The sequence below is a fragment of the Schistocerca nitens genome, chromosome 1, assembly GCF_023898315.1.
Source record: "Schistocerca nitens isolate TAMUIC-IGC-003100 chromosome 1, iqSchNite1.1, whole genome shotgun sequence".
Taxonomy (NCBI): domain Eukaryota; kingdom Metazoa; phylum Arthropoda; class Insecta; order Orthoptera; family Acrididae; genus Schistocerca; species Schistocerca nitens.
In genome coordinates this window covers 591,728,347-591,850,242 of record NC_064614.1, presented here as the reverse complement: position 1 = coordinate 591,850,242, position 121,896 = coordinate 591,728,347, and the positions used below count along the sequence as shown (strand labels likewise).

Here is a 121,896-nt window from a genome sequence, read left to right as displayed (position 1 = left end):
TTTTTTTATAATAATGAACTAATACTTGTAATGAGTCTGACTGTAATATATTTGTTCAGAATTATTTTTGAACCACTTTAAGGGGTTTATTTCTGTTTCCCTTCAGCTTACATATGATTATGATGAATAGAGTATATGAAATAAATGTTACTGTTACATGACTGACTTTCACTGGTTGTTTTTTTACAGATGTCTTCAGTGGGTGTTGTGAACATTGTTTCAAAAATTATTACCTAAAAAGATAACATGATAACTGTACCATTCATTGTGCTAAACATGGTTCTTGGGTAGTGCCACTTAATGGACACCCTAAGGAGACATGGCATACATATTTTTGCAGAGGGGCCTTTGATAGTGGAAAACTTAATGTTATATAATATTCATCAAATAAAAACTGTCAGTCAAAAGAATCATATAAAATTTGTAATAACCATGCAATTGTGAGACTGATAAAATCTGCTCAGAATATTTATACAGAGATTGTATGTTTCCTAGCATTGTTGTTATCACTAACAGATTACTATGGTTACACTACAGAAAAACTTATTTCCTCCATGGCGTATCTGAAGCCTGTATCTCCGTCTTTGCTATCACATGATTGCTTTCGACCAGATATTCAACCTTATCAAACGCAAACTTCACTGGGGCTCTACTTAGTACATGGAAGTCAGCCAAAAGGTACATAAAATATCTCATTACAATGTGTGGATGGATATGTGTGTGTGTGCGCGAGTGTATACCTGTCCTTTTTCCCCCTAAGGTAAGTCTTTCCGCTCCCGGGATTGGAATGACTCCTTGCCCTCTCCCTTAAAACCCACATCCTTTCGTCTTTCCCTCTCCTTCCCTCTTTCCTGATGAGGCAACAGTTTGTTGCAAAAGCTTGAATTTTGTGTGTATGTTTGTGTTTGTTTGTGTGTCTATAGACGTGCCAGCGCTTTCGTTTGGTAAGTCACATCATCTTTGTTTTTAGATATATTTTTCCCACGTGGAATGTTTCCCTCTATTAATTTATATCATTATATTTTATTTTATTTATTAAAACAATTGTATCAGCCACACACACAATTACACAATGCCAGTTTAAAAGATAAAATACTATAAATATATAATATAAATATTAAACAATGGGCACTCAGGTAGGATTACCAACAATGTAGGCAAAGACAGATTGCTACTTACTGAAAAGTAGACATGTAAGTTGCAGACAGGCACAACTGAAAGAAATTTACATAAAGCTTTCGGCCATTGGCTTCATCAGCAAAAGAGAAACACACACCATTGATACATGCAAAAAGCTTAAAAAAATAAGTAATTTTAGAAAGGGGGGTAGGATTAGCGGAGACACTATATAAAATAATTGTGTGATAGATTCAGTATATACTGAATGTTATACTTAAATAGCCAAAAAATAATCTCTTACTGAGATGAGGTAGAGAGGAGAATAATGTAACATAGCTGGAGGTTCATTTATTCACTCATATGATTCATTCATTCACTCTGTTCTGTGGATACCATCCACAAGGCAGACCTACTATGATGTGGAACTAGCAAGATAAACACTAACACTAACACTAACGAAAGATAACCGCATCATAGAAACTTGATCTCGACACTTTATGAACAATAAACTGTCCTTGTACTGCTTAATGCTAGTCATGCATGTGACAGATAAATTTAATCAACTAAATTAGAAAGTAAAAACAAAGATGATGTGACTTACCGAACGAAAGCGCTGGCAGGTCGATAGACATACAAACAAACACAAACATACACACAAAATTCAAGCTTTCGCAACAAACTGTTGCCTCATCAGGAAAGAGGGAAGGAGAGGGAAAGACGAAAGGATGTTGGTTTTAAGGGAGAGGGTAAGGAGTCATTCCAGTCCCGGGAGCGGAAAGACTTACCTTAGGGGGAAAAAAGGATGGGTATACACTCGCACACACACACATATCCATCCACAGTTTGTTGCGAAAGCTTGAATTTTGTATGTATGTTTGTGTGTCTATCAACCTGCCAGCGCTTTCGTTCGGTAAGTCACATCATCTTTGTTTTTAGATATATTTTTCCCACGTGGAATGTTTCCCTCTGTTATATTAAAATTAGAAAGTAAGTACAACTCCTGCTCTGAGTCATATACTAGGAAGTTGAAACAGTTTATTTGTTGCATACCTAATAATGCTTCAAACTGCCTTTGATTTTTTGTCACAATTTTTAATTCTTTGTGCAAAGTGTACATTTCTTGAATGACACAGTGAAGAACTTTACAGTATTACTGGTACTGCACCATTAAATTTTGATTAGAGCTGGCCTTCTGCATTAGATAAAGTTCTATCTTCCTGACATATAATACTTTGTCATGAAGCTAGCCGCCATTTATATCAGATTTCATAACAGTTGTCTGCGATCCATTATAAAGGAGTGTCCTTAACAAACCTCCTTGCATTGTTCGAATAGCACGTCTCCCTCTACATTTTCTTTTACTATCAATCATCAGGTGTTTTGTAGCAACTGTCAGGTGTTCCACAGCTATTGGCAGATGTTCCTTAGCAAGTACAGTTGTTCCTTTGCAACTGTCAAGCAGTGTATGTAATGCAGGATGTGAAAGTTGGAAACATACACAGAAAACTGAAGAATCTGACAATGACAATGATATGGAGAGAACAGAAATGTCTACAGGAATGTCTACACTGTAGCAACATCTTTAATGGCATTATCAATGAATACATCAGAAACTGTAGAGGTGCAAAATACCCCTGGACCAACAAATCCGCCAGCCGCGGTGGTCTCGCGGTTCTAGGCGCGCAGTCCGGAACCGTGCGACTGCTACGGTCGCAGGTTCGAATCCTGCCTCGGGCATGGATGTGTGTGATGTCCTTAGGTTAGTTAGGTTTAAGTAGTTCTAAGTTCTAGGGGACTGATGACCACAGCAGTTGAGTCCCCTAGTGCTCAGAGCCATTTGAACCAACAAATCCCATCACAGCAGCCTCAGTAATACAAAATGAGGATCAATGAATATTTTTGTAGGTACATGTCAAAGATAGGATTCAAGTGATTGTGGAAAGAGCCTTACATTCTTCAGAGTCTCAGAGACTTAAAAAGAGTTAGCAATTCCTCCTCTGCTGCATAGAAATTGCCACAATACACATAATGCTACTTACTGGGACTTTCAACTCTTGTTGATGATTCTTGTGATGAACTCCACTCACACAGTAACACCCACGCAATACATGTGCCTGACAAGTATACCTTAAATACATGTTCTGTCTTTATCATGTTCTCTATTGGTGGTGCTGTTCTTTTAGTTGGTATATTGGTCTATACTGTAGTGGACTGTCTGTATAGATGTAAAGGGCTAGTGGACTTAATGTACATTTCAAGACAAATACTATCACATCTCACTATTCTGGTGGAGGCAATTTAATGGATTAGTACAATTTTCTTCTTTAATTTTTAATGCTTTGCTTTTATTTTCCTTAGTATGCAAATTGATACTGTAATTAGAACTACAAAACGTGTAATTGAAGATGCCAGAATGATTCAAGCCTATGCCTCACTGTACTGAAAAATGAAATTTCACAATGTATTGACTGAGTATAGCTAGGTGCATCTACTGTTGAAGTGGTTTGCTGATCTTTCAACAGATGGTGCAGAAATGTAAGCGTATTTTAAATCATTAAAGCTTATTAATTTGATTTACAGATTTTTAAAAATCTTTATTTTGCTCTCCTGTAAAATTTACTTCTTGAGGATTAGGCTTGACTCATTCTGACCTCTTCAATTGTTAACATATTCTGTAAGCTAAATAATCATGGTCTACTTCAGTTGCCAAATAGCAGACCTAATGTCAATATAAAGTGGAAAATACATAAATATAACTATGAAATAATTGTTTGGAATGAAGGTAATCTTTATTTTGCTCTCCTATAAAATTTACTTCTTGTGGCTTAGGCTTGAATCATTCTGACATCTTCAATTGTTTACATATCTGTAAGCTAAATACTCATGGCCTAATTTAGAAAGCAGTGGAAGACTATGATATTGAGATAACTGCGGGTTAATACTGTTGGGTCTGTAAGTATGCCACTTCTATAGGAGCCAGTTCTGTTTGGTGGTGGGTTGAAATGCTTCAAATGCTTGCTGCTTTGACAACATTTCCTCCAAAGTAGGATTGTTGAGTTTGAGTGCTTCCAATACAGGTGCAAATGGGACCATCACATCATGAATAAAGAAATCAGCATAGGGCTGTTGATGTTGATGTTTTTGGCAAGTGTAATCATATTTGTGCCTTACATATCATATAAGTCCACACTAATATGACTGCAGTAATTTTTGTTGCCCCTGCAGGCTGACAGGAATTTCACTTTTGATGAAAATTGTTTCTCAGCAGGCAAGAGCCTTCAGAGAATAGAAACTCTGCAAGAATTAGCAGCAGTCCATACAGGAGCGAAACATTTTGGGATTCAGTCAACATAAGAAGAACTCTTCTGAAAATCAGGGACGTTTATCTACAATGTTATGAGTTACTAGTACAACTGGCAAATGTTGAGGTCCTAGTTCTCATTGGTCTCATTTATAAAATTAATGCAGGTGGTGAATTGGCTGCCTGTCACTACTGCTGTTGTGTGCTGCTATAGATGGAGTAATTTCATTTGTTGTTCATGCTGCTCTATTTGCTGAAGTTGCTCTTTATGGCTGTTCTCCTGTTGGCATGCGTGTTTCAGACTTTTTTAACTTTTTTTTGTTTTTTGGCCTGTTGTTCATTGTATTAGTGATTTTGCTCAGCTTTTTATTTCAAGAACTTAAGCAAAGCCAAGTCCAGGTTGTCTGATATCATAAAGTCGTTAACACATCTTAAAAACTTTTGTGGCTTGTTTTATCAGTACAAAAACACATTACTCAGCAATAAATAACAGTGACAATTGCATTGGTATTATTGGACACATGTTAAGCATTGTGAGCCATGAAAATGCTCATCCAAAGAATGTCCAGATGAAGTTTGTTGAAAAGCACAGAGGTCTATAACAACAATACACTGAAAAGTCAGATGAGTATCCAATACATTCCAGATCAGCAACACAATACTGTTAATCCAGGCTTAGGTGAGTGTGGGGAAAAGAAGTTAAATCAGAGTGGTTTACCATGCCTTCATTGCTTCACTGGCAGACCTGGGCCTGAGTTTCTGCCCATTGCAAGGGAATGCAGCACCATGATCAAGAAAGTTTTCTTTGGTCCAGGCATAGCCTATGAGTCTATAATGTCTGGCTGGAAAAGAATCCATTTGGGACTCCAATCAAATAGGACTGACAGTACATCCTTCATGCCCAGTCATTCAGTGAAGATCATTGGAATTAATGTAGTCTGAGTAAAGACTCCTGTGATTTCCACTTAAATGTTAATTCATCCATAAAGATTGTCACTTACAAACAAATCAGTCTATTTCATTTCTGGGTATTGCTCACCTTTCTGGGATCAATACAGAACAGAATTGACAGAACAGAAATAAGGAAGGGTAACTGAGAAGCAATATGATTTCCGAAGATGTTTCTGGTCAGATGAAAAATGAATAAAAACATTCAGCAGAAACCAGCTTTAAATAAGAAACAATGAAAATACCTTTAAAGTTCTGAGACACTGCATCCAAGGAGAAGCTAGAGAAAATAAATTTACCCTGTACATACAAGATAACAATAGTACATTTTTGAAAATTTGGTACTTAGAGAAGCATACAGAGCAATTTTTTCTACACCCTATCTGTGAACAAAATGGGAAGGATAAATTGTACTGATGTATCACATACTTCTCTCAAATCCAGTATTAAGGCTTGTGGTGTATAATGTAGATAAAACTATTTGCAGACATGAGAGACTCAATCTCAAAATATTTTCACTTTACTAGAACAACAATTATTCTATGATTTAAAGTATTAATTAAGGAACAATTTTCTATTGACTTCTTTTTTTTCAGACAAATCATATGGAGTCCACTTTACTGAATACTCAGGGATTGGAGATCTTAAAATAATGGGTTTATCACAAAGAAATGAACCAACAGTACCACGTACTCACCTGCATTTTGGAGATGGCAGCATGGCAAGGTTTTATCTTATTCTCTTTATTTTAAATTGTGTGAGTAGTACTAATAACCATGTACTCTTTTTTATATTAAAATTACATATATTACAGTTCACGATTTTCAAAAATTCCTCTGGATGTACTTGCAAGGGAAGTGGATCGCAATAAAGCATGGTGGGTTGAGAAACCTGGAGAAAATTCTGAATACCTACATTCACTCCATGACAAATATATAGCAAAGCCAGCTGTTGATCTATACTTTTCCACAAAAAGTAAGTATGACAAATGAAGTATTAATTACTTAAATGTGCATATTTATAACAAAAAAATGCTTATGTTACATCTTTTACTTTCTAAGGCAAGTTTACATTTTTTCCACGGTCAAGGAAATTTGATATGGAATACATAAAAAATGCTGAAAATACGGTTAATGAGGATGCCAAGCCTCAAATTTCTGAAGAATGTGATGCATCTATAATCAGGTAAGATGTAATTCTATTCCTCATAGTAAAAACACATGCAAAATTTTGATAGGATCTAAGAAAGAACAGCCAGCCTGCCCTAACCGGCTTCATAATTACCCATTAATATTGTTCTATGACATCAAACTTTTTTACTATGAACATTCATTTAATGTAACTGTCAACTATGAACTATATGAGGTTTATTTGTATGTGTGTCTTATAGACTGCTGAATAGAAGCAAAATTCAGTTCTTTAGTGAAATTTCCACCTTTATTTGCACATTCATGGAAAATGTATGAAAAAATGGTACAATATTTAGCCTGAGGAAACAGAAATGTGTAAACTATTTTCCATGTGTAGCACAAGTAAATTTTGACATTTAAATTTGCATTAGCGTCAATTGGGTCAGCTTGGGATGATTTGACATTGTCCATCTCACTGTTGTCACTCACTCACATATATCTTACAAATATTATATCATTAATTAGAACTTTCAAGGATGTGTAAAAAATCAAGAAATATAGTTGCAGAGAGTAGTTTATGTTGTACATTCCTTTTGTCTGCTTCAGTAATTAATAATGTTAATTAATGTTTACCATAAGTTGAAATATGTAGTACACAGGTAATGATTAAATCAAAGTGACTGTGAACTATAACAAAAGACTTAACTTTATTTTTTACACTTGTAGATTGATACCTGAAATAATGACATATTCCCAAGATCAACTTTCTATATCACACAAAAGTCAAGCAGTATTCACCCTTTGAAGAAAAGCGCTAGGAACTGACCATCGGTCAATAAGCACATTAGTTTAGTGTGGTACATCAAAGTACATTTCTTAGGCAACCAGAAACCATCTCACTCAGGACTGAGTGTGTCTAACATGATACCACTGAAAGGAACCTGCCACACAGTAACTGCTAACCATAACTCATCCATGTGTTCATTAAACAATGATTATGTGATTCACTTCATTTTATTTTTCATGAGCAGATTTTCTATTCATATCGTAAGGGAAACTACAAGAATGACCACTTGGTCCAGACAAATCCATGTGTTTGCTAAGATGAATTTTAAGGTAGCATTTATAGTTTAAGATAAAGTAGGTTGCTTCTGCGTAGTATACCAAAAAAAGGTTACAAGTGTAAAATGCCAATACAGGAATGTGTAGAGGAGAAATGTAAATCTGTTTGAACTTGAAGACAATAATATAGAAAGAGAAGAAAAAGTAAATGAAGATTGGAGATGTGATACTGCAAGAATCATTTGATAGGATTCTGCAAGACCTATGTCAAAACAACTCCCCCAGAGTGCACAACATTCCCTCAGAATTATTAATTCCTTGGTATAGCTGCCCATGTCAAAATTATTGTAGCTGGTGCAAAAAAATATTTGAGATGTACATTATCAGTAAGACTCGTAATTCCAATCCCGAAGGAGGCAAGTGTGGACAGGTAAGAATACTACTGACCTATCAGTTTAATGAGCACTGATTGCAAAATACTGTCATGAATTATTTACAGAAGAATGGAAAAACTGGTCAAACCCAACCTTGGAGAATATCAGTTTGGGTTCTGGAGAAATACTGGATGCAATACTAACCCTACAACTTATCTTAAAAAACAGGCTAAATAAAGGCAAACCTACATTTATACCATTTGTAGATTTAGAGAAAGCTGTTGACAATATTGACTGGACTACAATCCTTGAAATTTTAAAGGTGGCAGGGATAAAATACAGTGTGTGAAAGATTATTTCTAACTTTTTGCAGAAACCACACTATAGTTATAAGAGTCAAAGGATATGAAAGACACTGTACTTGAGAAAGGAGTACGACAGGGTTGTACCCTATCCCTGACATTATTCAAACTGAAAAATGATCAAGTTGTTTAAAAAAACTAAGGAGAAATGTCGAAGAGAAATTCAAGTTTAGGGGATAAAAAATAACAACTTTGAGGTTTGCTGATAACATTGCAGTTCTGTCAAAATTTGCAGTGGGCTTGGAAGAACAGTAAAATGAAATTGATATCTACATCTTCATCTACATTTATACTCCACAAGCCACCCAACAGTGTGTGGCGGAGGGCACTTTACGTGCCACTGTCATTACCTCCCTTTCCTGTTCCAGTCACGTATGGTTTGCGGGAAGAACGACTGCCGGAAAGCCTCCGTGCATGCTCGAATCTCTCTAATTTTACACTCGTGATCTCCTCGGGAGGTATAAGTAGGGGGAAGCAATATATTTTATACCTCATCCAGAAATGCACCCTCTCGAAACCTGGACAGCAAGCTACACCGCGATGCAGAGCGCCTCTCTTGCAGAGTCTGCCACTGGAGTTTGCTAAACATCTCCGTAACGCTATCACGCTTACCAAATAACCCTATGACGAAACACACCGCTTTTCTTTGGATCTTCTCTATCTCCTCCATCAACCCGACGGTACGGATCCCACACTGATAAGCAATACTCAAGTATAGGTCAAACGAGTGTTTTGTAAGCCACCTCCTTTGTTGATGGACTACATTTTCTAAGGACTCTCCCAATGAATCTCAACCTGGTACCCGTCTTACCAACAATTAATTTTATATGACCATTCCACTTAAAATCATTCCGCACACATACTCCCAGATATTTTACAGAAGTAACTACTACCAGTGTTTGTTCCGTTATCATATAATCATACAATAAAGGATCCTTCTTTCTATGTATTCACAATACGTTCCATTTGTCTATGTTAAGGATCAGTTGCCATGCCCTGCACCAAGTGCCTATCCGCTGGAGATCTTCGTGCATTTCGCTACAATTTTCTAATGCTGCAACTTCTCTATATACTACAGCATCATCCACTGAAAAGCCGCATGGAACTTCCGACACTATCTACTAGGTCATTTATATATATTGTGAAAAGCAATGGCCCCATAACACTCCCCTGTGGCACGCCAGAGGCTACTTTAACGTCTGTAGACGTCTCTCCACTAAGAACAACATGCTGTGTTCTGTTTGCTAAAAACTCTTCAATCCAGCCACACAGCTGGTCTGATATTCCGTAGGCTCTTACTTTGTTTATCAGGCGACAGTGCGGAACTGTCTTGAAAAGAGGTTATAAGATGAGAATCAGATTCAGTAAAACAAGATAATGGAATTTCATTGAATGCCGAGAGAATTAAATTAGGAAGTGAGACACTACAAATATCAGGTGAATTTTGCTATTTGGACAGCAAAATAATTGATGATGGCTGAAGTAGAGAGGATGTAAAATGACTACTGCCAATAGCAAGAATATCATTTTCGAAAAAAAATGTTCACATCAAATATAAAGAGAATAGAAAGTCTTTCCTAAAGGCATTTGTCTAGGGTGCAGCTTTGTATGGAAGTGGAATGTGGATGATAAATAGTTCAGAGAAGAAGGGAAAAGAAGCTTTTGAGATGTGGCTCTCCAGAAGAATACAGAAGATTAGTTGGGTAGATAAAATTACTTTCCTACATATAAAGATACATAATGACTGCAGGAAGTATCTAATGTTATTGGAACTTTTCATACAGAATGCACAGAGAGTGTGCATGTGCATCTTTGCACCATCTTTTGGATTTTGAGGAAGGTCAAATCATTGGCACGAAGGCATAGGAGCATCCTAACAACACATCACACAGTCGGCTATAGTGCAATGATTGCAGAATGAGCAGTGATGAAATGGATTCGTGACAACAGCATGGCAACAAGAGTGAGCACGGGTCCTTCCAGAAGGAGTACACCATGAGAAGGTCATAGTATTTCTTGACTGGCTCTGACAAATAGACAGACGACAAAAGCTGAAATCTAGGCAGAGGTTACAGAAACAATGTCACCACAAATGGTCAGGAACAGGTTACAGGAATCTAGGTTGAGATCTTGAGCTTCCATACCTCGTTTACCACTGACGCCTGAGACTTGCATTCATGAACCATCTTTCTTTCTCAAACGTTTTTTCCAATCAGTTTTGCACACTCCCACTGCCTGTGCCCTTGGCAGGGGACCTCTTTCACCATGTCCTCACTACGCCCCTGCATAGGAGACCTGGTGGAAGGTCACAAAATCCAGTGACTCCTGAGATTCGTATCTCTCTAACTCATGGAATCTTGGTATGGCAACTGTTGGACAGGACTGATTTGGTAATCGTTGAAGGAAAGCTAAATGCTGACTGGTATGTGGCAAGAACAGTAAACCTTGTTGTCATACCCTTCATAACCAGGGTACCAAATGGTATATTCCAGCAGGACAGTGCAAGGCCCACACTGCAGTTTACACAACAAACACCTTGAGGTATGTATTGATCCTCGATTGCCGTGCCCAGTTCTCTGATTTGTCACCCGTAGTGCATGTCTGGGATGCAAAGGGAAGATGCATACTTTTGTTCCAGCCTCCAGCCAGCAATCTTGATGAACTAACATTGCGTGCATTTCAGACAACAAATTCCTGAAGATGACATTCATAGGCTGTTTGTTTCCATGCCACAATGAGTACAAGATTGTGAAGTTCACACCTACCACTGGTATTGCTGATGGGCATCAGTTCCAAATGGAATGAAGGTTTAGTCATTTAATACCCGTTATGTGATGAACATCTCTACAAAGTTTGATAAATATTGGACTGGTGCTTTGTAGTGTAAAACTTTTCATTTCCATATACATGTATTATGAGAAAAACAAGAATGGTACTTTGAAAAAAAGCTGCTGCTCCTTCTCTTAGACTACTCAGCTGTTACTTTTACATAACCCTTCAAACAGAGCATTTACTTTACACAACCACTTTCAACTGCTTATATATAGATAATGCCAAAATCTGTTATATGTAGAGGGCAATCAAAAAATTCCCATTTGAGGATGTTGCTGCAGCCTTTATGCAGCTTAGCAAAACTCTGATGTAGGAATATAAGCACTGACATGTAGGCAAGGGATTAGCGTGGCGCTAGTGTCTCTCTGACATGCATGCGGCGAATGCAGAAATGTGAATTATGGAAATGTTATTACCAAATGCATCCAAACAGGACCAACCTGCTGTTATTCTTTCCTTGGCTGCTGAAGGACAAACACCAGTAGACATCCAATGGAAAAGAAAGAATGTGTATGGAGTAGAATGTCTATTGGAAACCTCTGTTCTGGAATGGTGCTGCAACTTCATGATAATGCACATCCCTGTAATGCAAATGTTGTAAAGCACAAATTACACTGCCTCTAGTGGGACTCACAAGAGCACCCACACTATAGTCCTGATCTTTTTTCATGTGATTATCACACCATCAGGCCCTTACAAAAGGCCTTGAAATACTGCCAATTCCTGTTAGACGGGGATGTGCGACATATAGTTACAGACTACTTCATGCAGCAGAAAAACTGTTATCTTCAACCTGGTGCATTGGTGAACTGATTGCCTCAGTGCTCATGGTAATTTAGCCTGATTGGCATACCAATTCTGCACTGTATGGCCTTTGAATAGAAACTTTTTGATTGTCTCTTACACAAACATTAGAGTTTTTCAGAATTTGCATAATTGAATCTAGGTCTGGTAAGTTTCAGGTGTGGCTAGGATTCTTTTACTTTGTTTTGGAATGTCTGGGGATTTTCAGTTTTCTGCATGGTGTCTATACTTTTGGACCAGAGTATGAAATTGCGTTCTAAACCCTAGACAGGGATCTCCAGTATACAGGACCATCATACTCATTTTGTTAAAGCCCTAGTACAATGGCATTCAGAAAAAGTTTCCTGACATTCCATATTGCTGTAGCTTAATCACCTTCTGAATTAGGTTCATAAAACATATGTTATTACTCTCACGTCACTCTGGTACTGTGAGTCAATAGTGTACTCCGTGAGTCAGATATGATTAGGATTTTGTTCTATTCTAGTGACCTGATGAACTGGAGAGCTGGTGTGATGGCCTCTGCTTCTATTGTAAACTCTGATGTGTTATGAGGGAGGCTATATGACCACTGTGCTCAGAAATCAGGTCAAAAGAAAGCATTACCCATGTATCATTGATCAGTTATTTTCAAGCTGTCAGTGAATATTCTGATTGCTTCTGGCCACTGAATTTGCATACTTGTCATGAATATATTTAATATTTCAAATATTTCAGAAGTGGGTGCTGCAGAAATTTAGCAGGTGAGGAAAACAAATTTCAGATTGCTGGTGTTTCTGTTTCTTAGTAATTACTATTCAACAGCACATTAAAAAATAAAAAAAAATAAAATAAAATAAAACAGAGAACTGATAATTTGTCTGAAGAAGAACCTACCATTTGCTAATTTCTGAACAAGTGGGGACTCCAGAGTTTGGACTATGTGCAACTGGTACTGAATCTGGACAGGCAGTTCCACTGCTTTCAACAGCAGAGCACTGATTGGTGTTGAAGGCATAACTTTGATAAAGATTCTACACTGAGGTGACAAAAGTCATGGGATAGCAATAAACACAGGTAGAGATGGAGGTAGTATCACACACGCAAGGTACAATACTGGCCATTAAAATTGCTACACCACAAAGATGATGTGCTACAGACACGAAATTTAACTGACAGGTAGAAGATGCTGGGATATGCAAATGATTAGCTTTTCAGAACATTCACACAAGGTTGGTGCCAGTGGTGACACCTACAACATGCTGACATGAAGAAACTTTCCAACCAATTTCTCATACACAAACAGCAGTTGGCCGGCATTGCCTGGTGAAACGTTGTTGTGATGCCTCGTGTAAGGAGGAGAAATGTGCACCATCACATTTCCGACTTTGATAAAGGTTGGATTGAAGCCTATCATGATTGCCATTTATCATACCCGCGACATTGCTGCTCACGTTGGTCAAGATCCAATGACTGTTAGCAGAATATGGAATCAGTGGGTTCAGGAGGATAATATGGAACGGCGTGCTGGATCCCAACGGCCTCGTATCACTAGCAGTCGAGATGACAGGCATCTTATCCGCTTGGCTGTAATGGATCATGCAGCCATGCCTCGATCCCTGAGTCAACAAATGGGGACTTCTATTTACAGCATCATGATGGTCACATCCATGTTTGGTGACATTGCGGTGAACGCACATTGGAAGCATGTATTCGTCATCGCCATACTCGCGTATCACCCGGCGTGATGGTATGGGATGCCATTGTTTACACGTCTCGGTCACCTCTTGTTCGCATTGACGGCACTTTGAACAGTGGACGTTACATTTCAGATGTGTTACGACCGGTGGCTCTACCCTTCATTCAATCCCTGCGAAACCCTACATTTCAACAGGATAATGCACGACCGCATGTTGCAGGTCCTGTACGGGCCTTTCTGGATACAGAAAATGTTCGATTGCTGCCCTGGACAGCACATTCTCCAGATCTCTCACCAATTGAAAACGTGTGGTCAATGATGGCCAAGCAACTGGCTCATCACAATACGCCAGTCACTACTCTTTATGAACTGTGGTATCGTGTTGAAGCTGCATGGACAACTCTACCTGTACATGCCATCCAAGCTCTGTTTGACTCAATGCCCAGGCGTATCATGGCCGTTATTACGGCCAGAGGTGGTTGTTCTGGGTACTGATTTCTCAGGATCTATGCACCCAAATTGCGTGAAAATGTAATCACACGTCAGTTCTAGTATAATATATTTGTCCAATGAATACCTGTTTATCCCTTGGTGTAGCAATTTTAATGGCCAGTAGTGTATAAAACAGCAGTGCATTGGCTGAACTACCATTTTTACTCAGGTGAGTCATGTGAAAAGATTACAAATATGATTATGGCCACACAACGGGAATAAACAGACTCTGTATGTGGAATGGTAGTTGGAGTTAGATGCATGGGACATTTCATTTCGGATATCATTAGGGAATTCAGTATTCCAAGATATACAGTGTCAATAGTGTGCCGAGAATATCAAATTTCATGCATTACCTCTCAGAACGGAAAACAAAGAGGCCGACAGCCACTTAATGATCAAAAGCAGTGGCATCTGCATATAACTGCAGAAATCAATGTAGGATGTACAGCGAACATATCCATTAGGACAATATGTCAAAATTTGGCATTAATGGGCAATGGCAGCAGATAACTGATGTGCTGTCCTTTGCTAACATCACAAAATCACCTGCAGCATCTCTCCTGGGCTTGTGGCCATATTGATTGTACCCCAGATGACGAAAACCATGGCCTGGTCATATGAGTCCCACTTTCAGTTGGTAAGAACTAATGTAAGGTTCGAGTGTGGTGCAGAACCCACGAAACCACGGACCCAAGTTGTCAACAATGCTCTATGCAAGCTGATGGTGACTGCATAATGGTGTGGGCTGTGTTTACGTGGAATGAACTGAGTCATTGACTTGAAATAGTTATCTTCAGCTACTTGGAGACCATTTGCGGCCATTCATGGACTTCATGTTCCCAAAAAATGCTGGATTTTTATGGATGACAATGCGCCATGTTACTGTGCCATAATTGTTTGCAATTGGTTTGAAGAACATTCTGTACAGTTCGAGAGAATGATCTGGCCAGCCAGATTGCCCAACATGAATCCCTTCGAACATTCATAGGACATAATTGAGACGCCAGTTCGTGTGCAAAATCCTGCACCGGCAACACTTTCACAATTATGGCCAGCTATAGAGGCAGCATGGCTCAGTATTTCTGCAGAGGGCTTCCTACAACTTCTTGGGTCCATGCCACATCAAGTTGCTGCACTACATCAGACGAAAGGAAGTCTGACATGATATTAGGAGGTATCCCACATCTTTTGTCACCTCAGTGTAATGCAGTAATATTGTATTTTACTTCAGTCATTGAGTGCTAACTTGATGCCGCCGTGATAAAATGTAACATTGTAATCTAATGAAAGTCACACTAGTGATTGATGCTGGTTGATCTTAGTGGCAGAATACGCATCATGTCAAGTATGGGCCAATGCATATAGACTATTAATCACTTGTTGTACTCTCAAAATAAGATGTCTGGTGTGGGTATAATGCATCAGCCCTGAATCATAGATTAGTCCCAGATATCATGCAGTCAAGGTTATTGATATGGCCCCCATTGTGATACAAGGAGTAAGATGCTGTACACATTTGCAAATGGACCCCACTACTTGCAATTTATGATCTAATATTGCTAGCTCCCTTTTTTCAGTCAGCTGTCCAGTATGACAACAGCTTATTCTAGTCTATGTCAGTTTTTCTGGAGAGAGATGGTCTCTGAGTAGAGCCTATATAATATGGTATCTTATTAACTGATGGTGATAATGATGTTTCCCTTTGAGGGAGGTGTTGCATTATATCTTTGCATAACTGAATGTGAACTCATCAAGTGTGAAGCAGTTCACAGATCCTTCTGATCAGGCTATCTGCAATTGTAAGAAAGTGAAAATAATGTGTTAGTACAGGAATTCGTACATATGCAGTTAAGACACTGAAAATGCCCATGGTGAAAAAGCTGTGCTCAGTAATCATAACCAAAGTGTTAGTCTTAAATATTGCATCATTATCATAAGAGCACCCCCGCCTTCCTTTTCTGAGGTCAGTTTGTGTGCTAGGTAGTGTGTAGTTTTATTACACCGCCATTTTAGTTGTGTGACGGATGCAAAAGAAAAAGGACTACTGGCAGGTGTTCGTGCAGGTGACACACATCACAATTTAAATTAAGGCAAGAGCACAACATCTAATGCATTATCATGCCTCACATTGTAAGTGTGCAACTAGCTACTTACTTGGAGGACACAAAGATAGCATGAAAATGTAGCAGAGCTGCCATGGTGTATATGGAAATTTGGAATACTGAAATAGCCAAGACTGTTGTGGAGACTGGGACAAGAAGTGCAGGCAGACTGCGACAGTCAAAATGTGATGGGCAAATCAGAATCAGAAACATCTTATGCAATCAGTGAATGCAAATATTCTTGATGAATTGCACTGATGAATTCTTCTCAGCAAATCAGCTGAATAAAATATCTGTTTTGGAGTGACATTCTGACAAGTTTTCTACTTGTCATCATGTAGCTAAGTGTCTGACTACTGTTGGGTACTCATCCACTTCCTAATATACCTTTCCTCTCTAATAAGCACACCAAGCTGGATAATCAAAATCAAAGTATAACTCAGCTGATATCCCAAAAAGAATTCATTAGTCTTATGCAGTCATTACAGAAAATTATGGTGTAACTCTAGACATTGTTGCAGCACAAACACTCTCAGCTTGTTTCAGCATTCAGTTGTCATGTTTCTGCTTAAAAGCACAGGCTAGTGTGGAAGTGGAGATGAAGGTCCTGCTCTCCATGTTCATGTTTTGTCTTACTTATTTTTTATACAGGATAAAAGATGGAAAAACAGCTGTCTTGAAAATGGGCCTTACATAAATGGTTTCCCATAGATATCTTCTCACAGTCACAAGTTTTTTGCATTATCTCAGTGTAAAACACTGTGAAGATGACTATAATTGGTTTGGTGATTATAATGTTGTATTTGTGTTACTACGGATGATTAAAAGAAATAAAATTTAGGCCTATTTCAGGGGGTGGCACTAATGTGACTTTGATAGCAATGTTATTATAAGTGAAGCACTATTTCACTTGGAGAAAAACAGATAATAGAGAGAATAATGAAATAGCTCAGCAACTATCTTAAAGGATACAGGATAACCAATATCAGTATGACTAGATCATGATGTGAAATTTTTCCCGTATTAATAGAAGCTTTGCATCTTGATGATGTCACCTTGTTTAGCAAGAAATTAACAGAAAGAATTAATGCCATGACTTACGGGCAGCTTTAAAAGAGTATGGCACAGTACTATAACCTTTTCCCAGATCAGGCGAACATTTCAGCTCTCTGTGGAAAAGTGCATTTTTATTTAAATGTTAGCAGACCTGCATTTTGCTGCTTTATCGCCTCATGAGTGTCCATTAAATTTTCTGCTGTCACAATGCTTTCTGCACTCCCAGAAGCAGTCCTGTGGATCACATAGGCATAATCTGGATATGCACAAAGATTAAAATTTTGGTGTTACGCCGAGAGAAGTGGTTGCCGGCTACACTCTGCCCAAAAGGTTTGTTGGTGCCAGATTCAAAATGGCACCTAGCAACATCATTCAGTAGTTTACATCTGCAAATTAAATTCTTGATATTTCATTGCACTCTATGCAATTGTTATCTGGTGTGATGTGCTGAAATTGTAATTTTTGTCAGTTTTCCATTGATCTACAGTACAATAACTTCATTTTATTTAATATAGTTTACTTCATATACAGATTCAAACATTTTTTGATTGCTTTAGTTTTGATTTCATGCACCTGCCTATCCTGATGACTACTAGATAGCTCTGTTGCTATACTGAATGCACCAAAATTCTATCCCTCCATCTGCATTGGCACCACCTTGTGCACTAAACTCCAACTGCCATTTCTAAGATATGAATTAGTCTTGCTACAGAACACTGATGACACCATGTGAGTTCAGGTTATCCATTCATTCAGCAATAACCATTATCAAGATCTTATTATGCCCTGGAGTCATAAAACAATGAAGAAATGTTCTGCAAACCCAGAGCACAGGGTCAAAGCATAACAATTGTAAAAGCATCTCATAAAATGCCCACAAACTCAGAAACTATTGTCAGCATTCTCAGATTGAAAATCACTTCAAATACCGGCATGCGTTTTTTAAAGAAATACCGGTACGCTACCAGTATAAAATAAGGCTTTTGCCATGGCATGCTGTACACGTTCTGTAAAGCCTTTTTTTATACGCTGATCTAGAAATTTGCATAATTTTTCTTCCTAAATGCACACAGAATAATTGCCTGTTCAATAAGGTCTTAAATTCCAGCTATGTTGACCAGTCATCTACGCGGACTTGCATCAGATTTGCCTGTAAAGAAAGAAAGGAGAACAAGGGGGGAAAAATATTAAAGCTGCAAATTAGCGAGAAAGAGAAAAATCGTATACGGACGACAGAGAGACCGCTCTAACAATCAGCTTCTATCTGATATTGAACATAACTTTGGAAATGCATGTATTTTTTCGGTAAACAAGGAGAAAAAATCAGATTAGAAACATTTAACGGCGACTTCTCACAATCTGACGAACGAACTGAAAGCGTGTATCGACGCAAATTACAAAAGTTTATTCCTAGTATGGTGTTTAAACGTCAGCCATTTTAGTTCCCGGTACGTACCAACGCGAAATTCGTAGCGGCGGCGGTTCCTTGACTCGTGCGCTGCCGAAATGCTGTAGTAGTGGCTTGCCGTTCACCTCGAGCTGCAGGCAACCCGATCTAAATAGGGCAGTTGAGAAACGCTGCGGTAGTAACCGAATCAGCAGCAAGGGCGGACTCGGACTCGGTGTTAAGGGACTTCGCCCCCAGTTGCCTAAGGGCGCTTTCTGTTCCGCTATCATCTGAACGTATCTGTATCAAGTGACGTACAACGGTTAGGGTTCCATGCTGCCCTCATGTAATGGGAAGTGTGAATGGCCTAGGAAATCAAGAGCACCGTCTCCGTACCCATTTTCTGAGCAAGGGCATGGAAGTTGTCCAAGAGTTTCTATCACTTACGCTCAGTCATGTGTATCTTTAGGATTTTATTCATTCGTAGCGCACCAAGAAACTGTTGTTTGTGGAGGAATGAGATTGTTTTATAATCTCATGAACAAACTACGCTCGAATATTGCTCGAACGTGTGCGATACGTGGTGACGCCGAGTGTATACAACGTACAGTGCAAATGGCAAATGCTGATCTGTTTATTTGAATATCGGAGCTGGCCTCAGAATTGTTGAAAGTTTTAAGAAAATGTACTAACATGCATTCGAACTAAGACGCCTAATATTTCACAAGAACACTCTTTAGAGATTTCCAAAAATTCGTTTCCAGACAGGAATTTACTTTTATGTTGCAACCCCTCAAATATCAATTCCATACCGTAATTATTGCGATGACAAGTTTATACTATAGGACGCAACGTTATGAAGCGAAGCGCTTACGGCCACTATTTTTTAACAATTTCCTCTCCAGAACAGTAACTTCTCGGTCCCACTACAACTTACAAGCTCTCTAAATATGTAATGAGAATTTAGAAATACCACTATCTACAGTGGTCAATTAGAACACGACGAAACGTAAAATTTAAAATTATTCTAGGGCACTGTCCTTTCGTACTCCAGTGAGTCTATTAGACCAGTCTTTCTAGGCAACAAACTTTGAGAACTAATACTCTGTCAGATAGCGAACATAACTGGCTCACTTCGCGTGAATCAGAAATGACTTGTTGTTCACAATTTTATCCATTGGTGGGCATATAATAAAAGGAGATGCGGTATTGTTGGTGGAGAAGGAAGAGGAGCGAACAACAGCCTCTACAACGTAAGACTGCCACGTCTCCTGGCTTGCTTGCTACCAGTTAGCAGACGATTGTTCGCATACCTCGAAACAAGAGCTAAGTACAGCGATCGTTTCAGGAACAAGAGCGCTTCGTGGCCAGTAGGGTTCGCAGTTTTAAGGTGTGATCGTTTTTACAACTACGTGACATAAGCCATATGATTAAGTTAATCTGAATCAAACGAAAACTCTACAACTGAAGCAAACATGAAATCTCTGTTCTACTTAAGTTGTTCAGTGCCCTGAAGAATCCTGTCTTCAAATAAATTAGATGCGCTAACAATGTGAACTGTGCATCAAACAGGAGGTCCAAAAACATTGGGAAATATTTACTTCTGTCTATACTTTCGGTAGACTGAAAATGCTGTGAGCGTAGTAGAAAGTGAGGAGCACAAAGTAATGTGAAGACAGTCTGAAAGCTATAGTAAATCACCCGCACTCCGGTCTTTAAAACGTAAAATAAAACTATTAGTCGTTTCTAGAAGAGAAGAAAAATGCGAAAAATAGTATATGAATAAGAAGCAATGTACTCTTGCAAGTCGTATTATGGTTCAAATGGCTCTGAGCACTATGGGACTCAACTTCTGAGGTCATTAGTCCCCTAGAACTTAGAACTAGTTAAACCTAACTAACCTAAGGACATCACAAACATCCATGCCCGAGGCAGGATTCGAACCTGCGACCGTAGCGGTCTTGCGGTTCCAGACTGCAGCGCCTTTAACCGCACGGCCACTTCGGCCGGCGCAAGTCGTATTATTATGGACGTTTCTACCGGGGTAAATCAGGGACAATCACACGTAAAATAGGTACTGAAGGCATCATTTTCTCACTCAACATAGTTCTACAAGGCGTTCTGAGTATGGTTCCTTCAAAAGTGCTGGAACAGGAAGCATCTACAAAAATGGGAAGACGTGCTAAGGCCGGCCCTGCTTGCAAGTATGCAGAACCATCCGGAGGACAAGACACAAACTACTGTTTTACTGACAGGAATATCTCCAAACTACCGCTGCAAACATCGTACTAAGGCCGACCTGTACTATTATGCAAGACAGAGTTCAGTGTAACGCCTTCACGAAACCACCACGGAGAAAAAGGCAAGTAGTACTGTTGCTCGAAGAATGCAGCATGATCGCCCTTTCTACATGGATTCTGCGTAGCATACAGCACACGATATACCAAAATTACTTCACTGCAATGTGACATTTAGTCAGTCCCAAATACGTGATGCAATACCATTTAACTGACGTTTTCCAAAGTATAACGAGTTTAGGGAAATAACTTCCTTCTCACTTTTGTATTTGCGAAGTCATTTATCACTTCCTGAAAATACAGATTGACTGTCATGCCTGAGACTATGGTTAGTACTCCAAGATTGACCAGTTATTCTTGAGAGTCTGTTGTCCGTAGGTAGTTCTTAATCCGTTTTAAAATTGAAAAGGATCTTTCAGCTTAACAGTTTGTTGCTGGAGTACAGTTGTTAATCTTGAGTGCTGTGTACACATCTGGATAGACATCACGATTTTTTTAAACTAACGTTCTAAAGAGAAATGGAATAGAGGACAACTTGTCACCATCTTCTTACTTTATAGGCAATACATACAGCTTTTAAAATGTATACATTCGTCACCGAAGGTGTTCTCTATGTCATAATTATAGACGGCTCTACGTTTCTACGCGGCATCATAAAATCTGAACAGCTTCTAGTTTGGTGATATTTGAGAGAAATAAAAATTTTAAGCTATATTCTCTGTATGCGTTAAGTCTCTGCTGTAATTCATCCTGAAGAGTTCGTGTAATCTTGGAATATGACATTTTCATCCTTCTCCAGATCTCAACACAGTCTGATCCGATTTCTTCTTCTTGACAATCGTGTTCGTCTTCTGAGTTGCGTTTAATTTGACGTTTCCTCTCTTTGATTCTCAGCAGCTAGAGGAGATGGAACCGATAACGAATTTCTGATAGCCACAAGTTTCTTTTCAGCTGAATCCTTGTCAACTGGCCACTGATGATTCTCACACCACCACCGCTTTTTAATTCCGCATGGGAAGGACGACTGTCCTCTGCTTAGTCAAATGTGTGTGTCAAAGTCCTGTACATCGATTTACAGCCATTGCATTTACTGCAACCAGCAGAGGAAATCTGAAGGAAACAGACGTAATTGATGGGGCGGTGGCTATTCCCCAATAGCACTGGCAACATAGATGGGAAGAATGTTAGAAATAAGTGTCCTAAAAACGGTTGCGCAAATTATTTTTGTTACAAAAACTTGTTTTCAATTGTCTTGCTTGCAGTTATTGATCACGATTTCACTCTATGGTTATCGACGTGGGCAGGTATGGTAAACGCTGTGACAGCACAAGTTTTGAAAACTCTGCACTTTTCCACGAATTCATGAGGAAAATTGTATTCTGTGTCCGAAACCACAGCCAGGCGCAAACATGCCTGTCCCTCATGTGCTGACATGTGATGAAGGGTTTAAATTACAAACCTACGTGATGAACCTTTTCCTCAGATCAGTAGCCTTGGAAGATCCTTCAAAAGCAGTTTTCAGTAAATAAACATCTAGGGGATGTCGTATGGCATGCTCGCTCAAGAGTGATGAGTCTTTTTAAGGCCTATAGCCTTACAATCGATACTGCAGAAGCTGCTGTCATAGCGGCGTATTTGTCGCTTAAATTGTAGTACAACGGCACCAAAAATGGTTCAAATGGCTCTGAGCACTATGCGACTTAACTACTGAGGTCATCAGTCGCCTAGTATTTAGAACTAATTAAACCTAACTAACCTAAGGACATCACACACATCCATGCCCGAGGCAGGATTCGAACCTGCGAACACGCGGTTCGAGACTGAAGCGCCTTTAACCGCACGGCCACACCGGCCGGCACAGCGGCACCGCTAGTTTATGCAAGCACATTACTATTTCAAGTGAACTGTATTTGTACACTACAATACTCGTCTGGCACTATATCACGCAACTGAGCATTTATTAATAAACAAAGAAACCATCTGTTTGATACACACTTGCGTCAATTTTCTTCCTTGTTGCCGCGTTTTTCATCACAGTTTTATTATCACTGTGTCGTATGTCGTACAAAAATACATCTGCACGAACCAGCTTAATCAGTCTCTCTGTTTCTGCCGGCATCCTGCACACACTAGCCCGCCACGGATGTAAAATATAACCTGACAGCTGCACGCCGCAGTCAAGGGCGGTCTTGCTGTGAGCGAATTAGAAGACTTTCATTGTAAGCGTTGTCATGTGGTATGATCTAGCATCAAGCAGAAAATATGGACCTGCAAGCGACATTTAAATCCTGCGAAAGCTTCGTGAAGTTTATTGAGAACTTCCATGAAGAGGGTTTTGTTAATGCGCAGATACCGGCGAAAGGGATAGCAGAAAGTTTACAGATTGAGTCAAAATTTCGAGAAAAGAGAACTGACAAGAAGACGAAGCAATTTGATTACGAAAGTGACGACGTAGTCTGCAGGGCACTACTTCCAGAGGAGAAATATAAAATTGATTTTTTACATCCTTTCGTTGGCAAAGTATTGAAAAGCTTGAAAGAAAGGTTTGGGCAATTTGCTAAGTATTCCGAAATACTTTTTGTTTTCTCCAAAATGTTTAAAACACATACAGGACGAAGAACTAAAATGCTATGTAAAAAAAACTTGAGAAACAGCGAAATGTAAACATAAATGGTGAACGTTCGAAAGATATTATTGTATGAGAACCTTTGAGAGAGACCAAAGTGTTCAGAGAAATTGTGCTCAAGGATATGAAAACTCCAGTACTAATATTAAAATGCGTAAATGCAATTGGAAACCCATTTCTCGACATTTATATTGCCTACAGAATTTTGCTAAATACGTCAGTGATCGTCGCCTCCGCTGAAAAGATGTTTTTATGTTTGAAGCTGATCAAGAATTTTTTCAGACACAGCATCTTGCAAGAACGCCTACCTTCTCTTGCCATGTCATCAGTGGAACACGATATTGTTTCAAAAGTGAATTTTGATGATATTGTTGATGAATGCGCTCGACAAAAAGCAAGGAAAAAGCGTTTTGTGTAAAGTGAGAAAAGCAGAATACCTTTAGTCTCCATAATTTCCAAATCTTTTAATTTCATGTGAATATAGAGCACAGTTAAGCGATAAAAACATACAGTAAAAGAGTGTATCCTAAACAATATCTGTGAACTTTACTTGAATTTGAATTTCATTAAGTTCGAAGGATTCTCATTGGAAAGCTAGTTTTCATTACTCAAACATTTTAGTAATTACCATACCTATTAAGATTCCTTCTCTGATGAATTATTTTCCTGTCTCAACAGTAGGTCTGCTAAAGTAATAGTCTATTGATAAATTGATAGTTAGTCAACTATGAAACTTACAATTATTTTAAACGTTGCAAAGGTATATCTTCTGTGGAGGAACCAGGAGGGGGAGTAAATGACACATGCAGGAGAGCCTCGCGGAGAAGTTTTACGCAGGGCTTCGCTTCAGCTAAAGGCCTACTCTGCTTGCAAGCTACATGGAACTATAATCCGTTCATCATAAGAGTAAACATGATATAAACATTGCACTATGTATTCTTCCGCGTTTGGTGGAACCTCAGTGGATTTCCGTTTCTCGTGGGATTGCAGCCAAGCTGTCTCGAATACTGTCAAGTACGATAATAAGGGTACGTTTTGAGCTGTGCGTTACGCGCACATCGACTTAAGAGATAATACGGGACAACAGCTTTACCGGCGCATTTAACTGGGACAGCACTGGCCGGTCAGCTGGTACAGCTAGACTGCAGTGACATGGCCAGCTGCAGTTCGCACGTAAAAAGCGACGAGCAGAGGAGCAATTCAGCTTCGAGTGTCATTTAATTTTTAAGCAGAATGAAATAATATACTGCAAATCTCTCACAATACGCTTCTTAGACGACTAGACGAAAACCACAACACGTTATCGTTTTTAGCTAACGTACTATTGTAATTAAAAACAAGTATGATGAAAATTCCTGACTTAACCACAGGGTAATTTTTCTGCATAAGTTGTGTGTAACGTAAGATAGTACTGAAGGATTTCACCGTGTAGTTAAATATTGAAGCCACTGAAGGTATTATTTACAGTCAGTCGTCTGGTAATCTTTTAGCTCCTTCCTTATCCAAGTCCGAGAAATACATTTCAGTTCGGGAAGTGTCACCTGCTACATTGATAACGAGTCTATCAACAACTGAATCCACGAAGCCAACCAGGCGCAGCATTTACTCTTCTTCTATGACGAGCCGTTCTATACCCGCCAGCGTTCGGCAGTGACATGTGAAAGAGCTGCGTGCGTTAGTTTCAGTTCGTCTGGCAGCGTAACAGTTTAGTTACTTCTCGAGACAAATCCCGCAGCTTGGCTCCAGATCAGTTCTGTTGGTTTCATATTATAATGGTACAGTAGCAAATGTAAAACTGCAACATTTGTATGATGTGCTCGAAGCTGTGAAAATGATTGTTTTTCATGTTTCTGTGATACTTATCTACCTCTGTGATATAAAACTATGGACACAGTCCTAACAAAGAGGACTTGGTTTTTAATTTATGCCTTAAAAATTAAATTGTTGTGTTTTCTTAAACAACTTTTATGAACAGTCTTTCATAAAACATCGATAATTAAGAATTTGTATTTGAAATGGAAACAGGGATTTCGCGTCCAATATGTAATGAGAAACAAGAAGACGTGCATTATTCATTAAAAATGATGATGTGTTTTATAATTACGAATATAGGTATTTTAAATTGAACGAGGAAAGGAAAGATGATACGGGGGTCATTTGATCCAACGCACTTATAACTACATTTGATTCACATACATTTACGCTACCCACTGCGCTACAGGTAGTGAAGGGAGACGAAAATTTAATAGTCATGGGTGACTGGAATTCGAGAGTAGGAAAAGGGAGAGAAGGAAATATAGTGGAGGACAGAAATAAAAGAGGACGTCGTCTGGTAGAATTTTGCACAGGGTATAACTTAACCATAGCTAACACTTGGTTCAAGAATCATAAAAGAAGGTTGTATACATGGAAGAAACCTGAAGATACTAGAAGGTATCAGATAGATTATATAATGGTAAGACAGAGATTTAGGAACCAGTTTTAAATTGTAAGACATTTCCAGGGGCAGATGTGGACTCTGACCACAGCCTATTGGTTATGAACTGTAGATTAAAACTGAAGAAACTGCAAAAAGGTGGGAATTTAAGGAGATGGGACATGGATAAACTGACTAAACCAGAGGTTGTACAGAGTTTCAGGGAGAGCATAAGGGAACAATTGACAGGAATGGGGGAAAGAAGTACAGTAGAAGAAGAATGGGTAGCTCTGAGGGATGAAGTAGTGAAGGCAGCAGAGGACCAAGTAGGTAAAAAGACGAGGTCTAGTAGAAATCCTTGGGTAACAGAAGAAATATTGAATTTAATTGATGAAAGGAGAAAATATAAAAACGCAGTAAATGAAGAAGGCAAAAGGGAATACAAACGTCTCAAAAATGAGATCGACAGGAAGTGAAAAATGGCTAAGCAGGGATAGCTAGAGGACAAATGTAAGGATGTAGAGGCTTATCTCACTAGGGGTAAGATAGATACTGCCTACAGGAAAATTTAAGAGACCTTTGGAGGAAAGAGAGCCACTTGTATGAATATCAAGAGCTCAGATGGAAACTCAGTTCTAAGCAAAGAAGGGAAAGCAGAAAGGTGGAAGGAGTATATAGAGGGTCTATACAAGGGCGATGTACTTGAGGACAATATTGTGGAAATGGAGGAGGATGTGGATGAGGATGAGATGGGAGATACGATGCTGCGTGAAGAGTTTGACAGAGCACTGAAAGACCTGAGTCGAAACAAGGCCCCGGGAGTAGAAAACATTCCATTGGAACTACTGACGGCCTTGGGAGAGCCAGTCCTGACAAAACCCTACCATCTGGTGAGCAAGATGTATGAGACAGGCGAAATACCCTCAGACTTCAAGAAGAATATAATAATTCCAATCCCAAAGAAAGCAGGTGTTGACAGATGTGAAAATTGCCGAACTATCAGTTTAATAAGTCACAGCCGCAAAATACTAACGCGAATTCTTTACAGACGAATGGAAAAACTGGTAGAAGCCGACCTCGGCGAAGATCAGTTTGGATTCCGCAGAAATGTTGGAACACGTGAGGCAATACTGACCCTACGACTTATATTAGAAAATAGATTAAGGAAAGGGAAACCTACATTTCTAGCATTTGTAGACTTAAAGCTTTTGACAATGTTGACTGGAATACTCTTTTTCAAATTCTAAAGGTGGCAGGGGTAAAATACAGGGAGCGAAGAGCGAAAGGCTATTTACAATTTGTACAGAAACCAGATGGCAGTTACAAGAGTCGAGGGACATGAAAGGGAAGCAGTGGTTGGGAAGAGAGTGAGATAGGGTTGTAGCCTCTTCCCGATGCTTTTCAATCTGTATATTGAGCAAGCAGTAAAGGAAACGAAAGAAAAATTCGGAGTAGTTATTAAAGTCCATGGAGAAGAAATAAAAACGTTGAGGTTCGCCGATGACATTGTAATTCTGTCAGAGACAGCAAAAGACTTGGAAGAGCAGTTGAACGGAATGGACAGTGTCTTGAAAGGAGGACATGAGATCAACATCAACAAAAGCAAAACGAGGATAATGGAATGTAGTCGAATTAAGTCGGGTGATGCTGAGGGAATTAGATTAGGAAATGAGACACTTAAAGTAGTAAAGGAGTTTTGCTATTTGGGGAGCGAAATAACTGATGATGGTCGAAGTAGAGAGGATATAAAATGTAGACTGGCAATGGCAAGGAAAGCGTTTCTGAAGAAGAGAAATTTGTTAACATCGAGTATAGATTTAAGTGTCAGGAAGTCGTTTCTGAAAGTATTTGTATGGAGTGTAGCCATGTATGGAAGTGAAACATGGACGATAAATATTTTGGACAGGAAGTGAATAGAAGCTTTCGAAATGTGGTGCTACAGAAGAATGCTGAAGATTAGATGGGTAGATCACGTAACTAATGAGGAGGTATTGAATAGAATTGGGGAGAAGAGGAGTTTGTGGCACAACTTGACTAGAAGAAGGGACCGGTTGGTAGGACATGTTCTGAGGCATCAAGGGATCACAAATTTAGCATTGGAGGGCAGCGTGGAGGGTAAAAATCGTAGAGGGAGACCAAGAGATGAATACACTAAGCAGATTCAGAAGGATGTAGGTTGCAGTAAGTACTGAGAGATGAAGAAGCTTGCACAGGATAGAGTAGCATGGAGAGCTGCATCAAACCAGTCTCAGGACTGAAGACAACTGCGCTACACATTCGACTAGGAATCACTTGCAACTGCATTATATACAATGCTGGGAAAAGTTCAAAGCCGATTATCTCCCTAAATTTATGAAAAACATTAAGCACAGCCTATTTCATGGCACTTTTTAACCGTATTCCACTCAGGTGTTTTACTACGGAACGGAAAGCAGCTTCAGCCATTTTAATACTGTGCAATAACAGCGCGACATTCAGAGCACAACGCTGCAGAGGCTGTGACTGTACACGATTTTTGAAATAAAAACGTAGGTAAAGCGTGATTAAGGAAAACTTTGAAGCCTGCTAATACATATGAATATCTTAAAGTTTCATTTAACGTAACTTAGTAATAAGATATTTAATGCATAGTAGGACCTACTTCCAACAGCGTAACAACACCAGCACACGTGTGCTACGGCTTCTGACCATCATTGCGTTTGTGTTTGCTTACATCAGGTTTATGCGTATGATGAACGGATTATAGTTGTGCGCTTTTCCGATTCATGCAACATTCTCAGCAAACACCTTTTCGGTGTTTTTAATGCTCCACAGTGGCTTTATGTTCACGACACGAAGCGCTACGAGAGTCTACACGTACTCCTTCGCAATCTATGTCCTACATCTTTTTCTAAAAAAAACTTCCCTTGTACTCTTTTTTGTTTTGTTTATTACTTGAAGCCACTCACTTCTTTAAGTGGCAACCAGTTGTAGAGAGGTACATCTTAGCGCAAAGCGACGGCGCTGTACTTATGTTGACGGCGGTGATAATAAAATCCACTAAATGGAACACAGAACTAAAGAAAAGTTCAGTATATTAGCTAAATCATAACGACCTTTATTTTGTATTGAAGATTTTTCCGAATTTAACGAAATGATGAGCACATCATCATGAACCTGAGTTGAGTACCGGCTGACAAAGAAATAATTTCCGGTTCTATGCGGTTACGCAAACTTCGCACTGAAATACTTCTTGTAAGGCACGACCTACAGGAGAACCATTACCTTCTTCGTGCTGGCTGCCACTGAAAAAATCCTCAGTTAAGAGCACATGGAACAACATTACTTCCCCCGACGAATTACAACAATAGGAAATCGGTATAGTAGACTATTTACGATTCATCTCTCCTCTTCCGGAACTGAGCAAGGTGGTCGTGGCCCAGGTGTTGAATTCACATTAGAAAAGAATGAAATTCACATCATATATGACATTCTCTTCTCTACAGGGTGGAGAACGAAATGTGTCACCATTTGTTTCGTACATAATTTATGAATCGCAGTAGATATCGTGTTGAGCATCTCATCAGCAATAGCAGTACAACTTGGAGAAACAAATGAGTTACGAAATGACGCGTAATTCGCGATATCTTCGCTAGGAGACTACCGTGTAGAATATGGCCAACAATGGACGATTAACAACGCAGCAGCTATAGACAGTTGTGTTACTTTTTCACGAAACGAAAAGTCCCGTTGTGACTCAGAGGCAGTTTGAAAGAAAGTTTAACATTTGGTAGGCCAGCTGCAAGAGAAACATTCACAGGCTGTATGATCAATTCGCACTGGAAGGAGCAGTATTGGAAGCGAAGCTACCTCGGCTGAAGCCTGTTTGTTCGCCGGAGAATATTGAAGCGTTATGAGGTGCTTTACAGAGAAGCCCTACAAATCGCGCAAGAAGGCAACAGCACCATTCAACGGATTCGTAAAAGTGATCTCTAGAAATACCTGTAGAGGATGATCTCTGTTCAGAAGCTCACTGCAGAACACAAGCGATAGAGACTATAGTCCGTGCAGAATGCTGCAGCCGATAGATGCACAGACGGCAGGGCACGAGTGGGGAGACCGATAGTAGTGTAGGTTATGGGCAGGCATTTAGGGGAAACACTGAGGGCTGGAGGGGAAGTGCTGTTCTAAACTGAAGCCTACGCTCATATTTTTTGTAAAGACTAAGTGGGGCCGCTCCTCGTAGACACTTGCATGGCGATCGTTCAAAAAGTTCTACTGTCACTTCTGCTTTCGTTAATATTTAAAAAGAATTCCTTCGAAAATGCTGCGATATGTTTTCGCCTAGCTTGTTAACCATTTGTAACTTTCAGAGAAAATAGTTCAAATGGCTCTGAGCACTATGGGACTTCACATCTGAGGTCATCAGTCCCGTAGAACTTAGAACTACTTAAACCTAACTAACCTAAGGACATCACACACACCCACGCCCGAGGGAGGATTCGAACCTGCGACCGTAGCGGTCGCGCGGTTCTAGACTGAAGCGCCTAGAACGGCTCGGCCACAGCGGCCGGCTTAACGTTCAGAGAAGCGTCATCCATGGCGTATTTTGAGTAAAACCCACACATTTATGTGGTTGCCATTTTAAAATTTGCTTCTTTTGCCAAAACACATCGGAGCTTACAGTCATACCTCACTATCATGTGCGCACACAATTTCGAGAGAATTCTGAAACAGTGGTTTATTAAGCTTATTAAGTGAGGAACTGAGGAAAAGCAAGGTCAGTAGCTTATGGAAAAGCACATCCTCTGTACAAAAAAACGTGAAACGTCTTCGCTTTTGTTCTTACAAAACCCGTAGCATTTCTCATTTCAGCAGCAGTCGATGGCCCTTAAAAACTACATACTTTCATCGAAAAAGGTTGTAGTTAGTGGAATAACACAGTAGATATTGAAGTATTACATAATAGCGATATGATAAAATACTCTCCTCTTTGCATGTTATCATTTGCCAAAACTTCATTTTGATATCTGGAGCCGTTTATGAAATGTGAGGAGTGTTGTGGATATTACACTCTGGCTTTATCGCTGGCGCGACGCAACCGCAAATGAGTGTTCCATGAATTTTCTGGAGATCGGTGACAGATAGATACCTCTACCCAAGACTAAAGAAAAGTTCAGTATATTAGCTAAATCATAACGACCTTTATTTTGTATTGAAGATTTTTCCGAATTTAACGAAATGATGAGCACATCATCATGAACCTGACATATAAAGCTATACGGGAAGCAAAAATGAAATTTTTTACCAAATACTTTCTGTAAAATCGTTTGTAAAGACTGCAGGCTCGCGCGTCTACTCTGTCATCGCCAACCGGCCGAAAGGTGGAAAACACTTGGCGGCCTCCCCTTCCGAACAAAAGAATGAACTCGCCCAGAACTTTGGACGAAAACTGGTCACTGTGCATCGCCCACCGTATCCGTAGACAGTATACTCTACTGTTTGCGCAATGGGCGGGACGGAGGGCAGGGAACAAACTCTGAACAACGTTTAGTTTTTTTAGGATTAGGCGCATTTTCATGTGGACGTTATGTTTAACAAACAAAATGTACTTTTTTGGCTACTGACAATTCGCAAGTGCTTCATGTACAACAAAATGCTCCAAGGATTACAGTGTGTGGGTCGCAGTTTCTAGTCACAGACGCACTGAATCTTTTTTCTTTGAAGAAACTGTGACCAAACAGTGCGCATTATTTGAGCATGCTCCGCAATAACTTCATCCCATAGCTTCTTGCTACGCCACTGCCTTTCAACATACAGTGGTTCGTGCAAGATGAAGCGAGGCCACATACTGAAAATACTGTGTTGGATTCTTATCCGAGCATTTCAACATGCGGATCATTTCACTCAGATTTCCTGGCCGTTTAAATGAGGGACAATTTTGGCTCCCCAGTAGTGCACACCTAAACCCATGTGACTTCTTTCTTTGGCGGTACTTCAAAGAAACAATTTTTCCAAAATGTTCACATGATTTAATGGAGCTCAGACGCCTTATTCTCCAAGATTGCAATGAAATCATGGAAGACATGTGTCTTGATAGAACAAATCTCCACAATATGTTTTCCATATTACTATATGTTCTTCTGAGTTTTTCTTGAGAGTAAATTGTTCATTCAAAAATAATGTGGTGACACATTTCGTGGCTGCCCTGTTTGTTTCTACAGGGTGTCCCATTTATCTTGACCACCCTAAATAACTGTTTGTCCAGATGCAAATTACAAAATGTTCAATTGGCTCTGAGCACTATGGGACTCAACTGCTGTGGTCATCAGTCCCCTAGAACTTAGAACTACTTAAACCTAACTAACCTAAGGACATCACACACAGCCATGCCCGAGGCAGGATTCGAACCTGCGACCGTAGCAGTCGCACGGTTCCGGACTGCACGCCTAGAACCGCGAGACCACCGCGGCCGGCCTACAAAAATGTTGCAAGCAAATGTTCTTTAGCCGTCAAGGGGACATCAGTCAGCATGATTGCCTTCGTTATAGCTTTGTTTTTTACAGATATATGGACAGTGGTATGACTTTTTTCAATGGCACCCCGAACTTCTTCTCCAATGTTCTATTTACCGATGAATGTTCCTTCTCAAACAAAGGACAGGTAAATACAAGGAACATGCATTATTGGTCCAGCGATAACCCGCTATGGCTTAGACAGGTGGAACATCAGCGTCAACGGAGAGTTAATGTCTGGTGTGGGATGCTTGGTACTACAATTATTGGCCCTTATTTCATCAATGGTAGTCTAAACGGCACAGCGTATGCCAACTTCCTCAGACGAATTCTTCCTCCTCTTCTGGATGAAGTGCCGCTAAGAACCAGAATGCTTATGTGTTATCAACACGATGGATGTCCAGCACATAATGCCTTGCGTGCACGTCGTTTTCACAACTGAAGGCATCCTGCCAGATGAATTAGTCGAGGAGGAACAGATAGCTGGCCTGCTAGGTCTCCTGATTTAAATCCTCTGGACTTTTTTCTTTGGGGATGCATTAAAGACGTTGTCTATCGCGATATTCCAACAACTCCAGAGGAGATGCAGGAACGTATCGTGCCTGCTTGTAATTCTCTTCAGCAAGGAACGCTGGAACCAGTAAATGATTCTTTCATTCAACGAGTGCACCAGTGAATCGGTGTCCAGTGTCACCACTTTGAGCACCTTTGAATGTTCTACTCCTTGGCAATGGTACAGGAGAGTCAAAGTCAATTTTGTGTTATCTTTTGACTTGGTTTTCATTTGTTTTCTGGCAACTCAAAGTCAATGCTGTGTTATGTAATTAATAACTTTGTGTTTCAGTGAATGGTACACTGTGATACATTTTTGAATAGATCTTTAGGAGAGGAAATGAATTACCGAATAAAAAATACAGGGTGCCATTTAAAAAAGTCATACTTCTGTTCATGTCTTTGTAAAAAAAAAAAGCTACAACGAAGGCAATCATGCTGATTGACGTCCCCTGACGGCTAAAGAACATTTGTTTGAAACATTTTGTAAGTTGCATCTGGACAAACAGTTATTTGAGGTGGTCATGATAAATGGGACACCCTGTATACTATCCGTAAATCAGGCGAATGTCGGGGTGTTTTCTTCTAAAGAGCCTCCACCAATTGCTCCTACTTTTACAGTATGGGTGAGACTGTGATTAGTTTCTACTGACCTAGATATCAACAGGATTTAAAACCAACTGCTTAACCTGCTCTCGCCTTCCAGCAAACATTCACAACCGATCACAGACGTCGTCGGAATCCGTGACAAATGCATGTTTTAATCTCACATGCTTATCTCTTTACAAGGTCAGCGACTTTTTCTCATCAGTGCAGTTTATAAACACTTCTGCTGCATTCATTATGGGAAACAAGTATTCATTCAAGAATATCCACAGTTCTTATTTTTTTGTTTATGGCATATGAAATCAGATACATAATATATGAAGAATAGTTAAAAGCAAAGTATAAGAATTCAAACAAAAAACAAAAGGAAATAAATCACAAATGTCAAATAGTCATATCATTTACATTTTCTACTGCATCTTGGGTCACAGCGAGGAATTCAGACTGCTGTATACATTACAGTCATAAAGGGCATTTTGCTGTAATGTGGTAAATGGTTGTTCTATTGGTGCCACATTATACATTCTGGTAAATCTGCCTTTCACCACCGGTTTAGCGAATTCCCTCATCTGCTGTGATTTGTTCTTATCCTCTTGAGGCTGGTCTACATTTTCTGACGCTAAGTCCAAGCCCAGTGTTTCTTCTGTAGTACAGGAGAGATCGTACGAACATGATGCCGACGACTGTCCCACTACCTTTGCTCTGTGATATTAAAATTGTTGGCAAATGGTTTCTAGATTTCTATGCGCACGATACTATGGGACACTTTCTGTCGGTTTCTACACTTTCTGACTGTTGGTGAATTACCGGCAAAGGATTAGTTCATATTTTAGTGCATTGTCTGACAGGAGCGTGATCCAGTTGTATTTGGGGTGGGGGAAGGTGAGCTGAGATTAGGCACCCAGTAGGTAGAATAGAACAGAATTTTTATTAGACCTTAAGCATGTTTTCTACTGAATCGGCTTAGACATATAAACTTTACATTTATACACAAATAAATACATTTGCAAGTAATTTGCATTCCGTGCCTGTCTATATACATACGAATAAGCACACTATACTTCTCTCCAAAACTGCCATTTATGATAAATTATACAGAAATTACTGCCGGCCGCTGTCGCCGAGCGGTTCTAGACGCTTCAATCCGGAACCGAGCTGCTGTCACGGTCGCAGGTTCGAATCCTGCCTCGGGCATGGATGTGTGTGATGTCCGTAGGTTAGTTAGGTTTACGTATTTCTAAGTCTAGAGGACTGATGTTAAATCCCATAGTGTTAAGAGCCATTTGAACCATTTTTGAACAGAAATTATAAAAAGCCATGGTATTATCTCACTTCGATCAGTCACGTATATGTCTGAACTAGAGATTTAACGGGATCACGGGGACTCGCTTCTAGATGTGTATAAGAATTGTGTAATAAGTAGAAATTCTGTACGTCAGATTCCTGGGAGGTGAGAGGGGGTAAGGGGAGGGGGGATGGGTGAGAGTATAGGACGTAGGAAAGTGTCCCGTCTTACGGAAGCCCATCTGTGGAACTAAAATGTTTGATTTTGTCTGACTCCTATGCCTACGTACGTCCGAAATATTATCTTATGGCAGTTGTTTCTGAGAGACTTGTGCAAGGAACCAGCTTTGAAATGTAAAGGGAGCGTCTTGACGTAGGGTACCGTGTTGCGCTGTGGTACACTTTACCTACTTCGCCTCTAGCCAGCCCAGTAATAGAAGTTTAATATAAATGGTGTGGTGTCTCACGAAAGGCGCCCAGGATGGGTCCACGGGTAGCGCGGCACCGCCACCGCATCCGCCGGCCGCCGCCTCGCCCGGCTCTCGGACACTAACCTGCCGGTAGTCGACTGCGCGCGCGCTTACCCCGAGTTAAGCGTTGCCATCTGATTAACTTAGGCTTATCTTTACTGGCGGTAAGTGCTCAAAATGATGGCCCTCTGTGATAAGAGCTGCCTCATGTCTCCTAAACACATTAGCAAACACTCGACGAATTTCGGCCTGCAGAAACCTGGGAAAAGACTAGCCGAACCCTGTCTTCCAACTCTTCGAGCGTGTGGGGATAAGTTGCATATGCCTTGTCTTCTAACATTCCCTAGAGATAAAAATCACACAGATTTAGACTGGAGCACGAGAAGGCTGGCCAACTATCCTACCATCAGAAAGACTTTGTATTGCTGTCATAGAAGGGCTGGCGACGGGTGGTCTTGCATTGTCCTGCGTGAAATAACCGTACATCTTTGCGTTAGGTGTAGTTCTCGAAAAAAAGATGCAGTATATTGTTCACATACTCGTCAGAACGTATTGTTTTGTGGAAAAAGATAGGCCCAATAATTCGTCTTGCACTAATTGCGCATCACGCACCTGATTTCACATCATGCAGAGGTTGGCGACGTAATTCATGAGGATTTTCGGAGCTCCAGCGTAGATTATTCTGAGAATTTACGTACCCTGACAAATGCAGCCATGCTTCATCAGAAAAAAAAGCATCTGAGGATAAACTTCCCCAATTTGCACAGACTGTAACAGCCAGTTGCAATAACGACGTCGAGCAAAAGTATCCGAGTTCCTCAGTTGATGCACTACCATTGATTTCAGTTTGTGCACAACTCTGTGAACAGATAATCTTGACACACCAGTCTGAAGCGCCAAACGACGCAGAGTTTTCTCGGAGTTCTTTCCGAAGCTTTTCCAATCTCGTCTAAATTATTTTCGGTTAAAACACTAGGTTCTCTAGGCTTCGTTTGTGTAACACAGACCCAGTCTCTTGAAATTTCTTCACTAGTCTGCGTATCGCCGAATCATTGGGAGCATGCACATCGGGAAATTTTCGTATGAATTAAAGCCGACATTCCACATACGATTCTGTTTTTGCGTATTTCAACACAAGGAACACTCGTTGATGCTTCGTGTATACTATACCAAATGGATACTCGACAGGAGACTCCAAACAAAACAGCCGAACACTCAGCCGCACAGTACAGAAGCCACGCGCAGGATGTGTCTGTCTGAGGACTGGGCCCAGCGACGTAGGACAGGGAAAGATGTGCAATAATGACGTCAAGCATCAAAATTCGAAGCGATTAAATTTGACAAAGAAACTCAAAAGAAAACACTAGTACACACAGTCGCACAGCGTAGGAGCCTTGCGCAAAGTACTGGTGTCCGAGAACTACCCGTAGCGACAACTGCCAGACGCAGCGGCAACAGCCGGCAAACGCGCCGAGCAACCCCCCCGCCCCGGTTGTGAGACACCCTGTATTTGTATTTTCTTATTTCACTTTAAATGCTAGCCTTTACTTTTTATGTGCTGCTCTGTTTCTCTGAAATTACAAATATTACTCCGAAAAATTATGGTTTTCGCAAATTTGATAATGTCCCAAGATACAACACGGGCATGAACCTACAAACGATTAAATGTTCTACGAGATTTAAAAGTGTTGCAGTCGGGAAAATCCTGTGAGTACTGGGTTTATTGATAGTATGTATATTACATTATTTCCCTATTACACGCCAATAACCAAGAAGTGAAAATAAATTGCCGCTCGGGGTAGCCGCGCGGTCAACGGCGGCTTGTCACGGTCCGCGCGGCTGCCCCCGACGGAGGTTCGAGTCCTCCCTCGGGCATGGGTGTGTGTGTCGTCCCTAGCATTAAGTTAGTTTGTTAGCTTAAGTTGTGTGTAAGCCTAGGGACCGATGACCTCGGCAGTTTCGCCCCATAGGAACTTGCATGGGGGCTTAATTATATAGAATGCAAATATTTTTTTAATTTTAGTAGCTGTATGTCCGGCTACGAAGTCTCGTAACCGGTTGGCCCTGACTAGTATTAGTACGCAATCTGACTGCATAGAATAACAACAAAGAATGAAAGGAAATTTCCGTTAACACAATTAATTAAGTCCCCAGCAACTATGAAAGATACGAAACAACAAGGCACAAGTGTAACTGTTCTGTGTGTGGAAGTGTGATTCAACGTACACATCTGGCACGGTTCTTCCTCAATAAGACAAGATATTTTAAATTCCATTTACAGTGAATTAAATAAAACTGAAATACTATAATTGCACATAGAAACCCGAATTACAGTCTAATACATGAACACAAGCCAGATGCTTTGTTGACTGAACCTGTGACCAAGAGGCATTGTTAGTTAGGAAATTCAAAAAAAAAAAAATAAAAAATGTTTTTACCTTCATATATATTGACTAAAAATACACTCTGATCATTACAACATCTCCATTCGAACAACATCTGCTGTCTAGCCCATCAAAACAACTGCACATGACATGGCCTCAACTAGTACAGCTATCGACATCCTCCCAGCAAAGTACTAACCACCACAACTTCTGAACAAGCACTGCCAGTGGAGGCGGCGGAATAAAACTCTTTGGCGCAATCTCTGGCGCTGTGACTCAGTGTAGCCACCTTTCATATGCCCCTCCTCCACGGGCTAGAATTTGATGGTATTTTTGCCAGCATTGGTGGTGAAAATACCACCAAATTCGTCAAAAAAAAATACAGACAAAAATAAAAGATAATATTAATAAGTAAATATCACATAACTAAATAAATTTTGGCTTTGCACTGACCCTTCAATAACCTAATATATAAAATACAGTAAGGAATACAAGTGCTTGCAATCATGTGATTTTACATAATAGTTTACACAAGTTTCATGTGGTTAAACAATTCAATCAATAGCGTCAGCAATGACGAATAGGTGCAGGTAAGAGTCTCATAACATTTCATAAACAGTAAATACACAAAAAAATCAGTTTATACAAATATTCACATAAAATCCTTTCAACAGTTCAATAAATAAGTAGCACTCAGAGTAGTTGACAGTTCCAGCAGTAGCACCCAGCAATGGTCAACTGGTGCAAATAGCAGTCTCATAACATTTCATAAGCAGTATTTAAACAGCTCCAACAGTGGCACCCAGCAATGTTGAACAGGTGCAGACACCAACAAGTGACATTATGTCAGTAGAAGCAGTTTCACCAGTGGCACCCAGCAATGTTGAACACGTGCAGACACCAACAAGTGATATTATTTCAGTAGAAACAGTTCCAACAGTGGCACCCAACAATGTTGAACAGGTGCAGACAGGAATAAGTAACATTATTTCAGTAGAAGCAGTTCCATCAGTGGCACCCAGCAATGTTGAACAGGTGCAGACACCAACAAGTGACACCATTTCAGTCGAAGCAGTTCCATCAGTGGCACCCAGTAATGTTGAACAGGTGCAGACACCAACAAGTGACATCATCTCAGTAGAAGCAGTTCCATTAGTGGCAACCAGTAATGTTGACAGGTGCAGACACCAACAAGTGACATTATTTCAGTAGAAGCAGTTCCATCAGTGGCACCCAGCAACGTTGAACAGGTGCAGGTAACAGTCCATAATATTCACTATCACTAATCAGACAGTTCATCAGAGTTTATCAGCAGAAATTAAACATTTCCAAGTGGCACCCATCATGTTGAACAAGTGCAGGTAACAGTCCATAATATTCACCATCACTAATTAGACAGTTCATCAGAGTTCATTAGCATAAATTAAACGTTTCCAAGTGGCACCCATCAATGTTGAACAGGTGCAAGCACGAACAACAGTTTGAAGGCACACACAATTGCTTTTACAAAATTATTATTAATGCTCTTACACTAAACATACAAATTATATCAAACACACAAATGATATCAGATAATTGTCATATTAAATATTACAAATACACAAATATCAGTAAACCTATAATATTTATGGGTGTCAGTGCAAGCCACAACAAACAAGAAAAATAATATTTAGGAGATAGGTCGGTACCAATTATTTGGGATTAGGAAAGGAAAACACACAAAACACACTCACTCATCTTTCATCCACATTAAATACTACTGTGTAATTGAATAGTGTTAACTGTGTAAATGCAATTCTGTCAAAGATTTGATGTTCGACATGTGTATCAAGTAGTAGTGGCAGCAATGTACAACAGTCGATAATAGTTAGTCAGCGTCATAGTCATCATGTCAAGACCAATGTTTGCCAAGCCAAATCAAATGTACGGTTGCTGAACAACTGTCAGTGTGCCAAGATATGCAAATACTTCCTCTCTCCAAAAAAAAAAAAAAAAAAAAAAAGTATATACTGCTTATTGATTTAACAAAGTGTGTGTGTGTAGACAATCTTCCTTCTACTTGAGTGTTCTAGTCTGCCATCTTCATCCTCCTTGTTCCATATAAACCAACAAAAAAATATGCTCCTCACTTACTTTACCTCTTATCCACCAAAACTCCAATAATCATCAGCATCAGATAATCTTAATACTTCAATAATACCTCTTACGTCGATACATATAACCTTATCATCAAATCATTTACCTTACCTCTTGTCCACCAAAACTCCAATAATCATCAACTTCACACAATCTCAATACCTCAATAATACCTCTTCAATACGTCGACACATATAAACCTTATCGCCAATATCATTTCACTTCCATAACAACTCTTTCCTCTAGTCAGTCTCCTCGAACAAGTACAGATAAAATCCTAGTGCAAACTTCAATTCATCATCCCATAAAATCCGAAGACACAATGTCCACACACAACCTATGTGTAATCCATCTGACCCAAATCTTCTACTTATTATGAATTATAAAATACATTTTGGTTACCTTGCCCATCATTAAATAAAAGAAATGCATACATGACCTCTAACAATCTTTAGTTTGAATAACTCTCAGTAAGTAAGTACGAGTACGGAGTGTGAATGATCGTAATATTTCACAGTGTGTACACCACTTCAAGAATCATGGCAAAACAAAAGCAAACATGTGGAGTATTTCTTGTGTCAAGTGTCACTTGCTATTTCAATTGCTCACGAAGAATGCAGTGTAATAGCTGTCAATGGTCTAAACCTAGTATTGGTATGTCATGTCGTTAGCTTCCTTCCTATTAGCATAAATTTATACAGCTTCCATAAAACCTCCAGCTCATGTGACTTCAATGAAGTTTCTTGTACCAATGTCGTTCGTAGCATTATAGCAGTTCATTTTCTTATCTTAAAATATAAGGCACTGAGCGTAAGCAAAACATGCAATAGCGAGTAAACATACCAGTAGAGAGCAGAATGTCAACAAGTGGATGTAGCACAATCCCTACAGCGAGGCTCTGCCAAGCGAACAATCTATAATTAATACCATAGTGTAACCCAAACTCCATGTTCGTACACCGCATATCAGCATTTCTATATACCAAATTAAAGAGTAGTTATGACAACAGAACAGAAATGTGTAAATATGCAATCCATACGCAAAACAGCAAAAATATATCTTACATAATAAACAGGTCATTAGCATCATATCAGCATAGGCAAATAAATGTTCATATGTAATCTTAATAAGTAAACATGAAGGCGCAAGCAGATAAATCACAAAGTATAACTTACATACATAACCATATCAGCACAATTAATCATGTGACAACTATAATTTAAATAAATAAGTACAGCAGGCACATAATAAAAAAAAAATGTGACATCAGTGAAAAAGCAGTGCAGCCAAGCGATGCATAATATACACAAGTAACAACCCTGTTCATTAATAAAACATTGTCAAAATCAGCAAATGTACGCAAGCACGTCGCTTCACAAGTAAATTCATAGAACATAAAATTTAGCACAAAGTATAAATCACGTAATCGCGAGCAGCAAATTACGTCTAAAGTACGTACCTAAGTGGAAATATGTTACCTGAAAAATAAACTCAATTAATAGTTACCTTTTTAGTTTCTTCTTCGAAATTGCATTCTATCTGAAATTTTCTCGATAGCAAGTCCTCTTAACGTCGGACACACACAGAATTTACCTGAAGATCTTAAATATTTTATACAACCGTAACCTAAAAAATACTGAACGTTAATAACATAATTTATCAAGTCACTATAGCTTTATACTGAATTTAATCAGAGAAATTAGACTGTGTATTTGTTTACGGCTGTCAGTGCATTAGCACTGAGCGCTGGATCAGCTGTAGGTACGCGTGACGTAGGAAGTAATTGTTTGCGGTCAACGACTGCCTTGTGCGGCGCGCAGACTGGACTGTTGCTTTGAGTATGTGCCGCCGGCAGAACATGGCGCGGTATCCTTGTACTCTCCGTGTGTTTACGTATAACTGTTAGTTTCTCAAAAGTATGTCATTCCACAAAAATTTTAACGTTCGATATATGATGTATTCCCTTAAAGCGCCGAGATTTAAGAGTTTCTACTTCGACAGTGTTATCATGAATAATTTTGCGAACTCTATATGGACCGTTATAAAGCAGAAAAAATTTGCGACACAAGCCCTTTCCTTTGTGAGACAAACGGTGAGACTTAATTAACACCTTTTGACCAACTGACAAGGTTTTTAAACGACCAGGACGTTTAGCTGATTTCTCTCTTCTAGCAGCCGCAGATGCAATATTTTGCAGAGCCAGGTTCACAACTTCAGAATGCCGCAGTTTCAATGTAGGCGGAAAAGGAACGATTTCAGAAATGCGATTTGTCGGTGCTTTATTTTTTAATATCAATATAGGCGGTAAAGAAGTTGAATCATTAGGGAGTTCATTCAGAATGTTTTGAAAAATATGAAGATACTGATCCCACGTTGTGTGGTTCTGATGACAAAGTCGACACAATTTATTGATTTCCTTCATCCATCTCTCTGAAGCGTTAGATTGAGGGTGAAAAAGTGAAATGAAAATTGGTTTAATCTTACGACGCCGTAGAGTAAGAAGGCAAATTTTAGAGCGAAACTGTGATCCATTATCTGATATAACCTTATCAACATGACCAACTTCTTTAAGAAAATGTTTGATGAAAGCGTTAGATACTGAACGAGCTGTTGCTTTGCGTAAAGGTGTAAAACACACATATTTGGATGTCAATTCCACTACCACCAAAATGTACGCAAAACCATTAGTAGAACGAACCACTAGACCGAACAAATCGACTGCAGCCATCCCCTTTAATTTCGCTGGAATGACAGGAAACAACAGTGCTCTGTGAGAAATAGTTGGCGGCTTAGCCTTTTGACATAATTTGCATTTGGCAAGAACAGATCGAATATGTTTTTCCATATTACAGAAGTAGCAATTTTCTCTTATGAAAGCATTTTCTGGGACCAAAGTGTGCATAACTGAAATGTGTATACCAAATCAATTTATTAACCCACTCATCAGGAATGCAAACTAACCAAACAGAGTTGTCGACCGATTTTCGTTTAAAAAGAATATCATTGCGAACTAAATAATACTGTCTAATCGCTACGCTTTCCTTTCTCCTCAACTCTCCTTAATGTCCTTCCAGATTGGATCCTTATTTTGCTCCTTAGCGATGTCCTGGAGCTAATTTTCAAACGCAACACCTTGAATATACATCAAACAATAATTGTTTTCCATGCAGTCCTCCTCAGCACTTTGTTTCAAACCCATAGGTGCACGTGATAAAGCATCAGCAATAATATTTGAAGAACACTGTATGTAAACAATACTAAAATCAAATTCCTGTAGATACAGCGCCCGTCGTGACAATCTTCCATGAGTTAATTTTGTTGACATAAGAAATTCCAGAGCTCGATGATCGGTGTAAACCTTAGTATGTCTGCCATACAAAAATATGCGAAATTTTGTGAAAGCCCACACAACAGCCAAGGCTTCAAGTTCCGTAATCGAATAATTCTTTTCTGATTTAGAGAGAACACGACTTCCAAATGCAATAGTTTTCTGTACTACAACGCCGTTTTCTTCTATCTCTTGAAATAAGTGTGCACCTAAGCCTTTGTATGATGAGTCCGTCGCCAAACAAAAATCTTTAGATAAATCCGGATGTGAAAGAAGTGGAGCAGCAACTAAAGCATCACGAAGTTGTTCAAATTCTGATTGAGCTTCCTCATCCCAACACCAATTAGAATTCTTTCCAGATAGTTCACATAAACGAGGTGTGGCCAAATCTTCCAATCTAACAAAGCGTCTAAGAAAATTACAGACACCAAGGAAACTACGAACATCACGTTTTGTGGTAGGTACAGCATAATTACGAATAGCATCTAGTTTCTCTGGATCAGGAAGAATACCTTCTGTAGATTTAATATGACCAAGAAATTTCACCTGAGAACGACCAAATTCAGATTTTTCCAAGTTCACTGTAATGCCAACTCTTGCAAAAATACGTAATAATGAATCCAAAATTTTGTTGTGCTCACTCCAAGAACGTTTAGCAATAAGAATATCGTCAACATATGAAGTAATATTGTCACGAAGATAAACAGGTAAAATTTCGTTTAAACTACGAATTAATGCTGCTGAAGATACAGTAAGTCCAAACGGTAATTTCCGAAATTCGTAACAGTTACCAAAGGCTAAAAAGGCAGTGTATTTTCTACAATCAGTGTGGAGTTCTATTTGCCAAAAACTTGCGCGCATATCAATCGTGGATAAAACTTTAATTCCATGGAAATGTTGAAGTTCATCTAAATTTTGTGGGCGGTCAGTTTCAGGAATGATGATATTATTTTCCTGTCTGGAATCCAGAACCAAACGAATGTCACCATCCTTTTTAAGAACGACGTGTAATGGGCTGGTATAAGGACTGACTGCTGGCTCAATAATGCCTTGATCTAACATGTATTGAAGTTCACTCTTAATCTTGTCTCTGTAAGCCAAAGGAATAGCGTACGTTTTTCCTCGAAATGGTGTGTGTTCTTTTACTTTAAATAAATATTGTAAGCCTTGTATAGTTCCTGTGTGATGACTAAATACTGTAGCATTTGAAGTCAAAATTTGGTGCAGTTCTTCTCTTGCAACGTCATCTGGCACTTCAGCTTTCTTAACCTTTTCATTAATTAATTCTTCGCTATTAATTATATCATCCATCGCGTCTCTGTATCTATTGTTGTCATGAATGAACACATTGTCGTCATAATGCTCAGCGAAAACATCAGAAGTAAGAAACCTTAAACATTTTGTGTCTGATTCAGATTTTGTTAAACACTCGAAAAATTTCAAACATTTCGGCATTCCGGCAACAGTCAAATTCACACTTCCTTCTTTAAAGTTTAAAATTGCCTTATGTCTGTTAAGAAACTCCATACCTAATATAATTTGTGTATTGAGTAGTGGAACAATAATAAAATTAGCAGAAAATTCGTATCCTTGACAAATGAAATTTAGGTTGGTCTGTTGTTTGACTTCCACACTTTTTCCAGAAATAGCTCCTCGAATTGTAGTTTTAGAAACAGGTAACACAGGACAAGCAATAGTTCTTACACATATACGAAAAACTGATTCACTAATAACATTCAATGGGCTCCCAGAATCTAAAACCGCAGTGAACTTATTCTTACCCACACATACTTCAATAACAGGATGTAAAAATGCGTCTACATTATTTTCCTTTTCGTCTAGCAAAATGTCTCATGTCTTCCAGGCGTACGTAGTGTAAAGTCGTAGTGTCATTACTTTCTGAACCGTCTATATTGCTGCCAGAAGCCAAAGCTACAAGTCATTGTCGATTGTTTGCGTCACGTCTTTGATTATTCGCGTTATTTCGCGGATCAATTTCTACTATTTGCACTTGTCTCCTCCACCTGCACACCCTTGAGACAGAAACACTAACTTCAGATGTTCGTACTGTTACAAATACTCTATCTCTCGTACTCCAGTGAACACGTCAAAGTCAGTACAAATTAGTGTAGACTTGTGTGTAGCGAATGAAACAAGTTCTGTATCATTTGAGAGATACAGAGGCGAACGAGTGTGCCGCGACTTACCCCAGTTTACTGCTAGTAGCGCTACGCCGTAACCACAACGCGTCTGTGCGAAGGACACAAGTCTTGCACCATAATTTAAGAATAGAATTAAAAGTTAAAGTTGCTTTCCCTGAATTTGTTAGCATGTGCTTTAGTATATTAATGTCAAATCTCAGATTCATCAGATGAATATTTTTTTCCCTAAATACATCGTTTTAAGAAAAAATAAGTGACACTAAATAATAAAGCCAGGAACCCAAAAATTGATCATAATGTACAGATGAATGTCAAAATTAACTGGTACAAGCCTCAACGTGATTAAAGCAATATTTTGGCCAGAATCCATGTTTCTAAGAAAAATTGAGGAGCTAAGTATTCGTTTAGCATAAAAACATTAATTATGTAACCCCACTGAGCTGCCCCTAATAGTTTTCGAGTAATTTACTGAAATCTACATTCGTAACAAATATGTCCTTATTTGTAGTAGATTAAGTATCTGTTACACTGATGCTAGAAAGTTTTGGTTACAGCACGTGATGAAACCTATTACATAATAGAGCTATAACAAGTTTTAAGACCTGGATATAAAGAATAACAAATACAAGGTCTCTTAAAGTCGTAATTCAGAGGTCATGTTCTACTGTCAGTTTCGTTCTAAAATTTCTTGACGGCAAAGTTTAAATGCAGGAGAGCTAAAACTTTTTCTGCGATTTTAACCAACTTAACTACGTTCATATAAAAATTACGAAAATTCAAAACCGATACACAACAGTGTTATAAAATATTATGTGTCCGGAAAAGCGGCCGTTTAGAGGCTGTTACCGTGGGCATGGAGTGATAACGGCAGATGTTCCCCTAGCGGTCCGCTGTGCGCGTATATAAATACAGCCACGGAGGCAAGACTAGTCTTCCCTGCGCACCCAACACCGTACTATCCGCGTCAGTCAAACGCCTGAGTACGTGATGCCTCGGATGACGTCACAGCCAGACCGCAACTAAGCCCTTGTTTTCGGTACAAATAGGAAGTGAAAAAGCGAGGCCTGTACACCGTCCTGGATCGCTTAGATTTCGCAGATGTAACTGTTAGTGTGCCGCCCATAATGTTAAACCATCCGCATGGCAAGTGGTGACAATTATTTTCCACTTTTATGGCGAGCAATTGTTTTGATTTTCAGAAGTCAGGGCGAAAGACAATTTAATAGGAACTTACTGTAGAGTTCGCCTCTGAACTGCTCATAGTGCTGTTTAGGACTGAGAGATATATAATTAATATTAACATAATGAATATTAGTGTTGTGCATGTGAAACTTTACCAAATATATCTGTCAATTAGAACTCAGAATCTTCACTCATAATCATAGTCCTGATCCCGCTGAGCAAGCAGGGAACAGAAACGTTTCTTTCAGTGGGCTGGACAAGTATGTGGACTTCTGAGAACTATCGTCAGTATGTTCTCCATCGCTTTCTGGCTGACCACAGAAATAGATTCCAGGTTCTCGAAAAGACGGCGAACAATTTTTACAATATTCTAATATTTTCCTATGACTCCTGATTATTAATTCTCATTATTAACCCGCCGACCCATATGTTAAGTGTACTCATCGAACTTACCAGTATTGCTACATGAGACCTTGTCCCAAAGTGAACTGAGGAAACAGTTTTTAAGAACGGACATTTTTCTTGTGGTGGTTGTGGTGTCACCGCCAGACACCACACTTGCTAGGTGGTAGCTTAAATCGGCCGCGGTCCATTAGTACATGTCGGACCCGCGTGTCGCCACTGGCAGTGATCGCAGACCGAGCGCCACCACACGGCAGGTCTCGAGAGACTTACTAGCACTCGCCCCAGTTGTACGGACGACATTGCTAGCGACTATACGTACGAAGCCTTTCTCTCATTTGCCGAGAGACCGTTAGAATAGCCTTCAGCTAAGTCCATGGCTACGACCTAGCAAGGCGCCATTAACCATATCTGGAGAGAGTCTCACTTGTATTATCAAGAGCAATGTACCAAGAAGAAATTAAAGTTAAGTATACGAGAAGCTCCATTCTTTTCTTTGTAGCATTCATAAAGTATCCTGTTTCAGACTTAACGCAAGACGGCGTGAGTTGACGCGTGCCCTTTCGGCTACTTCTCAGTGTGGCGTAGCTAGCTTGTTACGCCACAACAGTTGTTATACGCACAATTTTAGTTAGAAGCTTACCTCCTAGGCATGCGTGATGCAGAGTGAGTGTTGTTTAGCAGCCGCCATGTTCATGAGATGGGGAATCACTACGTTTACATGCGACACATTTTCCGAAAGATGAAAACCGAATTTTGAAAACCATTGTTGAGTGTCATGTTAACATGTTAAGGTCTGAAGCGGATTTGCTGGCCCAGTTAAATATGGGGGCCCAGAAAACAGCTGCCACAGTTTCTGGTTTAGTCAGCACAATCGCTATTCTGTTTAATAAGACGAGGTGTAAACAGCTTCAGTCTAATATTTCTGCTTATCCTTCACTGTACGAAGAGCCACTCCGTCCATACTAGCTGAAAGTCGTTAAACATAGACGAAATCTGACAGCCCAAGCGCGTTTTAAAACCGGTTGCGTTAACATGGGAGCGAAAATCGATTGCAGAATTGGAAAACCGACAACCAGAAGCGGATTTCTAGAATCGAATCTGAAGTGTTTAAGTGACCACCCAGAAGAGGTGTTGGGAAATCGGCTTACGAAATCCGGTTTTGGGAGCCTCATGTAAACGGGGTGAATGTTGACTTGGCTATACATAGGTACTGCCAACCCCCAGGTGCGTGCTCTTTCAACGGAACGGATTTGTTGCTCGTTGTCAATGTTTTGGATAAAAGCATGTGCCAAAGTGAAGTAAATATAAAACTGAAACTAAATTTTGATACTGCATATTTTTATTTATTTTTTGCTTCTTTGTGCAATTTTGGGCTTTTGGCAGTTCACGAATGCTCGCACGTTTAAAACATAATAGTGCATGGAAATTGGGGCTCTAATAATGAGTCTTGACGAATACATTCCGTGCAGTACTTACACATAGTGGCTGATCGGTACAAGGTGCACGCACGTGTTGACAGTGACGAGAGACAAATTAATACATACGCATTTCCCCTTCCACAACCCCATCTCCTCATCAAGTCCTTACATTTTCCCTTTCAAGTCTCACCATTCCCTCCAAGACAGTGAGCAATTTCAGATGCTTACCGTAGGTAATACAGTATTATTATTGTGAAAGGGGGCGCCAAGATTCCATTTTTGTCAGTAGAGGGGTGCGACAAACAAAAGTTTGGGAACACATGGTCTAGAACGTTATTATCAAAAAATAAACAAATGCAAACAACCCATGCATTTGGCCAAAAGAACAATCAGCATTTCGTTTGCTGTTGTTATTTGGCGACTCCCGCAACATCTTTGGTTTCTTGTTGTGACTCTATATTAGAGTGAACAGATTTTGGGACACGCTAAATTGTCGGAAGCTTTTAATGTTTTTGGTAATTGCCGTACTGAATGTTTAAAAAAGTTGTTATTGTTTCATGTGCCATCGAGTAGTTGCATTCTGTGTCTTGCCTGTCGGATCCGTGTGGTCTGCGAAAATGTGTGAAACTGCTGTGTGTGTTGCAGTGAAACAAAAGCGCGAAAAACCGTTAGAGAGCGGCGAGAAATCGAGTTATTTAGTTAGTTACATGTTCCATAGATAACTTGAACGATTATTTCGTTGAAATGAAGTAGAAGTGAGTTTTAATGTTTTCAACAAATTCGGAGAAAAATCCATCGCTATTTCAGAAATAACATTTGAGTTTTCGAATTTATTGAAGTTCCTGCGCTGAGTGTACTAGATTTGCGGAAGCAGAGACATAATACGAAGAAGCAGTCCACTGGTATCAGGACGAGAGAACAACAATCTTTTGGTTTGGGATGACGTGACGATTTTCCGAAGTATTGCGCGCGAAGGTGTATGCGCCGTCTTCGGTAATGAAGAGCCTACTATAATAAGGCTTTAAATGGTAAATGTGAGCGTTGTATAGAGTTCCTGGCTGGGAAATATCGCGGAATGGGTTCGGCCACCTGAAGTGTCAAATGACGGTGAATACTTGAGTTCTAAAAGAAATAGTTTCTACTGATCAATGAAAGACATTGGTTGCTGTTACGAGGTATGAAACGAAGTAATTGAACGACAAAGACCATTTCTTTGCAGAAAATGTGTAATCTGTGTAAAATTCAGGAATTAAGATACGAGAGAAATAAAAAAAATATTCCTTTATGAGTCTTGATAACGCAGGTTGTGTCACAAAAAAAGTGGACTGACTAAACAGTTGCTCATGTAACTAACTTTTCTTGAAGATCTGTCATAGACGAAGGGAAAAAGTAGAATATTTATCATAGCCTATATAGCTCCTGAAAAATTTTAAAGTAACAATTCTGGGTGAAATCGCACTGTTTGTTTAAAATCTGTTCTGGATACGATTTCTTGATGCTAAAGCTTTCCATTATTTTGCTGCAGATCATACATCCATGATTTCCGGCTTACCCTAGCACTCAGAGTAGTCTTCCCTTGATAACTGCGCGTAACACTTACACGCTCTGTCTTGCGTTTGTTGTGGAGTGTTTATTTTCAGTAATGTGTAGGGTTGCCATTCGATGTATCGAGACCGTCAACGTTGTGAGCCACCTTGTACCGATATTTTCACAAGATCCAGTTTTGTCCCGATGTTGCAAAATACTGTTACGAACTTGGCTCAAGTACTGAAGTAACGCCATCTGTTAGCGCAGCATGTAAATGCCGCCTCAGCTTTATTTATGACAAAAAGTTAATGTTGACAAGGTCGTCTCACAGATGGTGTTTCAGGGAGTTTTATAAATACGTAAAAGGAGGAAAAACTTGCTGTAAAAGGTGAAATCTTCCGAAGAATATGGAGTACCAACTACTTCTGCCGCACAAGTTCCATGAATTTTCATACTGGATGCCAAATAAAAACTAGTTGTATTAACAAATTTTGTACTTCATTTCTACACCCCCATCTCAGAGTGTCCCAATGAGGTTCCAGCTATTTATCGCAACCCTAGTAACGAGTGTACCGAAGGCCGTTATATTTTTGGGAATACGTACTCTCTTTGAAACTAGTTTTAAATGAGCGTCCTATCTGACCTTTGTAAGTACTGATCACAATCATTGCAGTTAATTTTATATACACCTGAAAGCAGGACTAGTTACATTCGGCACATTTTTCATATTGAAGACATAATATTAAGGTATTGTTGTTTGAAAAACTATTCTAACGTTTGATTTTTCGAAACAGTGCAAAAGTTTTGTGATATGTTGCCATTATATGTCGTAGCAACATATTTAGTTTTTGATTTTCGATACCATGCGTGAAAAGTTTACCTCCGTTTTTCGTTGTGATTCATTTCGTTTTTTAATGTTGCTCTAAATGTTAGCGACATCTAATTTTTTATAATCGTTCATTATAATGATTTGTTTCAGTATGTCAAGGTCTTATATATTTCATTTCATTTTTATCATAGGCGCACTTAACACTAAGTTATGGAGACGAAAAGTGTTCTCTTTTGCACCTCGCATCTTTTATTTTTCAAGGTTATTTCCAGCGTTAGTGCTGTATACCTTTGATATTACTTCCATTATCAAATGGTCAATTAGAATATGTTATCCATATTCTCCAACACCCTTCCCATATTAATGACCATTCAGCTGTTGATACTTTTATCATCCTCAAACTGGTTTTAACATATCTTTTTTACATATCATGTATAATCCTGTTTCAAAGATTAAAATTAGTTTTGTAACTGTGCACCTCTTTTCGCTCTCTACCATTGTGTTTCGCGAAACAGTGGTGTTCCGCGGGAAGTGAGTAAGTGCTACGCCAACAACTATTAATAACATGACGTTTCCTTCGACATTTTGACGATATTAATTTAACGGATGTACATTTCATAACCTGCTGCTGTTGGCACCACAAAACGAGATGTGCGCGTGATTAGCGCTACCAATAACGTTACGCATTTCTTCCAATTTATATTCTTTATCAAAATAGTCTATACTGTGCTGCTCCCATTAACTTTGTCCCTTCCTCTTATTAATAATGGTAGGTAGAAGTTGGAAGTCATCATTCTTGGAATAACTGCCAACCTATGCGATCTAACAGTTTGGTTACGCGTTGTACACCTGCCTGCATGTTAAATAAGTGTTCAAGATGCCATCCCATTTCTACTCATTGATTAATTGTGTTACAACAGCTTCCATATAACTCGCTCCGTAATCATTACTACAAATAAACACCACGTCTGAACAAGACCGGCTCTAGAATCCACTTTCACGAAACCTAGCTGATATGTATGGAGCGACTATATTGTCGATACAGAATGAAGGTGGCAGAAAGTTGTTTCACCATACCTCCAACCCATTCAATAACTGCGATTGCTGTGTATCTCTTTCGTCCGTTGCCAGCATTCTGCACAGAAAAGGGCTAGTTATAGTGGCAGCACAACACCGTTGACAGTTTTGCTGATACATTCTTCACAAATCTGATTAAAATACACCAGTAAAATACCTGTGAAGTGTTCAGCATACGGATGTCTAAATTCTGGAGAAAATTAATCTGCGGGAATAATACGTAATTCACAAGTATGTATGTGTCCATTTATTGATCAAAATTAATCAAATATTTGTATTCGCATTGCTAAGATGAGCTTCGATGCTCTGACTTTGGTCGGAACATGTGAAAGGAGTGGGCTGATAAACTCATCCGAACTGAAATAAATTAACGTTGGGATGGTAGTAATAATTTTTCTTTAAATTTTATTTCTCTTTTATACATAGAGTAGGACGGGCAGCACACATGTATGTTTGCTACCTACTTCCTTTTTTTTTTGCAATTCATGTGTGACATTAGGAGACACCAGCTATTTTTTGATCGTGTCTGTTACAATTATTACACGAGATGGCAGCTGGGTACGGCAGACTTCGCTAGGTATAGCTAGCAATTTAATACAATTAAAGTATGACACTCACCGACCATATCACTCTGAATAAATGCTACGAAATAATGAAAATTATCTGTTGGTAGGTCCGCCAATGCAAAGAAACAAAGCGGAACATCTTTCATTCCCCAGTATTAGTTAATCTCCGTTTGCTTGTAATTCTATTGTATAATTTGGCGGAATATGTGCCTATATTTTAGAACCAGATTTGATAACTTGATTTATACCAACCTACACTCGGACTCGGTGCAATATACAGTGCTTTAAAATGGCTGTCTGAGGTTGATAGCAGTTTTTAAAATAAGGTAGTTGCTACTAAAATTTATACCCGTAGGCCCAATCTCATGAGTTTTGGAAACGAATGTGGATTATGGTTTGCCATCAGAAGCCCGACAATGGACAACGATAAAACATTATGAATGAATGTGTTTTTTGTTATCAATAGGTCATGCTTCAAATGACAAACTGTTCAGCAGGTTGCACATGGAATTTCGGTAAAATATTTGGTATTTTATTTCTTCTGTATTTCAGTTAACCATAATTACCTAATAATACTATTTCTAGACGATCAAAGATCTTTATGCTGCCATAGAGAGGGAGTTAATTTACCGACTAAGGCTCTGCAGTGAATGTGCACTGCAAATGGATAAATCCACAGATGTCGCAGGACTACTAGTATCTGTTCGTTATACGTTTGATAAAAGAACAAGAAGATTTACTCATGAGCAAAAAACAGGAGAAAATATATTCAGTTGTATTAACAATTTTATTATAAAACATGACATCGGTTGGGAGAAGTCTGTTGATATTTGCACAGATAATGCTACAATCATCGTGGGAAAAACGATTGGAGCTGTGTCATTTATGCTGCAGGTAGCTACAAGAGCCACCAGCACTCACTGTATTTTGCACAGGCCAGCTCTGGTAGTAAATAAGTCTATGATTTAAAATATGACATGGAAGAAGCGGTATAAATGATAAACTACGTAAAACCTCGACCACTGCAGTCTACACAGTTTAAAATTTTGTACAGCGAAATGGGTAGTGTTCTGTATTTATAAAACTTGAGTTTGAATACCTATTTCTCTTATTGCTCTGTCCAGTACCTTAATTAACCTTTTTATTCTAAGTGCGTATTTTCCGTAAATATGAATACAAAGGATGGCTGAATAATCGAGCGAACGAATATCAATAAAGAACCAATCAAAGTATAAGTTAAAAGAAGGTTGATTTGCTCTCACGATCTGACTGAACATACGCTGCAGTTCTTCTCAGGTACCATCACAGGGCGATACCCCAGGGGAGTGTGATAAGACCGCTCTTGCCCTCTGTATACGATAAAGATCTGACGTATAGGGTGAGCAGCAGTCTGCGACTGTTTGCCGATGACGCTATAGTGTACGGGAATGTGTCATCTTTGAGTGATTGTTAGAGGATACAAGATGACTGGAATAGAAGTTGGTGTCATTAATGGCATCTTGCTCTAAATGTAGGAAAATGCAAGCTAATGCAGTTGATTGGGAAAAACAATCATGTAATGCTCGAATACAGTATTAGTGGTGTCCGGCTTGCCACAATCACACCGGTAAAAAATCTAGGCACAATGCAGCAAAGCGATATGAAATGGAGCGAGCACGTAACGTGAGTTGTAGGGAAAGTCAATGCTCGACTTCAATTTATTGGGAGAATTCTGAGGAAGTGTAGCTCGTCGATAAAGGAGAGAGCGAATAGGCCACCACTGCGACCCATTCTTCAGGATTGCCAGCGCGTGCTGCTAGAGTGTTGGGATCCCCACTAGATCGGGTTAAAGGAAGACATTGAAACAGTTCAGAGTCATGCTGCTAGGTTTGCTACCATTAGGTTCAATCAACATGCGAGACTTACGAAGATGCTTCGTGAACTCAAATGGGAATCCCTGGAGGAAAAACGACGTCCTTTTTGCAAAACTATATTGGGAAAATTTAGATAAGCGGCATTTGTAACTGACTGCAGAATGATTCTATTGACACCACTGTATATCTCGCGTGTGGACCGCGGAGGAAAGATAAGAGAAATTAGAGGCATAGAGGTACTATTTTCCCCGCTCCATTTGCACATGGAGCAGGAAGGGGAATGGATACAATGTACCCTCCGCCATACAACGTACTGTGGCTTGGGGAGACGTAAAAGTCTATGAATACAGCTAATATTATTTGGCAAGTAATTGATAAAGTTCCAAAAATTTCGGGCGAACTGCTGGATGTTTGTAACTTCCTGCCACAATATTTCGGCGCAGAGTCTTCTGACCATCTTATGGTGATCACCTGAAGATGGCGAGAAGGCTCTGCGCCGAAATATTGTGGCAGGAAGTTACAAACATCCAGCAGTTCGCCCAAAATTTTTTGGAACAATATGTACGCCGGGGCAGGCCGGAGTGGCCATGCGGTTCTAGGCGCTACAGTCTGGAACCGAGCGACCGCTACGGTTGCAGGTTCGAATCCTGCCTCGGGCATGGATGTGTGTGATGTCCTTAGGTTAGTTAGGTTTAATTAGTTCTAAGTTCTAGGCGACTGATGGCCTCAGAATTTATGTTGCATAGTGCTCAGAGCCATTTGAACCATGTACGCCGGAAAAGTTTAAATCTCACAATTGATGCAGTATTTAAAGTGAAGAGTATCGGTTTATAAATTTCATGTAGCTTAACCGAAGTTATACTTTTTTTGACGATTATACTTCCAGGATAATACGCTGAAATTTGTCTGTCAATTAATTCTCTAGAATTAATTTTCCGCTCCGCAGCGACGTGTATTTTGAAACTACGTGGCAAATAAAAACTGTGTGCACTCGAACCCGGAGCCTTGTCGGAGCGTGCCTAGAGGGCACAGTCAGTAAAAGCATAGACGAGGTTCTATGGTCCGAGTTCCGGTGGAGCGCACATATTTAATCTACCAGCAAGTTTCAATGAAATTCTGAGTTCGGCAAATCTGCCTGGTTATTTCCTTGTCAGAAACGGTCTATGGTGAATTATTGCTATACACTGAATGTGAGTTAATGATGAAAACCTGGACTCAAACTTCTTATCTTACGCTACATTATCACCAGATGAACGTTTACGTTTAACCCATGGCTGTGAAATGAGGTTGGATGAGAGTTTTCAGTCAGGTGGAAAATTATGTGATATGTGTAATTATTGTTGTTGTTGTGGTCTTCAGTCCAGAGACTGGTTTGATGCAGCTCTCCATGCTACTCTATCCTGTGCAAGCTTCATCACCGAGTAACTACTGCAACCCACATCCTTCTGAATCTGCTTAGTGTATTCATCTCTTGGTCTCCCTCTACGATTTTTGTCCACCACGCTTCCCTCCAATTCTAAATTGGTGATGCCTCACAATGTGTCCCTCCAACCGATCCCTTCTTTTAGTCAGGTTGCGCCACAAATTCCTCTTCTCCGCAGTTCTGTTCAGTAACTCCCCATTAGTTACGTGATCTACCCATCTAATCTTCAGCATTCTTCTCTAGCACCATGTTTCAAAAGCTTCTACTCTCTTCTTGTCTAAACTATTTATCGTCCATGTTTCACTTCCATACATGGCTACACTCCATACAAATGCTTTCAAAAAAGACTTCCTGACACTTAAATCTATACTCACTGTTAACACATTTCCCTTCTTCAGAAACCCTTCCTTGCCATAGCCAGTCTACATTTTATATCCTCTCTACTTCGACCATCATCAGTTATTTTGCTCCCCAAATAACAAAACTCCTTTACTACTTTAAGTGTCTCATTTCCTAATCTAATTCCCTCAGCATCACCTGATTTAATTCGACTACGTTCCATTATCCTCGGTTTGCTTTTGTTGATTTTCATCTTATATCCTCTTTTGAAGACACTGTCCATTCCGTTTAACTGCTCTTCCAGGTCCTATGCTGTCTCTGACAGAATTACAATATCATCGGCAAACCTCGAAGTTCTTATTTCTTCTCTATGGATTTTAACTCATACTCCAAATGTTTCTTTTGTTTCCTTTACTGCTTGCTCAATATACAGATTGAACAACATGGGGATAGGCTACAGTCCTGTCTCACTCCCTTCCCAACCACTACTTCCCTTTGATGCCTCTTGACTCTTATAACTACCATCTGGTTTCTGTAAAAATTGTAAATAGCCTTTTTCTCCCTGTATTTTACCCTGCCATCTTCAGGATTTGAAAGAGAATATTCCAGTCAACATTCTTCTTGAAGTCTGAGAGCATTTTGTCTGCCTCATACATCTTGATCACCAGATGGTAGAGTTTTGTCATGGCTGGCTCTTCCAAGGCTATTAGCAGTTCTAATGGAATGTTGTCTACTCCTGGGGTCTTTTTTTGACTTAGGTCTTTCAGTGCTCTCTCAAATTCTTCGCGCAGTATCACATGTCCTATTTCATCTTCATCTACGTCTTCTTCCATTTCCATACTATTGCCCTCAAGTACGTCGCCCTTGTATAGACCCTCTATATATTCCTTCCAACTTTCTGCTTTCCTTTACTTGCTTAGGACTGGTTTTCCATTTGAGCTCTTGATATTCGTACAGGCCGCTTTTCTTCTCTCCAAAGGTCTCTTTAATTTTCCTGTAGGCAGTATCTATCTTACCCCTAGTGATGTATGCCTCTACATCCTTACATTTGTCCTCTAGCCGTTCTTGGTTAGCCATTTTGCACTTCCTGTCGATCTAATTTTTAAGACGTTTGTATTCCTTTTCGCCTGATTCATTTACTGAATTTTTATATCTCCTCCTTTCATCCTTTCATCAATTAAATTCAGTATCTCTTCTGTTACCCATGGATTTTTACTAGCCCTCGTCTTTTTACGTACTTGATCCTGTACTGCCTTCACTATTTCATCTCTCAAAGCTACCCATTCTTCATCTACGGTATTTCTCTCCCCTGTATTTGTCAATCATTTCATAATGCTTTCTGTGAAACTACCTTTTGGCAGTTTCGTCAGTTTTAATCTACATATGTATGATACAAATAATAAAGATTTCGTATTGAGAAGCTGTAATTAGAAGAACATGTAAGAAATATTATTTTACTGGTGCCACTATTATAATTATCAAAATGTATTGTTTGTTTTCGCAGAGAAAAAGATTCTGGAGATATGGATTTGGAATCAGAGGGTATTCAGCCAGAAACGAGTGACAAGAAAGCTGACATTTTAGCTCCCAGTGACAGGGAAGATATTTGCACTTGCATCGCGACAAAAGAGGTGGCTGGCGAAGGTGTTGGTGCAGACGATGTAAAAGAGGACGTTATAATTCCGTCCGAAACTGAACAGGATCGGATCACTGAGAAACAGCCTTGCACGTGTGAAAAAAAGGAGGAACACATTGAAGAGGAAGTAGAACCACCGTGTCCTGAGCCACCAGCAGAGACAAGTGTTGAGTACAGGAACATGCTCCGCCGAGAGGAAATGTTTAGGTACTGGTATTTGCGTGCCTTCTTGCGAAATGCAATTTCTCATACTGTCATCTATATTTAAGTTTAATTATTATCTTAAACGTCTGATCTGCGTGAAATTTAAATTGCTTAGACTTCACTACGTTATCGACAAAAAAGAGAAAATAATATTTTGCACACATGTGGAGACTCCTCATTTCACGGTATTGCTCCATGAAGCCTGAAGTACGCATTAACAGAAGCTCAGTTTTCCGTAGCGCATGTTGCACATTGACGCTGGGTCCCCTCGCTTGGTTATTTCTCATCACTTCTCATCACAATTGTCTGTCGAGCGCATTCCAATATTCAAGGCCTGTCACATGTATGTCTGCTAGAGCTTGTCTAACTGTAGCTTCTTTGGACCACCACGGGGTCGACTTCATCGTAGGTCCCAGTGGAAGGCAGTTTTGGCCATACAGCTATCATCGCTTCTGGTGATGTTCCTATACTATATAAAATGTGTTCTTCTTAGTGTTTTGGTCACTCCCACTCGTCCCATTACACAGGTGTATCATAATTAATAGGGAAAACTGTATTGGTGAAGATATACAATCACAGAAACACTGCAGAAAATGTGACTCCGTAACCGCGCCGTTCACAAGATGACTGCCAGTCTGTTGTTACTAGCTGCCACTGACTTGTGTGTGAAATATGTGAAAAATGTATTTGGAAAATGTTCCATTAAGTTCCATCGATTATGGCCTCAAATTTCACCTATTGACTGTCTTAACAAGAAATTCAGTACTATTTCAGCATGCTACAATTAACAATTTAATGAACACACAATCCTGTTAAAGATGGTGTTCCACGTACCGTTTCTCCATTTAGTTGCACTACTGCACTGGTACCTGCACTACGTCATCTGAGCAAGACGATACAGTTATCTGCTCAAGTATTTCAACCGTACAGACAGGAGTGCTGTACACTTCACTTTTGAGATCACTCCAGACAGAAAGGTTCAGACTATTGAGGTCATGTAATCTTGGAGGCCTGTGGCACATTATGTATCTACCACAATTCCCAACAATGGGTCATAGGTGAAAGTTTGACCGCCGGCCGAAGTGGCCGTGCGGTTAAAGGCGCTGCAGTCTGGAACCGCAAGACCGCTACGGTCGCAGGTTCGAATCCTGCCTCGGGCATGGATGTTTGTGATGTCCTTAGGTTAGTTAGGTTTAACTAGTTCTAAGTTCTAGGGGACTAATGACCTCAGCAGTTGAGTCCCATAGTGCTCAGAGCCAAAGTTTGACCTGAAATAAATGCGGACTTAATAGAAAAGTTTTCATTTCCAATACGCTCGTAGTAACTATGGCAATATTCATAACGAAGCAAGTCGCGGCTGGTAACCACATATTCTCATTTGTCTCGCAAACTGCTTGTTTGCGGACTCAAGTTCATTGGGACGTTTTTTCTTCTATAATAGTACATGCACCTGCCCTTAAAGCAGCACTGGGCTTCATTACTCGCACGGCACACCCGAACGTGCCCCAGTGGTCTTTCCGACTCCTGGAGCGACTGACCGATTTCAGCTGAAAGTGAACAACCTTCCAACGAACATATGAGAACTCTGAGATATCCTGAGGCATATGAGAACTCTGAGATCTCCTGAGCCAGGTTTTCACCAGAAAACAAAGGGTTCTTGACCCGAAACAAACTTACAAAGACTTCGATCTACTTGGACTTCTCCCAACTTTTGCGCCAAAGTTGTGTCTTTACTAGAACCGAGTGGATATTACAAATAAATGCAAGAGTAATGACTGAAACACGTAAACCAATAGAAGACTGGGAGACAGTGACACACGCGCTGATTGAGTAAATCTTAAGTCCTCACGTGGCAAACTAAAGCTAATGAGCATTTACGCGCAGTATTTGGACAGCATTTAACCATACATCGATAATTTCTTGATGCAATAATTTACCAACAGCCGTATGTATTGTAGAAATTTACTTTATGAACCTCTTATGTGCTACCAGTTTCGGCATTACATTGATGCCATCTTCAGGCCCAACACGTCATTGTCGTAAAATCGCTATACACGGAAGGAGCCATATAACTGGATCCGTGAATCAAATCGTTATGCAACAGCTCTTGGTGGCCAGGCGACACAGACTATGACGTGTGGGGCCTGAAGATGGCATCAATGTAATGCCGAAACTGGTAGCACATAAGAGGTTCATAAAGTTAATTTCTACAATACATACGGCTGTTGGTAAATTATTGCATCAAGAAATACATCCCAGCCGTTGTCCCATGGTCAATAATGGATCAACGAAGATACATCGATAAGGTGAGAGATGCGACTCACTACACTCAGGGCTCGCTACGTATAACAGCAATTAACGCTAATGAAAAATCCGTGAGATAGACGAACAGGAAACAATTCGCGAATTAAATCTCCACGTGCTAAGGGTGGGCTGTACAGCCATGTATTAAAACAGTGCTGATGTTACACCTTGCCTTAGTAGTCTGCAGCTACAAAGTCTACTCTTGGGAGAGTCTTTCAGCATGCCACTGGTAGCAACCACAACGCGATTATGATAGATCTGTTGAATTCTGGTTTATAACAAAAGCATGTGACACAGGAACACAGTTAACGTCGTTATAATTTTAAAAAGGCTAACTGAAGAAAACTAGATGCAAAAATTGACTTTCAAATAGCAGAAAATGCTGAGTACTGCGTAGACTACACGGCACAATCATTTACAGCTGTCTTACAAAACGTACGAAATATGTCCATTCCAGTACAGAAAACTGCTAGACATTGTGGCACACCATGGATTTTTCAAATAAAAAAGTACATATACAACTACTGCGCAAATTTCATCAACGAGGTTTAAGCCACGAGGAGAAAGAGTTTAGGCTATTGTAGTGTAGATGAGGGAACACCTAATGACAAGTTCTCATAGATACCACGAAGAAAAGCCACTGGGTCCAATATGTTCAAATTCCACTACTGACTGACACATAGGAAACTCCCTACACAATGGTAACAAACAAGTAAACATACCACTTGTGCTATCTATTTCGGAAACAGGGCGGCACTAATTAGTGAGGCTCCTCTAATAACGTGATGAAGTCACTTTTTCCAGAAGATAGTAGCGGAAATGATAACGCGAAATTATGGAAAGCACGTGTACCTCATTTGAAAGCCCAAGTGTCGTTCTACCATTTGCACAAGAAGAGGCTGCGATTTCTATCATTCAATTAAGTAATGGAAAATTCTCGGTCCATATTACACAATAATGAAACGCTAAAAAACTAAAATTACACCTCGTGAATGAATCACTAAGGCAAGAAAGAAATCCTGTAGTCTGGAAGTCTGCCCAAGTTGTGAGAATTCAGAAGAGCATGGAGAGAGAGCCAATCGTTCCAAGACGTACAGACCAATCTGTCTTCTTAGCACCTAGGGTACAGTACAGGAGTGCTTGCTGCGCAGCAGACTGTGGTCCTACAGGGAACTACACGGCCTCCATCAGAATATAGTCAGCTCCAGAAAGGGCGGAACTAATTAACTATGCTCTCCGCAGTGTGGACAATTGTAGCAGCATATACGTCGTACGTATCATGGTTGACATTGCTGGCGCATTTGACAGTCTGTGCTGGCCCGCGATGTTTGTTTGCGTGAGAGAAATACGGGTCGCAAAGGGCATGTACCAGAGCTTCCTCTTCTTGTGAATCGTTACACTGTGGTGTGTGGAAGAACATCCAGTAAAACAGAGAGGCTAATCACAAAGGGTTCTCCACAGGGATCTAAACGTGAACCAATTTTCTGGGACCTTAGCCTTGAGCCACTGAAAACGTTCAATGTCAGGGGCCATAGCCTATGCTGATGACATACTACTTGTGGTGGCAAAGGTCTCAAGAGCCAGGCTAGACAGCATGTGATGGGCTCGCTCAAATGCAAAACTAGTGCTCAGATGATGAATTAGAAATCGCAGCAAATAAGACTATTTACATTCTGCTCAAAGGCAGCCTCTCCGACTCGCGGAATCCTACTGTAAGAATTGGGTGTGCTCCACTGCGCCGCAATGAGGTATGCAAGTACACTGCTGGAAAAAAAAAATAGTACACTTGGAAAGACGGCGTCGATTTTGATCCGATGATGGTATATGCAACCTGGGGGACAGAAATGTACTTTTTTTATTTATTGATGTTGTATGACTAGGGCCTCCCGTCGGGTAGACCGTTCGCCGGGTGCAAGTCTTTCGATTTGACGCCAATTCGGTGACTTGCGCGTCGATGAGGATGAAATGAGGATGATTAAGACAACACAACACCCTGTCCCGAGAAAATCTCCGGCCCAGCCGGGAATCGAACCCGGGCCTGTAGGATTAACATTTTGTCACGCTGACCACTCAGCTACCGGGGGCGGACAGCAATGTACTGATAATTGTTTCAACGTCGTCTGTCAACAGATAGCGTAGTAGCATAGCTACCAGAGCGCTATTTGTGTCTACCCTTTGACCGCTCCGGTCGCAGGTTCGAATCCTGCCTCGGGCATGGATGTGGGTGGTGTCCTTACGTTAGTTAGGTTTAATTAGTTCTAAGTTCTAGGCGACTAATGACCTCAGAAGTTAAGTCGCATAGTGCTCAGAGCCATTTGAACCATTTTTGTGTCTACCCTTTAATAGGGCATCGTCACAGCCAGAAGGCTCAGCGTGGTGCAATCGTGTGAATCAAGCAGGCAATCATGCCGGAGAGATACACTCGTGCTTCTACAGCCAACTGAGCAATTTGGAAAGCGGTCACATTGTGCCCTTCCGAGTAGTGGGAAAGTCCTTTCAGAGAATAGCCACACAAGTTGGAGGAGCTGCATCAGTTGTGCAACGATTGCATGGGGGCTTAATTATTTAAATATGAAATGCAAATAATTTTAATTTTTTGTTTTAGTAGCTGTCTGTCCGGTTACGAAGTCTCGTAAACGGTTGGCCCTGACTAGTATTATTACGCAATCTGACTGCATAGAACAACAACAAAGAATGAAATGGAAATTTTCATTAACACAATTAATTAATTAAGTCCCCAGCAACTATAAAACCTACGAAACCAAAGCACAAGTGTAACTGTTCTGTGTGTGGAAGTATGACTCAACGTACGCATCTGGTACGGTTCTTCTTCAACAACACAAGAAATTTTAAATATCATTTATACTGAATTAATTATAGAAAATAGAAACACCATAATTACTCAAGAAAACCAGAATTACACTCTAATACAAGAACACAAGCCAGATGCTTTGTTGACTGAACCTGTAATGACGCATTATTCAGGACATTGAAATAATGAGAAAGAAAAGAAAAGTAGTTTGTTACCTTAATTTATATTGATGAAAAGCACTCTAGACATTACAATCTCTCCACACCGACTCGCTACTATCACATCTCAACAAGAACTTTTCAGTATCACATCTCAGCAAGCACTGCCTACTAGCTCATCTCAACAAACACTCCTCACTACGACATCTCAGCACTGACTACCACGAGTTCTCCCAAAGCACTGCCCACTACGAGTTCTCAATAATCACTGCCAGTGGAGGCGGCGGAACAATACTCTCTAGCGCGATCACTGGCGCTGTGGCTCAGTGTAGCCACCTTTCATATGCCCTTCCTCCACAGGCTAGAATTTGATGGTATTTTTGCCAGCATTGGTGGTGAAAATACCACCAAATTCGTCAAAAAAATACAGACAAAAATAAAAGATAATATTAATGCGTAAATATCATATAACTAGATAAAATTTTGGTTTTGCACTGACCTTTCAATAACCTAATATATAAAATACAGTAAGCAATACAAATTCCGTCATACATGTGACTTTACATAACAGTTTACACAAGTATTATGTGGTTAAACAGTTCAATCAATAGCGTCAGCAATGACGAATATGTGCAGGTAAGAGTCTCATAACTTTTCACAAACAGTAATACACAAAAAAATCAGTTTATACAAATATTCACATAAACGCTTTCCATAGCTCAAGAATAAGCAGTTGACAGTTCCAGCAGTAGCACCCAGCAATGGTCAACAGGTGCAAAAACCAACAAGTGACATTTTTTCAGTAGAAACAGTCCATCAGAGGCACCCAGTAATGTTGAATAGGTGCAGACACCAACAAGTAACACCATTTCAGTATAAGCAGTTCCATTAGTTGCACCAGCAATGTTGAGCAGGTGCACACAGCAACAGGTGACATCTTTTCAGTAGAAGCAGTCCACCAGTGGCACCCAGCAATGTTGAGCAGGTGCCGACACCAACAAGTGACATCATTTCGGTAGAAGCAGTCCATCAGTGGCACCCAGCAATGTTGAGCAGGTGCAGACATCAACAAGTAACACCGTTTCAGTATAAGCAGTTCCATCAGTGGCACCAGCAATGTTGAACAGGTGCAGATATCAACAGGTGACATCTTTTCAGTAGAAGCAGTCCATCAGTGGCACCCAGTAATGTTGAATAGGTGCAGACACCAACAAGTAACACCATTTCAGTATAAGCAGTTCCATCAGTGGCACCAGCAATGTTGAACAGGTGCAGATATCAACAGGTGACATCTTTTCAGTAGCAGTAGTCCATCAGTGGCACCCAGTAATGATGAACAGGTGCAGACAGCAAGAAGCAACATCATTTCAGTAGAAGCAGTCCACCAGTGGCACCCAGCAATGTTGAGCAGGTGCAGACAGCAACAAGTGACATTATTTCAGTAGAAGCAGTACATCAGTGGCACCCAGCAATGTTGAATAGGTGCAGACACCAACAAGTAACACCATTTCAGTATAAGCAGTTCCATTAGTGGCACCAGCAATGTTGAACAGGTGCAGATATCAACAGGTGAGATCTTTTCAGTAGCAGTAGTCCATCAGTGGCACCCAGTAATGTTGAATAGGTGCAGACACCAACACGTAACACCATTTCAGTATAAGCAGTTCCATTAGTGGCACCAGCAATGTTGAACAGGTGCAGACCGCAGTCCATAATATTCACTTTCACTAATCACACTGTGCGTCAGCAGAAATTAAACATGACTAAATGTCACACATGTTGAAAAGTGCAGCACCATCACTAATCGGACAGTTCAGGCATGAACAATAGTTTGAATACACATACAATGCTTTTACACTAAACATACAAATCATAACAAACACACAAATGATATCAGATAATTGTCCTATTAACTTTTACAATACACAAATACCAGTAAACCTATAATATTTATGGGTGTCAGTGCAAGCCACAACAAACAACTAAAATAATATTTAGGAGATAGGTTGGGATCACTTCTCTGGGATTATAAAAGGAAAACACACAAAACACGCTCACTCATCTTTCATCCACATTTAGTGCTACTGTGTAGTTGAATAGTGTTAACTGTGTAAATGCAATTCTGTCAAAATTTTATGTTCATCATGTGTATCAAGTAGTAGTGGCAGCAATGTATAACAGTCAATAATAGTTAGTCAACGTCATAGTCATCATGTCAAGACCAATGTTTACCAAGCCAAATCAAATTGTACGGTTGCTGAACAACTGTCAGTGAGCCAAGATATGCAATTACTTCCTCTCTCCAAAAAAAAAAGTATATACTGCTTAGTGATTTAACAAAGTGTGTGTGTAGACAATCTTCCTGCTACTTTAGTGTTCTAGTCTGCCATCTTTATCCTCCTTGTTCCATACAGACCAACGAAAAAAAAAAAATATGCTCCTCACTTCACCTCTTATCCACCAAAACTCCAATAATCATCAGCACCACATAATCTCAATACATCAATAATACCTCTTCAATACGTCGATCATCAATATCATTTACCTTACCTCTTGTCCACGAAAACTCCAATAATCATCAACTTCACATAATCTCAATACCTCAATCATACTTCTTCAATACGTCGATATATATAAACCTCAGCACCAATATCATTTCACTTCCATAACTCTTTCCTCTAGTCAGTCTCCTCGAACAAGTACAGACAAAATCCTAGTGCAAACTTCAATTCAGCATCCCATACAATCCGAAGACACAGTGTCCACACACAACCTCTGTGTAATCCATCTGACCCAAATTTTCTACTCATTATAAATTATAAGATACATTTTGGTTCCTTGTCCATCATTAAATAAAAGAAATGCATACATCACCTCTAACAGCCTTTAGTTTGAATAACTTTCAGTAAGTACGATTACGAAGTGTTAATGATCATAATATTTCACAGTGTGTACACCACTTCAAGAATTATGGCAAACAGAAGCAAACATGTGGAGTATTTCTTGTGTCAAGTGTCACTTCCTATTTCAATTACTCACGAAAAATGCAGCGTAATAACTGTCAATGGTCTAACCTAGTGTTGGTATGTCATGTCGTTAGCTTCCTTCCTATTAGCATAAATTTATACAGCTTCCATAAAACCTCCATCTCATGTGACTTCTATGAAGTTTCTTGTACTAATGTCGTTCGTAGCATTATAGCAGTTCATTTTCTTATCTTAAAAATATCAGGCACTGAGCGTAAGCAAAACATGCAATAGCGAGTAAATATACCAGTAGAGAACAGAATGTCAACAAATGGATACAGCACAATTCCTACAACGAGGCTCTGCCAAGCGAACAATCTATAATTAATACCACAGTGTAACCTAAACTCTATGTTTGTACACAGTATATCAGCATTTCTATATTCTAAATTGAAGAGTAGTTATGACAACAAACAGAAATGTGTAAATATGCAATCCATACGCAAAGCAGCAAATATGTATCTTACATAATAAACAGGTCATTATCATCATATCAGCATAAGCAAATAAATGTTCATATGTAACCTTAATAAGTAAACATGAAGGCGCAAGCAGATAAATCACAAAGTATAACTTACATACATAACCACAGTCAGCACAATTAATCAGTTGACAATTACAATTTAAATAAATAAGCACAGCAGGCACATAATAAAAAAAAATATGACATCAGTGAAAGAGCATAGCACCCAAGCGATGCATAATATACGCAAGTAATAACACTGTTCATTAATAAAACATTGTCAAAATCAGTAAATGTACACAAGCACGTCGCTTCACAAGTAAATTCGTAGAACATAAAATTTAGCACAAAGTATGAGTCACGTAATCGCAAGCAGCAAATTACGTCTAAAGTACGTACCTAAGTGGAATTATGTTACCTGAAAAATAAACTCAATTAATGGTTACCCTTTTTAGTTTATTACTTTTTTTTTTAAATTACATTCTTCCTGAAATTTTCTCCATAGCAAGTCGTCTTAACGTCGGACACGCACAGAATTTACCTGAAGGTCTTAAATATTTTATACAACCGTATCCTGAAAAATACTGAACGTTAATAACATAATTTATAAAGTCACCATAGCTTTATACAGAATTTAGTCGGTGAAATTAGACTGTGTATTTGTTTACGTCTGTCAGTGCATTCGCACTGAGCGCTCGATCAGCTGTCGACGCGTGGCGTAGAAAGTGATTGTTTGCGGTCAACGACTGCCTTGTGCGGCGCGCAGACTGACTGTTGCTTTGTGTATGTGCCGCCGCCAAAACACAGCGCGGTATCCTTGTATTCTCCGCATGTTTACGTATAACTGTTGGTTTCTCAAAAGTATGTCATTCCACAAAAATTTTAACGTTTGATATATGATGTATTCCTTTAGAGCGCCGAGATTTAAGAGTTTCTACTTCAACAGTGTTATCATGAATGATTTTGCGAACCCTATATGGACCATTATAAAGCAGAAAAAATTTGCGACACAAGCCTTTTCCTTTATGAGACAAACGGTGAGACTTAATTAACACCTTTTGACCAACTGACAAAATTTTTAAACGACCAGGACGTTTAGCTGATTTCTCTCTTCTAGCAGCCGCAGATGCAATATTTCGTAGAGCCAGGTTGACAACTTCAGAATGCCGCAGTTTCCGTGAAGGCGGAAAAGGAACTATTTCAGAAATGCGATTTGACGGTGCTTTATTTTTTTAATATCAATATAGGCGGTAAAGAAGTTGAATCATTAGGAAGTTCATTCAGAATGTTTTGAAAAAATATGAAGATAATGATCCCACGTTCTGTGATTCTGATGACAATAAAGACGGCACAATTTATTGATTTCCTTCATCCATCTCTCTGAAGCATTAGATTGAGGGTGAAAAAGTGAAATAAAAATTGGTTTAATCTTACGACGCCGTAGAGTACGAAGCCAAATTTTAAAGCGAAACTGTGATCCATTATCTGATATAACCTTATCAACATGACCAACTTCTTTAAGAAAATGTTTGATGAAAGCATTATATACTGAACGAGCTGTTGCTTTGCGTAAAGGGGTAAAACATACATATTTTGATGTCAATTCCACTGCTACGAAAATGTACGCAAAACCATTAGTAGAACGAACCACTGGACCGAACAAATCGACTGCAGCCATGTCCTTTAATTTCGCTGGAATGATAAGAAACAACGGTGCTCTGTGAGAAACAGTTGGCGGCTTAGCCTTTTGACATAATTTGCATTTGGCAAGAACAGATCGAATACGTTTTTCCATATTACTGAAGTAACAATTTTCTCGTAATTTATGAAAGCATTTTCTGGGACCAAAATGCGTATAACTAAAATGTGTAAACGAGGTGTGGCCAAATCATCCAATCTAACAAAGCGTCTAAGAAAATTACAGATACCAAGGAAACTACGAACATCATGTTTTGTGGAAGGAACAGCATAATTATGAATAGCGTCTAGCTTCTCTGGATCAGGAAGAAAACCGTCTGTAGAAATAATGTGACCGAGAAATTTCACCTGAGAACGACCAAATTCAGATTTTTCCAAGTTCACTGTAATGCCAACTCTTGCAAAAATACGTAATAATGAATCCAAAATTTTGTTGTGCTCACTCCAAGAACGTTTAGCAATAAGAATATCGTCAACATATGAAGTAATATTGTCACGAAGATAATCAGATAAAATTTCGTTTAAATTACGAATGAATGCTGCAGAAAATATAGTAAGTCCAAACGGTAATTTCCAAAGTCACTTTTGGGTAAAACAGTCAAATCCGGTTATTCTTTACCTACTGTCTAGATAAATGGATAGTAGAAGAGTTGTTTTTTATAGATGCAAAGAATAGTGAAAGAGTAGGCAGCGGTGCAGAAAACTAAAAGGGAAATAGCACCACTACAGCTCGGGGCCCTATGCTCGCTACGGCACATATTCACTTAGTGTAGTGAATCCCCTGAGGACCTTAATAGCCGCACATAAATTTCAGTTTGTGACTTAGTGGCAAATTTGGCGGAAGTGCGTACGTAAATTGATCTAACCATGAACATGGATGTATGTCATTCCTTGAATTGCGAAAGATCTTAAGTTTCCGAACAGTCAAAAAGTGTTTATAGTCAAAGTTTTCTCCTCGTGGCGACAAAGACCTACCGCGTCTGTCCCTGTCCCAATGTCGATTATTGTCAAGTTCGTGCGCCTGGCGCTCTCTTGTTGCATCCCGTAAATGAAACAAATTATTTTCTTCAAACCCCTCTGCTATTTGTGATTCTAAATTTCTTTTGTTGTCTTTTCCTACGATTTCGCTTTCAATATGTTTGTCTTGCTTTTGTAATGCCTCAACTTCCCTTTTAACGCGATCATTAAATTTTCCCTGATTTTCAACATGCTTATTTATGTTCTGGTACTCTTCGGTTTCTGCAAATGGTAATGGAGCTGTATCATCCGACTCTCTGTCCCCATGTAAACTAAGATTTGTCAATTTATCTGAAATCTCCTCATCTCTTTCCAATAAGTTTACGTCTTCCGTAAGTGTCGCGACTCGGGTTTCGGTATTGTCACTTTAGTAGTTAACTGTTCACACTGTTGCGTTAAATTATTTATTCTGTCATTTGGTACGGATTCCTCGATTCTCTCAATTATTTCTTCCTTATCGTGTGCACATTGTAAATTTAACTCTGAAAATTTTTGTACTATCGCGCGATCTCTTTCTTCCTGTTCTCTATCCTGTTCCCTTTGCCTAATCTCTACTGCAATTAATCTATTATTGTGAGAATTCAAAATCGGTTGTACTTCTTCTCTGATTTCTTTCTTTAACTCATCTTTCATATTTTTGAAACATGTCCCTATTCGTGAGTCTAATCGTGTTTCCATTGTTTCCATCTCTGTTTTAATTGTTCCTATTTGTGATCCCACTGTTTTTAATTCAGATCCCAACTGTGATCCCAGTGAGTCTAACCGTGTTTCCATTGTTCCCATCCGTGTTTCCATTTGTGAGTCTAACCGTGTTGCCAAAGTTCCCATCTCTGTTTTAAATTCAGATCGTAACTGTGATCCCATTGTTCCCATCTCAGTTTTAAATTCAGATCGAAAATTTAATATTGCACTCATCAAATGCTCCATATTAACTTGTTCGAAATTCTTTCCGCCCCTAACATTTCCCGCAAAACCAGCTTCCTTCGTCATAGCTGTAAAGCTATCTGTGTTCGATACTATTACAGAATCTTCTGTCGTTAATCTCGTATTCTGAAAATTTTCTGATTGTGAAAAATTTTGAAATGGTTCTGGACTATTTTCCCTGCTTATTAAATTGTTTTCAACTTCATTATTCAACATACTGTTGTCCCGTGTCGGCGAGTTCGCCATGTCAACAATTTCGTCATTCTGACTATCCATCATTTTTGCCCTTTTCATTGATCGCGTAAACATTTACAAAATATACAAAACTCGTCACTATATGACAATTACACACAATGACACTTTATCTCCAACAATACCATTCACACGAAATGTTTCCCTCAAACACGATTAATCGAACAATTGAAATAATTGCACTAAATTATCAAACCCGTAGACAAGACAACAAAAAAAAATTTTTGCAAAATACCATTAGAAGAATGCCAATTACCAAATCTACACATGCAATATAGACTACAATTACTAAACTACAAATTACTACAACAATACTACTGTCTACTATTTTTACAATCAGAAGAATTCCAAGGGACGATCCGAAGCAGCGGTCGCCACGTGCATGGGGGCTTAATTATAAAAGATGAAAATAATTTTAATTTTTAGTATTTGAATGTTCGTTTACAAAGTCTCGTAAACGGTTGGCCCTGACTAGTATTATTACGCAATCTGACTGCATAGAACAACAACAAAGAATGAAATGGAAATTTTCATTAACACAATTAATTAATTAAGTCCCCAGCAACTATAAAACCTACGAAACCAAAGCACAAGTGTAACTGTTCTGTGTGTGGAAGTATGACTCAACGTACGCATCTGGTACGGTTCTTCTTCAACAACACAAGAAATTTTAAATATCATTTATACTGAATTAATTAAAGAAAATAGAAACACCATAATTACTCAAGAAAACCAGAATTACACTCTAATACAAGAACACAAGCCAGATGCTTTGTTGACTGAACCTGTAATGACGCATTATTCAGGACATTGAAATAATGAGAAAGAAAAGAAAAGTAGTTTGTTACCTTAATTTATATTGATGAAAAGCACTCTAGACATTACAATCTCTCCACACCGACTCGCTACTATCACATCTCAACAAGAACTTTTCAGTATCACATCTCAGCAAGCACTGCCTACTAGCTCATCTCAACAAACACTCCTCACTACGACATCTCAGCACTGACTACCACGAGTTCTCCCAAAGCACTGCCCACTACGAGTTCTCAATAATCACTGCCAGTGGAGGCGGCGGAACAATACTCTCTAGCGCGATCTCTGGCGCTGTGGCTCAGTGTAGCCACCTTTCACGATGCTGGTATCAGTGATCACGTGAAGATTCTCACATCCCTAGACGAGGTTTTCTATGTCGACGTAGCACAGACGCCCACCAGGATCGTCGTATTGTAAGGGCAGTAGTGGTAGATCGTATAGCTGCCACAACACAAATAAGAGGGCTTGTGAGCCCAGGCGTGTCAACAGCAACTGTTGTGAACCAGTTATTAGCAGTGAGACAACGGGCACGCACACCTGTAGCCATCTTCCACTCACACCACAGCATCGACGTGCACGGCTCGACTGATGCCGAAACGGAGGATCACTGGGAAGATGGAATGGCGCGCCGTGGTCTTCAGCGATGAAAGAAGATTTTGCCTGCACGCTAGTGATAGCCATTTCCACGTATGTCGTAGACCTGGTGAGCGCTGTCTCGTAGAGTGCATTCGTCCAAAACGCACTGCTCTCACCCCCAGGCCTTATGGTCTGGGGTGCGATAAGCTACAACCATCTTTCACGTTTGGTGTTTCTGAGGGGGACGGTAACCAGTGCTTGGTACGTGCAGAATGTCTTTAGATCCATTCCTTTGCTGTTCTTGCAACAGGAAGGTGATATTTTATTGCAACAGGATAATGCTCACCCACACACTGCCCCTGAAACTCAACCTGCTCTGCAAGACGTGCAGCAACTTCCCTGGCCAGCACTTGTCTCTAATCGAGCCTGTGTGCGATATCACGGGACAAGAAATGACTCGAGCAGCTAGTCAACTAACGGCTCTTACAGAAGTATGTGAACGGGTCGAGCAGGTGTGGCATAACGTATCCTAGGAGTGTAATCGCCATCTGTGCGATCTGCTGTATGTCAGAATCAGCACCCGCATTGCCGCCCATGGGGGCTACACGACGTACTCATATGGGTGTTTCAGCATGTTTCGATATCTGATACGTCAGAACCACTTGTGCTATTGATCTGTAAAAGTAATCGTTCCATGTACTCCATAAGCATTCCTGAAACAATACATTTTGAGTGAATTGTAAATCTTTAAACGGGTGTACTATTTTTTTTATGGCAGTGTAGGCTTAAGTTACATTTGGGCGAGGAGTGTAGCTTTCACATACACATCTCTCAGATATGTCAGCAAGCTGCCAAAATGGGGACAACTTGGAAAAACTGAGAACCACTGACTTTAAGATCCCAGTGCTAGACTCCATCATGTTGCATCTCTCACTGCTGTCGTAGAGTTTGAGCCAGTGTCTGGACACTTAAACTGCGATACAATCGATATAAGTCGATCCTAAGGCGTACACAGAGGATAAACTACTGAGGCTCACAGCAGCCTTTGGGACAACACAGTTGGAGGCGTTGTTAGTCGTACTAGGCGATGCTCAATAGATGTTATCGTCCTAAACAGAAGTTCTGTTCACTGGCTTCTAAATGGACTATTCCCAAGGTGGGAGAGATTACTGGGTCGAAAAAACAATCAAAATAAAGCTAAAATTATGGAAGGCGCGTGAGTGGCAAAGAGACTGAGGCAATGTCAAAACAGGTCGCGGAGCATATGACGTATTTCCAAACAACAGAGAGAGAATGCTTAAGAGCCATGTAAATCCATCTACAGGCAGGATTCAATACCTGACAGGGCGTGGACCATAAAATGAATATTAACATGCTATAAAACAATGCCTGGCACTTGCAAGTGTGTATGAGCGACATTCGTGCACCAGACAGCATCATACTAGAGTGCCTTGTCTATGAAGATCTACGGACTCAAATAACAACAACTGCTACACTAAGTAACATTGTTAGAGACAAAAATGGCGCTTGGTGAATGAAGTAGCAAACAAGCTATCTATGAGGGAACTTAGGAAGTATACAGGAAACAAAGGCACTGTAAGAGAAAACTCAGTTGTAAGTGATGGTGCTGAAATGAATACGGTGAGTGTAGTAAACATCACCGCGAATTCACTTACAGCGGGATTAATTTCTCCACAGGACGACCAGAGGCAATGGATATGTCGCCAGCAATGTGGTAGCTCTTGCAGAACCATCAGAATGAATGACAACTTGTGCGTGACTATGTGGGTCTCCTATCAACAGCAGGGTGCGGGGAGGGGGGTGGACCCGTTACGTCCCAGTGTCGCGTTGGTTGACCCCATATAGACTGGCAGAGGACGGCGCTAGCGCACGCGAGGTGATACGCAGTGGGTTCGGTATTGTTTGGGGATGCTTCGGGTTACATAGAATGCCGATTCTAGTAATTTAACATGTTGTTCACTACAACTGGGGACTCACTTTCATAGACGTAAGAAATGTTGGCGTAGGTCGTAGGCGTTGAATTTCGCAACAGGGGCGTCCTGAAGGATGTAACTTCCTTAATCCTGAAGCGTTCCAATAGTTAAGGTTAGGAACTGCCGGTAAGCCATCTGCTGCTGTGATATAGAGTAATTTTGGGTAGTTTTTCCTTTTTTATGTTGTATTTAATTTCATCAGTTATTGGAGGTGTTTATACTACAATGCAAATCTTGGAGCTACTGTTTAGTTACAGTTGTATACAACTTTCTGTAGCTGTGTGGAAATACGACCCGCATAAGATGCTGGGTGACAAGTCTCGAAAGCAATAATAAATAAATAATACTCCCCATGTCAGTTTTTCATTATTAAGTATGATACACCATGTATGTTCGTGTTTAATATAGCAATTTGATAGCCATGGACCAACACAACATTTTCATTTCCATTCCGTACGGCGCTTGTTCATGTTGTTGCTGTCTAACATTTAGAGCGTCATAGAGCTAATGGGCGAATAATGGATCTGTAAAATCGCCCCTTTAAGGTGGTTATATGGTTTCTTGTCATATAGCATTCCAGTGATTTGGTTCCATTTCAGCCAAGTAGCTTTAGCTTGTGCTTAAGCATCTGGAAATGATTCTCCACCTGAGGCTGCAGGAGAGTTGCGGTATCTTAACTGTGACGTTGACACTGCTAATCTAAGTTCTACATTCTAGATACTCAACTTTCTTTACATTTAGCCTCAACGTTTTTAACGATAAATAAATTAATTTGCTTGATCTGTTCGAGGAATTCATTTGTTATTGAAAGTATCTGAATTGTATTCTTCTCCCATGAGGCTCCTGGTTGATTTAGAGTTCACGCTCAGAGTGTTGACCATTGATTGAAATGCAATGAAACCTCTCAAGAAAATCACTCCTTTAAACCGACCCCCTCTCTAAACGACTATATTTTTAAGGAACGGAAATGAACTTCCATAAGAATAATGCATCTTTATTCCCTTTAAGACGACCACCCCTTTTCCTGACCAACGACCACTCTTTAACTAACAATGGCCTCCCTTTAAGACGACCGCAGTCATAGAAGAGGTAATTACAGTACTTTATTACTGTAAGGTTTCCCGCCGACAGTGAGACACAACAATTTCTAAAATTTCATTGTCATTTGTACTTCTAATAGCAAACGGTTCTGATTTTTCCCCTGTTGTAAACAGGCATGGCTGCTTCAAATGAAAGAAAACTTGTTGTTCTTTCACTAGAACAGCGAATTTCTATTGTTAGAGAGAGTGGAAATGGAAAACCTCAGCTTCAGTTAGCGAGTGAGTTTAATTGTGAAAAAGTCACATGCAGAATACGATTACAAATCGCAGCAGGTATGTTAAGGAATGGGTAGAAAACATCGACAAAAATTCGAAGAAAAAACGGTGACAACCATTCGAAGACGTTAATAATGCTGTTTTAGAGTTGATTAGTAGATAACATGTCAAAGGGTTGCCTATTAGTGCACCGATGCTGCAAGAAAAAGCTCTTAAATTTGCATCTGATCTTGGGATTCCTAATTTCATTGCAAGCAACGGCTGTTTGGACCGATTTCCTGTTCGAGACAATATTGTTTCCCGAGCAGTCTGTGGAGAGAATGCAGAAGTTAATCAAGATGTATCCGACTGGAAGTCGAGACTTTGTGCAATTGCAAGTGGCTACTGCGATTGTGACATTTACAACATGGATGAAACTGTTCTGTTTTTTAAAGCTATACCAGACGAAACACTGACTGTGAAGGGTGATCGGTGCAAAGGCGGCAAAATGGCGAAACAAAGACTAACGATCGGAATTTGTGCAAACCTCTGCAATGAAAAGGATGAACCACTAGTGATACATACGTACAGCAAATCGTCCAAGGTGATTCAAAAAGAATGACATTTCCTTGCTTGATGTCTTTCGGCATGCAAATAAAAAGGCGTGCGTCACATGCGACGTTTCTCGTTCTTGGACGAATAACTTAGATTGAAAAATGAGCATTCAGAAACGTGAAATCCTACTTTTTGTAGAGAAAGACCCATGTCATTGCAGCGAATAGTTATCAAATGTGGAGGTAAACTTTTTTCCTGCCAACTGAACATCGTGTATTCAGCCTCTTGAGCAAGGAATGATACGATCTTTTAAATTGAATCACCGAAAGAAGCTTCTGTTCCCGTCATATCACCGAAGTTAAGCGCTGTCGTGCTTGGCTAACTCTTGGATGGGTGACCGTCTGGGTCCGCCGAGTGCTGTTGGCAAGCGGGGCACACTCGGCCCTTGCGAGGCCAATAATTGAGGAGCTACTTGCCTGAGAAGTAGCGACACCGGTCACGAAAACTGACAACGGCCGTGAGAGCGATATGCTGAACACATGTCCCTCCGTATTCACATCCGGTGACGCGTAAGGTTCAAATGGTTCAAATGGATCTGACCACTATGGGACTTAACTTCTGAGGTCATCAGTCCCCTAGAACTTAGAACTACTTAAACCTAACTAGCCTAAGGACATCACACACATCCATGCCCGAGGCAGGATTCGAACCTGCGACCGTAGCGTGACGCATAAGGTTGAGGATGACACGGCGGCCGGTCGTTACCATTGGGCATGTTCGGACGGTGCTTGTTTGTTTGAAAGAAGCTTCTACTTGCGAAAATGGACAACGTCACATCCTTGTATGACCTAGCGAAGTCTGTGACCATAGGTGACGCTGTAAGCTGAATTAAAAGTGCGTGGGATGAAGTGGAAAACGAAACAATTAGAAAATGCTTCATTAATTCTGGTTTTCGAAGCCTTACTTTGTTTGTTGACGATATTACGGTTTACTGCTTCTCCTCCTGTCCTACATCAACACCTATTCAATGACAGTTGACGCTTCAGAGACGGGAGATTCGCAACAAAAGAAAGATTTTAAGTTTTGAACAGATAAAACATTGTGTTGATTTAACCGTATTCATCGCAATTTTAGCGAACAGAACTATGCTTTAATGGCACCATTCTATATTTTAAACCACCGGTTATGTTCTTGGGTCTCATATGTGATGAAAGATGTACATGACTATCATATTTGCAGAACTATAAAGTACGAGATCTTGTAACTTTAGACATTTTAAAGAGTTAACGTTAATTTATCCATTTTGCAGGTTGTTGACCTCTGTGGCTGATTCATATTACTTTAAGAAAAACAGCAAGCAGAAACTTTTATAAGCATTTTTATTCACACCAATTCGCCTTTCGGGCTTGCACGCATCTTCGATTGGCGTGATACAGATTTAAATCTTGTTAGTAATCTTTAAAAACATCATCTGCAGTTTGGATGCTGCTCCTGCCTTTCTACTCTGCTTGTTGTTGCTCCTATTTTCCGCATTTATGATCATGGCACAAACACATTTTTCCTTGGTGGTGCACGAAAACAGCGCAACATTCGTCAAGTTGCCGGCTCATCTGGTCTGCATGTAATCGGTAAAATGTTACGTTCACGAACTACACTGTTAGCCATTAAAGTTGCAACATCGGGAAGGATATTGTTTATTGTGCGTGTACGTTAAAGTAGGTATGCATGTTTAAATCTGTAGGTGATGTGGGAATACACAAGGGTGCAAAATTTAGTTCACAGAGGTGTCCACCCGGCAGTCACAATGGCTGTGGCCAAGCTGTGGACATCGAGTCGAGCTGTGTTTGGACGACAGACACGGGCAGTCATTCCACGTTGCTCAAGCTCCACGAGAGACGCCGTGGCGCATATGTCACAGCACGTGACACTACGGGTCTTACGAGCGCCAGCAGCCGGCTCCGGCGGGGAGCGAGTAACTACACTGAAACACCAAAGAAACTGGTATTCAAATACAGAGATATGTAAACAGGCCGGATACATAGCTGCGGTCAGCAGTGCCTATACAAGACAACAAGTACCTAGTGCCCTTGTTAGATTGGCTGCTGCTGTTACCATGACAGGTTATCAAGATTTACATCTTGCGTTTGAATGTGATGTTATAATCGGCGAAAGAGCGATGGGACACAGTATCTCCGAGGTAGCAATGAAATAGGGATTTTCCCGTACGACCATTTCACGAGTGTACCGTGAATATCAGCAATCCTGTAAAACATCAAATCTTCGCCATCGCTGCGGCCGGAAAAAGATCCTGCAAGAACGGGACCAATGACGACTGAAGAGAATCGTTCAACGTGACAGAAGAGCAACCCTTCCACAAATTGCTGCAGATTTCAATGCTGGCCATCAACAAGTGTCAGCGTGCGAACCATTCAACGAAACATTATCGATATGGGCTTTCAGAGCCGAAGGCCCACTCGTGTACCCTTGATGACTGCACGATACCAAGCTTTACGCGTCGCCTGGGCCCGTCAACACCGACATTAGACTGTTGATGACTGGAAACGTGTTGCCTGATCTGACGAGTCTCGTTTCAAATTGTATCAAGCGGATGGGTATGGACGTGTACGGGAATGGAGAAAACCTCATGAATCCGTGGAACCTAGATGTCAGCAGGGGACAGTTCAAGTTGGTGGAAGCTCTGTGAAGGTGTGGAGCGTGTGCAGTTGGAGTGATATGGGACCTCTGATACGTCTAGATACGACTCTGACAGGTGACACGTACGTAAGCATCCTGTCTGATCACCTGCATCCATTCATGTGTATTGCGCATTCCGACGGACTTGGGCAATTCCAGCAGACAATGGGACACTCCACAAGTCCGGCATTGTTACAGGATGGCTCCAGGAACACTCTTCTGAGTTTAACACTTGTGCTAGCCATCAAACTCCCCAGATATGAACATCATAGAGCATATGTGCGATGCCTTGCAACGTGCCGTTCAGATCTCCAGCCCCCCTCCCCCATGTCGCGACGTATTTACTTCGGTGCGCTGCCTTGCCCTTCGTCGGGTGAGTCCCAATGTGCGCCTGGCCTAGGTCAAAACAGCAAGGGCAAAAGCGGTCTTGCGTTATCTTTTTGAAATATAACGTCATAGAGACCTTCTAAGTATGACACAACCACCGGCATTAACAAGTCAGAAATGTAACCGCTGTTGCTGGGCGCTTTCTGTCGGCGCGCCTCGCTCAGCCCCACATCAAGGGAAGCGGTAACGGTGACCGCCCTACTGCTAATCTGTGGTGTTCCAGATGTCGTTGTCGCGAACAATCCCAGTTCAAATGGTTCAAATGGCTCTGAGCACTATGGGACTTAACATCTATGGTCATCAGTCCCCTAGAACTTAGAACTACTTAAACCTAACTAACCTAAGGACAGCACACAACACCCAGTCATCACAAGCCCAGTTCCTGACTCAGTTTACATGATGTGGCTATACGCTCCTGTACAGCTGGGTGAACACTACATCTGTCCTCTCGGGCGCTAGCCGCGTGAGGCTCTTGAGATCCTGCATGGTGTTGAATATGGCCCTCCTGAACCTTTCGAATCCTTTTTCACGTGGCAGTCGTGCGATCGCGACCATGCGAGCAGCAGTATTGCGAAACTATAAACTGCAGCCTCTGTAGGCCAAAACTGTACCGATGATAAATTATGACCCGTGCTGGTAGAGTTTATTCTTGCACGAGGCGTAACACTGCATTCTCGCAAACAATCAACATTCAAATGCGATTTATCGCTGGGAAAGTGGAATGCTGATGGCGTTACTGCTATCTACGTTGTGCGGTTGTGCTGCATGCTGAGCACTGGCGTATCCTAGTATGCCAATTATACTTTTGTTACATGCCGCCGTGTTGGTGTTGCAATTTTAATTGCCAGCCTTGTATTTTATATTCTTATTCAAATAACCTTTATTTCTAAAAGAAACTGAAAAGAAAACGGTCCAATATTTTGTGAAATGATTTGTCTAAAAGCAAGAAATAAAATAGTGAAACTTCTTTATTTAAATGTGTGAATCTGTACTTAAATTGCTGAATGACTGAGAAGATGAAACTTCTACATTATTTGATTCTGAAACAGCTGAGTAAAACTGAACGTAATGAGCCTACATTCTCTTTACTTTTTTTTTATCATGTCAACACTGACCCACAATATTCTAGTGCAATGCAATTTGACTGCTCAAAAAAAATTACAACCTAACTTCAAATAATTAATTCAAAAGAATCGCCCTGACTAAAAAGAAATCTTAACAATAATCTATACATTTCATTAAGCACTTACCTCACAAAAATCTTCATAACGCGTGCTGCAATACAGCGAGCGTCAATACTGCCAGCTAAATAAAAGATTCTAACTACTAAAGCCACTAACTACTAATAGGCATGTGGTTAGCAAAGGAAGGATTTTGTTGCAAACCGAATAATGTATTTTTTTACCTTAATAATGTGACATCCAGTTCAGACACGAATATAAATGATCATTGACACCTAGTACAAAGGCATATAATCATGAATAATATTCAGTCTCCAAGTCGAACATGTACAGATCGTTAGCCTACGCTAACACTTCAGACATCTACCCTCCATCAATGCTAACTTCTCACATCTAACAACCATCACTGCTGGCTGTTCACCTCCAACTGCCCAACAGTACTTCCATCACTGCTGGCGCCTAACTTCCAACTGCCCAACACTACTGGCGATTAACTTCCAACAACGAGTCCAACCAACCACAGAGTCTGTTACAAAGAAAGCGCATTCAGAGATCCTATGCAAAGTGCTACACAGTGCTACCAACACAGAAGCAGCCCACTTACAATAGGTTAGAGGAACTTTTGATGTGCCTTTGAATGATACTTGAAATCATGAACAACAGCAGAGATGCTCATACTTTAAAGATGTAAAGAGACCGCTGTGTGACATTCCACCAGACAAATACCCTCTAGTACTTGTAACGACGCAGTTATGTCGAGATAATAACACACACTGAAAGTCACTCACTCGTGAAACATAGAAGCAAAGAATAAAGCTTATTTCTGAGATTATTAATCTCAGTTCATAATAGGATCTGGAATATTTCGAAGTATGCTTCACTGTTAAGTAACCGCAACCAGTAACGACATCTGTTTGTAGCATAAGCAACTGTCTGCATAAACATTGTCATTTCTATCTAAGGAATTTACTATTATCGGATAATATTATTTGTATATATGTTGCGTCTGTTCTTTCGGACATGTCCCTCTGAGCGGGCATTGATTGAAATCAGTGGGAAAAGTTGAAAATTTGTGCCGGGCGGAGATTCGAACCTGGACTCCTGCTTACTAGGCAGATGCTCTGGCCACTGAACCATCCAGCCACAACCGTCACTACAACTGCATGCACTACTCTAGCACGCCGCTGCCCCTCTCCATTATCCTCTCTAATCGCAGCGTTTCGCCGATTACCGTGACAGTTCGCTCTTGGTGTACATCTGCGCTGAAGGGATCATTGGCTAGTCTCGCCTTAATTATATACGCGGTGTCTTTTCTTTCGGACATGTCCGGAGACTGTCTGACTGCACAGAAACTATGACACATACAGAAAACAGACACGTCAGTGGATAGAGCTTCCCTCCAAGTTTGTAACTATCATTACAGGTGCTCAATATGGGCACGCTTTGTGAAGCGCTGAATGTCAATACGTACTGTACGCGCAATTCATTGACACGAATTGCCCGGGAAGTCACAACAGCAACACGCTTTGGAGGGCTGTCCACTGGGTTGCCTATTCGCAGACACAAATAATCGAAGCGACAATACCGAGCAGAGAATGTACAACGAAACTTGAAAACAGCGGAGCCTACTCGTGCAATTTGCAATTGTGGCGTTCTCGGGAATAGCAACTTAACTGAAATACAAATCAGTCAGTAATTCTTACATATTACTTAATATTTAGTTCATATTTGACTGAAATTTAGTCCATGTGTAAGAGTTTTAAATGAATGAAAGATCTATTTCAAATGTATGATGCTGTGTATCTCGATATCGATATACTTCAGCTAAGTCGTTGTTCCAGAGAACGACCCAATCATAATAGTTCTACAGACCATTAGTAGGCATCTCTTTATCAGAGGGACATTGATACGTAACAATAAAGTGCAACAAATTCCCACTGGTTCTCTGACAATCATCGCGGCACACATGCATGTTAGTGGGAATCGAAAGCTTAAAATAGGTCTATTATGAACGAAAATATACACTTTGTGCCTAATTGCTTCCATGGCTGAACTCGCTAACACGTGATGTGTTAAACTTCCAAGAAGGATTTTGTAAGATGGACCATGCAATGTATATGTATCTTCTTCCTTCCATTGCCATTTCCTGTCATCACTGTGATGATAAAATTCTGTTTTGTACTGAGACTTGTTATTCTTCATTCTTCCCACGTATGCCTCAGCGATGGAACATAAAGGTAGAGAAAAGTGTTACTTGCTTACTAGCACGCTTCATCGCACACCATACGCTGACTTGCGATGTATAAATGTAGATACAGTACGGTAGCACTCGAGCTAAAGCTGGTCGGTGGGATTTCTGACGGGAAAAGAAATGTTTATCTCAGAATTTTGATAGTTAACAGAAGATACTACATATGACGTTAAGCTTGGGCGTTAACTTGGTATAAATTGGGGGAGTTATCTATGGATATGCACCTTTAATTGTTTATCTTCTACCTTCTGCTTCGTCAATAAACAAACACAGCAGAGTCGTGTCCGTACTTAGGATAATCATCTACACTGAACAGCTTTAAAATCGTAGTAGTTAATTGCAGAAGCATTCGCAACGAAGTGCCTGATTTGAAGCTCTCCTCAAAAGCAGGTGAAGTCACATAATATTAGGTACAGAAAGCTCGTTAAACTTGAAGTTGATGGCTGTGAGATTTGCGGGAAATTTTAAGTGTGCGTCGAAAGGATAGGCTAATGGGTAATGGAGGTGGTGTATTTGTCGCAGTAGACAAGATACTCAAATCCACCGAGATCCACCAAGCTGAATGCGATGTTGTTTGAGCAAGACTCAGTATCAGGAGCGAGCAAAAAATTGTAATTGGGTCGTTTTGTCCACCACCAGACTCACCTCCTGATGTAACTGAAAACTTTAGAGAAAACCTCAGTTCGCTTGTAAGTTCCGCAATAACACTGTAATCATAGGAGGAGACTTTAATCACTCAACAACTGACTGGGAAAATTACACTTTCTTTAGTGTGGACGTGACAAGACAGCCTACGAAACATTACCAAACGCTTACTCTGAGAACTACTTAAAACAACGTAGTTCGGAACCCCTCATGGTGGAAATGTATTAGATCTAATGGCAACGAATAGACCTGACCATTTTGAGGCTGTCCGCATTAAAAGTGGTATCAGTGCCATGAGTCAGCTGTGTCAACGATGTTTGTCAACAATGTTTACCAGAGTACAAAGGGCAACTAAAACAAGTAGAAAGATATTATTTTCAGTAAACTAGATAAAAAAAGCAGTAGTGTCATATCTCAAAGAGGAACTGGAAACTTTGAACACGGGGCAAGAGCATGTAGAGGAACTGTGACTCAAGTTTAAAAAAATAGTTGACCGTGGACTGGGTAATACGTACCGTGTGGAACAGTTCATGAAGAGAGGGACGCCCCGTGGTGTACAGTTGCTGTTAAGAAACCGAGTCTACTGCATAATAGGTGTAAAACAAAGCATATGATATAGATAGGGAGATGATGGTTGGTTGGTTTAAGGGATTAAAGGGACCACACTGCTTCGGTCATCGGTCCCTTTTTCCAAAACTTCAAACACCCATACGGAATAAAAACGAACAATGGACATGACAACAGACGACATAGGACAAGAAAGACGCAGACCGAGACCAGACAAAAGGAATTAAAATCACACAGAGTGTGACAGTGGTTGGCCGACCATAGAGACAAAGAAGGAAAAGCCAACCACCTAAAACATACTAAAAAATAACCCAATCTATAATCGTAGGCCAAAGGCCAGACTCATAACAAACAAATGACAAACACTCAGATTAAGTGATAAAAACCCCCTACCCGAATAAAACGCAAAACTGAGCCTGCCATGGCAGTGTCATCTGTGAAAAGGGCAGGGAGCTTATCAGGCAGCGTAAATGTCTGCCTGAGCACAGCTAAAAGCGGACAGGCCAACAAAATGTGGACCACCGTCAAAGCCGCCCCGCAGCCACGTAGAGGCGGGTCCTCACGGCTCAGTAAATATCTGTGCGTCAGCCGGGTGTGGCCAATGCGGAATGAAACAAGTTCGGATGTCAAGAGACCAAAACGCAAAGCCTTCAATGTCTTCCGTAGCAGTATATTGTCAAATGATCTTTCATAAAACCCAAAGAAATTCTGATCGTATGTAAAGATTGTTAGTGGCACCAAAGTTAGTATCCAGTCACTCGTTGATAAGACATGAACTTAAATTGAGGGTAGCAAAGAAAAAGCTGAAATACTTAACTCCGTCTTCAAGTTTCCCTTTACAAAGGAAAGCCCAGGTAATTCTCGTACCACTGAAAAGATGAGTGAAATGTGTGTTATTGTCTCAGTGGCCTTGGGAAACAGCTGAAATCGTTTAAAGTGAACAGAGGTCCTGAGACCTATTCATAACATTTTAATTGGGATGACTGACGTCCACAACACGGTCTTTCATTCAACGACACCTATAACCAAGCACAAATACACAGGCATTATTTTCTTGCATATCATTGGCGAACTATTCGTCTCGAGGAACATCGATTCACAAACATCTGCGTGCAGTGCGAGAGGAAAAAGATGCAAAACGAGAGAAAAATGATTGTGTCTCATTACACATTTTCTCTAGTGGTTTCCTAGTCACATTGCTTTGTTTCGGTTCAGTCTCTTCCAAAACGTTGCGCCGGCCGGTGTGGTCGTGCGGTTCTAGGCGCTTCAGTCTGGAACCGCGTGACCGCTACGGTCGCAGGTTCGAATCCTGCCACGGGCGTGGATGTATGTGATGTCCTTAGGTTAGTTAGGTTTAAGTAGTTCTAAGTTCTAGGGGACTGATGGCCACAGATGTTAAGTCCCATAGTGCTAGAGCCATTTGAACCATCTTCCAAAACGTTCTGTGAAAATATAGTTACAGTGACACTCGAGCTAATCTGAATGGTGTCTACGTCTTTATTGACTCATCCTCCAGCACTGTTTCAAGCAGGTGTATGAAAAAGATCTTTTTATTTTATTACGACACTATTTCCAAAAATGTATTAAAAATACGATAAGACAAAGCAACTGTTCCATGTGTTTACAGAATAATGCGCAGCGCGTGGTGAAACGAACACGACGGTGCATAAGTTAAGACACTGGATTTGATTTTGGGAGAATTATTACTTTATATGCAATTACTAGATGCCAGTAATAATGGAGATTAATTCATAGTCATAAATAAGATCTTACTTACTGAACTAATGTTCTCTGAATAACATTTCTTTTCATTTCCAGAGTTGGCCGTCCATTTATGTCTGGAAGATGCACATGGTTCAATGAATTATACAAAACTGAGAAATTACCTCGTGTTGGCCGGACAGATAAAAGGCAATACGAGTATAAACATTTTTCAAATTTATAGAACTTTCGCCTCGTTATATTTTTTCCATCTGTAGCTGAACAATGGAATGTAACATTGAAAACAGAATGAAAAACAAAAATCAATATTTTTTGATTACAAAGTATTTTCAATACAAAATGACAGGTTTAGCCATTTGCCCTGCGTAATCTTACTAGACACCGAGTCATTTGACGACTTATAAACTGGGAAGTATTCTGTGCTTCTTGAAATAATAACTGCTAATACTGAAAATAATAAAAATGAAAAAAGAAACATATGTTAAAATTAGATTTACATATCGACAATAAAATTTTCTTGAAGTGGTTATTTTGATACTGCCTTGAAACTAAATGAATCCTACGATTTCTGTTATGTTTAAAGTGAAACAACGTTGACAATCACTCGAAAGAAAAACTTTCATTTTCATCGGCTGCATGAATGGGCCAATAGGAGCTAAAACGAGGATATGTTGGAAGACATGTTTTAATGTATCTTAGGGAATTTGGCAACTAAGAGGGCAGCGCATGTTATGTACGTGGACGTGCTGAAAAGTAATGCCTCCGAATTTCTTATTCCGTTCTTAACATCGATTGAGGAATTACATGTCATGCATATTGCTCTGCTTCGCTTCCGCAAGTTGCAACCCTATTCTGTTAAGGAGCTCCGAACTGTAGCGTGTAACATGGCGATTTTTAACGTAACTATGTCGGTGAGTGAGAAACAGCGTTCTGTAATCGAGTTCCTAACCGCAGAAAACGTACTTTCAATCGAAATCCACAGAAGAGTGAAACGTCTGTGCACGATGATGACTGTATCGACTTCACTAATGTGGGGCGTTGGTTTGTTCGTGCTTGTAATGAAGAAAATGGTGGTGCTAACCTCAACGTGTGTGACAGAACTTGGAATGTTTTCAAAACTTAAAGAACATCTTCAAGGACTTCACATTGATAGTAATGAAGCGGTTCAAGCAGAGGTGAGGTTGTGGCTCCGTCAACAAAGGTAAACATTCTATAGCGACAATATCAACGAACTGGTCTCTTTTTTGGGAGGAATGTGTTCGTCGCCAGCGACTATATTGCGAAACAGATATGTAGACATTAAGAATAAAGATATAGACTGATAATAATTTGTTTTAATTAAGATGCTTTAAGAGTTTTCACATAAAAAATTCGGAAGCATTACTTTTCAGCACTCCCTCGTACAGAGGACAATTGTGGAGGTAGGAGTTAGTGAAAAGGAAGAGTCTGCGGGTCTCTTGTGTTTGGTATGAAACTTACGGAAGATTGCACTGGCAGCCAAACCTCTGAATCGTGGATATTCTACTGTTGAGGAGGAAAATCTGTTCAAACACAAGAAAATGAAACTTCCTGGCAGATGAAAACTGTGTGCTGGACCGACACTCGAACTCGGGACGTTTGCCTTTCGCGGGCAAGTGCTCTACCAACTGAGCTACCCAAGCACGATTCACGCCCCGTCCTCACAACTTTACTTCTGCCAGTACCTCGTCTCCTACCTTCCAAACTTTACAGAAGCTCTCCTGTGCTGTGAGGACGGGGCAGGGGCGTGAGTCGTGCTTGGGTAGCTCAGCTGGTAGAGCACTTGCCCGCGAAAGGCAAAGGTCCCGAGTTCGAGTCTCAGTCCGGCACTCAGTTTTAATCTGCCAGGAAGTTTCATATCAGCGCACACTCCGCTGCAGAGTGAAAATCTCATTCTGAAAACATCCCCCAGGCTGTGGCTAAGCCATGTCTCCGCAATATCCTTTCTTTCAGGAGTGCTAGTTCTGCAAGATGCGCAGGAGAGCTTCTGTAAAGTTTGGAAGGTAGGAGACGAGGTACTGGCAGGAGTAAAGCTGTGAGGACGGGGCGTGAGTCGTGCTTGGGTAGCTCAGTTGGTAAAGTACTTGCCCGCGAAAGGCAAAGGTCCCGATTTCGAGTCTCAGTCCGGCACACAGTTTTAATCTGCCAGGAAGTTTCATATCAGCGCACACTCCGCTGCAGAGTGAAAATCTCATTCTGAAAACATCCCCCAGGCTGTGGCTAAGCCATGTCTCCGCAATATCCTTTCTTTCAGGAGTGCTAGTTCTGCAAGGTGCGCAGGAGAGCTTCTGTAAAGTTTGGAAGGCAGGAGACGAGGTACTGGCAGGAGTAAAGCTGTGAGGACGGGGCGTGAGTCGTGCTTGGGTAGCTCAGTTGGTAAAGTACTTGCCCGCGAAAGGCAAAGGTCCCGATTTCGAGTCTCAGTCCGGCACACAGTTTTAATCTGCCAGGAAGTTTCATATCAGCGCACACTCCGCTGCAGGGTGAAAACCTCATTCTACAAGAAAATGACACCCACCCAGGCGACAGTAATATGTAGTCCATTGGAAACATAGACATCTGTTTATAGGAATGAGTGATGTACCTAAATATTTATGTAGGGGACGGGTGCTGGTAGCGGGCCTCTCTTGTACGGCCTATGTCCATGTACATTATGGCAGAAATAAATGTAACGAATTTTAACGGAGAAGTTGGTTTCCCGTTGAAACATTAAAACACAACCGAGTTTTTGAGATCGAGCATTTAGCTCCAATACAATTTCGTCAGAACAGTTTTCCTTCATTGACCATATAGCAGCGCGTGGCATGGCTCCATCGGTAGAAGTAAACATTCATAATCAAGCTCTATCTTGATGTTAAAGAATTTGCATCGTTGAGATAGACTTCTATCGTTGCACTACAGTATCAGAATTGTGCCTAAGGACAGCATCTTAGCTAGGCCCATTTCTCGCCTCTCAGGAAGATGGGCGTAGGCGAGTCATTACTGGAGGGGTACGAGAGCTGCGTTTTAGAAGGCAGCCATGAATGCGGGGTCGTATCGAGGGCGTGGCGAGATAGACCTCCGATACAGGCGCTGGCACAGGAAGGGGCGCAGAAACAGACTGAAAAAAGACAAGAATGAAAGATGGTTTAAGAATTAACCGGGACATGTGCCTGAGTTTTCCTAGCCGGCGTGTCCCTATCTGATGCCTACGAGAGGAAGCCTTTAAACCTTCCCTTCGGCCCCTGCGACTAATAGCTATACACTGTTCCGACTGTTACGTGGCAACAGTGCGTTTGGTACACACAGCTCCAACCTACACAGCTCGCGTATGTTCAAGAATGAAGTACTGGCTGGCGCTTCGCTACGTTATTGCAGTGGCTAGAAGGGCGACGCGCCGGTGCCGTAACAGATATGGTACGTATTTGATCAAGGCTTTCCGTGTTACCCGATTTCTGTCGACTGAAGGCTGAAACCAGGCGTGAAGGAGGCAAGTGGAAAAGGTTGAGGGTATCACAGGCGTCCACAAGGGTGGAGGACGGGGAAAGAGGGGGCACTTCCTCCCTCAACCACCCCTACACCCACTGAGTTCTTTTTACACAATTCTCGCACACTTCTATATCTGAATGGGTAGCGATCAAAAGTTTTTAATGTCACCCATAAAATTTAGTTCTTATAGTAGGACACGTCTTGAAACTGAACAACTCGTTTATATCAAAATTTGTAATTTTAGAGCTTCATGATGAAGTGCCCAATATGTCGTTACTGGTCATAATAGTTATTGTGATATTTTACCCATAAATAATAAATTCGATAAAGTTTCAATGAAAAAAAGGAGTCGCTTGAATTTACTTTTGGTGCGTATTAAACCTTATGTTGCTGTGCATGCCGAATATTTCTTTAAACTTGGGAAGGAATCAATATCTGGCACCAGTTCCGAGAAAATGGATATTATGCAGCACGTTTACTTCTAATCGCATACGCGAAGGAATGAAATATTCATAATATGCCTGATATCGAAACAAGATTTTGGCAAATAACAACACATAGAGTATTTTGCCATTTGGTTAACATAATGGGACTTCACTTACGGTTGTATATGAGAAACTATTGATTTTTTTCCAAGCCAGTACTGTAATGTTTTAGAAGTCATCAACAGCTATTGAAAAGGGAACTGTCTAGTATAAAAAAAAAAAACATAAAATTTCTTTTCTAATGTTGCTGTAAAACGACAGAATGAGATTTTCTGTAAGCTGTTGATCTGTCTGGTCACCAACTGCTTGGGCCGGATTGGCCGAGCCGTTCTAGGCGCTACAGTCTGGAACCGGGCGACCGCAACGGTTGCAGGTTCGAATCCTGCCTCGGGCATGGATGTGTGTGATGTCCTTAGATTAGTTAGGTTTGATTAGTTCTAAGTTCTAGGCGACTGATGACCTCAGAAGTTAAGTCACATAGTGCTCAGAGCCATTTGAACCATTTTGAACCAACTGCTTGTTTAATAAAACATTGTGTTTCAGGATTCTGTCGCAATAGCTACTACAAGGTGAATTTGTGCAAATTATACTGTGTTTCGGCAAAAGAAGCAAAATTAAACCTATCAACGAAAGAGCTGTAGCTGTTACTCATAGTTTATGATGCTTCTTCAAATGAGAGAAGGTTAACGTTTCAGACAAAAATAAATCGGCAATTCTTTTGCCGATTTTTAATTGTGAACAGCTGGGACTGAAACTTACCAAAGAATTTTCTTTCTACCCTTGACCTGAAAAATATGAAATTGATTCGTAGCAGGTAATGTACCATCTTTTTATTTCTATGTCCGTTCAAAGTGAAGTGAAGAACGTCTTCAGCTTTTATTATTCTTATGATGTGTTAAAGATGAATTATATATATTTATAAGCTATTTTAACCTTAACGAGTTGTCTCATGCAGTTCATAAAGTTCATGCAGTTCATACTTTGTAGCCTTGTTAACCACAGATAAACAGGCATCAAATTTATTTCTATTTCAACAATTCTGCATTTTTGCTGCAGATTGGAACTGACCCACTAAAACTCTTTTACAAATCTGAAGCTGTGAACAAACTGACAGCTTGCAGAACTTTACAAGTTATTCGTCAAAGGCACTTTCACTGATGAATTAAGAGATATTTGCAGTCAGATGATTGACTCCCACACTCTGTGCAGGGATAGGAGTGGAAAGATGGTATGCTATTTTTTGTAATTTTTCGTGTGTCAACGATAACTGTAGTGTAGAAAGAAAATCCTTTAGTAGGTGTCATTCTGTCGGTTTACAGTGACATAAGAGAGGAAATTTCATGTTTTTCATACTAGCAAATTCTCTGTTCACTAGTTGTCGATGACTCTTAAAACATTACAGTACTAATTTGAAAAAAGTAAAATAAAAACAGTAGCTTATGCTACATCACAGTGGATAAAGTTCCGTATGTTAACCATATGACCAAATACTCTCCTATTTGCGTGCTATTATGTGCCAAAATCTCGTTTTGATATTTCGGATGGTTTACGTAGTATGACGGATGTTATGAATATTTCATTCCCGCTCGTGTGCTATCGGAAATGAACATACTACCTAACATCCATTTTCTAGAACCTGTAGGCGTATAATGGTTACCTGCCAAGTTTAAAGAAAAAATCAGAATGTTAGCTACATTTCATCCACGCGAAAGACCATAATAACTTTGACCATAGACGAAATGATGTTTTGATTTGAGTTTGCCTCAATAAATGGCACTACGATACTCAAACCCATGTTTTAGTGCTATTACGCTTGTTAAATCAGCATTCCCGACTCATCAGTAACGCTTCATGTGTTGTTAGATATATGGGGAGCGTAATGAACTACCTGCGGTGCGTTGGAAACACAGTGTCTTACCAAGCGATACCACAAACATCGTCATGATCAGTTTAACGCAAGAGCACTAGCGATGTGTGTAGAGACAAGAGCACGGGGCAATTTGAAATTTTCGTGCGAGGAAAAGACAAGAACATAGGCAAACTTCCGCCTATGATTACCGGTAAATTACTTTACAACCTAGGTAACAATTCCCAGGCTACAGTGTTTACAACACTGACAGGAAAGAATTAAAATGTAGGGTGTCCCAGAAAGATTCATTTTGTTTCATAAGACTATGTCTTCTACATAGGTGAAGCTAGAAACTTGAGATAAATTTTAACTTAAGCATCGAAACTAAAATTTCACCTTGACACCAATTTTAAGTTGACAGTTCAAGTGGTTACCGATAGGTGTCTTCCTGCTACAGCTGCAATGCGAAAATACGCAGCAAATCTCATTTTTCAACAGGGCGGAACACCACCGCGCAGACATCTCCATGTAACTATTTCTTCACAGTGAGCTGCCCTGACGACGTACCAACCGTAAGGGGCCTATGGACATTTTCTTTTTCGTGGGTGTTTGTGAAAGGCTCCGTCTGTGTGCCTCCCCTTCCAAGAACTCGGGGAGAATGGCGACGACATATGGCAACATGCCCGCAAAAGTACTGGACTAGTGTGTCCATCCTCTGGATCTCCGACGGTCGCCCCGTGGAGGGCACGTTGAATATTGGTGACCGGTAAACGACAACTTTGATTCCAGGCATATTTGTGAAAAATACGCTAAGGTTATAAATGCATGCAATATAATTTAACGAAATTAAAAAAAAATTTAAAAAATAGTTACCTTCTTTTAAATTGGTTTTTGTTATTTTATCTTGCTTCTTACTTTCTTTTTCCTTTTTTCTTTCAGTACGTACGAACTTGGTTGTAGAACCTCTTATTTACGTGTGGTAATAAAAATTCATTTAGACAGAATTAAGTACATTTAAAATTACGTGAACTTAGTCAACCCTCTCATGCTGATAAATTCATATTAACTGATTAAGAATATTTAGTTGAGAATTAAATCCTATACATAATTCGTCCTTGGCACACATTTTCTAAATGCAGTGTTTTTTTTTTTAATATTTAGTGAATTCTTTCCCGGCGTTAGCTATGGAACACAAGACTGTCTCTATTAGCAGAAAATGGTTAAATATTGCCAAGCCGACGTTTAATTATCATTGATAAAACACACTTCACTATACATTTAAGTTATTTGAAAGAACCAACAAATTGTTAAATTTCAACGTTAACTATCCGCCTATTAATGCACAAATGTGAAACTAGTAATAAATTCCGTCAGTCTCAGGATCGCTGTAAAAGAAAAACATTTTCTTAATTCACCGCTAATTTTTATCTGTTCCCGATTGACGGGTTTGGTTAATTTTTCTTAGCGGAACAATTTTTTAAATTTGCCGCCGCTGCAAATCGTTTGGGCGCGGCACAGCCCAGCAACATCGCTAAAAATTCTTTAAAGAAATATTATAGATGACATGGGCAAGCTAATTTACATTAGTAATACACACTTTTGATAAATTATAATGTATTTAGACCACAACAATAATTCAACTTACATTAGTTTGTAATTTCTCCTCTAATGGCGGCTAAATCTAGATACAGACAGAAGACGTCTACCCATTCATAAAATGCTACGTCACAGGTTCCTCTCACTCTCAGCTCTCTAGGAAGACGACAAAGAATACACACTACGTGGTGCTTTTTATACTACTGCTGACCATTAACATCTCTTTGTAATCTTACAACATTATTTTCCTCTGTGGCTGAATTTTACATTTTTGTTATCGCAGATATTGACTCATTTCGCAATTACATTATGAGTATAGAAATATTGCAATCATAAATACATCGAGAATATTACTACAGAAAATATTACAATAATAACGAATGTCCTTTACACAAAATTAAATAATATTTTTTGTTAAATAATTACGGTATATACAAATTGCTTCATAGCGGCGTATATGGTACAATTAAATTTTAGTTCATTAATAGCGTGAGTGTTTGCAGCATTTGGCAAAGAGTTTCTATACTTTGATACAATGGTGCCAGTAACGTTCGTTACAATTGTGTATTTTTTTATGGAATGGCTCTTAATTAGTCCCAGGGTTATATACGAGGGCCGTTCAGAAAGTAACCTCCGGTTGATTTAAAAAAATCTAGATACAGACAGATGACGTCTACCCATTCATAAAATGCTACGTCACAGGTTCCTCTCACTCTCAGCTCTCTAGGAAGACGACAAAGAATACACACTACGTGGTGCTTTTTATACTACTGCTGACCATTAACATCTCTTTGTAATCGTACAACATTATTTTCCTCTGTGGCTGAATTTTACATTTTTGTTATCGCAGATATTGACACATTTCGCAATTACATTATGAGTATAGAAATATTACAATCATAAATACATCGAGAATATTACTACAGAAAATATTACAATAACAACGAATGTCCTTTACACAAAATTAAATAATATTTTTGTTAAATAATTACAGTATATACAAATTGCTTCATAGCGGCGTATATAGTACAATTAAATTTTAGTTTATTAATAGTGTGAGTGTTGCCAGGGAACGTTGCAGTGCCTCCCCTTCCAAGAACTCTGGGCGAATGGCGACGACATATGGCAACATGCCCGCAAAAGTACTGGACTAGTGTGTCCATCCTCTGGATCTCCGACGTGCGCCCCGTGGAGGGCACGTTGAATTTTGGTGACCGGTAAACGACAACTTTGATTCCAGGCATATTTGTGAAAAATACGCTAAGGTTATAAATGCATGCAATATTTCAAAAGGAAAGAGATACAGAAAAATTTTAAGTTTATAAATGAAATGACAGATTTCTATTCAATATAATTGCTATTACACATCAAATTCTTTTATTACAATGTTAGGAACATATGAAACTCGTGAAAAATAGAAAGAAAGAAAGAAGAATAAATTATTGTAAACAAAGTTGGAAATCTGATTCATACTACACGACGCGTAAAGCTGAAGCAGTTAATAAAGACACTATTCAAAACTGCTGTTTGTATGTTTTTCTTTAGTCACTATTTCCTGTAGATACACCACAGGGGAACACGTCGACAACAGAATGATGCATTAAGATCTGAATATTCAGGAGATGAAATGCAGGATACGGAAGAGGAAAAAGGAGATACAAGAGTGCCACCTCTTAAGAGTGACAGTGAAGATGCTCCCCAAAACAACAGAAGAAATTGAAAATTAATATGTATTTGTTAAAGAATGTGTTACAGTCCTCATTCTGCGATTTCTGCAGTTGCAGCCTTTTGTGAGCAATGTATAAAGCTCTTTTAGGTCCCTATCCCCACTGTAATAATGGTTACGCAGCAATTGAAAAACTCAATTATATGAAAAATGAGACTATTGTCAACCATGCCAACAGGCACCACAGCCTGCGTTTTCTTCCACTGCAAACGGCGGTGTGGGCGCGTGTTTGGGGACGACGTGAGCTGATACCATGGGCCGACTGTAGGGAGAGGTTGAAGACCATCACTGCCGAGCACCAACGCAATGGCTGCCCAAGCTATTCCCATATACTTATATCGACCATCACAGTTTCCATAGTCTCCGACTGTCCAGAACTCACCCTTACCAGTACCAGAATACACAGCATAACCTAGCGCAACTCACCAGCCGGGTAAGCAGCACATTAGAGACAGCCCGAATAACTCCAGAGACTCAGTGACATATGCAAACTTCTTTTAGCACCAATACATCAGTTTCGACGGCAACTGGATCCAAATGCCACACCACTCATTTGAGATAGAATCATCCGTATCTTCAAGTGTGTGAATGAGACTTAAAGTGCCCCATGTAACACGCAATCACTGATATCTAACAAAGAAGCCTACTCCATGCTATGTATCAGAGGAAATCTCTCAGACCTAACCACATATTTAATATGTGGCGACCTTATTCTCATGGTATTGTCCGGGGCTGCGAGGCAACACGCCGAAACCACCTTTTCCTTTTTTACATAGAAAAGCAATACTCGGAATTATTTAACGACTTTCGTAGCAGTGGCACTTCCACCTTGTCAATAAAGCTCAGCTATTGGCACCTCCGTGTGTTCTATGTCTCGCGCTCTGATATGTGACTGGAGAGTCTTGAAAGGCCCCATCGAGTCAAATCAATCTCATGCTGATCAGTTGAACAGAAACCTCGATTTCTACACGCCAGATAGATGGGACCGACAGAGAAAAATGCGATTAAGCTCACTGAGGTTGCCTACTCAGGTAAAAAGAGAAACGGACCATTTTCCACCGCACCTCGTTGGGTGTATGGGATATGATTGGTTCATGGAAATGTTGGAGAAAGCAACTTCCACAACTATTTCCAGAAAAACTGTTCCCCGCACATCCGTACCGAGGTGATCGTGTGGTCCTGGGAGAACTACCAAAGCTGTGTATCCGCCTCTCTCTTCCAACCCACACCCACCTATAAAACTATATGTCAATAATTTTCTCTACGCTTGGATGCGTACATGCGAAGGACACGTCTAATGAGATTTGATACAAGAATTAGGTGAGTTAAACGATTCTAATGCAGTGATCTGCAAAGAAATATAAGTCTTCCGGTGCTTTAACACAGGTCAGGACGTCGTTCGCGCTAGAATAACAACATAAAAAAAACCGCCTCATACAGACTACTACACATTTCCAGTGCTCGTATAACGCGAAGCGCTTCAGCAATACAACCAATGACAAATGGCAGATCATACATTTGTTTATACGTGGGTTCAAGTTGATGTCAGATGCGTTGAGTACATCCGTCTTTAGACACAACCACTAACAACTCCCATAATAATATTATTCAGGCACAGAAGGCTTATTATTTTATATTTAAACTGCATACAATACCACCCAAAACCTGGGAGTTGCAAAAGTCCAGACTGGAGAGGGCGATACTTCCCGTAAAGTATGTTGTGGAGTCAAGATAAAATGTTAATTGTTCCGAGGCGGGACATACAACAAACGCTTCAGTGGGAATAAAATGTTCACGTTTAAAGTTAATGGTAAATTCCCACTTAGACGGTACATGCGCTCTGTTACCTTAGATTTCCCAGTTCTGATGAAACTAGGCGCAGAAATCGCTGTAGGGCAGAAGATTAGTTGGGTGATGATTAACTGTGCTAAAATGTAGCACTGATCGATGAATTGTGTCGCAGTGCCTAACAAAATTAATGGGACTTCGTATTACAAACAATATTAGACTGCCGGTTCTGAAAGAAAGGTAGCAAATCTGCAATTGCCTGCACGCAGGTCGCGTGTAAATGTTATACCACCAAACTTTCGCTTCCCCCCAGAAGCTATCAGCTGAAATACAAACTTTGGTAATACAGTCAATTGGTGACATGCGAGGAATATATTTAATGAACAACAAGTCATTTAACTCATCATAAAATTCTTTATTCGCAGTGAACTTAAGGTCACAAATATGTCTTCCTGACGTCCATCTGGACAGCAGAAGTAGAAGAAATCAGCATTTTTTTTTTTTTTACAAAAGAAGATCGAAAATACTCAGTCGATTTTAGCATAATGGAGTCCAATGTACACGCTTTGCGTTACATTTTTTTAAATAAGGGATATAATTTAATGTGTTACAAGAGCCAAGTAAACTACATATCTATTCTATTTTTTTGCTTGCTTCCTCTACGCTAGGGTCTCGCTCCAACCGGCGGAAATCGGCAAAAATTGGAATTCTCCGGCCAAATAGGACACTTGTTTCAGTATCTGCTCGTCGATCTTTGAGATACTACAGTATGGTAGCAACTGCTGTACCGTAGCAACAAGAACTCCTTTGTTGAGAATGAGCGACATCTGTGTAAGCCAAGCGTGCTTTTTCCCACACGAACCATGTTAGCGACGAACCATACTTCACGGACTATAAGATGCCCTTTTTTCTTCGAACAATTGCCTCAAAAATTCAGGTGCATCTTACAACCGAAATTAATATAATAATGTCCGCCGTTTGATTTAAAATTCCCGCCAGTCTTAAAAATAGCCATTTATTTGACGCCGCGGGAAAACTATCTTTATCTGGCAACATTGGATTCAACTGGCAGCAGCAGTGGACCGATGTGACGAACATGAGTTGCGGGGATTCACGAGCTTGCAACACTGTCTCGCTCACGCCCCGCCATCGCAAACTCAGAACACTGGCTAGCCTATGAGGCGCCATTGAAGTCTACGGTGCCAGTGAACTTCAATGGAAATTGATTTGTGTTATCGCTAACAGTACAATATTTTTTTGTTAGTAGCTAGTTTCGTAACGGAAAAAAAGGTACCCATATGATATTGAGGCTAATAGCATATGCAGAAGAACATGGAAACAGATCAGCTGAGCGGCATTTCGGTTGTCCATCAACAGAAAAAAAAAAACCATTCGCGACTGGCGGGCTAGTAAAAAAGAAGTGAAAAAAATAATGAGCAAGACTAAATGTACAAACAGAAGGCTGAACGGAAAATGGCCAAAACCAGAAGACGACGATTTTCAGGGATTTTACAGGTCAGTTCGGTTTTTTATACTAAGATTTTTTTAGCCTGGCTTTGCAATCTAATAATAAAATGGTCAAAATGTTATTTAAAAAAATCCTAAAAATTTAGGTCTTGTAGTCCGTAAAATACGGTATGTCTGTTCAGCGGCAGGCAGTACTTGCACGAATGATGCTGTAAAAATGGCACTCTGCCAACAGCTTGCGGTGTCGGGAGCGAGGGTAAGACTTCTGCTCGTACGCAGAAGATACGATCTCAAGGGGTTAGGACAATTCACGTAGCTCTCCAGGTTAATCCTTTCTGCCTTGTTTTTTTGCGGTCAGTTTTTGCGCCTTCTATGTGCCTGCATCCTATCTCGCCACATAGCCCGTACGCCCTGGTTCACAGCCCACCGAAATAGGGAGGGTGTCATTTACAATCCTTTGTTCAACATAAGAATGTATCTGATGTAAACAAACACAAAGGTGATGATTGGCCAGCAGCCATTTCACACGTGTCTTGACGTTGTTACACTCCTGGAAGTGATCCTACTATTGTATTAGATAGCCGGCTGTCGTGACCGAGCGGTTCTAGGCGCTACAGTCTGGAACCGCGCGACCACTACGGTCGCAGGTTCGAATGCTGCCTCAGGCAAGGATGTGTGTGATCTCCTTAGGTTAGTTAGGTTTAAGTAGTTCTAAGTTCTAGGGGATTGATGACCTCAGATGTTAAGTCCCATAGTGCTCAGAGTCATATGAACCATTTTTAGACCGTTCGAAGTTTTCCCGTTCCTAGTTGACGCGCTGTGTTCTCATGGAGGATTTTAAGTCAAGATATTCAGCAACAGGCAATATACCCACAACATCGGAAGTAGAGTCATTGACTGGATATATGACTTCGCCGACGCAGCTGCCGCGTTATCCGTTATCTTGCAGACAATTTCATTTGATCCCACGGTGAAAGGTCATTTTCTATTCACCCCAATTACAATAAGGATACAGCAACTGCAATCGCAGCCCCCAAGATTGGCATCAGTAATTACTTAATGACCGCACATCTGCCAAACATTAGGGTATCTGCCATGGATCCTCGATAAAATGTGGTCTGTGGAATCTCTCCCAGCGACATGGATCACACAAATGATTTTGCTCTCACTGAAGCAAGCTAAATAGCATAATCAGGCAGCATCTTACAGACTAATTACGCTAAGCTGGTGTGGTAGCAAAACTGGCACGAATTGTTAAAACACAAGTGAAGTGATAGCTGCAGCACAAATACTTACGAGCATTCAAAACCGTTTTAGAAAAGGATGGGGAACATAATACCATAGTCGCGAAATACTGACTGACATCTTGGCCGCGTTCATTTGGCGCAGTTTCCGCGCAACAGACTTGTACGATATCTCAACTGCATATGACAACGCAGAAATACCTAAATCACACATAAGCTTCGCAGTCTTAGAATACCAGATACATACATTCTTTAGAGAAATTGCACCAGGCAAAGTACCGCAATGCCTCCTTCAAGGGATGGTCCTCAGCGCCATTATGTACTACACTGTATTACTGATACTGAAAGAAAGTTCCCTGTCACCAACTGTTTAACTGCTACAATTTGCAGGCGATGTTTACCTGTACTTAATGACCACTTCTCTCCAGGATACCTAAAGTAGACTAGATCCTATTATAATATTAATTGATGTTTGTCTTATAAAAATTGGGCTAAAAATACTCTTTGCAAATCCGAAGTAGTGCTGTCGGTTTGCAAACCTGTTCAGAATCTAGTTCCGCAGATGTAGATGGGAGATCATACGATATCGATAACGGCGACTGTACGATTCCTGGGATTACGACTCCCGACTGGCATGTTATGTCCACATATGATATCTGCGTCCGAGACTGGAACAATAAAAATGTTCTCCGTGAGTTAGCTCATTCCATACTTGGTGGGGAGCACATTCCAACTGTGGCAATTTCAGGTGCAACTTCAATTGGATACCATGGTTCGCTCTTTTACCACAGTGGCATCAGGTTGCACTAACCAAATTACAAAAAATACAGTAAGCCAGCGTCAGAATCTGTACCTCAGAAATAACTTCAACACGTGCCAACTTTGTGCAGCTCCATATTCGGCGTCACTTCCTGGTGGATAAATTTATGTTGCGGATATTCTAAATTCCCCATTTTTCAGAAATTGATTCAGGTTCAAGATCTTTTTCAGACCAGCTATCATTTTGCTGACATCTAATAATCGCTACATAACGGAATCTCTTCCTGATGGACGAACCAACCCCTCGAAATTCCTTTTTTACAGCATCGTGTTGTGCAGCATCAGTCTCCTCTCCAGAAGTAGACATGAACCATGACAAAGATGCAAATGCGATGAGCAGATGCAAGTAAGTCATTCAGTTTATGGATTGCAAGTAACCACTGTATGTGGGTAGCGCCTTCTTTTGACCTGGTGTTCAAGTAGGATGGTCATACTCCTTCCCTTAGAGCAGGTCGGTGGTTACTGCCGAGGCGATGGCCTTCACGCAGCTCTCTAGCTAGTCATGCCGCTTGGACTGAACGCTTTCTTGATATCATTAAGCTCTTCCTGATATCATTAAGTTCTCAACAGCACAGCTCTTCAGAGGGACAATATCGTTCATCTTATGAATGTAATGAAGAAGGTTCTTCAGCTGCAGAGATATGGAACTTCGATGAACTTTCTCTGGATTCTATTACACCAATGTCCGCAGCAAAATGAATGCGTGGACCTCCCCGCAAAGGACTGAAAGCAAACGGCCAAGTATTTGTCCCCGACTTCAATGTGTCCGACAACATCCCCATGTGACGTTCCTTGTCATAACCAGGTCCTTTTTATAGTTTTGGTCATAAGTTTGAGAGGAGCTATAACAAGACTCCTGTAAATTAATCAACGAAGAGTCGGGAACGGACAAATGGAGTATCAAATTGACTAGCGTGAGATCTAGATTTGCAAAATAAGGTTCAACGGATGCAAAATAATCAGGATAATTAAGACAAACATAATTAGCGATTTAAGGGAAAACTGAAATATTTCACGAACTGCTGCTGCTGGCTACTTCTCTAGCAGCTGCTTTTCAAGCCGCAGCTATTTTGCGTAAAAAGTTGCATTGGTGTGATGTATGAGTTTTAAAATGGCTTCCTTCGAATAGAGTACTAAATGTAGGGCATTCCGAGAACATCATCATATACTGGGAAGACAAGTGAGGTGTAAAAAAAGTTAGTCTTTTCAACTACTAGCTGTTTTGCGTCCAAAAAGTTATATTAGTGTTATATTTTAACTGTCAGAATGGTGTCCATCAAATGAAGCACTAAATTCGTGACATTTCAAGAATAGAAAACGCTGGGAAAGAAAATGAGGTGACAATAAGATCACGCTTTCTAGACAAAAGTTGAAAATAAAAAAAAAAAAACTGGAAAAAGTAGTCAGATGTTTTGTGAAATGATTTGTCTAAAAGTAAGAAACATAACAGGTTAGAGAAACATCTCACGTGCTCTTGAATGATGCTCGAAATCATGCACAGCAAGTGGGGGTGTGTCAAATGTTTCTCTTATCTACTTTATTTATTACTTTTAGGCAAATGTGTTCACAAAACATTTGACCGATCTTTTTCACATTTTTTTCTACAAATTAATTATTTAAAAATTACTACTAAGACTCTTACATTATGGGAGCGGATTGCAAGTAAAAGCTGTTGCCAAGGTTGGGATTAACTTGAGCAGCACGAATGTCACGATGCGTATAGCAGGTGGGATGTTGAGGAGCGGCTTACTTGATGAGAAGATATCTTACCAGGTGACGTAAAGATCGAGGATGACTCGGTGAATTGGACCTCAAACAGTAATAACATTAAATACAAACATTACTGACAATAAACCTTGTTTCGTACAGAAAATATTAGGTGATTCTGTAAGTCATTGGCCGTAATTGCAGTATTATTCTTATGCAGTAAACTTCTAGCTTTTCTGAATAGATGACGGGAAAAAAGTAGCCCGAAGGTATAGGAAGAAGTGTGAAACAGTACGATGTTGCGCAGTAAATCTTGTAGTGCGGCAGGTCAGTCAGCGCTTAGATACAATCCAGTCGAGATCTCCGTGTAGGCCACGGTCTTAATATATTCCATTCTCGAGTTAATTATGTTAGTTATCATCAGAATTGTGTTTCTGTAATGTTCACAGAGTAAACTCACCGTGATGCCATCCGTATTTTTCATTAATTAATGGTACTTACCCGCATTTCTGTCGGAAGCCACACTTGTCACTTTACAGCACAATATCACTAACCAACAGCGAGCGACATCATCAGAAGGACTGCAGCACATTTCTGGTAGGATAAATGCTTACTCACGAGGTTAACTTATGGACGGACTAACCTCTCGTTGTCTCCCTCAATGATAAGGTCCTTCCCATGTGTCCATACGGCACCACTGGGGTCACTGATTATGGGCAAAGAGTCTGCATCTAATTAACAATGTCAGTAACAAAGCGTGAGAGAGATGTCGCACCTAGAGCAATGGAATACAACGAGAGAAAAGAAAAATGGGAAGAATCACGATTGCAGAGAGGTTGCAGGTACAGGGTGATTCAAAAAGAATACCACAACTTTAGGAATTTAAAACTCTGCAACGACAAAAGGCAGAGTTAAGCACTATCTGTCGGCGAATTAAGGGAGCTATAAAGTTTCATTTAGTTGTACAGTTGTTCGCTTGAGGCGCTGTTGACTAGGCGTCAGCGTCAGTTGATGCTAAGATGGCGACCGCTCAACAGAAAGATTTTTGTGTTATTGAGTACGGCAGAAGTGAATCGACGACAGTTGTTCAGCGTGCATTTCGAACGAAGTATGGTGTTAAACCTCCTGATAGGTGGTGTATTAAACGTTGGTACAAACAGTTTACAGAGAGTGGGTGTTTGTGCAAAGGGAAAAGTTCTGGACGGCCGAGAATGGACTACAGTATCTGGAGATGTTAGAGAATTGGCTGTTCCCTCAGCTCGAACAAGAAGCACAACAATTCATATTTCAGCAGGATGGAGCGCCACCACATTGGCACTTATCTGTCCGTAACTACCTGAACGTCAACTACCCGAGGCGATGGATCGGCCGCCAGGCAGCCCGTGACAGAGCACTTCATCACTGGCCTCCAAGAAGCCCTGATCTTACCCCCTGCGATTTTTTCTTATGGGGGTATGTTAAGGATATGGTGTTTCGGCCACCTCTCCCAGCCACCATTGATGATTTGAAACGAGAAATAACAGCAGCTATCCAAACTGTTACGCCTGATATGCTACAGAGAGTGTGGAACGAGTAGGAGTATCGGGTTGATATTGCTCGTGTGTCTGGAGGGGGCCATATTGAACATCTCTGAACTTGTTTTTGAGCGAAAAAAAACCTTTTTAAATACTCTTTGTAATGATGTATAACAGAAGGTTATATTATGTTTCTTTCATTAAATACACATTTTTAAAGTTGTGGTATTCTTTTTGAATCACCCTGTACTATAATGCGCCCGCCTGAAGATCGTGGTTTATACATTGGACACGATGCAGACGATATCTAGTTTCAGTGATAAGGATGCGCTTCTGTCACGAAAATTTCCCGTCGCCTCCACATGAGAGGCGTCAGAGACGCTGTAACTTGTTGTGCGACTAAATATCAGAAGGTGATCTAAATCACATTTCCTTAGCGCAATCAACAGGTAACTTTGTGCAAGAGTCTAAGCAAATTGGAACATCATATTGCCAGTTATACACTTGTATTCTCGCCAGCCGGGGTGGCCGAGCGGTTCTAGGCGCTACAGTCTGGAACCGAGCGACCGCTACGGTTGCAGGTTCGAATCCTGCCTCGGGCATGGATGTGTGTGGTGTCCTTAGGTTAGTTAGGTTTAAGTAGTTCTGAGATCTAGGGGACTGATGACCTTAGAAGTTGAGTCTCATAGTGCTCAGAGCCATTTGAACCATTTTTGAACTTGTATCCTCACATCAGAAAAGGCAACAACTTACAAAATAATCACAGACTTCGCAGTCTGGACATATAATCGCTTCTCTACTCCCAAAAAGAACTTCTTTAACGTATCACGGGCTTTCCGCTGTACAGTCCTGAATCGGCATGCCCATCTAGCAGAATCGCCGTGAGCACTGAAGCGATCTTCCGACAGACGCAAAAGGGTGAAGATTACCGTTTGGTAAAACTTCGTGGCCTGCTGCATGAAGAAGTCTTTAACTGCCTGCTGCACATCCTTCGACAGTGCCCTTTTTAACCGACCAAACGCGTGATCATCGCGTTGGGAGAGATCAGAACGTCTGCCTTACGACATTTGGGATATGGGGGCGTGCATTATCATGAAACACCATCATCACTTGTCGAAATTTTCCCGGCCGTTTCGCCTTTATTGCGCGCCATAATTCCTCAAACGTTGCACAGTACCGTTCCCCAGTGATGGAGACACCGGGTTCAAAAAATGGTTCAAATGGCTCTGAGGACTATGGGACTTAACATCTGAGGTCATCAGTCCCATAGGACTTAGTACTACTTGAACCTAACTAACATAAGGATATCACACACATCCATGCCCGAGGCAGGATTCGAACCTGCGACCGCAGCGGTCGCGCTGCTCCAGACTGAAGCGCCTAGAACAGCTCGGCCACAACGGCCGGCACACCGGGTTAGTTGAAATTAATAAGAAGGGGCCCTAGCAGGGAAAGAACAATGTTTGGAGCACCCTTCTAGCTCTTCAACTTATTGGGACGCCGGGACGTTCACCGGCGATTTCGACTGCGTTTCCCAGAGGTGCCACCAGCTTTCGTCGCCTGCACCAATGCGCTCAAGAACGTGTTACCTTCAACACTGAAACGCGTCAGGTGCTTCAGGCAAACAGCCATCCGGTTTGATCATCGATAGCTGGTGAAACGAGAAATGAAATGGGTTTTGGAACAACATAATTGAAGACATTACACGTTTATTTTGTACTGAGGATGTCTTTTTCATGAGATACCGACCTTACTTTTTCTCAGTTACCCACTTTAATAAACTTAATAAACCACTGTTTCAGAATTCTCTGGCAGCTGCGTTTGCACAATATGTTAGTGAGATGAGACTATGTAATTTCAATTGTCTTTTGGAAGAAAAAGAAAATTTTAACAGGCAACAAGAGAAATGTGTAGCTTTTACTAAAAATTCGCCACTCGTGACACTTCTCTGAAAGTTACAAATGGTTAACAAGCCACTCGAAAATAAATCGCTGCATTTTCGGCAGAATTCCTTATAGATACTAACCAGAGCAGAGATGACAGATCCTTTTGAATAGTCACCGTGTAAGTGTGAGCGTGGAGGAGCCCTGCTTAACATTCACAATAAGCGTGAGTGCAGGCTCCAGTTTAGAACAACACAACGCTCGGCATTTCACCCACAGCGCCTGCCCGCAGCCTCCACCACCGACGCTCTCTCCAGGCATGCCCTGCTGTCTGCGCATCTACTGGCCACGGTATTCTGCGCGGACTCTAGCTTAACTCCTGCTGGATAATGTGTTTCACCCTACCGAAGCTGACGTCAAGATTCTCTGCTAGCGCATGAAAGGTTATGCACCAGATTGCAGTAATCGCATCATCAACCACCCGCTTGTTGTTGTCGACCAGCGTCTTGTCCAATCATGACCAGCACGGAAATTGGTGCTCCATTCCACAATGGTGGTTTTCGACAGATGTGCTGCCCCAGACACATTATCCATTCTTCGATGGATTTCTACTGGTGTTTGTCCTTCGGCAGCCAAGGAAAGAATAACAGCACGTTGGTCTTACACATTTCGTAATAACTTCGCCATAGTCCACATTCCTGCATTTACTGCATGCACGTTGGAAAGGCATGACTGCCTGTACAGGGTCGTCCACTGATCGTGACCGGGCCAAATAACTCACGAAATAAGCATCAAACGAAAAAACTACAATGAATGAAACTTGTCTAGATTGAAGGGGGAAACCAGATGGCGCTATGGTTGGCCCGCTAGATGGCACTGCCATAGGTCAAACGGATATCAATTGCGTTTTTTTAAAAATAGGAACCCCAATTTTTTATTACATATCGTGTAGTACGTAAAAAAAATGAATGTTTTAGTTGGACCACTTTGATGGCACTGTAATAGTCACAAACATATGGCTCACAATTTTAGACTAACAGTTGGTAACAGGTAGGTTTTTTAAATTAAAATGCAGAACGTAGGTACGTTTGAACATTTTATTTCGGTTGTTCCAATGTGATACATGTACCTTTGTGAACTTATCATTTCTGAGAACGCATACTGTTACAGCGTGATTGTCCGCAGCTCGTGGTCGTGCGGTAGCGTTCTCGCTTCCCGCGCCCGGGTTCCCGGGTTCGATTCCCGGCGGGGTCAGGGATTTTCTCTGCCTCGTGATGACTGGGTGTTGTGTGATGTCCTAAGGTTAGTTAGGTTTAAGTAGTTCTAAGTTCTAGGGGACTGATGACCATAGATGTTAAGTCCCATAGTGCTCAGAGCCATTTACAGCGTGACTACCTGTAAATACCACATTAATGTAATAATTGCTCAAAATGATGTCCGTCAACCTCAATGCATTTGACAATAGGTGTTACAACATTCCTCTCAACAGCGAGTAGTTCGCGTTCCGTAATGTTCGCACATACATTGACAATGCGCTGACGCATGTTGTCAGGCGTTGTCGGTAGATCAATATAGAAAATATCCTTCAACTTTCCCCACAGAAAGAAATCCGGGGACGTCAGATTCGGTGAACGTGCGGGCCATGGTATGGTGCTTCGACGACCAATCCACCTGTCATGAGATATGCTATTCAATACAGCTTCAACGGCACGCGAGCTATGTGCCGGACATGCATCATGTTGGAAGTACATCACCATTCTGTCATGCAGTGAAACATCTTGTAGTAACATCGGTAGAACATTACGTAGGAAATCAGCATACATCACACCATTTAGATTGCCATCCATAAAATGGGGGCCAATTATCCTTCCTCCCATAATGCCGCACCATACATTAACCCGCCAAGGTCGCTGATGTTCCACTTGTCGCAGCCATCGTGGATTTTCCGTTGCCCTATAGTGCATATTATGCCGGTTTACGTTACCGCTGTTGGTGAATGACGCTTCGTCGCTAAATAGAACGCGTGCAAAAAATCTGTCATCGTCCCGTATTTTGTCTTGTGCCCAGTGGCAGAACTGTACACGACGTTCAAAGTCGTCTCCATGCAATTCCCCTGTACATAGAAATATGGTACGGGTGCAATCGATCTTGATGTAGCATTCTCAACACCGACGTATTTGAGATTCCCGATTCTCGCCCAATTTGTCTGCTACAGATGTGCGGATTAGCTGCGACAGCAGCTAAAACACCTACTTGGGCATCATCATTTGTGGCAGGTCGTGGTTGACGTTTCACATGTGGCTGAACACTTCCTGTTTCCTCAAATAACGTAACTATCCGGCGAATGGTCCGGACACTTGGATGATGTCGACCAGGATACCGAGCAACATACATAGCACACGCCCGTTAGGCATTTTGATCACAATAGCCATACATCAACACGATATCGACCTTTTCCGCAATTGGTAAACGGTCCATTTTAACACGAGTAGTGTATCACGAAGCGAATAGCGTCCGCACTGGCGGAATGTTACGTGATACCACGTACTTATACGTTTGTGACTATTACAGCGCCATCTATCACAAAGCCAAAGAAGTGGTCTAACTAAAACATTTATATTTCTTTACGTACTACACGAATATGTAATAAAAATGGGTGTTCCTATTTAAAAAAAAAACGCAGTTGATATCCGGTTGACCTGTGGCAGCGCCATCTAGCGGGCCAACCATAGCGCCATCTGATTTCCCCCTTTTAGCAAGACGAGTTTCGTTTTTTGTAGTTTTTTCGTTTGATGCTTATTTCGTGAGATATTTGGCCCGGTCACTATCAATGGATCACCCTGTATACCCAAATCAGAGTCACACTGGGCTGCATATGCGCTGAAGCAACACTCTCAAACTGAAACTTCCTTTTCTTTCCTTATAGTTTATTTTGACTTAAGATTATGTTAGAAAGAAGACTCAGCATTTAAGATGACTAAATACTTAGTTGTTGTCATAATATCGAAATGAAAAGGCTGTTTATTGATCTTCTTTCCTAGTTTATTCACATTTAAAGTTGCTCTCACAAAAAGAACTTACTGTAATTGATTATTACTCAACGATGGAAAACTCCTAACTGATTCTACTTCAATATAAAATAGGTAGACCGGCTTTTAGGGCGAAATGTTCAGCTAAATATAATGCTGAGCCCGGCCTTTGTACTTTTGGATCTGTTAACCCTAATCGTATAACCGGAATATAATGTTGCAATGTCCCACCAAATCCAATTGATGAATGAATACTGTTCTTTAACTTTCTTCCTCAATACTACAAATGAATTGTATTTGGTGCCAATTAACTTGGCATATAATTATGATCGTTTTTCATCTACTTTTTTGTTCTTTGTTTTCTGTTAGTCATCAGATGTACAGCTTATGTATTCGAACCACTAACAAAATAAGATAGTCATTAACTAGTCATGTGTCAATAAAGGCATTAATGTCAGAGAAATATTAAACCTGCTTGGCTTCTTTTTTCATTCCATACTAGCAAAGTATAAGTTTGTACAAATGTAGGTTAGTCTTCATTTTCGTCTCCTCAGTGGGATGCGAAATAATGTATTTTAAATTTCATTCCAGAGTTGCTGGTAATTTAGCGCCACTATCACGATTTACAATGCAGCTACTGCACATTAGAAGTGCGGCAGTGCTTGCAGAAAAGGTGACGCAGACATGGCACCGAACAAATGGTATCAACACTTTATCCATGAATAATATCGAAAGAAACCCATCGTACTCATAAAAGTAACGAAAGAAAAGTATCGATGCCTTGAGGTCTTTGCTGAAAAGATTAGCTTATATGCTCTATACTGGCTCCAATATCTTCGTGTATGTTTCTAAAATCTGTTTATAATAAAGAGAGACAAACGATTTTCACAAATTTTAAATGTAGCGAGACAAGATTTATGAAACAATGTTTTTATTTTCATTAGAGATTAAAATTTTTAAAAATTTGGAACTTTAAATAGGAACTTGCAGAACAGATTATCAGAAAAACAGCCAAATAATACTCAAAAGTAAATAAATCGTTATTTAAACTTGCCAATCTTCCTCTGTACAGTCAATCGAATATTATCCAGTCGTTTCGTCGCTATTCTATTTCGTGTTACGTGTGTCTGACAACGTGCTGCTTGCCTTGGTGAACACAGCCGTTGCTAGAATCGTCAAGCTCCTGTTGGCTAGCTTATAGAATTGGGAGAATAAAACTTCAATGTTTTCACATAGCATCAAAAGGAGTAAGCCGCACTGGTGACATAGGTGTCACCAAATAAAGGCTCATTGAATCTTTTAGATCAGCAGGTTCTAAAGAGGGCCCTGCTCATCTGTTTTTCTTTCCCAAACGCCACATACATTTTCAAAAGGAGAATAGTTAATTGGTTCTCTGCTGCTGCGGCCAATATTAGCAGCAAGATCAATTGCTGATAAACTTCTGATTGCACATATTGCCCTAGCGCAAGCCTTGAGGAGCTGAAGTCGTATATTTTTGATTCTTGGGTCAAGCAAGAAGGATACTGCAGCCAAATGATTGTCTCAGTTTGTTCAAAGATGGGATCTGTTTGCCTGTTTTGCTCATCTTTTACTGCCTTTACTATACTGCTGCCATCCGGCTTAATTAAACAGTTGACCAAAGGTATAATATGGTTTAAAATCATATTCTGCTCACCTAATAACTCTTTGGTGGGATGTTCCAATGCCTTCAACCTGGCAAGCAACAGTCCGATATTCTGTATTTCTAAACCTGAGAGAGTAGGTGGTGTCGTATTTAGCATAAAAAAATGGTTTATAATATGGGGCAGTTCAGGGTGTCTCTCAAGCCGGTAATAAATAGAATTCCAACGAGTCGTTACATGTAAGATTATCCTAAGAGGTGTAACAGTTTGTTTTTGCCTCAGTAACTCTCTCTCACTACTAATAAAAATGTAATAAGTCGTTACTACTATAATTCGATACCATACCAGCTATAAAGTAGTGATATGATCGAAAGTATCACATGAAAAGTATCGAGTAAAAACGTACTGGTATCGAGATAAAAGTACTCTTCGCCAAGAACTGCGGATACGTTTTCCTTGTCCCTGGTCACTGAGGAATACAGAGTCAAACTGCTGAGCGTTCCTGGAAAATAAGGAAACGGTATACCCTCCAAAGAGGTCAAGATGCTTGATCAGCAGCGAAGAATGATCGAGAAGTGGTCCAATGATCCTGATAGCTGCTGGAGCTGACAGAACTGACAGAGCGAACCGACCGCTTTCAAGGGTGGGACGAGAAAAAAAATTGATGGGAAATTCGTTTTCCCGCTTGCTTTTCGTCAGCAAGAAACGATCGTGGTACCCACCTTATACAGATCGTGTCATAATATTAGTGCCACATGTAAAATGCATAGCCCTCCTTTTTTCTTGTACGGCTGTGGAGTTAGTTATTTCAGATATCTTTAATCATCAGTTGTCCAATACGAAATTACACATTTCTCTTGATGCTTTTTGATCTGCAGTTACAAAAAAAAATGGCTCTGAGCACTATGGGACTCAACTGCTGTGGTCATTAGTTCCCTAGAACTTAGAACTACTTAAACCTAACTAACCTAAGGACAGCACACACATCCATGCCCGAGGCAGGATTCGAACCTGCGACCGTAGCAGTCGCACGGTTCCGGACTGCGCGCCTAGAACCGCGAGATCACCGCGGCCGGTTCTGCAGTTACAGTTTTGGGGGTCTTTCAAGTGGCTTATCTTGTAAAAAAGTACGGCTGTATTTGGATCGATCGCTCGTTTCTTAGCTGTTGAAACTGGAGGAGCGGAGTTCTTACAAAGCTTCACTAACTTTGGATGAATTTTGTAACATCGGAGCATTCCATCTGATTCATAAAAAAGTGCAATTACTTTAAAACTACTTAAAAACGTAGCTGCTGCTGAGATCAGACTGATATTTGGCTAACTTTATTGCCCAACATGTACCAACATAACAAAAAATTCGATGACGTCAATAGCATCCATGCGAAGCCGAGGAGTATTTCTTTTTCCTCGTATGGTCTAAATTACAAGTTAATGATACGGTTATCTCTGACTAGCGTAGTGTGATCGCTTATACAGCATCAGGCTGAATGGAGAAAATAGCTGTACATACTGAAGATCTGGAACTAAAGCACAAAAGTTCTGCCCCATCTCAAAATCCATGTCTTGTCGTGCTGTGTCATGCTTGCGATCTCCCGGGTATCCAGTTGCTCGCTACTCATGGGACAGAGGGCACAGTATTTTTCCTTATTAGATTGGGAGTAGCATTCTTGAAGATTTTCCTTAGGTTGACAAAGTCATTCTGATGGCATACGGCTAACTACAATAAAGTTTTTCTTACACGTGCATGTAGGTTTGAGTCAACTTATCCTACCTTACATGGTTTCTCTCAAGTCCTTACATCGCTCCACAGAGCCTTGGCAGAATAGATAACAAAGCAGTCTGATTTCACAACAGCCTCGAGGCAAAACAATTTTATCTCAGATAAACAGCGTAAAGTTTCTGCTTGATGACAAGAGGCTAGATCAAAGTAAGAGTGATAACTGATAGCAGGTGCTAGCCGTGACTTCCTAGTTTCGTGCTTTGTACTTATAATAAGGCGATGAAACACTTTAGATGTTTATCTGTTTGCCATAAGAGGACGCGAAATATTGCGAAATCTTTAGTTCCTTAGGATTTGTACTGGCTGCATTTATGTCCCATGTCAATAACGTTACACTACACACGTTTTTGGGTGGGGTCCGCCTCTAGCAAAACACAATTTTGTTTTTTGTCCCACTAGTTATTCACATATAATTACGAGTTGCTGCACACAATTTCTCCAGAGCTTTTCGGCTAACATCAGGAGCATGATGAAACGACTGCCTATCCGTTAAACAGGATGTACATGGAACACTTTCAATTATTTATTGCACAAGAACCAAATACTGTGCAGATAACATACGTATGTCATTTTGAAGAGAAACCCTGAAAGTTTTTCTTAATGTACACCGCCACATGGCCGGCCGAAGTGGCTGTGCGGTTAAAGGCGCTGCAGTCTGGAACCGCAAGACCGCTACGGTCGCAGGTTCAAATCCTGCCTCGGGCATGGATGTTTGTGATGTCCTTAGGTTAGTTAGGTTTAACTAGTTCTAAGTTCTAGGGACTAATGACCTCAGCAGTTGAGTCCCATAGTGCTCAGAGCCATTTTTTTACACCGCCACAGCGTAGTTTGTTAAATGCCGATTGTCAGCGCTAGTCGCAAACAAGGCGAGTTCAGGTGCGGAACGAGCTTTCTTTGTGTTGGAGTTCGACAAAAACAAGTGTGCTACAGCTGGTCAACGGATATTTAGAACCAAGTACGTTAAAAATCCACCATCAAGGAAGGTCATTTACCACTGACACAACAAATTCGTTACACGCTTTGCTTGTGCCCGGCAAATAGAAGTGGACGTCTCAGTGTGAGTGAAGTGAATGTGGAGTGCGTACGAGGGACATTCATAAGGAGTCCAAAGAAATCGATGCGTCGTGCATCCCGTGAACTCGAAATTGTTCCAGTGACAGTGCGGAAAGTCCTGCGACAGAAGATGTCTATGAAACCATTCAAATTGGAGCTAGTGCAGAAGCTCAATGACGACGACAAAGACAAACGTTTTGAGTTTTGTTCGCAGTTGCAACAATTGAATGAGGATGGGGATGGCATTGTTGATAGCTTAATTTTTAGCGACGAAGCTACTTTTCACACTAATGGGAAAGTGAACAGGCATAATTGTCGAATTTGGGTTACAAAGCATCCACACGAATGCACTGAATTTGAGCTTGAGTCCCCAAAGATAAATGTTTTTTGTACCTTGTCACGTCGGAAACTGTACAGGCCATTTTTCTTCGCCGAGAGCACTGTCACTGGATATTCCTACTTGGACGTGTTGCAGCAATGGCCGATGCCTCAAGCGCAATCAGACTCTGTTCATCTTTCAGCAGGATGGGGCTCCACCCCATTTTCATCATGAAGTTCGTGGGTACCTAAACACGCAGCTGCCGCATCGATAGATCGGCCGTGCTACAGAAGGGGACAGCTGTTTCATGAAACGTCCTCCCCAGTCACCAGATCTCACTCCACGTGACTTTTTTCTGTGGGGACACGTTAAAGATCTGGTGTATGTACCTCCTCTACCACATGATGTAGCAGAGCTCCGGGAGAGAATACGAGATGTGACTGCCAATGTCCACGATGCCATGCTGGGACGGGTATGGCAAGAATTCGATTACCGTAAATAAAAAAAATAAAAAACTTTCAGAATTTCTCTTCAAAATGCAATATTATGACACCTGTACAATGTTTAGTTCTTGTGCAATAAATTACACAAAGTGTTCCCAGACTTTATGTACACCGTGTATTATCTGTGCCTTCCCACACATCACTCTGAAAAACTGAGCGAGTATCTATCCGCCATGAATGAGGAGTTGAGCTCAGGGAGATGAAAGTAGCAGTTTTCATCACAGACATTGTACATACGGTTTTCCAATAACACTAGACTCTTGAAATTATACTGTGAAGAGATAGAGATGTTATACGAGGACGTACTGAAAAATAATGCCTCCGAATTTCTTATCTTTTTAAATAAAACAAACTTTACCAATATTCTACATCTTTATTCTTCATTTTTACATATTTATTTCTCAGCCTATTCATTCTGACGATGAACACATTTCTCCCGAGAGACTGCTTCGTTGATACCGTCATTTTAGAATGTTTGACAATTTTGATGGAGTCACAACCTCACCTCTGATTGCACCGCTTCATCACTAACTGAAGTCCTCGAAGGTTTGTTGCAATTTTGTCATATGATGACATGGTTGGAGACCGTGGCTGTTATTTGAAGACAAATGTTGATGGTGTTGAGACAGCAACCAGCCACAAATTCATTTTCAGTTCCTTTATCCAAAAGGTATCGTTACCGGTTTCGAATCATTACGATTAATCTTCAGACGGTTTTCATGCTTTCATTAGAACATGTGGTGCGTTTTATATAGGTTAATTGTCCTAAAATATTAGTAATACATAATTATAAGCACGCCACACAGATGGTTGCGTTACAGATTTGCATTGGATGTGACTTACGTGAAATGTCGGTTTGGAGTGTTTGTTTTCATATTTTTCGTCCAACAGACGTGAATACACTCCCAGTGCTTTCTTATCGTTGCACACATAAATTTTTTCTCACTGAACACTTTAGATTTGTCACAGAATATATTTCTAACATGCACCACATGTTTTGATACATGCATAGTGCTTACAAACACATGAGTGTCAAAGATGTTATGATATATCATAACATTATAAAGATGTCCCATGTTTGGAAACAGAACATATATTAACTTATGCAACTGAAATGGCTTTTACACTAGTACACAGAGACACTGATTTTGTGAGTTTTAGAGCGAATACTGTAACATTAATTATAAAGATGTTCCATGTCAAAGATAGATTTTTTAATTATAAAAAAATTTTTTAGTACAGTATAGGTAAGACAGTACATTATTTATTTACATTTAGCATCATGGGAATTGTAGTAACATATAAATTTGCTACTTGATCCGCAGATAGGTGTAGGGATATTATTTGCTTTGGAAGGTGGAAAATAATTTTTGCAATTTTTTCAGGAAAGGGGGTGTTAGCTAAATCGGTTTGTTCATTAAGGATATAGTCTGGGGTGCTGTTTTTGAGTGAGTGTATTTCTATTTCTTCTAATATATTCATAGTGCCTCCTTTTTCCGCGAAATGTAAATTTTTTAAGTAGTTCTCAGTGTTTCTCACTGAATAGTTTTCTTCAGCAATATGGGCTGCAAATGCAGATTTGTTCAAGTTGCCAAGCCTTAAATCATCAATGTGTTCTTTGTATCTGACTTCAAAACTTCTGCCTGTCTGTCCAATGTAGAATTATGGGCATGTATCGCATTTGATTTTGTATATTCCTGATTTACTGTCGTGACTCTTGGAGGTATTTCCATCATGGATTACTTTTTGTTGTAATTTATTATTTGTGGAAAAGCTGATTGCGATATTTTTCTTTTTCATTAGGTTTACTATTTGGTATAATAGTGGGCCTATGTATGCGAGAGCAGCATATTTAGGTTTGGCTTCTGTGGCACACCGATTTGGTTTGGAGTGCATGTTGTGTGGCTTGCTGTTAAGTGGATGTGTGGTTTATGTTTGCATTTTGTTGTGGAGTTTTTCTAGTATTGTGGATTTACATCCATTATTATGAGCAACTGTTTTAATTATATTGATTTCATTCTGTTGGTCTGAGTCAACCATTGGTACTTTTTTAATTCAGTGTACCATGGCTCTGAAATATGCCATTTTTTGTTGGTGGAGATGGCAAGATGAGTTGTCAATGCTGACATCTGTGGTGGTAGGTATTCTGTAAATACTATATCGATGTTTATGGGTACTACTGAAAATCTTCAGGTCAAGAAAGTTAATACTTTTATTAGTTTCATGTTCAACTGCGAATTTAATATTTTTGTGCATTTTGCTTAGATCTGCTGCTAATGTATCAGTTTCATTGTTTGTACCATCAAAAAGCAAGATTTTGTTATCAACATATCTTCTGTAGTAGATTATTTTGTTTGAGATGTGCTTGTTGGTTGAGAAGAATTTTTTTCTACATGGTTGATGTAAATATCAGCCAATATCCCAGCTAAGCTACTGCCCATTGCCAAACCATCATGTTGTTGTTACAGTTTGTTGTTGAAGCTAAAGTAATTATGCTCTAGAATAAGTGAAAGTATTTCTATGAGTTCATAGATCTCTGCAATACTAATTTTCTTATATTCAAGCAGATTGTTTCTTATAATGTTAATAGTCTCTTTGACAGGGATGTGTGTGTATAGGTTGACTATGTCTAGTGATGCTAATTTAGCTGTTGGTGGGATGTGGATGTCTTTAATTAAGCTTATGAGTTCATGAGTGTTATGTATGGTGTAGTTATTTTCAAATGTATAGTATTTTGTAATGAGGTCTTTTAGTTTGCGGCTTATGAAGTATGCAGGGCTGTTTCTTGAGTTAACAGTCGTCCGAATGGGACAATTTTCTTTATGAACCTTTGTCTGTGCACTCAGTTTTGGTGCTAAGGGATTCATTGTTATACAGTTACGTATATCATGTTTGTTCAGTAAGAAGTTACAGTTTTGTAGTAGCTGACGGAGTTCACTGTTACTGAATGGATGTCAATTGTATTAATAACTCTGTCAAAACATTTGTATTGGCTTAACTGTTTGTTTTTATCTCACTCAGAATTGTTCATAGATTAAAATCCATGATGTAAATACCTCTAAGAGTCCATACCATAAATCAGGAATATACAAACTCAAATGCGATACATGCCCATAATTATACATTGGACAGACAGACAGAAGTTTTGAAGTTAGATACATAGAATACATTGATGCTTTAAGGCTTGGCATCTTGAACAACTCTGCATTTGCAGCCCAGCGTTTCAGTTGCATAAATGAATATATGGTCTGTTTCCAAACATGGTACATCTTTATAATATTTCGATATATTATAGCATCTTTGACACTCATATGTTTGTAAGCACTTTGCATGTATCAATACATGTGGTGCATGTCTGAAATCTATTCTGTGACAAATCTAAAGTGTTCAGTGAGAAAAAATTTACGTGTGCAACGATAAAAATGCCGTGGGAATGTATTCACATCTGTTGGACGAAAACTATGAAAACAAACACTCGAAACCGACATTTCACGTAAATCACATCCAACGCCAATCTGTAACGCCACCATCTGTGTGGCGTGATTATAATTATGTACTATTTAAATTTTAGGACAATTAATCTGCAAATAACGCACCACGTGTTCTAATGAAAGCATGAAAACCATCTGAAGATGAATCGCACTGATTCAAAACCGGTGATGATACCTTTTGAATAAAGGAACTGAAAATGAGTTTGTGGCTGGTTGCTGTCTCAACACCATCAACACTTGTCCTCGGAGGTTTTCTTTGAAGTCCTGGAAATAGATGAAAATCGAATGGGCCCGAATGGCGACCGTATGAAGCGTGATCGATGGCAGTGAACCCTAGGCGTCGGCTTGTTGCATCTGTAGCTGCGCTAGTGTGTTGTCTGGCATTGTCATGCTGAAAGAGAGGGTGCTCCATGTATGGGCGATCTCTTCTGTGGTTAGAAAACTCGATTGCATCACGTTGTTCATCACGCACCGACGTAGTTACGGTACACACCGCCAGGTTAGACGCTACAATTCGGTGCCCTCTAGCGCAGAAGGTTGTGTCAGTGAAGCGGGGAAGTTGGCCGAGTAATATGTATGACATGTAAAACGCAACCTGTAATTTTTCCTCCTATCTACGTAATTCTGTAGCTCTCAATTCGTTCGAGCAATCAGTCATTCATAATATGAAACACAGTCATAGCTCAGTCACTAAAAATAATTCAGAAATTTTACTTGTTAGAATGAAATCAGGCGATGATTCTTCTTCTCTGCAGGCTCGTGCTTCGCGGCAGTCTGCTAATCTGTACAAATAAAATGCCTCGTAATTTTTGGAGCGTTGTATAATCAGTCGGGAAACCTCAGATCAAGCGGATATTTGGCTTTGATGAAGTTTAACCTTCCGAAGAAGTAATGGAGCTCTTGGATTATTAAATGCATGTTCGTATCCAGTCTTTCGGAAGTTCCCTTCTGATTAACAACTACGCAATATATCGATGAATATCATTAATTCTCAAATGTCAAATACACACCTTTTGTATGAAGGAGCCATATAAGTTCCCTTCTGATTAACAACTACGCAATATATCGATGAATATCATTAATTCTCAAATGTCAAATACACACCTTTTGTATGAAGGAGCCATATATATATATATATATATATATATATATATATATATATATATATATATATATATATATCACTTTTAATTGTACAATTTCGCATCAGTTATCTTCTGTCATAAATCTCAATAATCAGATTAAAATTCTTCAAACCAAGCTCAGGCTAATCGGCACGAAGACAATCTCGGAAGCTCCCTTTCTTTTTTCTTTAACAACCCCCAGAGAGAGTAGTAATCTGCGGGAGTCGGCATGTGTCGGCTGTGTGCTCTGCTCGCGACTCTGGTCAGGATTCTGGATGATGAGTATTGCTGTAGAAGGTAAAGAAGCAGCATTGCGCATATTTAATAATGTACACTCCTGGAAATGGAAAAAAGAACACATTGACACCGGTGTGTCAGACCCACCATACTTGCTCCGGACACTGCGAGAGGGCTGTACAAGCAATGATCACACGCACGGCACAGCGGACACACCAGGAACCGCGGTGTTGGCCGTCGAATGGCGCTAGCTGCGCAGCATTTGTGCACCGCCGCCGTCAGTGTCAGCCAGTTTGCCGTGGCATACGGAGCTCCATCGCAGTCTTTAACACTGGTAGCATGCCGCGACAGCGTGGACGTGAACCGTATGTGCAGTTGACGGACTTTGAGCGAGGGCGTATAGTGGGCATGCGGGAGGCCGGGTGGACGTACCGCCGAATTGCTCAACACGTGGAGCGTGAGGTCTCCACAGTACATCGATGTTGTCGCCAGTGGTCGGCGGAAGGTGCACGTGCCCGTCGACCTGGGACCGGACCGCAGCGACGCACGGATGCACGCCAAGACCGTAGGATCCTACGCAGTGCCGTAGGGGACCGCACCGCCACTTCCCAGCAAATTAGGGACACTGTTGCTCCTGGGGTATCGGCGAGGACCATTCGTAACCGTCTCCATGAAGCTGGGCTACGGTCCCGCACACCGTTAGGCCGTCTTCCGCTCACGCCCCAACATCGTGCAGCCCGCCTCCAGTGGTGTCGCGACAGGCGTGAATGGAGGGACGAATGGAGACGTGTCGTCTTCAGCGATGAGAGTCGCTTCTGCCTTGGTGCCAATGATGGTCGTATGCGTGTTTGGCGCCGTGCAGGTGAGCGCCACAATCAGGACTGCATACGACCGAGGCACACAGGGCCAACACCCGGCATCATGGTGTGGGGAGCGATCTCCTACACTGGCCGTACACCACTGGTGATCGTCGAGGGGACACTGAATAGTGCACGGTACATCCAAACCGTCATCGAACCCATCGTTCTACCATTCCTAGACCGGCAAGGGAACTTGCTGTTCCAACAGGACAATGCACGTCCGCATGTATCCCGTGCCACCCAACGTGCTCTAGAAGGTGTAAGTCAACTACCCTGGCCAGCAAGATCTCCGGATCTGTCCCCCATTGAGCATGTTTGGGACTGGATGAAGCGTCGTCTCACGCGGTCTGCACGTCCAGCACGAACGCTGGTCCAACTGAGGCGCCAGGTGGAAATGGCATGGCAAGCCGTTCCACAGGATTACATCCAGCATCTCTACGATCGTCTCCATGGGAGAATAGCAGCCTGCATTGCTGCGAAAGGTGGATATACACTGTACTAGTGCCGACATTGTGCATGCTCTGTTGCCTGTGTCTATGTGCCTGTGGTTCTGTCAGTGTGATCATGTGATGTATCTGACCCCAGGAATGTGTCAATAAAGTTTCCCCTTCCTGGGACAATGAATTCACGGTGTTCTTATTGCAATTTCCAGGAGTGTATGTTAATTGTAATTAATTTGTTAAAAATGCCCCAATAATAATTTTTTTATAAAGTAACTCTTTTAAAGAAAAACATTCATTACAATTTAAAGAACATTTCCAATGGATCATCACTCCTTTCAATTATATATATATATATATATATATATATATATATATATATATATATATATATATATATATATTCGCCAGCATTGCACGAAGCTGTGTCGGAGAATGAATAAGTATGAGCAGATATAATTGCATTTTATATTGAGGTAAGAATTTTTACTTTTTTATTCAGAATACAGAGCCGAAGGTCAGCGCTGCTGTCCTTATAAAATTTACCAGATATTATTATTTCTGTTAGGAGGTTACATTTCGTTCATGGTTCATTATTTAATTAATATTATTGTGGGTTTATGGTCAATTTTCATTCATTAATTTTTGTGTGGGGAGTTTACACTTGGCTCCATTTTTCATTATTATTTAACATTTTTCGTGAGGGGAGGTTACACTTGGCGACATCCGGTCAGGATCGTATTTCTTTGTGTATCTTCTGATAAGTAGTCATATATCTGCTCTTATTTACTTGAACGTAGTTTGTATCTGGCGCAACGCATTTTACTAATTTGTCACTCTTTCTTTCACAGATCATCGGCAATTTTTTGCTCTTTATTGTATTTGTGTTTGTTACATTTTGCATTGTCTTCGTTTCATTTGTGAATAATTTGTTTTGTGAAAAATGCCGCGAAAAACTGTTAACAGTACATCGCGATGTACAATGAGTGAAATAGCCGAGTCAAATAATTTGACCGATAGTACTTGCGACCCACAGTGTAATGAAGACAATCCTCCATTTACAGACAATCAGTGCGTACCGACCACTTTTGATGATTTTTATCCTAGTGATGAACAAACGAATTCGATTGTGTCCTCTGTTAATTTAACGACAATTGATGACGCGGGGCGTTCTGTTGCAATGAGCGCTGCCCAGCTTGACACACCCGGTTTGGAAAATTTAAGTGACGAACAGACAAATTTTTCTAATGAAAATGAACAGTGTAATCAGAGTACGATAGATTTATTTAATTCCGGTGTAGTGACTAACAGTGCACATCCGATTGGCAAACATTTTCAAGAATCACAGAATAACCAAATGGTTACACAAAACGTGACAATTGCAGATACACCATCACACAGCATAGAAAATAGAGTTGCTAATTTTGGCTTGGATCAAATTATGGCAGTATTGCTACAGTTTAAGAATGAAAATTTCAGGCAAGTTAGTGAACAGAATAAACAACTTAATGAAAAATATGAGAACCTTAATGAAAAACTAGACAAAAATTCCATACAGCAGAGTGAAAAACAAGACAACCTTAATGAAAATTTCAAACAACTTAGTGAAAAATTAGACAACAATTCCAGACAGCTTAGTGAACAGATTACAGCCATTGCCGCACAATGTCATGATACTAAAGAACAGTTACGTGAGGAAATTGAGGCTTGTGCTAGGAAGAGTAGTGAAGAAATTAGATCTGTTGCTCAAGAATTAAGGGATATGCAAACAGCTACACCAGAAACACTTAGAGAGGAAATTAGTGCAGTCGGTAAACAATGCTCTGAAAAAGCAACACAATTACGCGACTAGTTTAAATTAATGACAGCAGAACTTTCGCGCACACTGGATGTAAAAGTAGACGCGAAATTCGACCAACAGAACAGTCAAATTGACGAACGTTTTAATCATCACCTACAAAACAGTGAAACGCTTTTCCGTAAATTTATACAGGAACAAAATAAAGTAAAACGACAAGTCATGGAAACAATTACCGCACAAAGACAGGAAGATAAACATAAATTGTTTACGAAAGCAAAAACATACGTAGACAACAATATTGCTACTGTATCGGACGAAATTAATACCATCAAACAGTTGAACACCGAATTGCGTGATGAAATTTGCGATCTTAAAACAAAAACACATACACACACACAGTAGACTTTTAGACAGTGACCGACAGACTCGTACAATTAGAACTAACACAGGATTCCGATGTCATCAAAGCTGGCGTTAAAAAATTGAACGAAACCACACGTAAAATACAAAAAACAAATTAATGCTTCTGACACTAAAAACGATGATCAGGTAAAAATACTGACTGAAAAATATGATGAATTGGCCAGTCGTATTGACGTTATTGAAAGTAATAATGACAGCAAATCAGACGATACTTCACCGATTTCCTTTAATCAAACACCTGAATTCCAATATTACAGCAGACAATCAGTGAGATAGATTCATCCAATAATACAGTACGTAGAAAATTGTCAACTTTACAACAAGAAGTGACAGAGATAAAAAATATTTCAGTTAATAACACGTCACAGCATACGGCACATTCCGAACATTTCTCACAATCACACAGCCAGTATAATTTGAGTAATTTACAGAGAGTACATGACTTAGAT

At 40.3% G+C, this 121,896-nt stretch overlaps 1 protein-coding gene across 1 annotated transcript; it reads left to right on the top strand.

The window, feature by feature from the left end:
* The first annotated feature begins 621 nt into the window (after positions 1-621).
* LOC126255961 (uncharacterized) lies at positions 622-85,665 on the top strand. The gene is made up of 6 exons (XM_049955443.1): positions 622-678; positions 5,965-6,094; positions 6,183-6,343; positions 6,430-6,553; positions 57,529-57,867; positions 85,298-85,665. The coding sequence occupies exons 2-6, from the start codon at positions 6,021-6,023 to the stop codon at positions 85,422-85,424; spliced, it is 825 nt and encodes a 274-aa protein (XP_049811400.1). The 5' UTR covers positions 622-678; positions 5,965-6,020; the 3' UTR covers positions 85,425-85,665.
* Positions 85,666-121,896: the final 36,231 nt, after the last annotated feature.

Coding starts and splice junctions, on each gene's coding strand:
- LOC126255961 (XM_049955443.1), top strand. CDS start 6,021: ATGGGTTTATCACAAAGAAATGAACCAACAGTACCACGTACTCACCTG. Junction 6,344..6,429: donor TCTATACTTTTCCACAAAAA/GTAAGTATGACA, acceptor TTACTTTCTAAG/GCAAGTTTACATTTTTTCCA. Junction 57,868..85,297: donor CGCCGAGAGGAAATGTTTAG/GTACTGGTATTT, acceptor TTTCATTTCCAG/AGTTGGCCGTCCATTTATGT.